The sequence below is a fragment of the Ursus arctos genome, unplaced genomic scaffold (genome assembly GCF_023065955.2).
Source record: "Ursus arctos isolate Adak ecotype North America unplaced genomic scaffold, UrsArc2.0 scaffold_1, whole genome shotgun sequence".
Lineage (NCBI taxonomy): Eukaryota > Metazoa > Chordata > Mammalia > Carnivora > Ursidae > Ursus > Ursus arctos.
Window position 1 is genome coordinate 51,775,300 of NW_026622763.1, and position 144,179 is coordinate 51,919,478.

General features: G+C 43.8%; 1 protein-coding gene across 5 annotated transcripts; it reads left to right on the forward strand.

Annotated features, from left to right (window-relative positions):
• The first annotated feature begins 32,506 nt into the window (after positions 1-32,506).
• On the forward strand, positions 32,507-109,346 carry ITGA6 (integrin subunit alpha 6). 5 transcript variants are annotated; one of them, XM_044381479.3, is made up of 26 exons: positions 32,507-32,889; positions 67,648-67,772; positions 69,228-69,307; positions 70,812-71,067; positions 72,744-72,875; positions 74,979-75,095; positions 76,192-76,402; positions 77,121-77,314; positions 77,462-77,550; positions 78,212-78,330; positions 83,628-83,726; positions 83,962-84,023; positions 88,161-88,321; positions 88,493-88,636; positions 90,276-90,391; positions 90,508-90,697; positions 90,784-90,867; positions 90,965-91,044; positions 91,194-91,271; positions 91,359-91,461; positions 92,801-92,974; positions 94,252-94,350; positions 94,433-94,543; positions 94,642-94,740; positions 99,095-99,220; positions 104,591-109,346. In XM_044381479.3, exons 1-26 carry the CDS (start codon positions 32,708-32,710, stop codon positions 104,750-104,752), a joined length of 3,393 nt encoding a protein of 1,130 aa, XP_044237414.2. In that variant the 5' UTR covers positions 32,507-32,707; the 3' UTR covers positions 104,753-109,346. The 5 variants fall into 5 exon arrangements, with proteins under 5 accessions (XP_044237414.2, XP_026348337.2, XP_026348339.2 ...); XM_026492552.4 differs by lacking the exon at positions 74,979-75,095 and having other exon boundaries at positions 32,508-32,889; XM_026492554.4 differs by lacking the exons at positions 74,979-75,095; positions 104,591-109,346 and adding an exon at positions 102,322-102,449 and having other exon boundaries at positions 32,508-32,889.
• The last annotated feature ends 34,833 nt before the right edge of the window (positions 109,347-144,179 follow it).

Sequence of the window (144,179 nt, forward strand, 5' to 3'; positions counted from 1 at the left end):
TAACTGTCTATTTTTAGTGCTTATAAACTTCTCCATATTCCTTTGGCCTGAAGCTACACATGCTTGGTGTCAGCCCAAAGGGAAGTTATTTTGGAAAGTCTGAGCAAAATCCTCTCCACGGCTGCTTGGGTTGGCTTAAAGGAGACAGAAGAAAATGGGCTTTTGGAAAATCAGGTCTGTAACTTTGGAGCTGGTGTGGAACTGGTCACTGGAATCCCACTTGGTCCATCTCCCACCAGCCCCCATTAGAGGCGGCGCTGCTGGCTGGAACATTTAGGGGCCCTTTCATAGGCTGCCTTCTGGTCACGGGAGAGTGACAGCACGGTTGCCCCGAAGCTGAGGGCTGATAGCAGGGCCATCAGTAGGCTGCCCTGTCGTGTGAAAGGAGAAAGAACTGGTGATCCAAACTCAGGAAACTCTTCCTAGCTGTGTTGGCTTGGACAGATCTAGTCCCTTCCTGCTGGTCAGTTACTCCTCTACAGAATGAAGCGGGTAGGCCAGCTCTCAGTTCTAATTCTGCTCTGGAACATGAGGATGGAAATAAAGCTCTCCTTGGGATGAAGGTGCTCAAAGGATGAAGAAATTGTCTTCATCCCCAAGGGCACAGCTGGAAAGAAGCCAGTGAGACCAAAGGTAGGCTTTTCCTACAGCTCATATGAGGGAGAATAAAAACTTGAGGTTTTCAGGCCCAACTGTATAGAGGACTTCTTGTGGAGGATGGAGATGCAGGGGAGATAAGAACAAAAATGAAGCGATGATTTTCCTGTGGCCATTCCATGTCGTTTCCCAGAATGGAAGCTATTTATCCATCAAAGCAGATGAAAGCCAAGCTCAGCTGTTCCAAAAATGTGAAAAAGTTCCCTGATTTATTTATTCATCTCTTTATTATTTCAACTCATGTTTATCGAATGCCCCCTGAGCCTCACCCTTTCCTCTGGGAGCAGGACAGAAAATGGGCAGGGAAAGAAAAAGGGAAGAGAAAAAACCTGGTTGACTGCCTGGACACAGAAGACGGGCTTGGGGCTCAGGGAGCACACCAGAGTGACACCTAGGTAATGTGTTTGGGCTTCCCACGTGCTTCCAGTTTTCCGAGGCCATTCCGGCTCCCTGCTTAGCAGAGGTGCTGGGGCTTGGTACTCGGGGGCAGCTGGCAGGATGCCACCACACCTACATCAACCTTCTCACTTCCTTGCTCTGTCATCCATTCCCATGGGAAGCTCTGAGTTCCCACACATCCTCAGCCAGGAAGGTCAGCGTGGACGCATCTGTGTGTACGGCGGGGTGTGGCTGATAAGCCCCAGCTGCTGGACCCGACTTGGCCCTGAGCTCCACATCCTCTTCCATATCAGCTCCTGCAACAAACTACAGACCCCATCCCGTAAGCCAGCAGAGCCAGCTTTGAAGGAGGGGAACGTGAAATAGCGCAAGGAACTTGATTGGGTTTCTTGCCAACCAGGCAAGACCTGGTGTGGGTACTGCTGCTGTCAGAAGCAGAAAGGGGGGAGTGGTGGCATCCTATTCCTGAGGCTTTGATGTGAAACCAAGAGGAAAGAATACCTATATTCTTACCAACCTGAGAAAAAGATGCAGAGCGTAGAAAGCTTCTCAATCTCATATGCATACAGATCACTTGGGGGTCTTGCAAGAAAGCAGGTCCTGTGTCAGCAGATCTGAGATGGGTCTGAGAATTTCTTTTTTTTTTTAAGATTTTATTTATTTATTGGACAGAGAGAGACATAGCAAGAGAGGGAACACAAACAGGGGGAGTGGGAGAGGAAGAAGCAGGCTCCCAGCAGAGCAGGGAGCCCGATGTGGGGCTCGATCCCAGGATCCTGGGATCGCGCCCTGAGCCCAAGGCAGACGCTTAACGACTAAGCCACCCAGGTGCCCCACGTCTGAGAATTTCTATTTCTAACAAGCACCTAGGTAACGCTTACACTGCTCGTCCGTGGCCCCCCCTTTGAATAGCAAGGCTTTATTTTTGTTTCCTAGCACCCCTCCTTCGGGGTAGGAACTTGAACATGAACCAACAATAATATGGCAACACAAGTCAAGGGGTCACACATGACCACTGTGTGGACAATCAGAGTTTTTGCTCTTTTTTATTGGGCGTTTGAGGGTTTCAAAATGGAGCTGAGAGAAGGGGGCTCAGGGAGCACACCAGAGTGACACCTAGGTAATGTGTTTGTGCTTCCCACGTGCTTCCAGTTTTCCGAGGCCAGTCCGGCTCCCTGCTTAGCAGGGAGCTTGTCCTCTTTAGTTGCTAAAGTGTGAGTCAGAGCTGCTAGCGGCAATGATTCGCATCTCACAGAGGAGTCAGTCTGAGAAGATGCAGCAGATACAAGGGGGAGTGAGCAGGGGAGCAGAGAGCGTCTTCACAGTGTTCCGTGTCCTGGCTCTGGTCGTCCTTCAGGGCAGCTCCACTGGGCCCTTCCTCTGGTTTTCCTCTGTGAGTCTGCAAATTACCCTCTCTTGCTTCAATTGATGGTTCTCCACCTGGCTGCCCATTAGAGTCTGATGCTCGAACCCCTTTCCTGGGGACTCTGATTCAGTCAGTCTGGGATAGGACTTGGGCACAGGTCATTTTGAAAGCTGCCCACTTGATTCTAGTGTGCTACCAAGATGAAGATCCACTGTTATGCTCATTCAAATTGGGTAGGTATCCAGCAGCGACTAGGAGAGTCCTAAAGTGGGTTCTTGGAAACCACTGAACCAGAAGAGTTAGACTGAGTGAGAAAACTGGGACAGACTCCTGAGGACACAACATCCACAGAGGGCCTGAAGAAAGGGAGGCTGAGGACACTCCAGCCCTCGGTGACCTCTCTGGTCCCTAAACTCTGTATGTGTCACAAGATATTAGATCTGAATTATATGTAGAGCTTCTAATTTGGTCTTTTTGCCAAAAGGGTTAGCTCTCATTCCAGACTGCATGCTCCTTCAGGGCAGGGATGGTATCTGATGCCTCATTCCTTCCAAACACCAGACACTATACGTGCACGTACCGCTATTCCCAAATATGGCGGGGTTGCTAATGGATAGCCAAACAGGTCGCTCTCATCTTTCAAAACCAAGTCTCCCCAACTTCCTCCGTGATTGTGAAGAATTCCTGAGATCGTTCATCATGTTCTCAGCATGTGTTTGGAGGAGGGAAAAGGAAGGTTCATCAAGTGCTTATTTTATAGTCCTGATCCACATCTTAGTCTTAAGAGTGGGTGGAACGTGCCAGAAGTGGGCGATTAAGGGGTTTGTGAACCCTCTTGTCACTTCAGATTCAACAACTTGTTCTCTTGAAATAGAAATAGCTGCTGGTTTTGTGGGATTTTACCCCCCCCTCCCCCCGCACCAAGGTCAGGCCCTTTTCTCAGAAATGCAGTTGCCTATCGAAAACTGACACTCCCTAATGAGTCCTTACCAGCTGTCAGCCTCACAGCAATCGTAATTATTCTACAGGCTTCTTGCTAAATTCCAACAACTCTCTCTGCCAGAGCCCAGGAACACAAGCGCACTGGAGGTGGCGGGAACTCACAGAGCTCTTTGGGTGGTAATTCTTCCCTTCCCTCAGGAGGACTCGCGCTGGGAGGCTTCCAGGCGGCCTCTCCACAGCAGATGTGAGGAGATTGGGGAATGTGAATAGACCTCTCAGGCTGAACTTTAGGGCTGTTCATCCTGATTCGAAGAACTTGAAGCACACTAAGGGACTGAGCGGGTAGCTAGGGAGAGACACCAGCCTTGCCAAGAAAAAAAAAAAAAGTACACGAAAGCTTGTTAATGTGTAAAAAATCTTTCACAAATGGAAACACTCTCATTCTTTCTTCTTCAGTATTATTATATGAGTGAGAGCCTTAACATACACCAGACGCCTTCTGACCAAAGCCCTCAAGTCTAGGAGTCCAGAGCTCAGCTATGGTCTTCTACACCTCATTCTACCTCTAACTTCCTGTGTGACAATTGAGTTCATTTGTCTGGGCCCCAGACTGCTCACGGCGGGGTACCTACCTGTGCTAGCAACACTTCCACGGTTCAGCAAATTCCTCCTCACCTACGGTGTCAGCAGTCAATAGCCTTCAAATACCATGTACGGGAAACGAACTACAATTATTGGCAAGGATGGTAGGGGGCTATTTCCAAGCGACTTGAATCCACATGGATGTCTGTTCTTTTATTTTGTGGAGATGTGGTCAAAATAAAAGGCTAACTGGGAAGAAATTATAGCCTCCTCGTAGCCTCAGTATATTAAATGGATCCTCTTTGGCTTAGCACGAGAGAATTCATTTTTCTAACTCATTTGAGAATTTCTGTTGTGCTCTCTTTCTCTCTCTTTTTCTTCCCCCAGACTCATTGACTTCCGGGGGGTGGGGGGGTTGACCGGGGCACCGAGGAAAGGCCTGGGCGTGTAGGGGGGCTGTCCTAATGCAGTCAGCTGCTCCTACAGCTCAGGCTGAAAGGGGTTTCAGCAAAGAGGGTGAGATGCCTGTCCCAGAGAGCTGCCCCTCCCAGGTCATTCCCTAGAGGTGGAATCCTGCCAGTTCTTCCCAGCTGGCTCAGAAATCCGATGCCTCAGTGATTGATTTCCCCATCTGACTCCAAAAGACTTGCACACTGGGTAAAACGGACGGCTCTCAAGAGTGTGATAATCCACACTTCCTGATAAGCTTTCCAAACGCCACTCTTCCTGGGCCTTTTTCTTACTTGATTGTGGATCTTTCTCTTAGTCTGAAAGCACCCCTCAGTTTGTGTTATGATGAAGTGGCTTTTGTACTTTTTCCCTTCACGTGCCTGCAGCCCCTCGTGCAGCATTTCGTCTGGGTCACAAATCATGCTGTATCGTCATTATTTGCGTACTTCACCTAACGATGACCCCCCGAAGGGTGGGAGTTGTGCCTTATTTATTCCTATACATTCAGCAGCTAACAGCATTAGGTCTTAGCACATAGTAGGTCTCAATCACACATTATTTGAATGACGGCTTTGCATGAACTACATCAGGGCATTTTGGTGACTTTCCAGGAAAAGTGAGAGCACCAAGAGTCAAAATATTTTTAAAACTGCATGGTTTCAAGGTATCAGTAGAGGAAATGCTATGAGTTCAGAGACCGAGTTAACTTTTGGTGGTAGTGTAATATTATTGGTTAAACTGGTTTTCTTTCTTACAAGTAAGACTCCAAAGTCTCCCAAGATAACATGAAGTAACCCTATAAGGCCTTAAGCCTGCCGAAGGAAAAAGCTTGTGTGCTTATTTATCCATCCAGAAGTATTTGCCGAAGGAAAAAATGAACGAAAAATGACTCTTTTAATAAACAGAAGATACATAAATTCCCTTTAACTTTCTTTGAACTCCATTATCAAAAGAAATACCCTACTTTTAAAGGCAATAATATATATAAACATAGTATGGTGTGTGGCACGTAAATGTTAGCTATTTTGATTATTTTAACGTAGATAATGAAGTGGCATGCTTCCTCATTCAGTACAAATCATGGTTGATGCCAAGAACTCCCCTACCCTTTTGGTAAATGAAAAGCAAATAAAAAGAATAATAAAAACAAAAAATAACTTGAAAAATTCTCTAGTTAAACACAGAGAATAATGTCTTTATCTGAAGCCCGTTTTGTTTTGTAGTCTTCATTCTTTAGGAACTCCTTCACATAGCAAGGCAAGAAATATTACCTTCAATTTATAGATGAAAAAATTGATGGTTTAGCAGAATTTGGCTCAATGTTAGGTCCCAGTCTCTTCAGAGACCTAATCCTTTGGTGGTAGGCCATTAGTTCTTCCTTTTACTTCTGCCTCATTCCCTTTGCTTTGCATGGAGCTCGATGAGGACAGTTCTACAACTGGTATACTCGGCCCCAGAGTCTCCTAGAAGATGGGGCTGGATTGAGGGACTGAGAGGAGAAACAGGGGAAATGGCATGCATTTCATTACTCACTGGGGTCTTCAAAACTCTTGAGGCAATGGCTAGTCGGGGAACTGGAGAGGGTCTGATGTTTCTGATGTTTTCAGTAACCCTGGTGAGGGAGGCTTTCTTACAGGCCAGACAGTCCCCTCACCCTTATCTCAAGTAGTGAAGATGGGGTTCCATGATCCATGCTAGTTTTTCTTTGCCTTCCAAGCCTAGATTGGATGTAGGGTGGGTCTCCCCACCTCCCCTCTCCTTCTAGGGAGGCACAGCTTTTAGGCAGTTTCTGGCCTCACATTATTTTGGTGTCCCCAGATATGGGCACATGAGCCACGCCCATTTTAAGGATTGTTTTGCTATTTAGGACAGGAAGATAGACCGGAGATGACAAACCTTACCAGGTCCACAGAGCCACCATCTCCAGAGCAAGGCTGGAACTGGAGTAAGGCAAGTGAGGACAAGTCACTTTAGCACAGGGGCTGATCCCAGCTTTATTTAAAATTTTAATATCTCGTTTATTTTGGATTTTTGGCTTTAAAATATTAATTATCCTGATTACTGACTTCTTTGGCGACCCCTTCCATTTTGACTGAGCTAACAGTATTTTAATGACCAGTACTGTCAGATTAGCTGTTGAATTTGTTTTTGTGACGGTCTCAGAACCTGTCAAAGCCCTGGCATGTCTGCGTCACAGCGCGCCATCTGTTCAGAGGTAACGTAGATCCAGCAACTGTGCCCGGCACGGAGCAGGGACCCAACAAACAAGTCGAGGTGCCCTTTCTTCCACCTGAGTGTGGAAACGTCTCAAAGCTCAAGGGATTCTTCTCAGCCATAATGAATGTTTAAAGTGAATACGGTAGGTGAGCGGGTGGTGATCTATTCTCCCCTGAAGTGGAAGGGTTGTTTCTCCTTCTGATGGAAGGAAGCTGTTTGCTTCCCCCTTGGGGCTCCCTCAGCACTTTGTCTCTCCTGGAGTCTAGCTCTTACTCTGCTCGCATTCATGGATCTGTCTTCCCAGACCACGAGTTTCTCTGTGCAAGGACGCTGTCTTATGTGTCTCCCTAGCACCGTGCGCAGTGCCTGGCCCTGGACCTGCTCCATAAGTGTTCGTGGAGTGAAGTGGAAATTAGGCAGTGTTTCTGATTTATGCAAAATGCTTTTTGTTGGCATGAACTTTTTGTATCAGACATTCTTTAATAAATCAGAACCAGTGCTTTCTGCGAACGCTACCTAGCTCTCGCTTCCAATGCTTCCATTTATGAGAGCTTAATATAGGTCAGCCCTAGTCATTCAGGGAAGTCTTTAGTAACCAGCCAGAATGCCTGTCACTTGAAACATTATGTTAATGACTGAAAGCCTTCCTGAATTAATCAGGACTTTTAGTTTGTAAGCAACAGACTCCAACTCAAATTAGCTCAAGTGAAAATGAGAATTAGCTTAAATAACAGAGAAACCCAGGGATGAATATCAGCTCTAGAGGCTGCCATGAAGTCATCAGGACCCCATGGTTTCTAGCAGCCTGAGGCTCACATCCAACCTGCTTCCAGCTCCCAGTGAGGAAGAGGGCCTTCATTAAAGTCCACCAGAGGGACGCCCGGGTGGCTCAGTCGCTTAAGTGTCTGCCTTCAGCTCAGGTCATGATCCCGGGGTCCTGAGATCGAGCCCCGTTTCTAGCTTCTTCCTCAGCAGGGAGCCTGCTTCTCTCTCTCCCTCTGCTCTCTCTCTCTCTCAAAGAAATAAAATAAAATCTTAAAAAAACCAAACAAACCAAAACTCTACCAGAAAAGTCCTGGTGAAGACTGGCTTTGATCACTTGTGAACTTGTGAACCCATCCTGAGGCCGGAGTGAATGGGCCACCTCAGACACGCCTGGGTCGCAATCTCACACCTGTCGTGGAGGAGGGGCTGGGAGGGTCAGCTTCACCAGAGCCTCACAGCCTAGTGCCCTCACAGGAAGGGGGGGCTCCAACAGACGAATGAGGGGAGTGGTTCTGGGCAGCCAGAAACAGCGGGTGCTCACTATACTTGTAACATCGGATTTATCCATTTTCCATTTCATTCTCATTTTTGCATGCAGTCTTACCTGCTTCTCTTAAGTCCCAAGTTAGGTTATTATTGGAGTTTAATGGTTTGATCTATACCTCTTTTTCTCCCCCTTTGGGCAATTTTTTTCAGCCTTTCTTGAGGTAGGCTGTTTTCTTGTGTCTACCCTCTATCTGTGGTCTGCTTTTCTTTATTCACCAAATTCTCCCTTTTTGTCTGTGGTCAGAGGTTGCTCTTCATCATCCAGGGTGTATTTTGGGCTTCTGGTTATGAACAGCACTGTTTGTACGTGTGTGTGTGTGTGTGTGTGTGTGTGTGTATACTGTTGTTTCCAGTCTTGACTATTGTCAAATATCACCTCTGATGGCTTCTAGACGGTAAGCAGGCTACCTCACTTCATAGGGCGTACTCTGATAAGCCCCCCTGGGTGCGTGTGGCCTGGGTGCTCACGGAAGGGGGGGTGTTTGGTGAAGTCACACCGATCCTCCCGGATATGCACCGTGCTCACCCCACCAAGCATTTGCAAGTGCTGTTAGCTCTGTCCGAAATGCCCTTGCTTGGTCAATTTCTACTTGTTCTTTAAGTGTCTGATCAGGCATTAGTTCCTCCAGGAAACTTTCTGGCTATCCAGCGGGGGCTAGGGACAGGGTTCTTTCATCAGCAGCTGGTATTGCTATTTATGGAGCCAACTGCTTACTTCCGGAGTCCGTGCCGGTTGCTCAGGTATCTATCTTGAGTACCTATGTTTAGAGCCCCTTCTCTGAGTTCCCTGGTATCTCCTGTATGTCCCTAGTGTGCCCTGTATCACGCCATTTGGTGTTCATCTGTTTATCTTGCTCTCTGCCAGTAGATAGTGAACTCCTTGGAAACAGGAACTGTGGTTTTGCTTTTTTGAAGATTTTATTTATTTTTGAGAGAGAGCGAGAGCATGAGCAGGGGCGGGCAGAGGGAGAGGGAGAAGCAGACTCCCCACTGAGCAGGGGGCCGACACAGGGCTTGATCCCAGGACCCTGAGATCATGACCTTAGCCGAAGGCAGAAGCTTAACCAACTGGGCCACCCAGGCGCCCCAGGAGCTGTGTTTTAACTCTATGCCTAGTTTCAGGAACACAGTAGGCCTTTGATAACCGTTTGGAGAATGACCCATGCCTTCCCCTCAGAGTCGCTTAAGCTCAGCGGCAGGTCGCTGCCGAGCCCAGCGCACACACTGCTCTTGGCTTGTGTGTCTTATTTCCCCTGCTGCATGGTACACTTCCTCGTGGTAACTGCCCATGTCTTTGTTAATTCCTGGTATCTGTCACCTTGTCCAATGGTATATGCAGTAGGCGCTAAGTAAGTGTAAAAAGCATTTTAAACGTAGATGTCTTTAATGAAAATGTTTTGAAGTGGCAGATTATTATACACCCTTCTGTTTGTATCTGTTGGAGTGCTTGCTCATTGAATATGAACTAAGCCATGTGACTTTGGTCAACAGTTGGTTTGGATGTTCCTTAAATGTCCCCAGGTACCAGACTATTAAGTAGCATGGCTAGACTACTCTTACTCTTGATACAAGAATGAGAACAAACTCTGAGAGATGATGAGTATGATCTGGGTGGTCTGTGTACCACGCAGCCATAATTATTTATGGCCTGAGGTATGCCTTGTAGAGGGGGCCCACGTCTTTGACTGAGCTGGGGTCTTAAGACCTCAGACTGGTGATGGAGGTGTATGGGGCCGGAGTTTGTGCCCAAAAACGAGTGTAGGGTTAAGGCTGGCATCAAGTCCATACTAGTAGGTATGGACTGGTAGAGCAAGAGCTGGATTCCACGTAGAGAATCTAAAAGGAGAGGAAGCTAGGGAGGTACTGGAGGAAGGTACCGGAAAGACTCCCAGAGGCAACAGGATGCAGCAAGGACCTCGTCACCATGAACCTGCAACTGAGTCTGTGGGTGGAAAGGGATTGTTTGGGGGTAATGAGTGAGCTCTGAAAGGGATAGGAAGGAGTTGGTCTGTTGGATATATACAGTGGAAAGCTGGAGGGCCACCACAAACACACCATGTGTGTCAGAGGACACCGTGTAGACAAGGGTACCCTGGGCTGGTCTCCCCCAGGCTTCCTTTGAGGCCTGAAGCAATGGCAGTCGCATGGGAAGACAGGCTACAGGATGGGTGGTTGTTCCTCTCTAACTCTCCTCTCTAAGCAGCCCAGATTTGGACAGCAAAAGCTCCTCCTCATCCCAGAATGAGGCAGAATCGGCTTAAATAAATATGATTAATAATGTGCCAGAAGCACTCCTGATGAAGGAGTTCAGACCCGACCCCGTGTTCCAGCCAGTGATTCACACTAGCCGAAAGGCAGTGGACGCACAGTGTGTGCTGGGTACGTGAGGGGAGTTGGGACGAAACTCCAGGGATGGCCGGGGGAAAGCTCGCTTCTACTTTTTTGTGTTTAATAGATTGGTATGTGAAATTGGTATATAACATTATGTTAGTTTCAAATGTACAACATAATAAGCTGACATTTGTATACACTACGGAGCCGTCATACCAATTGAGTTCAGCAGGATAAAGTATGGAGAAAACAGACTTGATCCACTTTCCTCTTGGAAGGAGACACTTTCTTTCCTAGCCAGCTTACGTCAGAGTAGAAGATGAGGCTTTGATAAAACAATGTCTTTATTTCCTATGTATATTTCTTTGTTCCAAAAAGAACTCTGATGTGTTTTCATGTTGGGTTCAAAGAAGAGATTGTCCTGGAAAATCACAGCGCCTTTGGAAGGGCAACCAGGGCATGAAACCCCTTCTGCTAAATCTTCACCCTGATAAGCTGAGCACTGCATTTCCTGGCTCAGGTGGTTTTTAATTAAAGCAATTTATATTCAAAGAAGGTATGCACATGCAGGCTCACACAAAATCAATGAAATCAAGAGAGGAAACAGAAAAACAAACAAACAAACATGAATGTAACCACGAAGCACGTACGTGGAAGAGCAAAAGAAATGTTTTTGTCTCTTTGTCTTTACTCTCTGTTGAAAATATCTGTATACATAGCCTCGTTTCAGCCAAGATTCTAAATGTGTTGCTCACTATTTCCTTTTCTCCCCCTCCCGGGCTGCCCTCCCCCTACACAATAAGGCTGAGTTTCATCCCAGATGAAGCATGACTCCTTATTTTTCTTACGTTTAAACAAGGACCCAGTTTGAGTGCTGAGCAGGACACATGGAATAATTTGCTGCCACTTTCCCTCAACAACTCAGCGAGAATGAGGGATTAATGAGAGTGTCCCCTTAAACAAGCCGCACGGCTTTGTCATTTCCACGAAGCTTGCCGGCATATAAATATAACCCCACATTCTTTTATGAAACACACAAATGCAATAAAATAGTTGCTTTGGTTCTTTTCTGGAGGCAGAAGGAGAAAAATGTCAAACTCTCATTGTTCAGTGTTTCTAACAGACCTCTTTTGTATAACTGCTATGACTTTCCAGCACAAAGTTCCAAACTGCAGATAATAGCTTAAAAGGCTATCTGAACCCATTCTCTGATGTAGATGAAAGGAAGTCTTTAAAATTAATCTATGGCATCTCTGAATAAAAAAGAAGGGCCCTCATCCAACTCATTTCCTTGGGCCAGAGCAGTGAGCAAGCAGAACAAAAATGCCAAAATTCTGCTGCTCAAAAGCCAGAGTTTAACATGGCACAGGCACCGCACGTTAGCAACCAGATTTTTGCTTCTGACCTGTCACTGTTTGGAAATACGAAACAGTGTGTTATTATTCAAAGTTATCACTAAATTCCGAGTTAATGTGAGGCATCCGACTCAAGTGTAGCATAAAGGTTAATAACCTGTTACACTGCTGTTTTGTAACAAAATATTTTGCAAGAGCTATATATTTAAAAGGAGATAAAACATCCTTATTCAAAAATGGAAAGACTGTCTATTAGAAGACTGTCTAAACCAAGGGAAGCAAAAGAAAAACAAATTATGTTGGTTGCATTGGCACAAAGCGCCTGGGAACTACGTTCGCCACATCATCCTCGAGAATCAATTGTATTAGTAATATTGTATCACCAAACTTATTTCTATCACAGCAAATACTGTAGTAAGGAATCAAATGCAAATATCAGCCAAATCCGAGATTGAAAGAAATGTTGAGTTAATAACATCAGTTAAAATGGCATCTGCCATTGGGGGCATTGAGGTAAAAAGACTTGAAAGTACTCAGTTATCAGAATGGATAAGCATTTAGGGGGATTAGTTACAAAACAATTGTGTCCATCAAGACTGCTCCTCTATGCAAGCAATAAATGGAAATATGATAAAAATACAGCTTTCATTCACAATAAGACATAGACAACACGTAAACTACGTAGGAATAGAAATATGTCAGACCTATCTGTAGACAAAAACCAGTTTCCTTTTTGAGATGTGTAAGAGAGGATTCGAATCCATGAAAAAACATGTTCTATTTTTCTACCAGTATAGACATAATACCTTTAATAAGTCAATCCCCTCCAATTAAGCTTTGGCTATTAACAAATTTGTAATGAGATTGCCAAAGGGATTTTAGGGAGAACTTCACAAAAATGTTCTAAAGTTCATCTAAAAAAAAAAAATCCATGTAAGAGTATCTAGGAAAATCCTGAAAAAGTAGAATATGATGTAGGACTTGCCCAGGCTTAAATATGTATCATAAAGTTATTTTGATCAAAGCAGTATGGTACTATCACAGAGGTAGATGATAAGGATGGGAATAAATGACATATTTGGTCATTTCAGCAACCGAGTAGACATGCTCAGGAGTGAACACATATGGTTGGGGTTTTCTTCCCCAAAGAGGCTTCTCACCTCCCAAGTAGATTTCTACTGGGTTTTGTTTTTTTTTTAAGGTTATCAACTATGCTGTGGACCCTGAGGGTATAAATAATATCATATTCCTCATTCTCATGCCTGCACAGTGCCTAGAGGTATTCAATGATTGATGAGTGCATAAATGACTATATGAATACATGTGCATTGGAAAGAAAACTTTGAATAATGTTAGGAAGCTTTAAATCCCTGCTTGAGAGTTACTGACAAAATTCCTTTTTAATAGCTGACATTAGAATGAGATTTTCTATTTAACAAGCCAAACTGCAGCTAATGCCTTAGGCGTTTTCCAAATTAATTTATAGACTGCTGTTTGTGGAAAAAATTCTTATTAGCCCAAGTGATGACTCATATTATTTTTTTAATGTAACATTACTTAAATATAAGCACACACGAAACTAGGTATATACTTCTTAGGTTTATGTTAGCATCATAACATAACCTAAGGTTAGCATAACCTTAGCTTAGGTAAGCATAATACTAAAATGCATTTATCAATTAAACATCTGTACTTCTAAAACCGGTAAAATCCTAGTGAGCAGTAGATGGTATTTTGTAGAAACTAAATTGCTGATATTGCGTTTAATAGTGGAAAGATGTGTTTAGTTGTTTTACATTTCACTAGTTGACTTGATTCTTTCGATCTTGACAATGAAAGACCATGATATGAGGCTTCCTTATTGTCACTGGTGTTATTTTTAGTTTTTACAGTGTTTGAAGTTTGATCCATCGATCCATTATATTAGTGTCCAATGAATTTAGTACATTGCCTTGTATACAATTCGTGGACAGTGTTGTATACAACACTGGAGTTTGGCACCAAGTCTCGTGGAAGCACAAATGAAGGAGCTGAGCTCAAGATAGTATTTGCTCGCTGGTGGTCATCCCAGGGGTTCAGAACTCTCTTGTACTACTATTCTTAGATCTTAATCTAAAAGAAAACACCGAATCAAAAAATTCTTTCAGGGGCGCCTGGGTGGCTCAGTCAGTTAAGTGTCTGACTCTTGATTTCACTCAGGTCATGGTCTCAGGGTTATGAGATTGAGCCCCCTGTAGGCTCCGCGCTCAGCCGGGAGTCTGCCGGAGATTCTTTCCCTTTCCCTCCGCCTCTCCTCCCGCTAGCACTCTCTCCCTCCCTCTCACTCTTTAAAATAAAGAAATAAATCTTAAAAAATAATTCTTTCAGAACTTATGAATCTTAGTTTGAGAAACATCACCCTAGCTTATTTAAGTAGTAATTGATTTAAAAAAGGAAAATTTCAGAAGAACAGAAGAAATGGGGCAGCATTTTGTGATTGTTGTGAATAGATTTTGTGAACATTGATCTATATTTTCAACACCCATGTCTGGCATGAACCAATCGATCCTCCTTTGGAGATAGGCACGGCTACCCCTCCTCTGCAGGACAAGAAATTGAGGCAGCGACAGCACTCAGGAGCACAGAGAAAATTGTGGTGAAATTTAGATTAGAGGTCAAAGTTGTTTGTAGCTCATTGAGAGGGAAAGTGAGTGGTAATCACACAAATTGCTTAGCCTTTGGCTTGCTCTGACAATCACCTCGACTTGACATTTTTTCTTCTCTGGCGAAACAGGACTCCTTGGTATCTCAGACCACAATGCACGGAGCCTGGTCGAGCACTTGTGCTAAATACACACTCCCTGTCCCTTACCCCCGTGTGTCCTATTCGCCTACAAAGGACTCAATGAACGCTTAATAGCTTGTCTGATGAGGACCGTGAGAGCCAGCAGTCAGCCTGAAAGGTGTTATCCACTTCTAATTATAGACCTGGACGGGGTGAAGGCTTACCATGGGGAGCGACTGTTGTTTCCCAAGTACAGGTGTCCCTTCTTGAGTAGCTGCCAGGTGCTCGGCAGCCCGGGAGCCCTTCGGATAAATAGTACCTCGGGTTACGTGGCGTCACCGGGGCATGTGCCGGCACAGCCATCAAGGAGTTTGGGCATGCACTTGCCTTAGTCATAGTGAGACTAGAGAGAATGTTCCTTCAAACCAGATCAAGTCATAACCGCTTCCGCAAATACCAGGGGAACATCGCCTTGCCATAGTGACTAGTGTAACCAAAAGAAATCACCAGAGAACACAGAATTCCAGAGAGACTGTGTCAAGTAGATTCCTAATGAATGTTTTAAAAGATACTCTTTAGTATTAAATAGAGCTTTCCTATGCTCGCAACCTTCCTGCAACTCAGCAGAATAGCACTGGGAGATAATTTCAGTTCCATAGTTCTTATTATTAACTCTAGTAAGCGCCAGAGTCCTGTGTTTAAATGAGCAGATTTGACTTATTTGCCTGTTGGGAGTAATCTGCCCAAGCTAGGCACAGTAAGCCAGGTTGCCCTCTTCCGTACTTATCAGGGTCCCCAAAGTAGGGCTTAATACATTATTAAGAGGGAGTTTGACCTATGATCTTTAGTAAGGAGCTCCTTAAATCATGCAAGGTTTGAAAGCCAAATATTTATAAACAAGTTCCTACACGCATAAAAGGGAGGATGTAAACCCCACTGTTAACAATGATTATCTCAGGGGAGCGGCATTGGACGGGGTGGAAAACGTCACTTTCTGTTTTATACACTTCTATTGTCTAAGTTGCTTTCATAGCGAGCCTGTGAGTCATATTTTAACTTTATAAAAACATTGTTTTTATTTAGAAGAATTTCATTCCCTTATGAAACCTTAACTGGATTCACACTCAGCCCTCAGCAGGTATGAATGAAGACACATTAGGATAAGTTGATTTGAACTGATTGACTTCAGGAGGAACTTGCGGAGAGACAGACACGACCGGGGTAGAGCCTATTCTACCAGGCGGAGGGAGGCTTTCTCTCAGTTTCTTCTCGTCCAAACCTGTGGATTAGAAGTCGAATGAAGCCAGGAAGATCGCAAGCCCTTGGGTGGAACCTGGGTGGCAGTGGACAAGATCCAGGCTCCGTGGAAAGCGATGCCGGGACACAGCCACGAAATCACCTCAGCCTCCGCCACGTGTTTCTCTGTAATTTTAGCATTTCTGGGCGAATATCACTTGCATGGTTACGTTCCACTGCAAAGCCCTATGAATTCTAGTGTGTCGGGTTGTCGTTGAGAAAAAGAACACGCCGCCTCTGCTGATTGGTCGGCTGGGGAAAATACTTGATGAGATTAGGGAGACTCGGGAGCTAATCCTGATTCTGCCCCTAACGCTTTATGGATCTCAGGTCCCTCAACTCTGTGCACGTGAGAAGATTGAATGTTACATGATCCCTAAAGTCTCTTTTAGTACAAAAGGTTTATGACCTCTAAAGTGGTCCATTAGGCAAGTATTTTGAGGAGTAACAGTTTCTTTCTCATTTGTAAAAGACCAACTTTCTTAAACAGCCCAACTTTAATTAAACACAGCAACTCAGATATGCGTACGTCATATGCAGCCTGATATATCATCAAGGAGAAGTCACCCTACCCTGTGTTATAAGAACGGAAATGGAGAACCGAGAACAGTGGTATGTTCCAGGTTTTTCATGAAATAAACATGGACTTGGAATTAGGATTTAGTCCTCCAAGCTCCAATGTGCAGACATAGCTGCCTTCACATCTCTCTTCCTCAGCAAGGAACCTTAGAAATGAGCACCATGTCACCCACTGTCCTTCAAGTGACACGTTCGCCTGGAGGCAGAGCTGTGCAGAGCACGCGCAGTGCAGGGCGGCACCATAGTTGATATTCCGGTCAAGGCATTCCCACTCCAGTGGGGGCTACTCTCACGTGGGTTCCTGAAGGCAGCTGTGAGTCAGTCGTAGTCCCCAGGGAGGTCTTGGGGAGAGCGAGGCAGGGGGACTACACATGAAGTGCCTGAACTCTTGGCCACCCTAGATGTCATTCTCAACCTGGGTCACTTTTAAACCAGGATGTGGTTCGATGATGAACTGCCCTGTTACATACTATATTGTACAAAATAAGAGAGCAAGGAGTGACCTTTGGACACCATCTGAAAGGTGAATGCTAACTTGACCACTTCCTCTGACGTATGTCCCTGTCTGCTTGTTTCATCTTCTTCCTCTCTTTTTCTTCTATATTCTTTCTATTTCTTCCTTCTTATCTGACTCATGGCTTCCCATTGCACTCCTGGATGGCCATTACACAATGGTTGGCAGCTCAGACCCAAAGATGCTACTGAGTTCTAGTCTTCAACCATGGAGGACTTCCATGTGTTTTCTCAATTTCTTCTTGAACATCTCTCCAGGATTAGGCAGTCCTTGACCCTCTGTGGCCTGTGTACAGACTCTTCCTCCTGTTTGACAGAGAGCTTTGACCAAAGTTCATTCCTACTTTTATGAATATAAGACATAATTGTGATTAAAAAGTTTCCATCTCTTCGAAGACAAAAGTCACTCCTTAACTTTCTTCTCTCTAGACCAAAGAGACCCAATTCCTTGTAGCTTTATATAAGTCATACTTTAATAATTTTAATTATTCTTGGAACCCTTGTCAGGAACTCTCTAACTCTATATCTTTTTTGTTCTTAAGCATGGCAATAATAACACTGTGTGCCAAGTAAGATTTGGTTAAAAGAGAGCAGAAAGTTTTTTTTAATCCTACCTCTTAAAAACTCATGATTTTATGTAATATGTCCCTGATATATAGGTCAGTATTGTATTTTTTTTAAACAATGGTTTCACATAGGTAAATTATTCTTAATTCTAAGTCATTTTTCTTTTTTTGTATATCAATATTTCCCCAAACTATTTTAGAGTAGAGAGATTTTGGCATTGGCACTGTGATTAATAAACATCTCTGGGACATCTAAAGTGAATTGAATAGTTTTTATGGAATTATTTTCCCCATTTTCTGAGAGTTAGTTTGAATTCCATTGTCTTCCAGGATATTAACAATTTCCCTAAAGTCATTAGCATATAAAAATTGAGGAAATACATTCGAACTTTTTGTCTACCTAATAAACACTGATATTGAATAGATAGATTCTTTTTTTTTTTTTTACAAAGATTTATTTATTCGAAAGAGAGAGAGCAAGCAAGCAGAGGAGAGCACTCGAAGGAGGGGCAGAGGGAGGGGCAGAGGGAAAGAGAATCTCAAGGAGACTTCCTGCTGACTACGACTCAGGATTCGATCTCACAACCCTGAGATCATGACCTGAGCCGAAATCAAGAGTTGGATGCTCAACCGACTGAGCCACCTATCTATCTGAGATAGATTTTAAGAATGAACCCCACCAGACTTTCTTTGAAACATCACAGGTGGACACTGTCCCATTGACCACTACTCCCTTGTGATTTCAATCTGAAAGCCATGACTCCAACTCATACCAAAATAAAGTCAAAAGATAACACTTTTTCTTGATTGGTAACTTTAAAAAGTCACATATTCTGGGACTTGGTTGGGGGTGGGAGTCATATATGCAGACTCTGGAGCTGGCCTGACTGGGATCAAAAGCTGGCTTCGACGCTTCTGATCTGTATAACCTGGGGGGTTCCTGTGATCTTGCTGCTCCTTAGTTTCCTCATGTGTAAAATGGGACCACTAAGAATATATCTGGTACCCATTGTTGTAAAGATTAAATGAATGAATCAATGTAAAATGTTTGCTGGGAACTACCTATTGCATGGCAAAAATCCCATACATGTTAGTTATTATTGTGATAATTAATTCCACAGCCTTTGTTGAGTATCAGTTGTATAGCTTAAGTTAGTTTGAGGTAGGATTCTGTAATTTCTAAACCACGGTGGTCTTATTCAAGAAAATGCAGGTGGATCTCTAGCCTGGTTTGTTACGCCAAGCTCTTTATAGAATCACATTGGCAATCTCCTGCCAACGTCATATATGTTATCTCGCAAGTTTCCTGTTATGAATATTTTCAACTGCCTGGGATCAAATTGAGAGCAGTTGCACGCTTTTTGTTGTCTTCCAGAATGTTAGATATTTAATTTCCTTTATTCCAGGTAAAGTTTCCATAATTGAATATAAAATAATTTTACAAAGCTAATTCTCTGAATCTTGTAGTGACATTGTTCTTTACATTTTTTTGCTCTCTACTACTTCTGGGTATGGTGACTTGAAGCTTCAAGTACGTTGGTGTGAGAGTCTATAGTGAATAGATGCACGAGGCACTCTTGTAACCAAGTTCATCAACTGTGAAAAGCCTGATAAAGAAGTATGGTATTGCTCATTGTCATCTGAACTAAGCTGCAAAAGTTCTGCTCCGAGGTTCTGTCACACTAACTACATTCATCTTGCTAAGTATACAGATCAGGTTCAATGCCTCTAAACAGGCAGCCTCTTCTAACCTAGTGGTAAACATTTTGATTAGTGAGAAGTGTTTTCACATCTGCTTATTTCAAGCTTAAGTGCTTTTCTCCTTCTCACAGAAAAATTGAGATAAGGCAAATATCATCATCTCCATTCATTTCCACGTGCAGTTTCAGCTGCTATGTAAATACGAGGCTCAGAGGACCAGAAAATGCCTTAAATTAGCACAGTATTATAACTGCATTGCCCAATGCCAGGGAGTGATGGGAAATTGGTATTCCTAATGGCGCTGTGGTGAATATTCATTTTTCCATCTGGAAATGAAGCATATGCTATTTAAGAGATTGAAAAGTGGTGTGACTTCAGCCCTGTAACTACTAAACTTTACAATCTTGAGGGTGTAATTCACATGAAAAAAACGAATGTGTGCTGTAAAAGTATACGATGAGAATAGAACTGAACTAGTTGCTGAAGCTAACTAAGTCTGTTTTTCAGAGGTAACCTGGGGCACAACTATGTTAAGAAAAATTCATGGGTGGGGACTCAGGACCTCACTTGGATCACTATTATGAGGGGCCATGGGAGCCTGGAGACGTTCTCTGCTCATTTCTCCACAGGATTCCAATTTCAACAAGAATTGCCAGGATCTCCTTAGAAATACGGAATATTGAGGAAATGGAAAGAAATTGAGTAACGTGAAGACATATCTTACGCCTTAAATAAAATCCTGTAGTTAGAGCTTGGATTGAAAGCCTCCTGGGGATTGACAGCTCGTTCCTCTGTTAGAATTGCTCTCTGGAAATTAACGGGCTTGGCTTTGTATCTCCAACTGTTCTGCACAAATGAACCAAACTGGGAATCAGTTGGAGTCAGTGAAGCTTAACACAACTCCAGCTATTGTTTACATGGCTCCCATGAAACCCCTGTGCCAAACTGATTAGATTTACAGTTCATTCGATAAGCTTGTCTGCTCATGGCACATAAGGCAGTGAACCTTTTCACAAAATGAAACTAGAGCTGGAGAGGGAGAAAAGGCCTTTAATGAAGAGGGAGGCTGAGAGACATTGGTGGGGGATCTTCTAAGTTTTTAGACATCTTCCCTGATGCAGGGGTTCTTATGCTCCGTGTTGGAATGACCCTTTGGGACTTGCCCTCCTGGTCACCAGACACTCTGCAGTGCCATTTGAAAGTATGTTGTGATAACGGATATATATAACACTACTGGGAACCAGGGCCGATAAAAGACTCTTGAAGGTAAAAGTGGGTCAGGGAGCACCATGTGGACAAGTGGAAGCTATGACCCACTGCACGATGCCAGACAGAACCGCTTTTTGTTCTTTCCCTACCCTCCATGCTAGAGGCTGGGAGAAACTGTACAAAGCCTACCCTATCTGTCCATGTCTTGGCCCTATTATTGAGTGATTGAGAATTAGTCATGGAGCCATGAAATCATCACCCTCAAAGCTCTATCTACTTACCTTTAAGTAAGTATAACTGATCTTGTTTCTCTAAGAGCATGACCTAATGGTGTTGCCACCGTGGCCTAGGCTGTGGGCTTGCTCCCACGGTGTGGAGGAGGGGCCGGCTCAGTAGAAGTTGATGACCGGCCTCGGAGGAGTCCCACATGGGAACCTCATACTACATCGGTTTTGGCTAGCTATTGCTTCATCACGAACTATCCTAAAACGTAGTGGCTTAAAACAATAAACACTTTATTAATATCTTACAGTTCTGTGGGTCTGGAATCCAGGTGGGGATGGACTGGGTGCTGATTTTGCTCCACACAGTCTCAACAGGGATTACTTGGGGGTATTCAGCTGGTGTCTGGGCAGGTTTGGAGGGTCCAAGATAGCTTCACTCCCATACCTGGCACTTTGCCATGGACAGCTGAAGGCTGGGTTCAGTTGGGTCTCTCTCTCTCCACGGGGTCTCACGGTTGCTCTGCTATAGAAGTTGAACTTCTCACCTGGCAGCCCAGAGTCCAAGAATGAGTGTTCCAAGAGTCCCAGGAATGAGCTAAAAGGTTCCTTATGCATCAGCCTGGAAAGTCCCGGAATGTCACATCTGCTTATTTTTATTAATCAAGAATATCTCTAAAGCCAGTTCAGATTCAAGGGTGAGGGAGTTAGACCCCCACCTCTCAATGAGAGGAAAGTCAAAACATCAGTGTCTATCTTGAGTCTTCCTTAAACACGTTCTTGTGACCTTAGAACTCTAAGAAAGAATTCGCTATTATAGTCATTTCTCAAATCTCTTACCCAATAATGGGAAAAAAACATGGAAGAAAACTCTCAAGAAACCCTTATGTGTACACTGAGCATGCACCGAATAATAATATTTAGTAATATTTAATAAACTAAATTTAATTTAGTTTAATATATTTGGTATTTAATATATTAATATATATTATTGCGTTTATATAACTAATATAAACTAAATAATTAGTAATATTCAGCTTATTTAGTAATTTAATAATACTTAGTATTTATTAATTTAATAATATTTACCAAACTCTGGTATGCGCTGAATGCTTAATATTTCATAACAATCGAGAGATCCATTAAATGGAATATATGATTGAGAGTAATTGCACAGGTTCCAAATAGATAACTCTTGGCTGACAGTTTTATGATCAGTCTTGAATAAATGCCAGAGAAAATGGATGTTTATATAAAAAAATTTAGTCTGTAAGTATTCGACTCTGGGACTCACACACTAGATGCCTTTTCCTGCTGTCTACCTCATGCTTTGTCCTTTGATTGCTATGACCTCACCCACTAACTGTGTCTCTAGAATTCTATGTTAACTGTAGTTGTGATTCTGAGCCATAACATATCATCCTTGCAGGTGCACACTGAAGCTTATGCTCTCCAGTCTTTCGATTTTCATTGCAATAAAAAGTCACATCGGTGGTATTGCTTCAAGCTCATAAGCCTCAGCCAGGCCTGCCACGTATACTCCATGCATGTTTTCTCCCAGAAATGTTTGCCTGAGAAGGTCTAGCTGGCCTTGAGATTCCTTCCAGTTAGGCATGTATAGCTGGAATGGGGAGAGGGCAGGGATACACTGTCGGGTGGATTGGGTGGTGGAGCTGGGGAGAGGTTAGGGAAGAATATCACCTGAACCCTTCCCACTTCATGTCACCATGTCATCTTTCTATTTGGTGGCTAAAGGATGAGGCATACTGATGCTGGCAGCATGGTGAGGACTTTGGGACAGCAGACCAAAGAGTGAAACAAATATATTTTCCAATTTAGAGGATCTAGCCCTCCAAGGACTCTGCTGCTTTCTTTGTTCAAAGAACTTCTGGATTTTCAGCTTGCATGCGCCCCTCTTTGATCTTCCCACCGTCTCTCCAACGTCCCTCTAGCCTCCTCCAAGCCCTAAGAATTTCCACTCCAGATTATGCAGTCCACTTTCACTTTTTCCTACCGGTCTTTGAACTGTTGGCAGGCTTAGAGCATCGGAGACCGTGAGTCCAGAATGGTGCCTTGTTAACTGGCTGACTTGATGCAGGAGTTTTTCTTTTCCATGAGAATTACCAAGTTTTAGAGGAATCTGGGTAGGGAGGATGTGTCCTTTGAATAAAGGATACAGTTGGGTAGGCTCCATTTTAAACATGTAGTACATTTTCTTTGAAAAGAACAAAACAAAACAAAACAAAACCCTCCAACTTCAAAGAAGCCTACTAGCATAAAAGTGAAAACCTGAGGTACCATAGTCAGTCATTTGTCAGTAGCTTCCATGTTCCAGGCGTAGGTGTTGGTACCAGGGGTACAAAAATGAGTAAAGCTCAGCCTCGACTTTGAAGGAACTAAGTTTAGTAGCAGACAGTTCTGTAAGCAGATGAATCACAGTGTATCACTCAAGATGAAGTGGGAGAAGGGTGTATGCAGAGTGTTGATGGAGTCTGAGAAGGGAGTGCCTGGGCAGATGGTCAGGGTGTCTACTCAATGCTACGCTCCTCTTTGAATATCTGTTGTTAAATGGTTAATGGCTGGAATATATATATGTCCTTTTAACACTTGCAAAGATTTCAACTTTGGAATATATTTTAAAAATACACATAACACTTAAACTGTTTTTTTCCTTTTTCCTGTATTTGAATTATTTAAAAAATACAGATTAAAGTTATTTATAACCACTATAGACATTGCTAGATGACTGTAGTCAGCACATAAAGAAAGTCTCAGAGGAATAAATGTATTTTGGTTATTTACAGAGTGTAAATTAGGAAATTCTAATAGCCCTTCAAAATCAAAGAGTGGACTGTCTCCCATACTCTCTTACCTTCTTTTCAACCACTGTGGCATTTACCCAAACTTTTCTGTAACCAATAGCAACTGGGGGTGGGTTGGCTACTCGGGGAAGGTAAACTTCTGGAGCACCGGGGTGGAGACTCTATTTGCAAGTAGGATCCAACGCTGAAAAAGTTCGCCCTGGTTCACTAGACTGGACAGGGCAGGAATCCCCCTGGTTGGCCTTCTGACGCTTCCACCCTTCTGTAAGCAGGAAGAGCACGCAGATGTGTTTCTGTCTGAACACCTCAGCCTAACTGATACGATGTTCCTGGAAGTGTTTTCCTGCCAGAAAACACCTTTGATCAAGCTCACTCTTGGTGAACTGCTCAAGTTCCCGGTTTGGGAGGCCGGAAATTTGGTCTTTGCGGGCCCAAGCTGAAGAAGGCTATGAAGGTGTGGTCTTAGTTACCCAATCAGAAGTTGGGATATCCTGAGTCTTAAATCGGTCAGGGACCCTGACATTCTCTCTTGCGCAAAGTCCCCACTTTGATGTCTCCGGATACAAAATTCGGACTATGGCTTTGCCTTTGGAAATGCACTGACTTTCCATGACTCGAAAATGAAATGTGATATAAATGTCAGTGAGCCCATTTGCCTCCTTTTTCACCAGGAATGCCCAGAAATATGTTGTATAATGCAGAACTGTACGACCCCTCACTTTTAATCATGTGATCCAGGACAGCAAAGCCATTGTTACAGGAACATTCTCAGCTATTAGGTGGTCCAAATTTCTGCATTCTTTTCCTGCTTTCTTTGTTATTTGTTCTATATAGTGGTATGTTCACAGGGCAGAATTTAGTACCTTGCCTTCAGCTCTCTTGTTAAATAGTGAGTGCTTAATTATTTGTACGCAAATGGCTTGCTTTCCACATTCAGACTTTTTGAAGAAATTCTAAAGTTTGGGGTCTGTTTTCCCTATGAAGTTGCATGTTCTCCTAAGCACGCTGCCAGTTTATATTCTGTGGTATAAGCTGCTTTATTATTTGTGGCAAGGTGTATTCGATAAGCTAAAGCTCCGAACGGTAACAATGATTTGTAAATCTGTCATGGTTTTGGATAATCCTTAGCACTAACTCTCCCGCTGGTTGAACAGAATGTGAGAAAAGGAAGATAAGAATGTGTTTGGGAATGTCCTTCAGCTTTTATCTTATTCTCCCAGCAGCCTCCTCGCTGGCTAGTCCTCTGTGCTGTTTTCCCTTTCCAGCTTATGGTGCCCAGTTTGGGGCCCATTGTTGCTTCTGCAAACACTGCAGGAGATGCGAGTGATCTGGAACCAGTGTGAAGCACGAACTTGCCTCCTCCCAAACGTCAGGCCCTGAGAAACTGGGATGACAGGGGCCACCTGCCAAGCTCTAATGGGAAGGAGTGGTTTATCCTGACCATTTACATGAAGTGAACGTGGGGTACAGGTGATCTCATTTACGCGTCTCTCTCCCTGTGTTTAGTGCCCATTACCTGAACCTACTCTTGTTTTATTTTCTAGTCTATTTTCTCCTCCTTCATTTTCATAGCTACCATTTTATTCTCTGCATATTGAAGAGTAGACACTGTGCTACATACCTCACGCGTACAATTCATTTAATCGGTAGAACAAGCTGGTGAGATCAGACTTCTGGCCATTTTATGAATTAGAAAACTGAGTCCTAGGGAAGTAGAGGAACTTGTTCCACCCCTCGTCTGGGAGATGGCTGAGGCGAAGCTGCCTCCTTGAGTGCTTGCCTTGACCTGACTTGATGCAGCCCAGACATCACTGGCCTAAGTCCCAACTCAGAATCAATTTTTTTTTTTCCACTGAAGTTCTTTCTATAGGAAGCAAGAAATTTTTTCTTTAAAGAAATCAATTTAAAATATATCTCCTCCAAGTTCGGCCTTTCCATATGCAGAAAATCAATATACAGAAATCCATTGCATTTCTACATACTAATAAGTCATAAAGAGACATTAAGAAAACAGTTCCATTTACAATTGCACCAAAAATAATAAAATACCTATGAACAAACTTAACCAAGGAGGTGAAAGACCTGTCCTCTGAAAACTATAAAACACTGATGAAAGAAATTGAAGATGACACGAACTCATGGAAAGATATTCCATGCTCATGGATTGGGAGAACAAATATTGTTAAAATGCCCATACTAACCAAAGAAATCTATAGAGGTAATACAATTCCTATCAAAAAACCAACAGCATTTTTCACAGAATCAGAACAAATAATCCTAACCTTTGTATGGAACCACAAAAGACCCCAAATAGCCAAAGCAATCCTGAAAAAGAGCAAAACTGGAGGTATCCCAAACCCAGATTTCAAAGTATACTACAAAGCTGTAGTAATCCAAACAGTATGGCACTGGCACAAAATTAGACACAGAGATCGATGGAACAGAATACAAAGCCCAGAAATAAACCCACTATGATATGGTCAATTAATTCTTTGATAAAGGAGGCAAGATTATGCAATGGTAGAAAGATCATCTCTTCAACAAATGGTGTTGGGAAAACTGCACAGCTACATGCAAAAGATTGAAACCGGACCACTTTCATATACTAGACACAAAAATAAAGTCAAAATGGACTGAAGATCTAAATGGAAGACCTGAAACCATACAATTCCTAGAAGAGAGCATAGGCAGTAATCTCTTTGACATCAGCTGTAGACATGTTTCTAGATATGTCTCCCCTGGCAAGGAAAACAAAAGCAAAATTAAATTATTGGGACTACATCAAAATAAAAAGATTTTACATAGTGAAGGAAACCATCAACAAAACAAAAAGACAACCTACAAAATGGAAGAATATGTTTGCAAATGATATATCCAATAAGGGCTTAATATTCAAAATACATAAAGAACTTACACAACTCAACACCAAAACAACCAAAACAAAACAACAAAACAACAAGTAATCCACTTAAAAAATGGGCAGAAGGCACGAATAGACATTTCTCCAAAGAAGACAGACAGATGGCCAACAGACACATGAAAAGATGCTCAACATCTCTCATCATCAGGGAAATACAAATCAAAACCACAGGAGATATCACCTCACACCTGTCAGAATGGCTAGTATGAAAACCACAAGAAACATGTGTTGGTGAGGATGTGGAGAAAAAAGGAACCCTCATGCAGTTGGTGGGAAGGCAAACTGGTGCAGCCACCGTGGGAAACGGTATGAAGATTCCTCGAAAAATTAAAAATGGAATTACCACATGTAATTCCACTACTGGGTATTTACCCAAAGAAAATGAAATTACTAAATCAAAAAGATATATGCATACCTATGTTTATTGTAGCATTATTTACAATCGCTACAATATGGAAGCAGCCCAAGTGTCCATCAATAGATGAATGGATAAAGAAGATGTGGGGTATACATACAGTAGAATATTACTTAGCAATAAAAAAGAATGAAATCTTGCCATTTGCAACAACATGGATGGATCTAAAGGCTATAATCCTAAGGGAAATAAGTCAGTCAGAGAAAGACAAATACCATATGATTTCACTCATTTATGCAATTTAAGAAACAAAACAAAGGAACAAAGAAAAAAAGAGACAAACCAAAAAACAGACACTTAAATATAGAGAACAAACTGATGGTTACTAGGGGGGAGGTTAATGGGGGATGGGTGAGATAGGTGAGGGGATGAACCATACACTTATTGTGATGAGCAAGGAGTGATGTATAGAATTGTTGAATCATTATAGTGTATACCTGAAACCAATATAACAGTGTATGTTAATTACAATTGAATTTTAAAAAAGACTACACTGTGTGTGGCATGAGATACACAGAACTTCATGTTGTTTCTGATGATGGTGGAATGGAAAACCAAATTTTCCAAGTGGCGGTTTCACCTCAGCCTTGGGAGCTCAGTTTTAAATTTAACATGATTCATTTAAAGTTTAGTTTATTTCTGGCTAGCTGGCAAAATGTGGCTTCTTAGAAAATTTCCCTCAAAACAAACTTTAAAAAAGGAATCCCACATAAAATGACAATGTGAAATACTCTACAACATTTTAATGAACTCATTATAAATGAAATAGAAATATTCAAATTAAATTTATTTATTTTTTAAAGATTTTATTTATTTATTCGACAGAGATAGAGACAGCCAGCGAGAGAGGAAACACAAGCAGGGGGAGTGGGAGAGGAAGAAGCAGGCTCATAGCAGAGGAGCCTGATGTGGGGCTCGATCCCAGAACGCCGGGATCACGCCCTGAGCCAAAGGCAGACGCTTAACCGCTGTGCCACCCAGGCGCCCCTCAAATTAAATTTATTTTTTATTTTTTATTTTTATTTTTTTTTAAAGATTTTATTTATTTATGTGACAGAGAGACAGCCAGCGAGAGAGGGAACACAGCAGGGGGAGTGGGAGAGGAAGAAGCAGGCTCACAGCGGAAGAGCCTGATGTGGGACTCGATCCCGGATCGCCAGGATCACGCCCTGAGCCGAAGGCAGACGCTTTAACGACTGCGCCACCCAGGCGCCCCAAAATTAAATTTATTTTTAAAAAGATTTTATTTATTTCTTTGACACAGAGAGAGAGTGAGAGAGAGAGAGAGAAAGACCACAAGCAGGGAGAGGGAGAAGTGGGCTCCCTGCTGAGTAGAGAGCCTGAAGTGGGGCTTGCTCCCAGGACCCTGGGATCATGACCTGAGCCAAAGGCAGATGCTTAACCAACTGAGCCACCCAGGTGCCCTGAAATTTACTCGAAAATGTATCTGGGTGAATAATCTTAATGTCCACTGATGGATTGATAATGAAAACATGGTGTGAGTGTGTATACACACACACACACACACATATACATACATATATATACAGTGGAATATTATTCAGCCATAAGAAGAAGGAAATCCTACCATTTATGACAACATGGATGAAACTCGAGGACATCATGCTAAGTGAAATAAGTCAGACTGAGAAAGACAAATACTGTATCATCTCGCTTATATGTGAAATCTAAAAAACCATCCAAACCCCAAACTCACAGAAATGGAACAGATTGGTGGTTACAACAAGTACGGGGTGGGGGGGGTTGTCAAAAGGTACAAACTCCCAGTTAATAACATAAATAAGTTCTGGGGATTTAATGCACAGCATGGTGACTATAGTTAATAATATTGTATTTTATATTTAAAAGTTGCTAAGAGAATAAATCTCAAAAGTTCTCATCACAAGAAAAAAATTGAAACTGTGAGGTGACAGTTGTTAACTAAACTTGCTGTGGTGATTGTTTATATATGTATATGTATTTATATATGTATATATATAATATATATATGTGTATATGTATTTATATATGTATATATATAATATATATATGTATATATATAATATAGATTATAATCATATTGTCAACTTGCTGTGGTGATTGTTTATATATGTATATATATATATAATATAGATTATAATCATATTGTATGCCTTAAACTTATACAATGCTATATGTCAATTATCTTTCAATAAAACCGGAAAAATAAATAAATACATCTGGGTTTTAAACTAGGGTATAGCTGGCAATCTGGATTCTCCTGATTCCAGCCAAAGGTAGGTTTGCCCTTATAAAATGTGCTGTGACTTACAGCAAATAAAATGTCAAACAAAAAGCAGTAAGGTTCAGAGTGGAAGGCAAACCCCTGATCACTTGTATAAAGAGACAAAAAAGTAAAATGGAAAACTCTTTTTCTTTTTCTGAAGCATAAAGTCTGACATTGACTAGTACAATCCCTATTGGAAAAGCTTACTACATATGTCTAGTTCACACACTATGTTTATCCTGGGTCAATACATAACTCGCGAAAGCCAAATTTTGAAAGGCTCTACACAAGTGGAAATTCTGATTTTAATACAACATTTGAAGAGCTTCGGATCCTGTTACTTTACTAATCGTTAAGGCAAGGCAATTCTTTGGGGGTAGATACTATCCTTATCCCTACTTCATAGCTGGGGAAACTGAGGCATAGAGAGATTAAATGATTTAAGGTCATCTGGTCAAGCTGGAACAGAGGCCGAATTTGAAGCAAGGGTATTGGGTTCCACAGACCATGTGCTCTAGGGCACATGCAAGTGTAAAACCATCAGTATAATGTAACCACAAAAGGAGAATAAAGAGAAGTTTTCCAAAGCTAGTTTCCACGTTGCCTAAAAAGCAGCGAATATGAAATTCTCTGCTGTTGGTGATGATGAAGTCAGTACAACAGCGAACTTGATAGCAAAATGATTACAGTAGGTCCCAGGAAATGGAAAATATTTCAGGCATGACATGAGTTTCTTCGACTTCTCCATAGGTGAGCGACAGTTTAAAATTATTTGAAAGCTCCCCTACCAAAGGCGGGATATAGAACAAATAATTTTCTTTTAAAAGTGTATTGCTAAAATATAATTCAAAAGCTCTCATCTGAGCAAATATCTATTCAAAGCTTCCACAGCCTTTTTATTTAAAATTTTCAGTTTGTAGAAGTATGTTGTGATTTTATAATCATATTCTTAGGTATTCCTGTTTGTTTTCTAATCAACCTTTTTTGGAACATGACATGATTTTGTCATAACTGGATTTGTAGAGCCCTTCTTGCAATGGGCAGGTGCACACACAAAACACACACACACACACACACACACACACACACACACACACACACACACACACACCATGCCCTATACGGTCAGCACACCTTTATCGTCAAGCTAACTTTCTCCCTTTGATTCCAGACAAGTGTATTCTTGTCTCAGATTTAGTTTTTTTCATTTAAACTATGTACCTCCCTCCCTGGGTCTTGACTTTATAATTTTTAGGTTTCTTGCTTCTTTCATTTCTTCGGCCCCAGACATGGACAATATCCTCAGCAGATCCGGAAGGACCTCTACACCTACCTTTCATAAGCTATTTCTCTCTTATGTTAGCACACCCCTATTTACCATGGAAATCACAACGGATTCACAACACTTGATTGTTACAGTTAATCAGGAAAAGCTAACAGTCTTCAAAGAGATTATTGTTAAGAGTCTGAGTTTGATTCAACTTCAAGTATGATTGGGGTCTCAGGCAGGACATAGGTGAAAGGTAGGAGTGTGGTTGAAAGTTTTCCATCTGCGATGGGCACTCGGGACACTCCAGGACAAGTCTCTTTTATCAACCAGTTCAGAAGTATTTCGGCAACTGTCACAGCCACGTGAGTGGCTCCCACTGGGTCCCAGCCTGCAGTAAGGTTCACTGGGCTCTAACTGTACTAGCTTGGACCTGTTTCTCTGGAATAGTATGTGTTCAACATGAAGAAAAAAAGGCTACCTTGCATGAAAAATCATAATACAGATGTTTCTTAGCTTACTCGATTAGTTTCCAACAGTCTCACAATCTTATCAAGGTTATTATGCATTTGTGAAAACAGTGTGATCTCCCACATTGTCTACTGAATTTGAACTCACTGCACCCTACTTTTAACTATACTTGACTGGAGTTATTGATTGGCAGACAAGTGGGACCTGCCCCTCCTATGCTGACCGACTTGCTCTGGAAGCTGTTATCACCCGAGGACCCTTGATGACGTCAGGCAGCATTTTTGTGCGGTGGGGGCTGCTCCCTTGGTACAAATACTCCTTTAGGCGAAGGGCACCCCCAACCCTATCCCCACGTGTACACACGGAACTCCAGGTCTTCTCTGGGACTGTACTCTGCTTCTGTTTCTAACACAGGGATATCAGATTCCAAGGCAGGCTCCCCAAGGCATTCCAGGAGACTTCAGGCTAGCACTTCTTAAACTTTTTTAATGGCATGGGACCCCCTTTTGTTAGGCTGCCAAAGATCATGAATCCCCTTTCAGAACAAGGTTTTTAAAAGCATAAAATACATGGGATTGCAAAGGAAACCAATTATTTTGAAATACAGTTAACAAAATGTTTAAAAAATGTGTTGTAGCAACATATATACTTTCTAATTGACCTATTGCATGACAAGATCTAGTGGAGGGTCTACCTAATAACTACTGCAATTGAAGATATTGTAACAACTATGATGTGATGTTGGAGACTAAGTCATAGATACTTATCCTACGGCCACTGTGGTGTTTTGCCTCTATTCATAATGGAAAGAAATGCTAAATGTCAGTTACGTTAGTGAAAATAAAAGTGTAAAAATTTTTTGTCACCCCAATATCACAGTAACCCTGAATTCTCTCTCCCCTGCTTAAGAACCCCTGCCAATAAAGTCGCCCTGGAGGTCAACACCACATTGGAGGCCCCACCCCATGCTCTGGAGGCAGGAGCCTTTAGGCCACCCACACAGAGCTCAGAGCTGCCTCTTGGCAAGGATCTAGTCCTGGGAATTTGGGGGCAGGAAAGGACGGCTTTTGAGCTCATGGGGACCACCTTACACACCCATCCTTTACAGTTGAGGAGCTGCTTCTCCGCTTCAGAGCACCTAGAAACCAAGTTTTAAATTGCTGACACCTGTGTGACTTCTCCCACAAGCTCTCCTTTTCACCGGGGCAGCTCCCTGGGTTCTCAGGGTCAAGGCTGAGCTTCAGTTTTCTAATCTGCGGATTGTTATGAGGGCTAAATGAGCTATAAAATGAGCTATATCAATTGTATAGCACTATCGAAGTTTGGGCTATTATCATTTTTGACGATTAGTTCTTTAAGGGCTGAAAACAATCCAAGCAGCTCCCTCCCCCAAGTATCTGGCAAGCGTGAAGCGCTCCAGAAGCATTGTGGACTGAATGAATGAAGTGAGCATTTGCACGTGGGCTTCGGTCGGTGAGAATCCGCGGCTTAAGGCGATCAGGGTCGGCGCATCACCAGCACTTCTTGCTAACAGGTAGTAAACGCCTTTCTGGCTCTGCGCCGAATGGCAACCACAATTCCAGAGCTTCTTTCCCGGAGGACCCCCAGGACGCGGCCGCTGGGCCGGGAGTTCGCCTCCCCCCAGCACCCCGGTCTGCCACGGCTGCTTCCGGGCCAGGTAGGCGGCGGCGGGAGAGGCGAGGGGCTGGCGGGGGAGGGCAGGTTCGGAACGCCGCGCCGCCAGGCCGGCCGGGAAGGTGCCGGCAGCGGGGCCGGGCGGCGGGCGCGCGAGGAGGGGCCAGAGGGGTGGGGAGGGGTGGGGAGGGGCGGGGCCGGCGTCCTCGTCACTTGATAAAACGCCTGCGAGTCTCCAGAGAACAACGGGCTCATTCAGCGGTCGAGAGCTGCCCGCGAGGGGGAGCGGACGGGCGGCCAGCGCGACTCGTCCCGGGGGTGGGGCCGGCGCGGTGGCCAGAGGAGACGAAGGTGGCCGCGGCGGCGGCAGCAGCAGCGCGGCAGCCTCGAACCCGGCCCCGAGCGCAGGGCGGCCACCGCGGCTCCGGCTCCCCCTCCCGGTGCGCCCGCCCATGGCGGCCGCGGGGCAGCTGTGGCTGCTCTACCTGTCGGCGGGGCTCCTGCCCTGGCTCGGCGCCGCCTTCAACTTGGACACCCGCGAGGACAATGTGATCCGGAGAACGGGGGAGCCCGGGAGCCTCTTCGGCTTCTCGCTGGCCATGCACCAGCAGCTGAAGCCCGAGGACAGGCGGCTGTAAGTTCCCCGACTTCCCACCCCCGCCAGGGCGCCGGCCCGCGCGCGAGCAGGGGCGAGGGCGCGCCGCGTTCCCGCCCGCCGGCCCTGCCCGTGCCGCTGCCCCGCCCGGGATTCCGCCAGCCCCCGGGGGAGTGCAGCCCGCCGCCCGGCCCGGCCCGGCGCGGCGCCTCCCCCCATGCAGCCCTGGAAACCGGAGGGTCCGGGGGCCGAGCCCCGCGGACCGCGGCCCCGGTGCCAGGCGGGGCTGTCCTCGGCCCCGGGAGAGTTTACTTTTTTTTTTTTTTTAAACAAAGTGTTTTCCGGCGGTCCTTGCCTTCGGGCATGTTTGCTGGGAACCCGGCAGGTGGCACGCTTTGCTGAGCTTCACGTGTGTGTGTGGGAGGGGGAGTCGGGGGGGGGTGACCTGGGGTGTAGGGTCGCCGTGTCGCTGCTGTGGACTTGCTGGGAGCGTTGTTCCGGAAGATCCAGGCCTTTCCCAGCCTCACGCAATACCCGGTTTCCCCGCAGACTCGGGAGCCCTGCAGAAGTTGGAAAGCCACTTTTCATCCTGTCCTGCGTGGCTTTCCACGCCCGGCGGGCGCTCCTGTGGGAGCTACTTTTACATACCCCTCCCCCCTTTTTAAAGATGGAATTGACCAAGCACCTGTTCGCATGACTAGATCAGCTGAGAAAACAAGACCCTATGAGTGGTGTGCCCCGTCCCTGCCCAGGCCCCAAAGCGTCCGGGGTAAACCCAAAGACCCTTTGGGCCCCTGCATTGGGCAGGCCCAAGCCGACGGGTTAAAGCAAAATATCCGATCTGGCTGGGGCTTTGGAAACACAGTTTGGAAGATCACTACCCCCCCCCCCCCCCCATAGTATATCGGTGTTCCTCCCGGGAGAAAGTGGAGACTGGCACTGCTTAGCTTCTCTTTTTCTTTCTTAGTGTTTGGTTCCCACATGAGCAAACTCTTTAGGCTAGAGAGGGAGCTTAGTCCGTCTTAATCGCTGTGAGCCTTCGTCTTGATCTATGCTACTGAAAAATAAACTCACGGACGTTCCCTCCTCCCCTAAGGCTTTTAGTTGAGCCGAGGTCCTTCCAGGACCAGCAGACCAGAGAAAGCAAAGTGTAGCCTCGTAAAGAGAGGACTTGTTTATGAGGGTCAAATGGGATGTTAGAGCTGGAGGAAAGCTCTTGATTTCTGCAATTAACGACTTTGAAATTGGTGAATCTTCATGTCAGGTTTTTCTGATAACCCCTGCTAGTGAAGCAAAGAAAGTCGTTGGGGGTGGGGAGCCGGAGGGCTGGTGGTCTGCAGGGCTGGCCAGGTGCTTATACTCTGACTTCTCTCAGTAGAAATCATTGTTAAGCTGTAAATCTGAAATGAAAGGTGGTTTCTGTTACCTCAGTGAATGGATGACGTTTAGCGTCTCTGAGTACTTCGGGGTGTGTGAATGTGCCTCCACCCACACGGAGAATTTGAACTGGTTAGTGCAGGCCTGGTTGTGGGCCAGCAGAGGGGATCATTCAGCGGGGTATTCTCTTGCACCTGACGCCTACTGAAGGCGATGGCTTCCTTGGAATAGATGTTCAAGCCAACACTGTGAAGGGCCAAGAAAATATCTTTGGGATGGAGACTTGCAAAATGTGACGCTAGCCAGGAATCCCTGTCACTAAGCAGCGTGCTTGCTAAAACTTGTTACTGCTGCTTCACGTGCTCCTGTGGGTGAGAAGAAGCCTGTCATGGGAGTCTGCCGCCTTCTAGGAGGCTGACGGAGGGGAGGGGCTGACCAGACCCGGAGCGTCTCTTCCCTAGAGCTTGGAGTCTGGCAGTAACCACACTGTAGGGGGCCGTGGTTTATGTGAGATTCCGTCCTTTCCCCTTCTTTTGGTAAAGTGTTCCGGCTTCAGAAGCAGCTTTGGCCCTCCCGGGAGAACCAGGGCACACAGACGGTAATCACATCAGTCGTCACCTTTGTCTGTAACGGTTGTGGGTGTAAATAACAGCCGGGGAGGTTGAGACCCCACAGCTTCGGTCCAGTGTCCTAAACTCTGCACTCTACAGAAAAGTTCAATGGAGAACCGGTGAGAGAGAGACCTGAGCTCAAATTCCTTCTGGGCCATGTGGCAGCTGTTAGTTTAAGCCTTAGTTTCTTTATCTGTAAAATGGAGCTATTTAATAAGGCAGTTGTGAGGAGTAAGAGGCCGCATGCACAATGCGTGGGGACTTGCTGACTAAATGGTGGCGGTTAGCGGTGATGCGTGGAGAAGCACTAATTGAATTCCTACTGTGTGCCCGCTCTGGACAGGTGTTAGCCGTTCTGATTCTGACTGCCAAAGAGCGGAGCCAAAGTTTATTATAGGTGGGGTAATTGATAATTTAAGCTTAGTCACATTTATGAAGCCCATGTTCAAAGCAATTGAACTTTAATTGGCCTTAATTAGACTGATAAAGTAAATTTGCTGAACAAGGGCCTTTATTGAGGCAGGAGAAGTGAAGAATTATGGGAATATCAGATGAATGCGCTGTTACAGAAATTGCCATAGGTTTTTGTGGGTTAAATTTTCTACAGTGCTATTTAAATATTTAATACCATCTTGAACTCTAGTTAAGATTTTATAACAGAATAATGTATCTGAGAGCCTTAGAACGTGTTGGGTGTTCGTAAAACTTTGGGGACTATAAAACGGAGCTGGAGACTGTAAAACTGCACTCAGGTTTTAGGCTGTGCATTAAGGAAGTTGGAGACTCCACATGATGATGAGATAGTTGTCTGAGTTACTGAGGTCAGGCTGTGCACTCCATGGGATCTTTTCATTTCTCTTAGGTAGTGAAGGTTGAGTTACCACCCCTTCCAGGCAGACCATGTGGGACGACCTCTGTGGGTATGTCCATTCCATGAATCATCACTCTTAGCTGTTCTGGGAAGAGATGGATCTATGTTTGACTATAAGGCAGAACCTAGAAGGGAGACATCTGTAAGATATTCTTATAGAGCAGTTCTGGGTTTTCCCCAGTCCGTTCTCTTCTTTGGGGAGCGTTCTGATCATCATCTTCCAGAGGCTCTCCAGGCCCATTGTCGTCCTTTCTTCTTTCTTCTTACGATTTTTATTCGAGAGAGAGACAGAGAGCGCGTGCGCACGCACACTTGGGGGGAGGAGCAGAGGGAGCAGGACAAGCAGACTCCACACTGAGCACAGAGCCTGACGTGGGGCTGGATCCACGACCCTGAGATCATGACCCGAGCGGAAATCAAGAGTCGGACACTCAAGCAATGAGCCACCCAGGTGCTCCCCCCGCAACCATTGTCCCTTCTGTTCTGACTCTGATGTTTGCTTTTGATTTTTCTCAGACTTGTGATACTCCTGCCTTTAAAATCATTAACTAGTCATCTAGTCCTAAAAATCATCTAGTCCAGCTACTCCCTTTATAGGTAAGAAACTAAAGCTGAAAGTTAGGAAATGTCTGAAGTCTCACAAGTGCTTCAACAGAGTCTTAATAGAATCTGAATTTGAACTTGGTATTTCTGACTTGTGCTCATGCCATCTCCTAAAGGAAAAGTCGGAAATGTCTTTCAGACCTGGAGAAATTGGCCAGCATCTGAATTTTGGAAAAGTACTATGTTATGTTGATTTATTAAACTGCTTCCCATGTGAATCAGGGCTATCTCTTTAAATACCTATGCCTGGACTCTCTTCCAGTTGACCCGTATTCCAGCTGGCCTTGGACCAGAATCTGGGTCCTTCTTTCTTTGCCTCTTACTCTCTCCCCTTCTGAAAAAGCCCACTGAGGGGTGAGTGGAACTAGCCAGGGATGAGAGCTGTGTCCAGGATGTGTCCCTAAGCACTGGCTCCCTTGCATCATTCACAGTGCCATGTGGCCCAGGGCCAGCATCCAGGGACTGTGCTCGGTCACCTTGAGTCCCGAGAGTGGAGAAAGTGCCAAAATGGGCAGGGAGACTTAGAGGAGGTCATAGGACTCTACAAGAAAGAGAAATAGACAAGTTTAATTTTAACACAAGCTGGTGTGAGACCATCCAAGTAATGACTTAGGGGTTTGAAAAAATGGATCGGAGTACTCATGGTATGAAGAATTTGTCAGGAAAGTCAGGTTAAATGCTTATGTAAGATTCTCCATGATTGTAAAGAAGCAGGTACCATGTTGTTCTTAGTTGTATAGTACTCTATTTTAGCATAACAATAGTAAGATTTAGTTTAAGCTTTGGTCATCAAGTAGAACTTGAGCTATGGCACATGGTTACCCTAGGACCTTGGCTCCACATAGTACTATGACAGAGTTGGCCAGTGAATTATTTGGCACTTGCAAGAGGGATAGTGGAGACATAATAGAAAATACTGTTGTATGCTTACATGACTGGGTCAGTTTTGTGTGGAACACTGATTGGGTTCTCGATCAGCCCATCTTAAGAAAGAACGTAGTCAATCTCAAGAGCCAGTTTAGATTGCTCCATGAAAGCCTGTGAGCCCACCCTACACTATAGCAATTTCTTCTTCCTTTGAATGTCAGTAGCACTTAGTATCACGTGTCTGACAGTTCTCATGGTTTCGTGTTTAACTGTTAGCCATGATTTTCCGAGGATGAACCAATCCTTCCCAACTGGATTATAGGTTACATGAGGGCAGAGGTTTTAGATTCATTTCTTTGCCTGATAGCAGCTAGCATATACCTTGCAAATACAATGGAGTCCTATCATCGTACACTCAATTTAACTTGTGAAATCAACTCTTTCAGCTCAGGGTAGAGAGAGAAAGAAATCCCTTGATTTCACCCGTTGCCATTCCCTCCTCAAAGTAGCCCTTGGACTCTGCTGCCCCCAGGGAAAAGGCAGCTATAGGCGTGATGCAAATAGATACCCAAGATGTTAATTCTTGGTTTTTGAGTTTTGAAGGACTCCCTTCCCAGCTAAGGGATTTTCACGAGTGATTTTAATTACATTTGATTTTTGCCTTAAAGGCAGACTTGAGAGCTTACCCCCAGAAATGCAGGCTGCCCTGCCCTGCAGTGGGTGCTTAGGATTTGTGGGTTGTTATAATGAGACTAGATAGGGTGGCTGTAGAGCAAGGTCCTGAACGCCCTTGACAAGGGTGTGTGGGGGTCAAATGAGAGCCCGTGAGGGTACTTGGGAATTGATGGCTAAAGCTTTAGTTATTCAAGGCTAGTAGGGGAATCTTGAATGTGTGGGACTCTAGGGGGCGTGGGGAGGCTGCTGACTTCCTCTGCTCAGAGCTGTGGAATGGTGATCCGGTTGGACCTTGTGTCAGAAGCAGAATTCTGCTGCCTTCTTAGGAGGTTGGTGAAGACTCAGCCCTGCAGTAATGGGCGCCAGGGCCAGCACTCACCATTTCTTACCTTTTGTGTTTGTTAAATAAATGGAAACCAGGGCTGTAAAAGATGAAGTGGCTGTGGCTCATCGTTGGGCACGTTGGTTCTCAGTCTACGTCTTCCGTGCCCCCCGGACCGTGCAGCATGGGGTTTCTCTCGTTGGGCTTGATTATGATCATGGTTAAGTGTCCATCCTTCCTTCCGTTCTACAGTGACCATGTTTGGAAAGTACATCTCAGAGGAACATGCCTCGTAGCCTTTTGGTTAGCTGAATACGAGTTGGGTTTCAGTATGTGGAGATCAGCGGGCAGACAGATGCCGGGATGGTGAGGGGCTGGGTGGGCAGTGACTTCGTGCACAGGGTACCCGTGGAGGGTGAATTGTGAAGTAATAGGGCAAGTTAATGAGGAATACCAACTTCCTGGTTTCCAGATCTTCTCAGACCTCTCTGACTTTGGAAGTATCCCCCTACCTTATCCCTGGGAGACTGGGAAGTTTGCACTCTACCCAGGGCAGGGTTGATGATGATTTATTTTCCTGGTCCTTTGTTTGGCATTAATGTACAGTAGGAATGCTGGGTCCGTTGGTGCAGAGCTGGGTCTGATTGTTCACAATGAAGCTGCCTAACGTTGAAGATGCGCGGACAAAGCGTGGAAGTCGTGTGGGCTAGCAGAATTTTGTTAAACTGGCACTTGGAATTGGAAACAGTGATCCCTTGGATCTAAATCAAGAGGCTAATTGTTAATTAGCCCTGAACTGGGGCAAGTGCATTGGCTCCTCAGCAGAGTGGGTCCCTGTTAGCCTAAATAACAGGGTGGAACGATCACCGTCTAATCTGCTGCTGTCTGGCTTTTCTGTTTAGGTGAATAAGGCAAGAGAGTTCCAAATCCGTTTACTCCAGAGTTGGTGTGCCTGTAGAACGACTGCTTTCTTAGGCCACAGTGTAGCCCCAGACTCTCCCCCACATCTCTTTTCTTCCCTCCCTCCCCCTCTCTGTCCCTCTGTCCCTCACTCCCTCTGTCCCTCTGACACATGTGCTGGATTCCAGTGTTGGATACTGCCGTCACTTCGCCCAATCCCAAATTGGCAGAAAGACTTTAAAAACTTTGAAGACTCTAAAACCAATGAGCTGGCAAAGAAGACTGTTCTGACTGAAGGGAAAGTGTCACTAAAGCAAGTGCAGAAAGCAAAAGCAAGCGGCGTGGAGCCGTGGACGTCTGCTCGCATGTTTATTTGCTAACCGGCTACATACGTCTTGAATGTCACACAACCCGAAGATTACTTTTTTTAAGAGCCACTTCAGATACAGTATAAGAAAACCTTTTAACGAAATATGCTTCCTAAGCCTAAACGTATAGAAATAAAAATAAACTTTGGAAATGTGAAAGGGGCACATTGATTAGTGATATGAAGAGTAAATGGAGCACAGAGTAGTGCCTGTTTCCCTGGGGCTGTGTTTGCTTTGTTTGGGGATATCAATGTCACTATAGTTTCTTCATTTGATAAAGGATATTGATTTGTACTGAGGTTAAGTGTGGGTGTGGGGGGAAGTGTACAAATGATAAACATTTCAGAGCCATAAGGGTAGGATGTCACTGAACTGTAGGTCTCCTGAGCCAAATAGCCTCTTGTCTTTGCAGATGCGGGCCTTTCTCTTCAGGATATACTGCCATTGGTCAAGTGGTCACAGTCTTCTGTGGTCCTGATAAAGCAACATAATCTAAAGTTAGCAAGAGGGTCCTCATCAAGGTGCATCACAGCTAGGGATGTGCGATGGTTGTTCCTGGGGTGAACGGACCACTTGACAGCAGAAGGAATTTGAAATCCTGTTTTTCTTTCTATTTGCTAAGGAGAGTAAGCAGTCCTTCCTGGGTCCTTTTCCCACTGATCCATCTGTCAGATGATGGCCTGACCCCTCCAACTGGCAGTGTAGGACTGTCTCTTGAGAACAAGGATATTTTGAAGTGAAATGGAAATGTTTAGAATTCTGCAAGGCTTTGGTGAGATTGGACATGAAAGTGCTGAAAACGAGTTGACTAGGGTTTAGGGAATCCTGCTTTGCTGCGACACATATAAACCTAAGAGTTTTCAAACAAGGGGGAAAGCTTAAAGAGGCTCGGATGTGATCGGGTGGATAGGCAGGAGACGACATTCTAGGAAAACATCGTTCTGTGCCTGCGGCCTCCTGGCTGCTAGTGAGACCTGGCCCAGGTGCCAACTTACGATGATACTCAGACCAAGTTGAGAGCTGGCTTTGAGATCTGGGTGATGAAGGGGTCTCACATGGACCCACAAGTGCAAGAGAAGGTGGGTTTGGACACTGTTGCGCCTTCTAGAGGCCCAAGGATAGAGGACCTGGAGAAGACGTCTACTGACTTAGATGGCCCAGAGCTCAGGGGAGGGCTTCGGGGACCGGCCGGAAAAGCGTTTTTGTGCTTAGGATGTGGTCAAGCCATATCGGATGCCAATCTGATCAGCCAGTTTAGAAGGAAAAGTCTAAATCTTCTATTTAGAAAGGGTTCAGGGCTGCTACGGAGATGAAGTGAGGGTGTGGGCATGTGGAGAGGCATCCCGGGGCCCCCCACTCAGGATGATCCCAGGAGGTGAGGACTGCAAGATGAGAATCCCCCAAGGTCAGCAGCACCAGCCAGAGGCCATCGGAGAAGCTTTTGCACTGGCCTAGGGTAAGAAACTGATCTTTCGTAAGCTCAGTTATTTCTATGTGTGCACATTTATACAAAAATGTGTATTTTATATTCAATTTAAAAGAAAGTAGGGATTTTGATCCTTGAACATGAGGAACAAGTAAAAATTTAAAGGGGAATGTGCTCTGGACCTCTAGAGAAACCATAATCAACTTTTTTTGGGGGGGTTTTCCTATAGAAGTTGTAAGTTCAAGAGACATTCACTGAGCATTTACTGTGTATTAGGCACTCCTCTGGTGCTAGAGATACGGTGGCAAACTAAATAGATAAAGTCTCTGTTTAGTTCTGTTGGGGGAGACACAAAATAAATAGGGATATTATGTTAGAAGGTAGTGGGTGATACAGAGGGAAAGAACATGGAGGAAGGGACTGCGGAGCGGTTGGCGGTAGGTCAGCCAGGGAAGACTTCATTGAAAAGGCAAAGCTGCAAGCCCTGTCAGTACTGAGGGGGCAGCAGGAACACCCAGTGCAAAGGCCCCACGGCAGAAGCATGCCTAGCAAATTTAGAACAGCAAGGAAGCTTATGGTCTCCTTGGAGGCAAATTGTGGAGCCTTATAGGTCTTTGAAAGACTTTGGTTTTTACTCCTGACTGTGATGGGAAGCCTTGGAATGTTCTGAGAAGAGTATGACATGTTCTGACTTAGATTTTAAATAGTTTTCTTTAGCTGCTAGGTTGAGCATAGACAAGGGTGAGGGCAAGGGTAGATGCAGTGGTATTAATTAGACGCCTGTAATGATAGATAAGAGATGATGGTAGTTTGGACCAGGGTGGTAGCAGTGAAGATAGAAGTGGTTGGATTCTGGATATATTTTGAAAGTAGAGTTGGCAGGATGAAGAGAGTGTAAAAAAGAACATCTTCAGGGTTTTTGGCCTGAGCACCTGGAAGGATGAAGTTGTCGACAACTATGATGGTTTAAGGCAGAGCGTGAGAGGAAGGGATTTTGGAGGAAGGGTGAAAGTTTGGTTCTTAGACACGTTAGGTTTGAGATGTCTGGACGTCCCAGCGGAGGCGCTGCGTAGACAGTTGAATGCCAGTCTGAAATTCAGTGGGGGAGGTGTGGGCAGGAGGTGCAAATAGTGGAGTCCTGGGCCTCTAGGTTGTATTTCCAGTGGGGGGACTGAATGCCGAATAAGGTCACGGAGGGAGCAGAGGTAGAGACTAAGGGCAAAGCTGTAGGGCATCCCCCTGCAGAGGTTAGGAAGATGAAGGGCACGGCCAGTAAGCGGGAGAACAGGTGTGCTGACCTGGAAGCCACATGATGGAGGCTGTGATCCGGTTGTGTCAGCGAGCTGAGAGCTGACCCCCGGAGTAGCCATGTGGAGGCCATCAGCAGCCTGTGCAGGGTGCTCGTGGAGGGCTGGGAGCAGGGCCTGGTTGGATGGATTGGTGAGAAGAGAAGAGGAATTGGAGACAAAAAATAGGAACTCTGAGTTTTGTTGAAGAGGGGAGCAGAGCAAGAGCTAGAGGAGAAAATGGGGTCAAGAGGGAATTATTTTTATGATGGAAGCAAGTTATAGTGAGCTGGGCTGCTGGTGGGGATGCTTCAGTAGAGAAGGAGAAGTGGGTGCAGGAGAGGACAGAGTTGCTGGTGTGATGTGTGTGGGTGGGTGGGAGGGGTGAACCCGTAGAGGGGTTAGCCTCCTCACTGGAGCCCAGGTAGCTCATCTCCCTACAGAGTAAGGGGGCGCAGATGCGGGTGGCTGGGTTCTTGGCCTGGTGGGAGGCTGGGGGAGGTTTTTCCTGATTGCCTCTCGTTTCTCATCAATAACCTTACTCATTAGCCCTCAGTTCCTCAATACCTGTGTAGAAGTTTGCCTTGTAGGGGTAAGAACTCCATTCTAGAGATAGAGGAATGCGGGGTTTGAATCCCCGCTTCCTCACATTCTGTGGATTTGACCTCGGGCAAGTTACTCCTCGGGAAGGTGGAGGTGCTAACAGTCCCTGCCCCATGGGGTTGTGGGGAAGTGTGGTGGGGATGAAGCACTTGGCATCGCGCCTGGCACATCCAGTAGTCATCAGCCTTCACTGCTGTGGGCCCCTTCAAGTAAAATAGGAGTAGACTTCTCTCCCCCACGGAGCTTTTGTAGCTATCTTGTCTTGAAAGTCTGGTGGACAGCGGGCACGCCTCTTTGGGGATTAGGTCACAGGTGAAGTTGTCCCATGGGCAGGGGAGCTACAGCTGGACTTAGGGCCAGTTCATAGGCAGATAGAAACTGTAGTATCACCTTGAAGGAGAAGAAGGGGAAACACGGGACTTGGAAGAAGGAAGAGAAAATGGCAATGCATCAAACCCCTTTCACCATCTCTAGCTCCTTAGGCCATATTTGAGCTGCAGAGAACCACAGCTTTTTATATTGTTAAATTCTTACAAGGCTCATGGTAGGTGTTGAGTGAGCATTGCCCACATGCGAGTGTGTGCAGCTCCAGGATCCGGTACCGTCTAGGATGGCACAGTGTCTGTGTGCCTGTCGTCCCCCCTCCCTCCGGTAAACGTCAGGACATTGACAGGTAGGTGTGTGCCGTGCGGGTGGAAGTGAGCCAGGAACACGGCAGGAGTGCCCTGGCCTGACTTCCCGCTCCTGGGGCCTGGTTGCTTGTCTTTGTAATCCTGGTCAGCGTTATCTAGTGTATCACGGGGTGTGTTGAGTAAAAATGATGCGTGGCCTTGTTGAATTGTCAGGAATGTAGAAAACCAGGCTAAATAGCCCTTTGGGTTCTAAAATACTGCTGGTTTTCAATCTCTTCTTTCAAGATAAGTGGTATAGGCTAACAAGCTTGAGATAAATCTGAATCTGGAAGGAAATAGAATATCTCTGAAATTATGCAAGAGGGTGACTCATCAGGACCTTAGCATCCATTGCCCTGGGGTGTGCCATGAATTAATTGCAGCCCATCTCCCTGGGGCGGCGTGGTGGGGAGTTATTTCTTAAAAAGTTATCTCTTTGTAGTGCAGAATGGAATATGTGTAAATTTTTTAATATAAAGCATGAGGCTTTAAAATCAATTCAAGCTTTTGGTGGGCATTTTGGGTTATGTCCCCTGTACATGTTTACCTTCCTCTGTCATTCAGTGCTTTCGTGGAAATGGTTGAGAAACACTGACCAGCCCAAACTCTTCTCCATAGAGGGACAGCTGAGACCAAAACAGTCAAGTGACACTTAGGTGGTGGGAGTATGGACCCTGAAACACCGCTGCCTGATGCCCTGTCCACCTGATGTTGTACCGTCTACTGCCTTTCGGTGAAGTGGCCCATTCTCAGAATTAATCCTGTGCCACATCATCCTGCCCTTGACAGAACAGTGTCCTACGTTTTTAAATGTCTCCCTGGAGTAGTGATAGCAAATATACAGACACTGTTGCCCTTTTCCCCTGGTACTTGGAGACTCTCCCAATGACCATACCACTTTTTTCAGCAAAGTCTCCAAATTCTCCAGGTCAGCATGGGTTAGCCTCTGCTGATGAACGGGTGTCTGCACATAAGACAACACCCGTTTGCCTGCTTGGTCTGGCCAAATTCCCTGCTACGGAAGGCACTCTATAAATGTCTGCCTGATGGGTATCATCCCTACTGGTCTGAGAGCTTCTCAAGAGCAAGGCTGACAGCTTGTCCATTTTTGGTTCATTAAAGAGAAGGGTACCCAGTGGTACTGGTTGAGCTGTTTGAGTTGATTTAATTTCCCAGGTACATTAAAGACTTCTGGAGAATAGGAAGTGCGGTTGATCCTTTACACCGTGGTACTACCTTTTTTTTTTTTTTTTAAGTTGTGGTAAAACACACAGAACATAAAATTTACCATTGTAACTGTTTTCAGGTGTATAGTTCTGGAGTGTTAAATATATTCACATGGTTGTGAACACTTTGGTTCTCCTTAAACTTGTTTTGGAGTGTCCAGGAATCAGAACGTCCATGTTACTGGGGCCATAAAATATTGATAAACTGAACTACAACTAAATTGAGAATTGTGCTATGTCCTGTCCTCTGGTAGGATATTCTGATGCGGTTCGGTGGCAACAAGTTAAAAGTTGAACACGTTTCCGGTAGACGTTAAAGTCCCCTGTCCGAGCTCAGCATGTGTTTTCCGCGTTGGGAAATGTGTGGAACTCCCGGGTTCCGCAACACCTGTCCTTCGGAAAGCCAAAATTCTTGTCTTCAGTTTCTGATGGAGTGTGAGAGCGAATCGCGCAGATAAAAAGCCTGGCTGTAGTCGTTGGTTTCTCACTTGGTCTTGCTGTTCTTCCCATCTGACGCGGCGGCTTTAGCACAAACCCTCCATCTCGGTGGCCACGGAGGTCAGGCTGGAGCTGAGCTTTGATGTGACAGCGGCACATTGCGGGTTGAAGTTTGAAAGGTAGTGCATATGCACTCAGGGAACATCAGATTAGACTGCAGCTGTCCCGAGCAGTAAGGTCTCTTCCGCTTATCTTGCACATTCTTGTTGGTTGGTACCTCCCACCCACACCCCGACCTCCTTTAGAGCCTCGCTCATCTGTTACCTGGGAGCAGCTTTCTTTTCTTTCTCTGTTCATCTCTTTGATTTTCTAATGATTAATTTCTCTGTTGCCTGAATTCTGTTTAGTGTAATGGACTCTTTTTATTCTTACTGATGTGTTTATCATGGAATTTCTTTCTTTTTTAAAAAGATTTTATTTATTTAAGAGTGAGTGGGAGAAGGGGCAAAGGGAGAGGTAGAAGGAGAAAGCATCTCAAGCAGACCCCGTGCTGAGCCCAGAACCCGACCCGGGGCTCAGTGTCACGACCCTGAGGTCACGACCTGAGCTGAAACCAAGAGTCAGACACTTAACCGACTGAGCCACCCAGGCACCCCTATTGTGGAATTTCTAATAAGCGATTTGGAAGCTATCAGAAGCTCGCTGACGGTTCTGAATTGTGGGCCCCCTGAAGGCAGGGAGTTGGGTCTGATTTATCTGTCCTTACCCGGGGCTTCCGTGTGGAGCCTGGCACACGTCATTCCTCGAAAATAAAAAAGTGCTGCTTTACAAGAAATCTAGGCCCGTGTGCAAGCTGTAGGTGTTTTCATCTGCACAGGAAGAGTGGGTGTATTCTAGTAATATCACCCAGTAATGCTTTTGTGGATTTCTTTACCGCTGGAACTGTTTATCGCCTACTGAAGTTGGGAAGGAGCCCAGTAAATGATCTAGAAAGATAGACTATGTCCCTCATTTTATGGATCAAGGAATGGAGGCCTAAGATTTATTGTAGGTCATGCAGCCAGCCACTGAGGGGGCTGCACCCACACCCTCCTCCCTGCCCACTTCCTATGCTTGAACCCTGACCTCGACCTCCACCCCAAACAAGGGTCTGTCTGATCAGTGCTTCTGTTTTTATAAAATGTCCGCAGAACCGCAGGCAGATCTGTTCAAGTCCCACCAAGCTTCTCTGAAAAAGAGAGCTCTATTTTCTCATCAAAAACAGCTGCCATCCTGAGTTCCTGAGATAAGCGTGTCTTGATGAGGAACTGGGCCTGGATTTGCCTTTGACCACAAATTCAGAAGCAGTGGCGTGTTCCCCAAATGGACCCGTACCCCCTCTGGCTCGTTCCTGGACAAGGCTTCCTAGTTCGCTTCACTCCTCTCATTCACGCTTTAGATTAGATGAAAGGTGAGGTGCCTGACTCAGGCTGTGACTCACTCCTGCTCCTCCCTGTACAGGCGGCTGTTGCACCGTGGGTTGGGCAGCGGCCACAGCCCCGAAGACTCAGGCGTTGAAACCCCGCGGCTATTTATCAGTAGCGCTCACCGCATTTCAGAGCTGTATGTTGGGATGCCCCTGAGATGCATGGATTCCTCCCCTTCTACAGGAGGATTTGAGGCGTGCGGATTTTGTGTTGATGGCCCTTCAGAGCTGAGATGTTCGTCTGAACGCCGGCAGTGCTGTGGGCTTCATGGGGGGCTGTGCGGTTCCTCTCTGGGGTCCCTGCAGATCGCTCTGCAGCTCGCCTGGCCCTGGTGGGGAGCTTGTCTACCCTCGCAGCTGTGGGGATGGCAGCCTCTGCCCTCCAGGTGACCTTTACTGCCGTGCCTGCTGTGCCCCAGGTAGGGCTTGTATGCTGCCTTATTGGCGTGTCCTCACGGCCCTGGAATGGGCTGTAAAAACCAGCGTTGACTTTTGCCTGCCCGTAGCCGCGTACATAAAGATAGCATGTGTGAGCTTGCCTCACGCCCTTACCAGGCTTGCTTTCTGCATGACTTCTGGGCTTGGATTTAACCTCTGACCATCTCTGTCATTCACTCTGCAAGACTTTCAGTGACCCAGTGTCCATCGGGGTTTTAAAAATTTTTTTAAAAATTATTTATTTTAAAAATTTCATGTTTTTTATTTTAAAAAACATTATTTTATTTAAAATATTACATGTAAGTAATTTTAAAATTTTAAAACATTATTTTAAAAATTACATGTAAGTTTATTTGGTACAAATATAAAAACTACGAAAAGATGTGGAGGGAAATCCCCCTCCTAGGGCATGTGATGTAATGAGCACTGGGTGTTATAGAAGACTGATGAATCACAGACTTGTGACTCTGAAACCAATAATACATTATATGTTAATTAACTGAATTAAAATAAAAAATGTTAAAAAAAAAAATCCCTGTCCTAGCCCTGGTCTCCAGTTACCCTGGACTTCCCGGCATCAACCGTCATTTCACCAGTTTGTTGTGAATCCTTGCACAGGTGCCTAAACATTTATAAGCAAATGCATACATTTTTTTACACACATGGTAGCGTGCTGTCTGTATTCTTCACCTTGCTTTTCTTTCTCTTGGCATGTTTTAGAGCTTGTGTGAGGTGGTAGGTAGCTTCCTTAGTATTTTTATTGTCTGCGTAGTATTCAGTTTTAATGGTGAACCATGATTAATTTAACCAGTCTGGATATTCAGGTAATTTCTAATTGTTCGCTGTTAAAAGCAGTGCTGCAGTGAAGAACTTGATACCCCCCCCCCCCCCCACACACGCACTTTGCTTTCGCCTAAGTCGCGGGTCCATTCCCAGGGCAGTGGTTTGCCCAGCACTGTCGGAATGAACCAGGCTGATTCTCGAGGAGCGACTGGCCGCTCTCCACGACTATCACAAGCAATGTCCTACTGTCCGATGCTGTCAGGGACCGCTACTCTGCCTTTGGGGTACTGGAATCTTTGCGACAACTAGAACTGACAGTCTTGCACGCACGCTGTTGGAGTCCTGATGGCTTCAGCATTTGTGCCTCACCTGCACCTCTACTTGCTAAAAAAGGTTTGAAAATGAGAGTGGCTCGTTGGAATGTGTGTGAACTGAGCACCAGCAAGAGCACGGATGGTGCTTCATCACCACATCAGGGTTTACAAGGTTGTTTGATGTTCTTTCGTTTGATCTTTGCAACACCCCATGAGAACATTTAGAACCAGTTCACAGACGACACCCAGCTAATAGGTGCTACAGCCAGGATCTGACCCCATCAGGTCTCCTAGTCACTCCCTTAGTATTTCTTTTTTTTTTTTTTTTTTTTAAAGATTTTATTTATTTATTCGACAGAGATAGAGACAGCCAGCGAGAGAGGGAACACAAGCAGGGGAGTGGGAGAGGAAGAAGCAGGCTCCCAGCGGAGGAGCCCGATGTGGGGCTTGATCCCATAACGCCGGGATCACGCCCTGAGCCGAAGGCAGACGCTTAACGACTGAGCCACTCAGGCGCCCCCTCCCTCAGTATTTCTAATTACGGTTTTGGCCTGCCGGTCTGGTCCGGGGCAGGTAAGAAGTCGTGAGCTATCTGGAGGTCGTGGCTGCTACAGGCACGTACCATGTTATCCCGGTAATGACAGATCCAAGCAGGACTGTCGTTCAGCGGTGTAGCCAGTGAAGTACCACTTGTTAAGCTATTGAAATACTTCTGTTGGGGAAATCGTTTTGCCCCAGTCCCCCTGAGTGTCCCTCCTGGCCACTCTTCCTATAGGACACCCACCCCTATGTCTCCCCACAGTCCAGCAACGAAAGGAGAAGCGTCCTAACACAATAGGGGCCTCTGGGCTGCAGCCCCGGCGCTGTGCTACCATCCGTGATTAATGCGTTTCCAAGCCATACATGTTTAAATATCTTTAAGTGCAGGAGTGGAGTAGTCAACAGTACGAATGTCTAGCAGTGTCGCTTCTGTAAATATTTTTATATGCATACACTTTTGAAATTGTGGTTTTTTGTTTATAGTATCCTATTTCTAGTTTTTAATTTTAATTTTTTTTTTTTTTTACCTGAAAAGCCGCTTTTGGCTTTGCATTTTGTGTTGTTTTTGTTGTTTATTGTTTTGCTGTTGGATATAAAAATCTGGGTAGCTGGATCGAGGCGTCGAGGAACCAGAACCCACTTTCCCGATTGCTCCCCCATGTGTAGCTTCAACCCCATAGTCCACGAGGGCAGCATGTGTGCCCTAGGCGGGGCGATCAAGGGGTCAAAGAAGAGTAGAGCCAAAGGCCCACGACGACCATCTTCTAAAGAAAATTCCTGGAAGCAGCAATGTGGTCTTTCATCGTGCGTCCCCTTTAGCAGGACCACATTGTAGGTCACGTCCTGCTGGAAAGGGAGGCTGGGCTGAGCCGTCCTTATTCAGGGTGACCTTGTGCCTAGGTGATCCCTTCACTGTGGAAAAAGGGGAGAACCAGTCCTGGGCCACAGCCAGCAGTGGCCGGCACGGCTACTAAGCCTGTTATTTCAGTTCTCTTATTTAGAAAATAAACTACGTGGGATTAATTTCCTTTTCTAAACATTGAAAAATTTGGATTTCCTAGGCTGTTGGAATAGTGAAAATGGATATGGTGACTTACCAGCTGTGTGTTTTTTAAATTTACCCTTTATCTTCCTGGTTTTTTATTAAAAATATGTTACTGAAGAATGATGGAAATTGAAGTCACTTTTTCCTTTGCAAATGAACTATTTGGTAACAGCTTTTAAGAAAGACTTTTTTTTTTTTTTTTTTTTTTTTGAGAGTTAACACTGATAACTATCGATGCTCGGCACACCTGGAGTATAAAAACCTGCTTGGTAATGGGGTGCCTGGGTGGCACAGCGGTTAAGCGTCTGCCTTCGGCTCAGGACGTGATCCCGGCGTTATGGGATCGAGCCCCACATCAGGCTCCTCCGCTATGAGCCTGCTTCTTCCTCTCCCACTCCCCCTGCTTGTGTTCCCTCTCTCGCTGGCTGTCTCTATCTCTGTCGAATAAATAAATAAAAAAATCTTTAAAAAAAAAAAACCTGCTTGGTAATAACATACTCAAATTGAAAATTATTAAATGTACTAAATTACAAAGTGAACTTCATTCATTTAACTGAGTGCCTACTATGTGCCAAGCAGTGTGTGAAGATCAAAGATGGGAGGCTGGGCTCACAGTCCAGCTCAAACAGGTTAGACTTGGTTCCTTGGACGGTGAAGTCCCTAGAAGGACAAATGTGATTCTGTTTGGCAGCTGGAAATCAGGTATCTCATAATTCAGAAACACAGGAAGTGATCAAATGGCACATTTGACAAGGTCAAGCAGCTGCTTTGTAAAACTGAAACAACAGTTTTGCTTGGAGACGTTTCATTTTTCCTTTTCTTACTGCAGTAGATAACAGCATTTTTATTCTAATTCCTTGAGGACTTACCGGTAATAAGTTGCTTGATCAGCTGAAAAGCCCTTCCAGTTAATGATTTTATTTTTAAAATGAGGTGGTTGTGTATTGATACCTACACTTTCTCAGTTTTTGTTGAAGCGGCATTCTTGGGCATTTTAAATACAGACTATTGCGATTTTACCTTGTTCATGCTAATTGAATTTTTCCTTGAGATTATTTAAGTCCTTATTGTTGGGAGATTTGAAGCCAGTGTCGAACCCAGGTCACTCCAAAAATTGATGCCAGGGATGGAACCAGAATTTTTCTCCACCCCTTCTCCCTTTTGCTGACCTGACAACTCTAGTTGGTATTCCGTTTAAATCGTTGAAATTGGTGCCTTCACTTCGCTTTTTCCCCACCCTGGTAGTGGTGGACGTTTCTGAGCTGGAAGACGAGATGAATATGGTGGATAGTAAACACACTGCCTGCTCTGAGTGTTTCTTTATTGCATGAGCTCCCTTGTTCTTGGTCAGAGACACACCTATTGTAGAATGTCCCCAGTCAGGTAAGAACTGGAACCTTCAGGCTCAAATGTCAGGAGTTTCACAGTCCCTGGAAACTGGATTTAGTTACAGCATGTTTCTTCAAGGGCACAGGGAAGAAGTCCCTTATAAAATGTTTGGATGGCCAGGACGAGATGACTGGTTTTGTGGTTCACACACAGGGGGCAGATACTCTTTGGGCCCCTGTGGCATGGAGCTCAATGTACTTTATAGGCCTTAATTATAACTGGCCATGCTCTTGGAAAATTTTTTTTTTTTTTAAGGTAGATAAATGAAAGTGCTTTGGTGATGTTATGGAATCAAGCAGAAAGGAGATTTGGGGTGTGGTGGTTTAGAGCAAGATCAGGGAGTATGGGGCACAACTCCTATTTCATCACTTAGCAGCTGTGTGACACTAGACAAGTTGCTTGTCCTCTCTGAACCTGCATTCACATTTATAAAGTAGGTGGTGGTGGTGGTTTCTGCTTCTTCATGAACTCAGAGTGCCTCATATATAATAAGAGATGAGAGCTGCCAGTGTATTCTTAATAATAGCTTGTTTGCCCTAATTTGCAGGTCAGATGTGTATTTATGTGATTTCTTGGAAGGTCATTAGAAATCTCGTCTTCTGAAAGTGAGATTGTCGTTCAAAAGGGAGTGTCGGCCTTTTGATCACCTTCTGTGGAAATGTGAAGACCCTAGGCGAGGAGGTGAACAGATTTGTTCCACCGTGAATTTTAACTTGTACTTGAACAAACTGGATCAGCCAGTCCGTACAGTTAAATAGGGTTTTGGTTTTCCTTGGCCACTCTTGAGATCACACACACACACACACACACACACACACACACTGGACCAAATTCCTGCCCTTGAGGAGTTTATAGCCTGATGAAAGCAGGGTGGGGAGAAATGCTTGTCCAGGGAAGCTTGCTGTTGTGGGGAGGGTGAAACATTAGGGTTGAGTCTTGAAGGCACATTCATGTGTAAAGCCTGGAGCTGGAGTTTGGAAATTCTTGGTGAGGAGAGCTCTGGAGCGGGCGGGATGGCAGGAAACTTGTAGGGAAGGCACAAGGCCTTTGTGTGCTTGGGAGGTCGGGGCAACTGGAGCGGAATGGCTAGGGGGTGGCCCCCGGGTGTGGCAGGCCGGGTGCGGCGTGGAGGAAGGGTGGTATCACGTAGTGTCTGACCCTCGCTGTCTTCATCTCTAAGATGCAGACACCTGCCTGCCGATTACTGAAACATTAGAATAAAAGTCTATGTGAATACCCTTGTAATTACATTGTCCTATCCGTGCAGGCAGGTTCCCCCTCCTCAGGGTTGCGCCCGCCCTGCGAAGAAGAGCAGGGGAATGCGTGAGAAGTATCCACCTGGGGGGTTGCTGTCCGTGCACGCATTGAGTGTCCCGGCTGCGTCCGGTACCGCCTCGGCTCTTGTAGTCAGGGAGCAAGGGAAGAGCCCCTGCAGCCCTGGACCGGTAGCATTCTGGAGAAAAGATAGGGATTGACACAAAAAACGAAATATGATAATTTCAAGTGCCGATTGGACTGTGGCGATGATGAACTAGGGAATGTAGGGAGTGACCGAGGGAGAGCTCTAGCTGGGATGATCAAGGGCGGGCCTCTCTGAGGTGGTGACGGGTGTTGAGCCCCGATGGATGCGAAATATCTGGGGCGAGAATGTTCTGAGCCCAAGGAAGCAACTGCAGAGACCCTGAGATGGAAACCAGATCGGTGTGTTCAAAGGACAGAAATCGGGCCAGTGTTGGGGGAGCGAGTTGGGGCGGATGAAGGGCACTTCCCATAGTATCTTGTGGAGCGCGGCAGGATTTGAAGTTTGTGCCAGTGGCGTGGGGACTGATGGGAGGGTGGTAAGCGGAGGACTGATGCGATGTGCCTTAAGATGTAGAGAGAACAGTGTTTGCTCTGTGGAGGATGGGCCGGGGTGGACAAGAGTGGAAAGAGGTAGACCAGTTGAAATGATACTGCACTTGTCCAGCTGTGACCAGATGGTGGCCCGTGTAGCAGAGACGTGGGGCAGAGTGTGATGTGGAGGCGGAGCCAAGAGAACTGTGGCCGCGCTGGGTATGGGATAGGAGGGGAAAGCGAGCGATCAAGGCTGACTCCTAGGTGCCTGGCCTGAGCACCTGGGTAGAGAGTGTATATTTACCGAGAGAGTGGAGGCTGGTGGGGGGCACGGCGGGGAGTGGGGTTGTGTTTTGAACATAATGTGAGATGCCAAGGAGGCAACTGGGAGTAGAGAGTGGAGCTTGGGGGGAGGTCTGAGCTGAAAAGAGCTGTTTTGGGAGTCCTCTGTTAATGGAAGGAATATCTAGCACTACTCCAAGAGCAGAGTGAGAGACTGGGGGGGGGGGGGGTCTGAGCTCTTACGGGGAAGGAGCAGCCGTGAATGGGCTGACCAGTAACCACTGGCTGGCACAGACTTTGCTGCCCTTTCTTCAGCCGGGCCAGTCTAGTTCCTACTTGGACAGGATTTGAGGGTCAAAATTGAACTAGACGTGGGAAGTTAGAGACTCTCATATCCCTCTCCTCCTACATAAGGGAAATGAGCCCACAGTTCAAAGCTCTTGTGGGGCACGACAGGAATGGTCATGGTGGACACAGTTCCCAACTGTGAAGAATATACAGGTAACAGACACTTTCTGTTAAACTGGGGGGAGAAGAGGTTAGAAGGGGCTCTGTGTGGTACCCTTCTAGAATTATCATTTAAAGCTCTAACAATGAAAAGGAGCCCCTGGTGCTTGATCCACTGCTAAGATTGTGAAGGAGTTTGACATTCTGGGGATTCCTCTGAAACAATTTAAAGAAATGTGGTTTAGGGGCGTCTGGGGGGCTCAGTTGGTTGGACGTCTGACTCTTGGTTTTGGCTCAGGTCGTGATCTCATGGTTGGTGAGATCAAGCCCTGCGTCTGGCTCTGCACTCAGTGGGGAGTCTGCTTGAGGGTTCTCGCCCTCTGCCCCCGCTCCATTTGTGCATGCTCTCTCTCAAATAAATAAATCTTTAAAAAATTGTCGTTTAGAATTTGATTCAGAAAGAGGTAGTCTGATTCCTTGGCCTGCTTTCCTAGACCCTAGTTCCTCTCTCCAGGTTGTTAATTATTTTGACTATTAAGGTCTTAAATGCAAACTGCATAATTGACATTGGGCCCTGGGCAGGTCCTCTCTCAACCTTCATCCTTGTTTCCCTAAAATTAGGGAATCAAATGAGATCAGGCTGGGCTCCTTGAGCTCCTCCAGGAAACTGGGACTAGTGAGCGTCGGCGGGCAGTGGCTCTGCCCCCGGGTACCAGGGCTCAGTTAGTGTGTGTGGCAGCCAGTACTGGCGGAAGCAGAAAGGGCTGGGCTTCTTCACACATGAGGTGACGCTCAAGGGGAGTGAAAACGTTGGGAAGAGCTGGGGACAGGGCAGACGTTCTGTGGAGAACGGACGGCATTGGCAGAGCTTCTGCAGAGTGTGGAAATGCTGGCGAAGAGCCTGGTGGAAAGAGTGCATTCAGAGGGCTGGTCTGTTTGGAGCCTAGGTGGGTGTGGCGGGGGAAGTGACGAGGCTGCAGTGTCACAGGACCAGCTCCAGTGGTGACCTCGTACACGGCGGTGCTGCCTTATCTGAGGGGGATACATTCCAAGACCCCGCAGTGGCTGCCTGAGACCATGATGGTCCCAAACCCTATGTATACTATGTGTTTTCCTATTCCTACCTATCTGTGAGAAAGTTTCATTTATAAATTAGGCACAGTAAGAGACTCATAACAATGATAAAATAGTTATAACGGGGCGCCTGGGTGGCTCAGTCAGTTAAGCGTCTGCCTTCGGCTCAGGTCATGATCCCAGGGTCCTGGGATCGAGTCCTGCATTGGGCTCCCTGCTTCTCCCTCTGCCTACTGCTCCCCCTGCTTGTGTTCTATCTGTCAGATAAATAAAATCTTTAAAAAAATAAAAATAAGGCAGTTATAACAATATACTGTAATAAATGTGGTGAATGTGGTTTCTCTCTTAAAATATCTTATTGTACTGTACTCATCCTTTGTGTGAGGTGAGGTAACATGCCTGAGTGATGAGGTGAACTGAGGTGAGTTAGGTGGGCACTGGGACACTACTGACACCGTATTAGGCTACTCTTGCCCTTCTGACTAGAGTCGGAAGGAGGATAACCTGCTTGCGGGCCATGGCTGACCATGGCTAACTGAAGCTACGGGAAGAGAAACCGTGGATAAGGGGAACTATTGTATGGGAATAGGTGATCTTCCTGTATTTTCTCATCTGTAAGCAGCCATGTGGAGAATCCAAAATGGGTTAAGTTAAAGACCTTCAAAAACATGAGGGCTGTGAATTCTGCGTGTTTCAAACCAGAAACCAAGTTCATGCTTCATTTGACAAGTAGAAGTTTTAAAGCTTTCTCTCAAAACCCATCAAATGGGCTCATTTTGGTGTTTGTCCTTTTAGCTGAGGGCATTAACGTTACGTAACGCTACCTTTTGATACCTTCTGGGCTTTCCAAGGGTGGTGTGGGCGTGTGAGGCAAACTGCTCTCTGTGTAAGCTGTGGCTAAGTGTTCCCTTTTGAAAGACTAGTTTCCTCTGCGAATGCATTCATCAGTAGGAATCGCTGGAATTAGGACCACTGACAACTCTAATAGGTCCAGTTGATGTGGGGAAGCGGGTCAGTGACAGCGTGGGACATGCACTGGTTTAGCGAGGTGCTCGGGGAATATTCGCTGAATGAATGAAGGAGTGAACAGATGATCGAGAGGTTGTGCTATCAGACCGGCAGCCAGCATTGCCATGTCCTTTTACTCAGATTTATAGACACACCTTTAAGACCCTGTCGTATGATTATGGTCTAACTTTTACATTTAAAAACCTCAGTACAGGGGCCCCTGGGTGGCTCAGTCAGTTAAGCGTCTGTCAGGCTCCCTGCTCAGCGGGGAGTCTGCTTCTCCCTCTCCCTCTGCCCCTCCCCACTGCTTGTGTGTGCGCTCTCTCTCTCTTATGCTATCTCTCAAATCTTTCAAAAAATAAAAACTCACAGTGCAAGCATTTAAAAAAAAATAATCCAGAGCCCTCAGAGGAGTGTGTGGGGGGGGGGTCAGCAGCAGCGGGCGGCGCTCCCCGTTGTCCTCTGCTTTTAGAAGGCTCCTTGTAGGAATGGTAGAAGGTTCAAGGTTGCTCAGATTTAAAATCCGCAGTGTTGAAATTGTGAAAAGTGAATTGCGTAAGCTACTGTATCAACACGGCTCATTTAGTAAAACTCCTGGCTGAGTGACCTTTAAGCGCTAAGCACGGAGCGTGAGGGGCTGCGGCAGTGAACAGAACAGATGTGGCCTCTGCCCCGTGCAGCCAGCCCTGCGATAAGGGACATGGACAGCATGCAAGTCCTCTAATGACTAACCGTGGTTACTGCTGTGAAGGAAAGGTAAAGGCGAACCGACACCTGACCCAGCCTGGAAGGTACAGGAAGGTTTTTAAACAGAGACTTCAAGTGGAGTAAGGGGATTCCAGGGAGAGAGGAACGTGTACAAAGGTCCTGAGCTAGGAGAGAGCATGTGGTCAAGGGTTCGAAAGAAGCCCAGTCTAGCTAAAGGGTCTGGAGTGAGGGAAAAGTTTAACTCTCAGACTGTGCTCTTCAGAAATACCTAGCCTCAGCAAAAATATTTTAGGTTATCATCAAAATGTAAGTTCCCGTGGCTGAGTACAATTTAATATGAATAAGGAAGAGGCTGTTTAGATTTCGTGCCATGGTAGAGAGCCTAATGCCTATGAAGAAGTCTGTGTCCTAACCCCCTAACCCTGTGAATTACTAGGTTAAGTGGCACAGGGGACTTAAAGTCTCAGGTTTAAGGTTGCAGATTAAGGTTGCTCATCAGATGACTTTAAGATTAGGGAGTTTATCCTGGATTACTCACATGGGCCAGTGTAATCGGAGGGATCCTAACGTGGAAGAGGGGGCAAAAGAGAGAGGGTGAGACCGATTCTCCCGTGGAACTTTCAAGAAAGAATTTGCTGCTGACACTTTGATGTTTACTTCTGAACTATGGAACTGTAAGATGCTAAGTTTGTGTTGTTTTAAGCCACAAGTCTGTGGTAACGTGTTATAGCAGCCAGAGAAAACCCGTCCACCTGCCAACGTCAAGGTCTCCTGGCAGAGACGGCTGTTGGTAGTAACCAGAGAAGGCACCTGGTAGTAACGGTCTCTGATAACCTGCTTGATGTTCGCAGAGCAGTGGGAGTGGCTCCTGCCCACCCTCTCTTGAGGCAGTTGGCCTTGGCGGTTCTTCAGCAGGTATCGATCACACACTGCCATGAGCCAGAGCCTGCCCTCGGAGCGTGGGAGGAGTCTGTCGGTTCAAAACAGAAAGATCTGTGCCCTCCTAGAGCTTCAGTCCATGTGCCTCACAGCCCTGACCTATTAAGAGGGCTGGTGAGGGTAGAGATTTCTAGCTCCTGACTGCTGGATATAAACTTTGTGAGTGCAGAGTTCTCAGATGTGTTTTTTAAATTTCCAAACGACCAGTCACCAAAATAAGGGAAACAGTGTAAGATTTCATAACTTAAGTAATATGTATACATACATTTTGGCTGGAAAGCCTAACAGGAGGTATTAGTCTGATGATTGATTTTTCTGGTTGCAAGAGAGAGAAGCAGGCCCCTTCTCCCCGAAGGAATCGGATGCAGGCACAGTTGCAGCAGGGTTTAGATAAAAGTGCAAGCAAGCTTTAATGCCTCCTTGCTTCTCCTTACCAGGTGGGGAAGAGAGGGGAGGAAGATCTTTAAAGAGAGGGAAGGACAAGCCTCCTCAGCAATCTGGGCGGGCTACCTGGAGTGCTGATGGTGACCAGGGGCGGTGCAGGGGATGGACATTCCCTGTTGACCACTGGTCCTTGGAGAGCAGAAGCACTGTCCTGCCCCTGGCTGGAGGGAGAAGTATCTATTGGTGACTCTCCAGTTAACCTCAATTGGGGGAGAGGGGCTCTCCTAAGGCCAGGGGAGCTTTGCTGACCAGACGAGGTATCCTCAGGTAGCCCGGGCATGGGGAGATTGACCGTAGGGCCTCCCAGGCCAAAAAACTCACCAGTGCTTGTGAAACCATCGCCAGATCCAACCACATAGTTGGAATTTCAAGCACACTGTTTTAAAATTCAAGCTGTTGCATCAGTCAAGTTCCATTGCTAGCTTTATATCTGAGGCTGGGGTGACTGTGTAATTTGTCTACAAAACTGGGATGTTTGTGTGAGGGAAGGGGAATCCGGGACAACAGGTGTGTACCAGGACTGTCCTTGGAAAACCTGGGTGCGTGGTCAGCCGAGCTAAGTGCTGGAAGCTTCACTCTGTGGATAGTCTGGTGACCAAAAATGACTCCATACAAAGTGGCCTTTGTGTTGAAGGGACTAGGCTTTCCAGGAGAGAAGGTATGACCCAGGGGCCTTTCCTACGATGCCTGTCCACAGCCCGGGGGGGTCTTGAAGAGTTGTTTTCTGAACGTCCTTGAATATAATGCAAGATCTATTTTTTTCACCCCCAAATCATTTCACCTTATAGATGAGCCCTTATAAATTTGTTCTGTGAGAGTTGCCCTCTTGATTACTTTATTTTGAATAACAAAGTTCTGTTTGTTATAAACACATTAGCCTAAAAGGACCTTCATCAGTTATAATTGTGGATACGGATAGAGGTTAAATTGGTTTTAAAATATTTTAAATAAAATAAATTGCTTTTAAAAAGGCAAAGAAATTTAGCTCCCATTTAGTAATAATTCCTCAGGATTTGACATCATAATTGCAAGTCTTGGATGTGGTTATAAACTTTAAAATGTCCTGAGAATGCTCCTGAAAACTGGGTTAGACATGGTTTTCAGAAAGTAATGTCAAAGAAACATACGGAGTTTGAATAAAATCGCTTCATGAAATACAAGTAAAACTACTTTTAAATGTTTAATATGTTATTTAAATGTTTGTGTGAATGATCAGATGTCAATTGGCCATTTCATCTATATTCATAAAAGCTTATAATACAAATTGGCCAAAATGCCTGTATTGTATTTTTTTTTTTTTCCAAACAAGTGTTATTCGTAGGCATCCATAGTAGATGAGGGGTGGTAGTAACGATGAAGAGGTGTCATGGAAACTGTTGGGAGAAGGACCTCTTGAAATTGCAAGGAAACAGGGCTGGGATAAAGATCGGATTCCTTCAATCAAACGATTGGGTTTTGACTTAAGGTTGCAGATGGTGGACTCAGTGTGCAGGTTTCCCTCCAGGATCCTCAGGGCTCCATACTGGGCAAGATTAGGTTACTACAAGACAGGAGGCTGACGGCTCTGGCTTATGACTGTAACAAGGGGAGGAGCCACGGTCTGGAACAGGTTATGCCAGAACTAGGGCCAAGGGGAGAGATGGTCTGCCCTGTGACCACCCTGGGAATCATCAGGTAAGGCAGGGACTGGGGACTGAAGATCTGCAAGGGAAGGTCTATGTGCAGGACCACAGATGCCCGATAACACCATCATTTCCCACGTCTGTACAGAGTATAGGCTGCTGGCATTAACACTCTGGCCAAAAACTAAACCAAACCCTATAGCACTTTTTGGGGGGGGGGGATGGGAATGTTGACCGGTTTTATAGAGCTTAAATTGATTATAGCTCAAAAATAAAGAATTGCTTCTTGTAGATAAGGCGGGAATGTGTTATTTAAAAAAAAACACAACCCTAAAAGCTAGGACTTCTAGTGTGAATGCTGGCACCCCAAGAATTTAAGGCTTCCTCCTCTAGCGTTTACCTGAAGAGTGGTTTGCAGTCTGACGGCAGCTCCCTACCCGCTCAGCCTAAAGCGAATCCTGCCATTGGCAGGCCCCACCCAGGGCTCCCTTCAGAATTCCTTCTCAGGGTGAGACCAAGCCAAAAATGGACCTTTTTAAGACAACACCAACACAGGAGAACCAAGGACTATGAGGCATGTGGTGAGAGCTAGCGGCATAAAAGGCAATGGCTGAAGTAAACCAAGAGAAACACCGGAAGAAACAGATAATCCAGGAACAGAACGAGAACCGGGGGGGGGGGGGGAGACCTTCCAGGTAAAATGCTCAGAGTGTTAAGAACACGTTGATCCACAAATTAAGAACAGAGTGTGCTATTATGTAAAAGGCACGACTGGAACCAAGAAAGAGCTTTTGGAGATGACAGAGCTGCTGAAATTTACAATTTTCAGTAGAAATATTAGGAAATCAAGTTGGAAAAACCTCAGAACCACAGAGAGGGAAGGAGGCCAGGAGGCCCACTACCTGACTAGCTACCAGGCTCCAGCAGGAGCACAGACAGTGGGATGCGTGAAGTGATCGATGTGCCGCGAGTCCAGTGGTCAGGAGGCCAGCAGTCAGCGCGCAGTTAGAGAGTAAAGGCGCGCGTGCGGGTACGCGGTTGTGCCGTTCAGAACGCCGAGGGTAAGTGAAGAGCCTGAAAGTTCGGACACACGAAAATTGGACTTCCATTAGAATTTTCATTGGCATCACTGGATACTAGAATAAGAACAGTAGTATCCAAGTTCGAAGAAAATGTTTTTCAACCTAGAGTCTTACACGCACACTATCGAGGGTAAGAGCAGAATAATGCCATTTTTGCATATGGAGGGACTAAGTTTAACTGTCATGTACTGTTCCGTAGGATGATTTTTAAGAAAATAATTAGAACAAGAGGGAAACCTGTTTTCCAAAGCAGATCAGCCCAGCAGGGCAGTCCTCGGATGTCCCGGAACAGCTGCCCTGGAACAGCCTGTGTAGTAACCGGAGGTCCGAGGCCTCTGAGGAGGAAACGCGACCAAAGCAGCAGTCCTGATTTAATGCAAGGTATGACCGAGAGCTTAGAAATGATTGAGGCTAGGAAGAAGAGCAGTGAAAGGAAAAGGGTAACGAGAAATGCCAAGAAAAGCAAAAGTCATGGTTCAAATGTGAAGTACACCAAGCAGTTGATAGACTGGAAGTAACGTTTGTTTGACCTTGATACTGGGAGCACTTTCCTTTGAGGCCAAGGGCTCTGATACTGGTCCCAGATGGAAAGAGCATACGTTCAATGTGGTTTGACTGAACACTTTGAACGCTGCATATTTACCTGGTTATGTCAAAAAACAGGCGTCTTGTGGTTATGCAAGAAAAATGTAAGTGGTAGTGTAGTCTGATACTAGCGTAAAAGTTCAGCTAATGGGTGGTAGGAGTTGGGGAGAAAGGGTCAGCGTGCGACGGCTGCATCTCCCCAGTCAGGGAAAGGAGAGATGGTGTCGGAAGTTGATGAAGGGAAAATAGAAGGTTAAACATACTGAGTAAAACTTTACGTGTAACGGATAGAAGACCTAAGGGAATACAGTTCCTAACATGGGAAGGAAAGTGAGGTCGCAAGTGGTTTAAGTTCTTTCTTCCCTTTTCCTGTTGTGGGGTCCACAGTTTATCGTCCAAAGCTGATAAATCAAGAAATGAAAGTAGAAGCAGAAGTCACGGAATTATGGAGAAGTAAATCCAGAGTTTTTCAAAAGAGGTTTTCCTAGAGAATGGGGCTCGGGATGAGTTTGGAATCTGCTGCTTTCCATCATAAGTTCTTTCTTACTTTTTGGTTTATTTGTTTGTATATATTTAACAAAAATTAAAAACTGATTTTGAACATGGGTTAAATGTAGAGGTGACACAAATGCCATGGTAATGCCATCTTTTAATTTTGTTAATACTTACTTTGGACAAACTAAGAAGGTTGTGTTTTATATTCAGCAATAATAATGTCCTTGTTCTAATGAAGCAATATTTCATGTTTCCTGGGACGAAGTTGCGTGGCTAGAGGCAGAATCTTTAATCCTTGAGGAAACGAATTATTGCCAAAAACAATGAAGCAAAGCTGCTATTGTCCTTAGAGTTTTAAAAGTGCTCCAGTGTTTAGATCTTTTGGTTGAAGTAGTTACACAAAAGTATACCAGCTCTGTTTGGGAGAGAACTTGAGGATTTGAAGTTTGAAATAACCTTGTGGTTAATAGCGTGATAGTGGGCCCCGAATATTTATGCCAGGAATTCTTTTTTTTTTTTTTTTTTACTGCCATGCAATGGACTTTTTATTTTTTTTATTTATTTTATTTTTTTTTAATTAATAATGATTTTTTATTATATTATGTTAGTCACCATACAGTACATCCCCGGTTTTCGATGTAAGGCTCGATGATTCATTAGTTGTGTATAACACCCAGTGCACCATGCAATATGTGCCCTCCTTACTACCCATCACCGGTCTATCCCATTCCCCCACCCCCCTCCCCTCTGTAGCCCTCAGTTTGTTTCTCATAGTCCATAGTCTCTCATGTTTCATTCCCCCTTCTGATTACCCCCCCTTTCTTTATCCCTTTCTTCCCCTACTGATCATTCTAGTTCTTATGTTCCATAGATGAGAGAAATCATATGATAGTTGTCTTTCTCTGCTTGACTTATTTCACTAAGCATTATCTCCTCCAGTGCCGTCCATGTTGTAGCAAATGTTGAGAACTCGTTCTTTCTGATTGCTGAGTAATATTCCATTGTATATATGGACCACAACTTCTTAATCCAGTCATCTGTTGCAGGGCATCTCGGCTCCTTCCACGATTTAGCTATTGTTATGCCAGGAATTCTGATCTAGACTCCAAAGACCTGAATTTATATCCTACCCTCAGTTTTATGCCACGCTTGGGTCATTGTTAGCTTTTTATATTGTATTTTGCTATTTCAGATTTTATTTTTCATCTTTAAAGATGATGTGGTTTTGTAGGTTTTTTTTTTTAAAGTTTTATTTAAGTAATCTCTACACCCTACCTGGGGCCTGAACTCATGACCCTGAGATCAAGAGTTGCACACTCTTCCTACTGAGCCAGCCAGGCGCCCAGAGTTTTGTATTTTGAATGCGGCTTTCTAATATGTTGGAATCCCAGTTCAGTTTTTATGCCATTTCAGCTTCAAAACCGTGGAGGTGATTGTTCCCTAGCCCTGGGGAAAGCTATCTGGGAAGTAATTTTTCCTGTTCCTTTTGGTGTCTGAAACAATCTTAGTTCAAACTTAGATCCTCACCCTTCCTAGACAGTTTTTCTCTTGACCTGATAGGGAAATAGGCTTCCTAGACCCCGTTCTGTTAATTTCTGCCGTTTCCCTTTGAAGGCCGTAACTTAAATCCCCTCGTCCCTGTCACTTTGTGAGTTGTCACTGTAGTTTTCAATTGCTCCGTTACCTTGGGTGGGTAATGACAGCAGCTGCTGTCACCTCTTCTTAAGAGGAGATGAACTGAGCAGCCCAGCAGCTGCTGCCCAAGTCCCAGGCGTTGCCGTGGGTATCGTGGCAGTGCCCAGAGAACGTGTGCTTACACTGAGCCAGCATCAAAGGGCACTGGGGGCAAAGTGAAGAAATCTGGGATTTGAACAGAAACTGGATTTTGGTGTGGCCTGAGCGTTCCTCCGCATGCAGTCTATCCGTCTTGGAGCTGTACGCAGTCAGCTGTGTAGAATGGCTTAGCCCAGTGCCCTCCTGTAGGACTTAGATGGGCTGTTGCAGCAGGGACGGTGCCATCGTTTGGACGCAGCTCTTTTTGATCGTTTGTTCCTGCCAGGCATAGCCTCTGAGAATGGGCTGTGACCTCCTGATTCAGGTTGGGTTCAAGCTGAATTAAGAGTTTGCTTATTTCCTGACCCAGAAAAGACCGCTTTTACCTTGAGAATTACGACACCTGCCAGTTGTCGAGTTTGGTTGGGTTAGTTACTGTGTTCTTCCATCAAGATGCTTCCTTAGGTTTTCTAGGATTCTGATTTTATCCAACTTACTTGCACCTGCCCCCCAGTCATTGTTTTCCTGAATTTCCTATGAAGTGTGGTCCCAGGGAACCAGGTGCAGTCAGAGCAAGGGTGGCCCCCTGGTGATGGCTGTCTCTCCTTCCTCTGGCTGACTGGGGCCTGAGGCCAGGGAGCAGAGCACCCCAGCCTCCCTCCATCTAAGGTAGGACAGATTCCGAAGTGGGCTCACTGTGCCAGCTGTCCAGGACCCTGGGAGGAAGGACTGTCACAGCTGGAAACACGTGCAGGCGGAACCCCCCCCTTGCAATGTGACTGTTAATGTTATTCTCCAGAGGGACCTTTCTCTTATTTGCTGAGTTCTCTTTTCTTCTGTGTTTCCTGCCCCTCCCCACCCTCTCAAACCTTGCTGTTTCCATTCTTCTGTATGGTTGGCTTTTATCTGCAGTAGCTGCTGCAAGTAAAGTATGTGGACTCCTATAAGATCTTGGCATTTTTATTTGAAATAGCACCCTAATAAATTTTGTTAAACATAAAAAAAAAAAGCTTGGCATTTTTAGCACATAAGAAATTGTGCTGCCACAGGCTCCATAACCAGCTGGTGAACTGGAGGGAAATGCCTCCTCTTTCTCGCTCGCCTGCTGAAGGCTTGCCGTAGCCACTCTGGGTAACGAGAACAAATGCAGAGCGGAGGTACCAAGGAGGGAGAAATGCTGCCACGCAGCCGCAGCCGGGAGAAAGGGGGCCGGGGAGGCGGCGGGCCTGCTCTGAAGAGCCTTCTGTCCACCCGAATAGAACAATCTCCGCAGCTTTCTCAACAACAGGAAATCATCAGAGTCCATCCCCTGCGGGGGACCGCAGTCCCGGCAGCCTGGGGCTCCGAGGGGCTCGGCAGGTGCGCGGCTCCGGCCCTTTACCCCAGGACCCCGGGCTCCACACACCAGCTGGCTCGTCCCCAAGCCTGTCTTGTGGCACCACCGATTCCCCGCGCTCCGTGTCCTCTTGCTCTTTCTCTGTCAGCCTCTACACGCGGCACGCCCCCCACTTGCCGCCCCAGCTCCAGGCGCGCGTCGCCGACCCCCTTGCTGGCAGGCGGGTTTGGCGCCCTCCTCTGGACGCGCCCAGGATTCCGGTCCCGCCCGCCCACCGCCCCTGCCGCTCTCGGGTTTCATACCTGCCTACGGCTTGGCTGGGCTCGGGCTCCCTCAGGGCCAGAGTTTGGCGGGGAGTGGGGGCAACACTTACTCCTTCTAGAAGGCTCTTGAAGGTTCATGGAATGAATAAGTGAAAGAGTGGGTACAGTGAACAGGAAATAGCAATCCCAGCACCTGCCTGAGGTAGCTTTCCTGGCTCCTGGGGTGTGGCTGAGGAGGAGAGGAAGTGGCCAGAGAAGACTCTAATAACCTTGGAACTCGGGGCTGCTCTTTATAGCCTTCCGGCTGGAGCGGGTTACCTTTACAGATAACCTCTTCCAGTCTTCACCCCGCCTGATTCCCGGAACGCTTTCACTCTGCCCACAGCCTTTCCGTGTTTTGCTTACATCTGTCCGTCAACAGCAGTTCTTGTTTCTGGGTTTCATTGTGTAGGTTTCGCCCTTTTAGCTAGGTTATAAATGCCTTAAAATCTGGGGTTTTATATCCTAGGAAGCATTTGACAGGAATGGGAAAAATAGTGCTCCAAAGGAATTTTTTGTCCCTACACGTATATATGTATATGTATACATGTATATATAGCTTTGAGATCTTAAGGGCAGAGTAATTACCCTTCTTGCAAAAGCCTCTGTTTTCTTATCTGCGCATTTAGAGGGCTAGATGCTCTCTGCTGTTTCCCGTGCTCCGTGCTGTGATTCAGTCCTATTGACCCCAGCACTTGGCTAATCCCGCCCTGTCCCTGGATCAGGGTTCCATCCCCAGAAGAGCCAGGTAATTGAGCTAGTTCACTTACGGTCGAGGCCAGTTCACCTCTCAGCTGTTTGTCGGAGCTCCTGGGATCTTGGACAACATTGGTGGAGTATGCGTGTGGCGGTCCGGGGAGACCCCTGTGGCCCTTGGCCTTGCCTCTACCCTCTGCCAGGAGCTTCCAGGTCCCAAGGATCCTGCCTTGGTCCTAAGTCTCCGTTCCAGTTCTGTATCTTGGTGCATGCTGTTCATCTCTTTGTATGGAGGACAGATTTCAGGATAGGAGCAGACCGTGCCTGCCATCCAGGGATGTGGGAGGAAGGACAATTCTAGGGCCATGTGTCCCCACATGAGCCAGCTCTCATTCTGGAACACCTTGCCTCGCTGGTCCTCCCTGGACATTCTGGCACCCTCCCTGTTTTTTGAGTGTATTTCCTTCTGTTGCACCTGCTGCATTGTACTGGTTTAAAATTTTTTTTGTTAAATCCTTTATTGGGATCATAGAGACAGGTGGTAGGGGCTGTTTTGTTTGTAGGTGGGTTTTTTGTTTGTATGGTTTTTTGTTTTTGCATCTGAGATTTGTGGGTTTCTTAAAGGCCGGGAGTGGCTTCCTTTCTGTTTGGGGGGGGGTTGTTTGTTCACATTTGTGTGTCCAACTTTTGCTCCCAGCTCTAGCCTCGTTTGTCTCTGTCCAGTCAGGTGTGTTCCTTCTCTTTGTTTCTGTTCCTAGCTGTTCTCTGAGTCAGCCAGACCCAAAGATGGTGAGAAAAGAGGATGATCAAAAGGAGCCCTGCAGAAAGACAGTCGGTCTCTGAAGGTCCCTCCTGGCTGGGAAACTGCGATTTTAAGGCTTGTGGGTTGGAGTTGGGGCCCCCTCTTACCAGAGCTAAGAGCACTGGGGTGGGAGAGAAGAAGGCATATTATGATACCCAGTAAGTAGGTGGCACCGCCCAGACCGATAGGATGGTCGCGGACGAAGCTGTCCGAGGCGAGAGTGCCCAAAGTAAGAGCTGCGGCAGAGAGAGAGAGAGCACGAGAGCGGGACAGAGGGAGGGAGATGCAGTTGTATCTTGGGCAAGGTTAGGTTCTAAGTCAGTATTATTAAAAGATACATTAACTGAGGCATAGTAAAAAAAAAAAAAAACTTTTACGAGTTGGAGCAAAAATCGATTGGAATCTGGCAGCGGCAAATTGGAAGTGGTTGGGAGTGCTCTGCCAACAGGAACCAGGGGAAACACTCCTACAGAGAAAGTAAAAAAGCACAGAAAAATGCTTTAATCAGCTGTAGTTTAAAGCCGGGTTGGCTGCTTGTGATTGGTTGTCCTTAGGGTCTGATTTTATAACCTTGAGGCATTTACAGGCTTAGATAGTTTTGCTTACATAACTGCCACGTCATTAGAGCCACATGGGCCTAATGGCCTCCTTGGTTAATTAATCAAACAGTATGTGAACTGAAGATTCCGGGTATAGTCAGAATTACCTTTGAAAAATGCCTCAGGAAGGCACAGTGGTAGAAGTAGACATATCATCGCTTGCTAAGTTTAATGGGGCCATTCCCCCCTCCAGCGTGTGTTTGTTGAGTTCCGGATGTCCTTGGCTTAGGTTTAGGGGTCAAGTTCTATAACGTGTGTCTTCTAAAACACCAGAATCCTACTCGGAGAGGTGCTGATACCATGAGAGGTAGCCTACTTTGCGCCTTGTTTCAACAACCCCTTTTCGGGCTTGACTTGCCTAGCTGTGCGTGCCTGCGTGTGTGCGTGTGTGTGGCACGAGCCAGCCACAGGACTCCACCTTTACCATCCCCAGTGCTTAAGCCAGCAGGGCATCAGGACGAATAATGCTGACATCTTGACATCATGGTTCTGATTGAAATGTTCATTGTGTCTGTTAAACTAAACTCTCCAAATTCTGTGTTTTGTCAACAGGTTGCTCGTGGGGGCCCCTCGGGCGGCGGCGCTTCCACTGCAGAGGGCCAACAGAACGGGCGGCTTGTACAGCTGTGACATCACCTCCCCGGGGCCTTGCACACGGATCGAATTTGATAACGATGGTGTGTTCTTCTGTCCTCGCTCTGTGCCCAGTTGGCCAGCTCGCCTGTACCCTACTTGCCTTTTCCATGAGGAGGGAAAGGGAGTCCAAGGCTTTGTTCTTGGAGAGAGGGCCTCTTTTAATTACATGTCTTGACTGTTTCTTGTTTGCCCTGAAAACATCTACTTTTTGCATGAGGCTGGGCTGCCTACCGGATTGCAGCCCTTCCTAAGCTTGCTTCCTGAACGGCTATGGTGTGTTGATGTCGCCACCTAGTGATGCGCTGAGGTTCTACAGGAGGCTGTTGAAAAACTGCGTTCAGAGCAGCCAAGAAAATTGTGCATAGCGTGTGCTTGGCTGCCAAAAGTTCTCGCTTGCTTTTAAAATATTTGGGAGAAAGACTATTTTAAATTGCACGTCTCTTTGAAGTGAGAGCTGACCATCATGGATAATTGTGCCCTGCTGGCTCAGATAGAGGCTTGTTTTGTGAGGGATCTATGCTGAGCCGAGCGGTTAGTGTACTGAGAAACCCTAAGCGAACCAGATTTGAGATAGTTGGTCTAAGTAGATTTGCAGATTCACGCTGATGTTTTTCTCTTTTTTATCTTTTAGAAATAACATTTTTTTTCTGATTAGAAAATGATATGTGTTAATTGTGGGAAAGTTGTAAAAGACACCAACCTTTATAAAGAAAAACCCGAAAACCCATGGGTAATCTAGACATAATCACTCTTTAACATTTTGGCATTTTGGCTTCTGTCTACTTAGTTGTTTAGTTTTCACATTTTTGTAATGATTCAAGATTTAAAAAAAATCATGCCTGCCTTCTCATTGAGGAAGGCAAAGATTTGCATATAGGGTCATACCGTAGGTTCCGATTGATACTGAAGTGAACACATACGTGATGGTATTTGTGGTCTCTCTCTCTCTTTTTTGGGGGGGAGGGGTAACAACTAAATATATTGCTTTCCTTCTTGGCACTGATAGAAAAATATAAAGTGAATCTGAGGTCTTCTCGTCTCCAAGAAAGAAAAGAATAGTTCATGATGTTATATAACGAGTTTAGGACTATGTAGAGAAGTTAGTTTGGATGGTAGCCGGAGTTTGGAGACTGGATTTTCACATCACTGCTTTAAGTCGCGTATGTCGGAAGGCTACCCCTGAGTCTTACAATTTTCAAATAGCTTTTTGTACTCAGGATCCTGGTTGTCAGAAAGTGTAGGGCCACCAGGTAAAGCTATTATATATTTTATGTAAAGAATTTTAAGAAGGTTCTTACCAATAACCACTTAACGTGTTTTCCCAAAAGCAGAAGTAACTTTTCTGGATTGAGTAACTGAATTTATGAAGGAGCAAGACTTGGGATCTAGGCAGTTTAGAAACCAGCTTGTATTTGTGTTCCTCTCTTGCTTCATTGCCTGCTTCCATCACTTTCAAGTCCTGACTGTGTGTATGTAACCTGTGCTGCTTTCCACAGCTGACCCTTCATCAGAAAGCAAGGAAGATCAGTGGATGGGGGTCACCGTGCAGAGCCAAGGTCCAGGGGGCAAAATTGTGGTAAGTGTGGAGAAGCCTGCCCATTCCGCAGTGTCTGAGTGCCTGTCATGCGCCAGCACCAGGCTGACAGCCGCGAACAGGACAGACAGAGCCCCTGCCTGCACAGTTGGACATTCCAGAAGACTCACTGCTTTACAGCAGGATTGATGTCAAGAAGAAATCAAGGCATTATTTTTTCTGTGATTTCTAAAGATTTTATTTATTTATTTACTTATTTTAGAGAGAGAGAGTGTACAAGCAGAGGGAGGGGTAGAGGGAGAAGGAGAGAGAGAGAATCTCAAGCAGACTCTGGAGCCTGATGCGGGGCTTGATCCTGTGATCCTGAGATCATGACCGGAGCCGAAACCAAGAGTCGGAGGAGTAACTGACTGAGTCACCCAGGTGCCCCTCTGTGATTTCTGATACGCTTTGAAATAGTCATATTTCTTTAGAACTTTCAGACTCAAAGAACTTCATAAACCCTCAGTGAATATCCCTAAAATGCCTAGAAGGCAGAACAAAACTAGACGTGGTTCATGTCCCTGGAACTATTTGGCTTTTTTAGATGAGTTCTAAAAAATATGGGAATGGCCTTGGAAAGGAAGAGCAGGTAAATTTAAGACTCTGGGTGTTTGTTCTGAACGTCTTCAAATACAAGTAGCCGTCCAGGCAGGGGTTGTTAGGTGCATTGCGGGAGGTGGTCTTGGAAATGTCTTCCAGGCTGGCTTACGGTGCTCTCTGTGTCTCTTTCAAAATCTGGTTGCTCTAGCAAATTGATAAAGGATTTTGAAAAAAAAAAAAGAAAAGAATTTCACTGAACCCTGAATGTTGATAATTAAGGGGTCATCATTACAGGAAATCAACTTGGATATCATACAGTCTATTCAGCCTGTGTTACATGGAGGGTAACCATGAGTACCTTGTAAAATTATAGAGGTTATTTCATCTTTTCTGGCGGTGTAATTCTCTCTGACTTCTAAAATAAACCTAATCTGAGCTTAGAGTACAAGTTAGGACTGATTATAAGGAAATAGTGTGGGGAGAAAAGGGAAGTATCTTTGTTTTAGCTGTTTTATCTTTATCTTTGCCTGATCCCATGAAAGTATGTCCATGACTTCTCTCCTCTGGAACATTATTACAAATTTTCACAAACATACTGACTTGAAAGTTTATATGGCCAATAAAAGCCAATTAATAAATTGAAAGAAGATATTTCCCACTGCTTATGTGACAGGTAAATTTACAAATAAATAGCCTGTGGATTACAGATTGGCATTCAGTATATGGACTGGAGCGTTATCCTCTGGCTGAGAACAAGACAGAAGTCCTGGTTCCTTTAGGCTAGGTCATGGTCTCCTTACTGCCACTTTGGGGAACAGTTGCTGGTTTGGGATGCAGTCCCAGGGTGAGGACATGTTTAACAATCCATTTAGAATTAATCTCTCTTTATTTCAATTGAAAATGGTTGATAATAAACGTAAGGTTTGTAGAACTGCACGGGCTACTTTATTCCATCTGTTTGCAGACATGTGCTCACCGATATGAAAAAAGGCAACATGTCAATACGAAGCAGGAATCCCGAGACATCTTTGGAAGGTGTTACGTCCTGAGTCAGAATCTGAGGATTGAGGATGACATGGATGGAGGAGACTGGAGTTTTTGCGATGGGCGATTGAGAGGCCATGAAAAATTTGGTTCTTGCCAGCAAGGAGTAGCAGCTACTTTTACTAAAGACTTTCATTACATTGTGTTCGGAGCCCCGGGCACTTATAACTGGAAAGGTAGGACATGTATTTGTAGCAATAGAGATTAGAATGACTGCATGATTTCTCTTACATGCACCATGATTGAGTACGTTTTAAGGTAAAATGTGTTATAAGGCACTTGTATATTAAGAAGTAAGGTAGGATATTATAATCTCTCAATTACAGGATTTCAAAAACAGTGGTGGAAATATATATTTGAAGATATTTTTCCCCTCTGTTAGCAATTTACACTGATACAAGGAGTTAACTTTTTTCTCTAAGAATATAATAATTAACATCTGTACTTCTTTCTGTTTTGTATTTTCCTGTTTTTTTGAGGCCGAACGTGTTTGCAATTTTAATGTTGGCCAACATTTCGTTTTAAGGTAGTGATCTGAAAACCAAATAGAGTGACATCATGTACAAGTAACAGTGTATTAATACAGACATGTTTTCATTATATCTTAAAAGGCTGTGTTTTGCTAACAAAGCAGAAAAGTTAGAAGGGTAGATGACAAATTAGGGAATTTTGAGATGATAATTTTAGATAATTTACGGGAAAGTTGTTTAATGGTATCGTTTAATCATGATTGTGATGTAGGTAAAAGGAGACACTGGGAGGGAGGAGGGAGAAGGGCCCTCAGGTTGACTGGGTGAACCTGGTCAGCTCCTGTAATCAAGTTTAACTTCTCTGAAGAAATTAGGCAGGCAGAGAAAACCACTATGTTATGGAGAACAATTAACGTAACTCTAATGTATAATGAAGAGAAATGCATAGGATTTAGACATCAGACATTTTTCTGAGAAATTGATTAAAATAAATGCTGTGTTACAACATTTTCTCTAGTTAAGAAAAACTTAGGAAAATTTTCCCTTTTGCATTCAAAAAATCTCCCAAGTTTGAATTCCTGTTAGAAATAGTCCTTGAGGAATACCTTCCTCTCCATGTCATCGATAGTAACCTTTGGGAGGGATTTCCTTTAGCCTCCCCACCCCCAACACAACAGTATTTGTTGGGTTATAGTGACCTAATCCAAGTAACACACTGACCTTAGACATAGTTTGATTATAGCAAGAATAGATGACATATATAGTTAAAACAACAAAAACACTCCACCAGTTATGTATGTATGGTATTTATGGGAAACATTTCTTACTTGCTTTATAAACCCTGATTTTAAATGTTACTGTTTTTAAAAAGTCACATAGTGGGCTTACTATATGAAATCTTCTCTTTCTAATTGTTAATTGTGAAAATTTTAGAAAGATGAACTCTTGGTTCAAATGATTTGGAGAAAGAATCAAAACTTTTCACTTTTGCACAATAAAGTAGGTAAATTGATACGGGATGACAGACAATGGAGAATACGTCCGGCTCATACAATGTCTAAAAAGTTACTTTCTGTAAGTTTAGTGAATGAAGTAAACATTTCATTTTCCATCTGGTTTTGTGGCATTAATAGAATTCCTAAGAATGCACGGGGCACTTTTTTTTTTATTACTAGAACAAATTTCTTTAAAAATATTCACATAAACATGATTTTTTAACGTTAATAACCTCAAAAGCCCTCTCTTCCCTTTGCCCTCCTTCCTCCAGACTCTTCTTCCTGTCCTTACGGTGATAACACGAGGCATGTTTATTAGGAACCATCTCTTTTATTTTGTTCCATCTTCATGGTTTTTTGTTGTTTTTTGCCATTTCATTTCTTTAGGCATCGTTCGTGTAGAGCAAAAGAATAACACTTTTTTTGACATGAACATCTTTGAAGATGGGCCTTATGAAGTTGGTGGAGAGACTGACCATGACGAAAGTCTAGTTCCTGTTCCCGCTAACAGTTACTTAGGTAGGAGTGAGTGCAGCTGGCATGCCCGCCTTTCCAGATGCCTCAGTGCGACCCTGTCCTCCCAGGACCCACCCTGGACCGCAAGGCTGAGACGAGGCCAGGCGGAGCCAGGGGCCTGTGGCTGCATTGAGGGGAATTGGATTTAAGCTTTGGTGATCCCGAGGTAACCTGACTGATGCTTGGGACCCTTCCCTTCTGACCTGGGCTCCATCAAGGCGGGAGGAAACCTACTGTCTCCCAAAATTGTCCCGCATGGAAGTCTGTCTCTGGAGCTAGCTAGCATCGGCCCCTGTAACCTGAAACATGCTGTTGGTGCGGCTGGAGGGGGGAAGAATGCAGGGATGTCAGCAGGAAGCTGAGCTGCCTCCTCTCACCCTCCAGTGCCTCTTTTTAGAGATGCTCTTAAGAGCTACGTTTATGAAGTTACTCGGAAGTGGCAGGTCAAGACCTCCAGGTCCTTCCTTTGTGACTGTTGTTCTCCAAGGGTTGGCTCTGCTTCTGGATTGGGGCCCCCCTGTCACCAGGCCCCTGGTGGGTGGCACGGTGGCTTTCTAGCGGAAGCTGAGCAGGACTGCTGGAGCAGCTTGGAGGACCCCCAGATGGTGTCTAAGTGCCAATCCCCTAACTCCTAAGGCTCGTTTGCATTACTAATGGGTGTCCTAAATTATTCATGTGCATTATGGTAATTACACAAAGGCTTTTAAAAGTAATTCTTGGTATGAGTTGACATAAAGAATAATTACTATGCATTTCTTGGAAAAAAATGTAAAAAATCTCAACCTAAATAGTAACCTATTTTTTTTCTAAAGTACCCAGTGCTAGAGATGTTATTGGAAAAACGGAAGGTAAAAGTAAAAACATAAGAATAATTCTAAACAACGTGTTAGTAAGCATATTAAAATGTTCTAATTATATAGATATGCATGAACAGTACTGTTAATTAAAAAAAAAACACAACTTTTCAGACATTCCCTCCTCCCTCCAAATTAAAAATCTGGTGTGAAGGCATAGAAGAGGGCAGAGAAAAGTTAAACTTAACCACTTGTTAAGTGCTGACCACATGCTGTATTTACTGCTAGGCAGGTCTTACTTGACCTTCCCAACAATATTATAAAATCAGTATGATTATCCCTCTTTCGCTGGTGGAAAAAAAGTGTGACCTAGGGAGAATGATTTCTTAGTCCAGGGTCACACAATTGCTCATCCCTCAGCCAAGGAAAGAAAGGCTGGTGAAAATGAGGCAGGGTGGGAAGCAGCTGGGTGTGTGAGCGCTGAGTCAGTGGCTTTGCAGGACGGGAATGGGACGCGGATGCCAGCCGTTTGCAGTCTCAATTATTCAGTATGGTTTTTCAGGGTAAATGCCATCAACACACCAGCATTTTATTTGAATATATTTTAACAGGCAGCCTCTCATCGAATGTGTTATTTGGGGATTATTTATGATGAGAAGTAATTTGAAATTAAAATTTAATTTAATGGTCAGGAAACCTGGGCAGGGTTTTCTGGTCAAGAAACCGACACTTCGATCTTTAAGATAGATGCCCATGGACTTTATAAACATAGTTGCTCTTGGACCATTTGAAAAGATTCAGCGTTTTTTATTAAACACACTTGCCACTTTTAAGAATGGATTGCCTAGGGGCGCCTGGGTAGCGCAGTCGTTAAAGCGTCTGCCTTCGGCTCAGGGCGTGATCCCGGCGTTCCGGGATCGAGTCCCACATCGGGCTCCTCTGCTGGGAGCCTGCTTCTTCCTCTCCCACTCCCCCTGCTGTGTTCCCTCTCTCGCTGGCTGTCTCTCTGTCACATAAATAAATAAAAAAAATCTTTAAAAAAAAAAAAAAAAGAATGGATTGCCTCAGAAGTGGGTGCCCGGAGGGGGAAACTGTCAAATTTGTATTGTTATGTTTTTGTCGTCCATGCTGTGTGTGCATCTGTCGTTTCAAAAAAATCAGTGGGTTTGAGGAAGAAAATGATCTGCTTGAGGTTTTGGAAGCCGGCGAGGAGGGTGGCCTCCTCATGCAGCGGGAGCGGCAGTGGCTGTCATGCCTCTACGAACCATAACTGCTTTCTCTTCAATCTCTTCCGTTGCACGCGTGTGTCCAGGCCTGCTGTTTCTGACCAGCGTGTCCTATACAGATCCTGATCAGTTTGTTTATAAAACACAGCCTCCCAGGGAGCAGCCCGACACGTCCCCCGATGTGATGATGAATAGCTACCTAGGTTTGTGACCTCTGAGATGACAAATGAATTGTCTTGGTCATGGTCATTAAAAAAAAATTTTTTTTTTTGATCCATACAGAGCATAAATCTTTTTATTTTCTATTTCATTTCGAGTGAAGCACACATGAAAAGCATGCATGGTTGAGGCTCTGCTGCCAGATGGTTTTCAGAGCTGGGTCCGATTAGATCACCCTGTTCTAAACTTGGAGCTCATCCTATTTTTCAACTCCCTTCACAGTTTGAGAACTGCAACAGTAGTGGTGAAGCTTTTTATAAATCACAATAAAAGGGGTGAGCTTACACTAGTCTGCATCTGCCTCACCCTTCTAAGCAAGATTTGCTTCATTGGAGTGGTTTTGACGTGGGCAGTTACATTCACTGGCTGCCAGGCCTCAGTCTGTTATCTGACACCCCACCTGATGCTTTGCAAGTAGGCGTCTAGTATTTTCTGCCCTCTGAACGAGATGTAATTGTCCTCAGTGACAACTTGCTCACCTCTATTGTTTATACTAGGTTCTCAAATACTCTGTCCCACCAGTCGCGTCTTGTTTGCATGTCTGTGTCTGAGAATTAAGTTGGTCCAAAATACTGATGCCGTCTGTGGTACATGAATGATAGCATTTGTATTACCAAGGAGACTGATGAATGTGGAAGTGACTGATCGTTACGTTATAGCAGAACCCTGTAACGTGCACTCAGGTATGCTGTGTCCGGTTGTACGTCTGTGAACAGTTCCCAGGGATAACCTGGCTTGATCACCTTTACCACACTCCAGCGTTACAATGGAGTGTAAACAGCCGCTTGAGGTGCGTGATGAGTGCTTCGTGGTTTAAGTTACACCCATGCTAAGTAGCACAGGTGTTTTCCTTTAAAAGCCTGCATATATTTCCATAGAAAGCCGTGAAAGAGCCAACTATTTTGTACTTGGGTCAGACCCCTCAGCTTTGTAACTCTTTTGTGTTATAAATAACGATAGCTGCTAGAGAGGCCTGGAAGGAGAGCGGTGGGAAGCCAGAGGAAAAGGGAGTGATGGAGGTACCATGTTGGATACCTCCTGAAATACAGGGTGATGTGAACTATTATTTTCTTTTTCTAGGCTTTTCTTTGGACTCAGGAAAAGGTATTGTTTCTAAAGATGAGATCACTTTCGTGTCTGGAGCTCCAAGAGCCAATCACAGTGGAGCTGTGGTTTTGCTAAAAAGAGACTTGAAGTCTGCACATCTTCTCCCTGAGTACATTTTTGATGGGGAAGGTCTGGCTTCTTCCTTTGGTTATGACGTGGCAGTGGCGGACCTTAACAAAGATGGGTAAGAGCGTCTGAGGTTACTTTACATCCGCCCAGGAATCGTTGGTTCTTGGGCATTTTTCAGTCTTGAGAAGAGCCATCCTTTCAGGTTAGTTGATTCAAAGGATGTTCCTGCTGCCAGATTTTTACCATCCCGCCACGTGTTTATCACTTGTTTTTTGGCAGCAGACATTCATTACCCTCCCCGGGTAATTTACATTCTCGGTTTTCAGTTTTTACTTGTATTTTGGGATCATGGGTCTGTGGGTTAAAATTTGGAAAAAAAAGTTAACTTGAAAAATGACACGTGTGGTTCTTCTGTAGCTTCCTAAGGGGCTGTTGGAGCATCCAGGATGTCCTTTTGAAAATAAGGATGGGTGACAAAGTGTAGTTGCCTGGTGGTGCCAGTTTGGGGGGCGGGTGGAGGGGAGTAGAGTCTGTGCACCCTCGTTCTAACTTGGGGACTGTCTTCAGGTTCTTACCGGTGATCTTTTCCTCTGGGCATTTATTGTAGGCTGCTGTGGAAAATGTGTTACCTAAACATAAACACTCACATGTCTAAACTTACATTACATAAACACACCTGCAAAAGTGTCTTAATGGATGAGAAATCAGTTCCAGATTTGAGGTCCTTTCTCCATCCTGTCTCTGTGTCCTTAGTACCTGGGCTGACGGCATCCTCTGTGAGCTTGCTGGTATTTTAGCTGATGGTTCAGTTTTATCCCTCGTTACGTTTTTAGGTGGCAAGATATAATTGTTGGAGCCCCGCAGTATTTTGATAGAGACGGAGAAGTTGGAGGTGCTGTGTATGTTTACATTAACGAGCAAGGCCGCTGGAATAATGTCAAGCCAATTCGTCTTAATGGAACCAAAGATTCTATGTTTGGCGTCGCAGTGAAAAATATTGGTGATATTAATCAGGATGGCTACCCAGGTGGGTAATAGATTGTGAAATAGTTATGCTCACAGGCGGATTATTTGATTGTCTAAAATAACGAATGCTTATGGCATCTTACTATGAAATGTCATATTGGAACATTTTTAAAATGTAGTGTTTGTTGAAATGTGATGTCGCCAACAGATATTGCAGTTGGAGCTCCCTATGATGATCTGGGAAAGGTTTTTATCTATCACGGATCCCCGAATGGAATAAATACCAAGCCAACACAGGTAACCAAACAGTCTGGGTTTCTGCAATAAGGGTCTCAGCTTTTTGCCTTGTAATAAGATATTTGGGTTTACGTGCATTTTCACACGACTCATGTTTTATTTACGAATCTATAATAGTATGAACTTTGTGTGTTTTTTAACATGTACTATTAGAAGAGAGCTTGGAAATAGATTTAAAATAAGCACATTGTTGCGTTTATTTGTAAAGTTTCTTAGATAAGTTAGGAATCAAAATAATCCAAAGGAAAAGACAGTTTTACCCAGATAGCATATGTAGATGGAAACGTGAGATCTTTCCTTTAGTAGCATACTAACTGGCGGTAAAATGGGGCAAATGAAATAGATGATTTTGATTACATGGAGAATTGAGATGCCAACAATTAAAAATCGCTTTTGAGAAAAACAGGACATTTGGAGGACAGGTAGAGAGGTTTGGTATATAGTAAAGAAGCTCATCAAAAATGGCCCTTTTATCCTTTGAGATAGAATGTAAATCAGAGGACTTCTATGAAATAAAATGTATGAAGTGTTGGAGCACATGTGTACTTATAATTTAGTATAATTTATAAGTAAACTCTTGAACTTCATTTTAGGAGGAAAGCTGTGGCTTTTTCAAAGCATCGAGCGCTCACTGTTCTTACTGATGCCCTGTTCATTTCAGATTCTTGAGGGTAAATCCCCTTATTTTGGCTATTCAATTGCTGGGAATATGGACCTTGATAGAAATTCCTACCCCGATGTTGCTGTTGGTTCCCTCTCAGACTCCGTAGCTGTGTTCAGGTGTGTGATCTTGGACTTCAGTTAAGTGTGTGCGATATTCCAGTTCCACTCAAATTTTGACCTTTCTCATTGAAAGTCATACTCCCTATATTTCAAAGTCAAAGGTTTATATGGATCTTGAAGATTTTTCTTTTAGGAGTGGTATAACTGTGATGGAAACCCATTTTTGTAATGTCTTGCTAATTTTGAATTGCGAAAAAAGAACTGGTGAAAATTTTTACTTCATAGGTACTTTTAAAACCTTAGATTTTGATAAAAGAGAAAACATAAAATTTGACCACAGAAAGAATATAAGGAAGGAAACAGGAATCCCCTTTCACTACCCATTAGTAAGCTCCAAAATTTTGGTTTATATCCTTTTAGTCTTTTGTGTTCTGTGAATGCACATGTATATTTAACAAAGCTGAGCTCACAATGTGCGTATTGTCTTGTAACCTGCTTTCGTCTGTCTGTAATGCCTACTGGACTGTCCCCTGTCCTCGAGTACTTTCCTGAGATGAAATTAATGGCTGCCATAAGGTGTCACATGGCTGGGTCTAGTTTATTTAACCAACGCCATACTGTCCTTGGATACTTATGTTCCTTTGTTTGCTTTTTTTTTCTTTTTATTTTTAATGATACACAAGCTGGCAAACATCCTTGCTTTTGTTCATGTCCTGAATTATTTCCTTATGATAAATTCTTTTTTTTTTTTTTAAGATTTTATTTATTTATTTGACAGAGACAGCCAGCGAGAGAGGGAACACAAGCAGGGGGAGTGGGAGAGGAAGAAGCAGGCTCATAGCGGAGGAGCCCGATGTGGGGCTCGATCCCACAACGCCGGGATCACGCCCTGAGCCGAAGGCAGATGCTCAACCGCTGTGCCACCCAGGCGTCCCTCCTTATGATAAATTCTTAAAAGTGAATTTGCTGAGTGGAAGGGCATATGTGTTTTCAGACTTTAGATTCAGATTCACCAAAATGACCTCCAGAAAGGCTGCCTCGGTTTGCCCATCAGCTTTGCGTGAGTCCCCCTTGTCCTAGCAAATTTCATCACTGCTGAGAATCACCATTTAACATCATTTATTTAACTTTTAATTTTAAATGTAGCATATTCTTATAAAAAAAAGTTGATACACAATTGTGGAGAATGCAAGTTCCCCAGTATTCCCGTCTTCCACAAAACAACTTCGGATAGTTTTGGGTCTCTTTCTGCCTCGAGGGCATCATCAAAGGGCCATTCTCAACGGCTGTTCTCTAACCTGGTTCTTAAAAATCTAATCTCTGTTACTTATCTCTCCTTGTCAGTATAGACACATCCATCTTATTCTTCTTAACGTTAAGCTAATATTATTCCATCATACGCATTTAATCTTCAGTTGGTGGACTTTTTGGTCTCGGACTTTAAGCTGATGTAAATCGGGTTCTACAGAGTATCATCCGTCTCTCGGTCGTTTTTTCTTAAGAAAAATTCCTAGAAATAGAATCCCTGGGATACAGGTTAGCACATTTTTGTATTAATACATACATCTACAGAGAGGTTGTGACAGTTTATGCTCATGGCAGCAAGCTGTGAGAAAGCCTATTTCCTCACACCCTTAACGGCATCAAACATGATGAATCTATTTGATTTTTGCCCATGTGCTTTGTGACCCCATCTTTTGGCTGAATTTGCATTTCTTGGATTGTTAGAACCATTTGGGTTTGTTTTTTCTTTCTTTCTTTCTTTCTTTCTTTCTTTCTTTCTTTCTTTCTTTCTTTCTTTCTTCTTTTTCTTTTTTTCTTTCTTTCTTTCTTTCTTTCTTTTCTTTCTTTTTTTTTTTTAACTATTTGACTTTACAGGTATTTTAATCTTAAAGACTGTCTTTAAAGATATTTTATTTTTTAAAAGATTTTATTTGGGAGAGCAAGAGTGAGAGAAAGCACAAGCAGGGGGGAGGGGCAAAGTGAGATGGAGAAGCAGACTCCCCGCTGAGCAGGGATCCTGATGTGGGGCTCAGTCCCAGAACCCTGAGATCATGACCTGAACTGAAGGCAGACGCTTAACAGACTGAGCCATCCAGGCACCCCTCTTTAAGGATATTTTAAATGGGTGTCAATGTACACTGAAACCCTAAAGGGAAAAAAAACCCAAACCATCATTGCCCTTGTAGACTTCCAGAAGAGTGTCAGGTAGAGATGTACCCTCAACATCTAAAATATAATCCTAAGCCAACCCCTGGGTCTTGTAAGAAACTGATGCCAGGAGGATACTAATGAAGAGAATAATATAAAAAAAAATAGAATATAGTATATGTATATAGAATGCAGCATAGAAGATCAAAGAAAAATAGTTTTCTGGTTAGATGGCAAGATCTGTGAAAGCCATTTCATGGGAAGACGAAGAGCCACCACAGAAGTTATAGACGGCAAGAGTAGGAGACGTGAAAACAAGTGGATAAGGATGTATCTGAGATATTAGGACAAAGGAAGTTAAAAAATAAATGAACTGTGTGTACATGATCGAGAAAAGAGAGACCTCGGGAAAACATGGATGGATCAGTAGTGGTTTGTGTTGGTGGTGACGTGTATCTGTCCTAGGAACCCAGTGACCTTCTGAGCTGTCATACTGGGGACACTGTGTGTGGTACTGTGTGCCCTCCGAGGTTAAAGCGTCCAGCCTGTGTTCTGTCCGGTGGTTCTCAAACACTGCCTCTATATGCCTGTTTCTCTTTGTTCATATAGGTATTAACCTTAAAATATTCAGCGTGTGTGTGTTTATTTAGATTTATTTATTTTAGAGAGAGTGCATGCAAACACAAGCAGGAGGGGCAGAGGGAGGAGGAGAGAATCTCAAGCAGGCTCTGTGCTGAATGTGGAGCTCGTCTCAGGGCTTGATTCCATGACCCTGAGATCACGACCTGAGCCGAAACCAAGAATTGGATGCTTAACCAAGAATCGGCTTAACCGATTGCACCACCCGGGCACCCCTTAAAATATTGAATGTTTTTAAAGGGTGGAAGAATATAGAACATTCAGCCAAGTTTGCATCAAAATGCAGTTTGTACTTCTAGTTGGGGAATAGCCTTTGGGTGTCAAGAAGACTTGACTTCCTGTACCAAAATTTGCTTACCAAGTTTTTTCAGCACATAACCTGTTTTTAGTGAGTTAAATATTTGCTTCTGAATATAGATGGTATACATTAAAATACTATTTTCCTGTCCTAATAAGTAGGTTGAGTATGAACCTTGTGAACTTGTTCTTTCTTTCCTCAGAGATAGCACAAAATTAATTTTAAATCCTTCCATAAAAAAGGGAGCACCCAATTCCCTTATTCTACAAATGAGGAAATGGAGGCCCAGGACTACTTAAGCTTTGAAGGCTGGATCCTGGGAGCACAGGATCCCAACGTCCGGGCACTTTCCCCACTAAATCACGTTAGTACTTCAAGGTAGTTCATAAATACATGCCAGTCAAACAAGCAGTAGCTGAACCAGTAAGATTTGCTTTATGTGTTACAGCACATTTTTCCTGATTCATAATGTACTGTGAGCTTAAAATTGTATTTGTTGTTGTGTTTAAAAAACCCAGAAATCAGGGGCACCTGGCTGGCTCGGTCAGAAGAGCATGCGACTCTTGATCTCAGGGGTCTTGAGTTTGAGTCCTGGGATGGGTGTAAAGATTACTAAAAAAAAAACAAACTTAAAAGGATTTTAAATGAAAAAACAAAAATGTTTTAGGCAGAAGTGTGTGTGAAAATATTTCCTTCTGATATCTAGGTCACATTAAGGCCTTAATACTATGATATTTAAAACACTCTTGCGTCTCTAGCAATTAGTTTTAAGGTATTTGTGGATTTTTGCCTCTTAAATATGCTCTCAGAACTTTAATCCGGAATGGATCTGGTTAGTAGCTTAGAAACTAGCAGCTGTCTGAAATAACAGAAAGGTAAACAGCTGTGAGAAGGAAGTGTAGAAACAGGAACATGGGCAGCGTTTGTCCTTCCACAGGCTCGCACCTTGCCCATGAACGTACTTGTGTCTCCTCTAACCTACCGACAGACTGATTCCAGAAGCTCCAGCTCGCTGTCTGGGATTTGGGATGCATTTTCCTATCTTCCCCAGGATGGCTGGGTTACCAGAAGCCCACTAAAGTCAGTCTAACTGGATCCGTGTAGTAATGAATACATGGAACCCATTCTGAGTTCTGGCTAGGGAGTGACAGGGATGATAGGGGCCCCCTCCCCATCCCACTTGCATCATATACTTGGATTTGTTGTATGTGTGGTGGAGGTCTGGACATAAGCTGGTGGGAGACCCCTTTGGCTGTGGGAGGTAGGGGGGAAGATGGAAGGGAGAGCAGAGGTGTATTTTATGTGGTGAGAAGGGCCAAAGGTGTGGGATTCCAGCTGCTCGAGTGGGGGTTTGCGAGGTTGGGGTTAGGCAGAGCAGAGATGGGAAAGGCTGAGGGCTTGACATTTTTGCTTACGGAGATTTCGTGGGGGTAGAAAAGTTGTAGTCCATTCTGTGGCAGCAGGACAGAGACTGAGGCTGGGGATGGGAGGTTCCAAGGAAGGGCAGTGTTCGTAGGATGGAGTCTGTCTGCTCAGGGTTGCATGTATTCCTCAAATTCACGTGTATGTAGAAAGCCTGATAATGAGCGTCCCGGGTAGTAGGTGTATGTGGGTTTTTAACCTTTCTGGAAGGTATTTTGGCAAGATTACTCATAATTAGACATGCACATATTCTTCAGCTCAGAAGTTCTGCTAGGAGTTTATCCTCCAGGGGAATTCAAACGTGTGCCTAGAAACCTGTCTGAGGAGGTTTGTCAGAGCTGAAAGCCTGAAGACAGCACAAACGCCTACCCGTTAGGGACCGGTTGAACCCGCGATGTGGCGTGGGCGCAGAGGCGCACCCCCGGCCTCAGAAAGCGGGAGCTAGATCGCTGGAGAGAGAGGAGAAGGGCGCTGAAACGTCAGTGAGAAAAAGCAGTGCGGAGAGGTGTCTGGAAGGACATACCTGGCCGCTCGGGGGTTCGGGTGGGGACAGAGCCGTAATATTTGCCTGAAAACTCTAGAACTTTTACATATTGCCCACGTTCCTTTCCATTTAAAAACTTCTGATAAAATGACAAAACACTTTATAGATAAATGTTATATTTAAAATTTTTTGATAAAATTTGTGTTTTAAATGATATCTGTTAACCGTTCTTTAGCAACGGGGGAACCTTTTTTTCCCTGTGTGGTTTTTAAGATCGAGCAGGCACGTGGGAGTACGTGAATTCACCTCACACCGAAGGTAGCGGAAGGCTGAGCCTGTGTTTCACTCCTTTGTGTTCAGGTCCCGGCCTGTGATTACTATTCAGAAAACGCTCACCGTGACACCGGGCACGATCGATCTCCGCCAGATGACGTTCTGCGGGGCGCCCAGCGGGATATGGTGAGAGCTCCCGCCGCAGGCCCGGCCCTCGCTCCCGCAGCTCCGCTTTGCGGTGCCGCTGTTGCTCTGAGGAGCCGCGGGCAGCGGGAAGACAGGCACGAGCAAGGGACAAGGGAACATGGGACACTTGACTCATCGCTGGGCGGGGGGATTTGAGGCCGGGCCGAGGGCTGGTGTGTGTTCTCTCTGCTGCAGCGACGCCCCTTCTAAGGAATGTGTGTTTGACTTTATACAGCCTCAAGGTGAAGGCCTGCTTTGAATACACTGCCAAACCCGCAGGTTACAATCCTTTGATAAGTAAGTACCTAGTACCTTTAAAAATCATATACGTTCTGTCTGCCGGCTTGAAAGTAATGCATAAGTAAAGAAAAATAAAACTGCGGTGGCCAACCTGGGCTCATAGACTCTTGTACAAGGAATTCAGCGGAGCCGTTGTCTTCTCTTTAATCAGGAGGGCGAAGCACATGACGGGTAACTCTCCATTTGGTCCTCATTTGAATTTTCCAGAGCAGATGGTTTAGGACAGCAGGCCTTGGGAAAGTACTCATTTGCTACCACAACCGTTTCCTCCTCTTCTGCCTTTGAAGAGCAACGTGGAAAATTGGGTTTGCGGTTGGGAGGTGGGGGTGGCGGTTGTGGGAGAGTGCGCACCGGAGCCGGCGTCTCGCGGAGTTGCCCGCTTAGTCTCTCTTCCCGGCGTGGCCCCCCCAGAGGCCTCCCCGGCCTAGAACACCCACGCCGTGTGTCTGCGAGCAGGCTCCTGGGGGACTGGAAGGCTGGTCTCGGGAATTCACAGCCCTGGGCTCTGCTCCGGGCTGTAGCTCCAGGGCTGGCGGACCCCGCAGCACAGCGCAGGTCTCAACATTTGAGTTTTCATTTTCCCGTCAGTAATGAAAATGCCTTTTTTTTTTTTTAAGATTTTATTTATTTATTTGACAGAGAGCCAGCGAGAGAGGAAACACGAGCAGGGGGAGCGGGAGAGGAAGAGGCAGGCTCCCAGCGGAGGAGCCCGATGCGGGGCTCGATCCCAGAGCTCTGGGATCACACCCTGAGCCGAAGGCAGACGCTTAACGACTGCGCCACCCAGGCGCCCCGTAAAAATGCCTCTAATGGGAGTTCCTGCATAGGACTGTGGTGGAGAGCAAAGGAGATACTGTGGCTAAGGCTGTTATTTGTACGGTATTTTGCGGCTTCCTTTATAATCCAAGCAGGCTTTTTTGCCGCACGTTTGCACGAGGCTAATGACACTCTAACGGTGGTGATCACCACCACAGCCTTCCGTGGGGGGTGTTAGTAATAGTCACACCTGTCACGCGTAAGCCACCTGCTCCAGCTGCAGGGTGAAGGTGGGCACACGGCAACTTAAAGCTTTTCCCCAAAGAGCAAGTACGAAGAGTGAGGGTGATCTCCATCCTGGGTCAGGCCGTCGTCCCGGCGGCCCCGTATGATGGCGTAGCTTGCCACCGAGGGGAGCCTTCCGGAGGGATAGGGTGGTTTGCAGTTTTTACTTTACCTTGAGGAATTGAGTTTTCTTAAGTTTCCTTCTTGTTATGTAAAGTATTACTCTGGTTTCTTTATTAAAAAGATACCCTTTTACTATCCCAGAATTTGGCAAATATGTCTGTCTTCCCCAAGTTCACCTTGTCATAGGCCCACTTTTCCTATTTTAAGCCTCCGTCTTTCCAGATTTTAAGCCGTTCTCAGGCGGTTCCTCTGCCTCCCTGATCTTCTGTGGCTCCTCTCCTGGGCTGTCTCGCACTGTAGCCTCTCTCCTAGGGATCTTCCGACCCTGTGGGGTGCGTGCTCGGTGTTGCTGTATCCTGGGTTGTGCACAGGGGAGTGGTGGCCTTTCACTTTGCTTTTTGATGTGGCTGGTATTTCACTGAGTATTGGAAACAATTCTTGGTGTGGCTTTCATTGAGAAGAAAACGTCTTCTAGGATTTCTCACACTCTGTCATCTTGTTAGTATTTGTGTTCTTTTTACCCAAATGCGATACCTTACCCTTGCCTGTTTGGAGAACAGGCATTTCACCATTGTGTTTGGAACAGACTAGAGAGACAAGGAGAAATTGTGAATCTTTGACTAGATGAGGAGAGGAAATGGGGAAGCAGTTTTATTCTGTTAGTCTGTCATTTTCCCACACCACTCTTACCGTAGATGTGAAATCTCATCAGAGCTGTCTTGTCTTCCCCGTCAATCGTTTCCATAAAATTACAAACTTTGTTCTAGCTTGAATGCAGCATGATGCCCTATGTATTAGTTTCATGTTCGGTAACTATGCCATTAACCAAGCGTTTATGAATGGCTCCGTTACCTGAGTGTTTACTGATGGCCTATCATGGGTAGAAGTTTTTTCTGTGAAGGTGTTTAGAGGGACCTGTTTTTCCTTGCCTATACTTCCACAACACTGAGAAATTCTACACCAAATAGAACGTCCACAAGGCTGCACAAGCGACTCCATCTAAAACCCGTCCCCAGTGTCTGAGGCTGTCCTAACTCGGTGGTCCTCATGTGGTGTTCCATACATACAGATATTTATAATTGAGCCTTAATGAGTATTCTACTTGGCTTGCCCCTCAAAAGGTCAGCAAAGGTGGCCTGCAAGGATTTTAAGATGATGTGAACTGTCTGGAGGGTCAGGGAAGGTTAGAGTGGGCTTGGTAGATAAACGGTTTTAATGCACCCACACCCTCCCCTACTTTTGCCGTGAGGGGCACTCAGCATGTGAGCCTTCGTCTGGTTCATTGTGAAGTTAACAGGTCATTGATAAATGGATGATGTCAAGGCTACAAGGCTAAAATGGAGGCACATTCCATTTGGCAGAAATTACTATTGAAACTGTCAGTGTCTCTAAATTTTGGGCTTATGTATCTCAGTAGCTATTGTTCGGCATAGGAGTAACGTCCTGTTGTTTGTGTGCGCGTCTCCGTGTGCGCTGGTGTGTATGTTGGTGTGGTGCCAGTCACTCCCGCTCCCGTTCAGCTGTTCTGAAGTCATACTTACATCAGGTGCTGTCCCGCTGCTGGGGACACAGTGGCGAGAGACTGATGTGGTCCCTGTCCACGCCTTTGCCTGGGGAAGAGGGTCAGCACAGTGGCTAAGTGTAGCGAGTGGGGAAACAGAATACCGTCCGATCCCCCAGGAGAGGTCAGGAACGTCCTCCCGGAGGAAGTGCTGTCCACACTGAGATCTGAAGGAGAAGGAGAGTTAGGCAGTCAGGGGGAGGCGGAGGGCCGGGGTCCAGCTGGCACAGGAAGAGAGTGACTCATGCAGAGGCCTGGAGGAAGTGGAAACCTGGACATCTTAAGAGGCTTTATACAGCAGTTGTCTTGTGTGTTTGTGACAGAGACTTCGAAGCTGGTGCCGCCTCCGCCCCTCACTGTTTGATCCTGGGCCAGTCACCTAGCTCTGTGGGCCCCCGCTGCTTATCTGCAAGAAGAGGGTATTAGAATAGATGCTCTTTGAGGCCTCTTCTGAACTCCAACATGAATATTAGAACATGGGTGGTTCATTTCCTGCGTTTTATGGAGGTTTTTTTCCTCGAGGCCGCCTTCTCTGGCCCTGTACACACTTTGGTTTGCTTCCCCTTCTGATGGTTAGTGAGTGATTACTGACTGTAAGTAATTTAAATACTATCCCATAAAGAAACATAGTAACTACATCCAGCAGGCAAGCAACAGAATGCATTCTGAAGTCGAGAAATGAGATTTTGATCCCCCAAATCCTGGCCTGCCTCCGAGCTGCATTAGTAGAGGTAATCAAGAACAGGATGTGCCTTCTAGGCCTTTGGAGGTTGGAAACTGTGTGTGGGAGATACAGTAGCTGGCATATGGGCCCTCGACTCTAAAAGGAATGTGTTTCACCTTTCATTTCTTTTAAGTGAAAAGTCTCCTGTTGTCAAAAGACTTCTCTACCTCTAATACACATAATTCCCATTTTGGACAAGGATCCTTCGTCAGTGCTTCTTAGAAGCACCTGACGGTCCTGTTAAAATGCAGACTCTGGCTAAGTAGGTCTGGCTGGGGCTTGAGAAGCTGCTGCTGCTATGCAGGGGGGGCCACGGAAGCAACAGGCTGCTGACTGGGGGTCCCGGCAGCCTTCAGGGAGTGCGGGTCTCCATTATCTTTAGTGCTTGGAGTCCTGAAGTTGAGCCAGAAATCCTTGATGCTGCTCAGAGGTTTTGACTTATTCTCGAGCTCCCCCAGGTGGCCCAATGGAAATTGAACTTTACAAACTCTTACCAGCAGCGCGAAGAGAAGGACGGCTTGATCAGTGACAGTGTACATTACCAGGAAATGTGAACAGCAACAAGGGCGGTGGGAAGAGTCTTCTACAAGGAATTAAAATGACATAAAAGGGAACTCGCTGTCCTTACAGCTGCACTGCACGGGGATATACTCTTAAGTTCATAGGATTTGTTCATTTTGTCTAGCCATTTTGGGCACACTCGAGGCTGAAAAGGAGAGAAGAAAATCTGGCCTGTCATCAAGAGTTCACTTTCGAAACCAAGGCTCTGAGGCCAAGTATACTCAGGAGCTAACTCTGAACAGGCAGAAGCAGAAGGCGTGCATAGAGGAGACCCTCTGGCTCCAGGTGAGGCCCGCCGCCTGTCAGGTCGGTCGTGAGGACAGCAGTTGGGTTTTACGGGGGCATCGGTAGGTCTCGGAAACGTACACCCACAACCTCTCGTTCAGGACAAAAGAGAGCATTGTTGGGAGTTCCCAGTAGCGTTGATAACCATGCCTCACTCTGCACACTTTTCAGGAAAATATCCGAGATAAACTGCGTCCCATTCCCATAACTGCTTCAGTAGAGATCCAAGAGCCAAACACGCGGAGGAGAGTGAATTCGCTTCCGGAAGTTCTTCCCATTTTGAATTCGAACGAACCCAAGACCGTTCACAGAGATGTAAGTCTTCCAGACTTTTGTGTTGCCAAAGCTTCTCGTATCTGGCTCAACTACATCACATGTCTTTGAAGGCAGTAGCACCAGTGATTTGCTTTTTAAAGTGCATTGCTTTGTATTAAATAAGCTTTTTAATATATGTGAAGTTTGAGATTTGTTCCCCAAATTAACAATGAATATAGAAACACGTGGAATACAACTTGGAGCCAGAGAGTATTGTTCTTAATAATTTTCGGCCACTGTGACTTACAGAGACTCTAACTGCCAGAACTTACTCTCACATCGAGTTTTTCTTATGGCCGTATGTAGAAAGAAAAATACATTGCATTTTACTATTGAGAACATTAAAATGTAGAAAATAAACTTGTTAGTCTGAATGTTAAAATCAAGGAATATAAAGTTCAGCAAGGTAGCAAATAGTCCTTTCGTGCTACTGTAGCCTGTGTACAATTTACATCGTGCGGCTTGCTGCAGCTCTCCTGTGGGGTGGGGCCTGTTTGCTGGGGTGTAGGGCTGAGGCGCGCGCATAGGCCGGGGAGCCCGGCACCGACTGGGCATTGTGCACCTGCTCTCAAGATCCCTCGGTGCTGGAGTGTCCACTCTGTGCTCTTGGTTCCGGCAAAGCCTTTCAGAAGTGAGTACTTGCTGCTTTACGCTCAGGAGGTGGTGCCGCAGTCTGCACGCTGTCTTTGCTGTCACAAAGTCTGGCTCCTTGTACTTTTGTGTACTTTTTCAGACTTTGGATGTTGCTGCTTATCACATGAATAGTTCTTGTGTATGTTCCCAGCTCTGTAGTCCTGTTGAACATAACAAGCAAGGAGACAGTTTTCCTATTTATCAGTGTGATTATTAAGCACTCATTAGCACTGTGCCATTTGTTTTCTTGACCTTCAGCTCGTTTCCTCACCTGTACAATGGAGCCCCTAATAGTATCCTCCTAAGTCTGTTGTGAGGATTAAGGAAGTTAAAATACGTAATCGTGTGTTAAGTAACCTCATCATTATTATTGGTACTTCTTACAGTATCCCTGTAAAGTCGGCCGGTGGCTTCCCATATTACCAGTGATGACACTTAGGCTCTGAAAGGTTAAGTGACTTGCCCAAAGCCCCATGGCTAAGAGTTAGGTTTGGAAGGTGGACCTGTGTGGCTGCGGGGCTCACGCTCTTCGCTACACCTCCGTGGCCTGGTCAGAGTGTTCCTAAAGCACAGCTCTGTTCAAGGACGAGCCAAAAGACAGTTCAGCTAAAGACACTGGATGCAGGGTAGAGTACGTTTGAAGCTTCTGCTATGGTAATTGTCGCACAGGGAAAGGGCTGTGTGGAAATAGCCAGTCACTGCTGCCTCCAGAATGGCATGAATTACAATGGTTTTGTTTTCACCAGAGAGAGAGGGAGACAAACCATAAGAGACTCTTAATCTCAGGAAACAAATTGAGGGTTGCTGGAGAGGAGGGGGGTGGGGGAACGGGGGGGGGGGGGGCTGGGTGACAGACATTGGGGAGGGTCTGTGTTGTGGTGGGCGCTGTGTATTGTGTAAGACTGATGCATCACAGACCTGTACCCCTGAAACAAATAATACATTATATGTTAATTTAAATTAATAAAAAATAATTTAAAAAAACAATGGTTTTGTTTTCCTACAGGTGCACTTCTTAAAAGAGGGATGTGGAGACGACAACGTATGTAACAGCAACCTTAAACTAGAATATAAATTTTGTACCCGAGAAGGAAATCAAGACAAATTTTCTTACTTACCAATGTAAGGATCGCTTTGTTGTCCTCGCAAAAATGACTGGCTTTGCACTGGGTTCCTGAAAACGTACTGAAGACTTTGTCTTGTGTGTGTGTGTGTGTGTGTGTGTGTGTGTTTTATAGTCAAAAAGGTGTACCAGAACTAGTTCTAAAAGACCAGAAGGACATTGCTTTAGAAATAACAGTGACAAACAGCCCTTCCGATCCGAGGGACCCCGCGAAGGACGGCGACGACGCGCACGAAGCTAAGCTCGTGGCCGCTTTCCCGGACACGCTGACTTACTCGGCCTACAGAGAACTGAGGGCTTTCCCCGTGAGTGCTGTTCCAGCAGCTGGGAGGAAACCCGCAGCCCTGGGCGGCAAGGGAGTGGCGGGTGATCCCGTGTTTTTCTGTTGCAGGAGAAGCAGCTGAGCTGTGTTGCCAATCAGAACGGCTCGCAAGCGGACTGTGAGCTTGGAAATCCTTTCAAAAGAAATTCCAGTGTAGGTGATGCCTTCACAATTCTGTCTTGTGCTGCGTTTCATGCCATGACAGGGTCGACTTGCTTGGTCTGTGTTAACGTCTATTTCTATTTTTCAGGTGACTTTTTATTTGATTTTAAGCACAACTGAGGTCACCTTTGACACCACAGATCTGGATATTAATCTGAAGTTGGAAACGTAAGAATTACTTCAACCTTTCCATCCAGAATTATTTCATGAAAACACAGCCAATGAATTGGCTCTGCTGTGACTCATAAAAGAAGTGTAATTGTAATGAGAAAACTGACTGTTAAAATGAAACCCTATTGTTTCCTTTTCATTTTCAGAACAAGCAATCAAGATAATTTGGCTTCAATTACAGCTACAGCAAAAGTGGTTATTGAACTCCTTTTATCGGTCTCTGGGTAAGTGTTTGTGTTTAGCATAACAAATCAGTGTTTAAAAGAACCGTTTACAATCCTCGCTAAAACTGGTGTTTTCTAATTTAACAGAGTTGCTAAACCTTCCCAGGTGTATTTCGGAGGTACAGTTGTTGGTGAGCAAGCTATGAAATCTGAAGATGAGGTGGGAAGTTTAATAGAGTATGAGTTCAGGGTAAGTTGCAGTGGTTGGTCTTTTTATTGTATATGCCAAAAGCGAACATATACTATATACGGTAATATATGTAATATAATTTTAATAAATGTGGATATGTAACTTTAATATGGAATATCAACATTAGTAAAAATAAGCATGATAAATCCTCAGTTAAAAGTGAGTTCAGCACTGTTTGAACCACATACTGGCTTACAGTCAAAGTTTTGTCCTTCAGAATGGAGAACACAACTATCACTCAACATAGGACTTCGTTCAAAATCCAGTTTTGTCTGGTCATTTTCTTATTAGAGTTTTGATGTGTAAGTGGTGTAGACACAAAGGAATCCCCCACCCCTCGCCCTCCCCAGAATCTGTCTGTAAAACACAAGTAATTGATACCTGGCTTTAAAATGTGTTAGGATTTATTTCTTCCCTCGGGAGGTCCTCTCTCACACGTGTGGATAGTGCTCCCGCATGCTTTACAAGCCCAGTGCCAGTGAGGAACGCTTGTGCTTGCTCTGAAGGGTCTCTAAGCAAGGATCACAGTGACTCGAAGGCCAGTTGGGGGAACATAAGTGCGTGGTACGAGGTGGCTTACCACCCGTCCGGGGGTTCGGGTCTCGTGGCTCAGCGCAGCCAAGACAGCACAGTGGCCGTGGTTGAGGCGGGGTCTGAGGTGGCAGGGATGCGCCACCCCGGACTCCAGCAGGGTGAGGGGCTGAGTTCTGCCCGGTGTGTCTCCGAGTGTTGCAGACACAGCTGTGACAGGTGGCGGTGGCGGCGAGGACGCCTGCGCAGGTGTGGCTGCAGGAGGCGACTGTGGGTCCCACAGCAGTCCTGCCACACACACAGCACTCGCTCCTCATTTGGCTTCTGCTGCAGGAAGCTGCTGTGTTCCCGGCTTGGACTCCTGATTCATGGCCATCAGAATGGTTTCCCAGGCTCTCAGGTGCTGCCTGAGCCCCCCTCCCCTTGGAGTAGGAGCAGAGGCAGGCTTCCCAGAAGCAGGTTGCCGGTGCCCTGCCGTCGTACAGAGCCCTCTGCGGGGCCAGGCGGCTACCGAGCGCTTCACAGACACCTGTAGCTTCCCGGAGCATGTTGCGAGCGTGGTGTATCTAACACAGATTCTCCTGCACACAGTGGTTCCTGGGTTGAACGGGCAATCATTTCTCTTTTACCTATTCTAGGCCTCCGTCTCTATTTTGGACACCCTGTCTATCTCTAGTCCATTTTGGAGCCTGTACTTTCATTGTAGGATTATGCCAGATACTTTCACTCTTTTTCCTTGGCCACTAGGAGCTGCTACTTAATTTTATAGTGAGAGAATGACACTGAGATATATATTATTTTCTAACAGGTAATTAACTTGGGTAAACCTCTTAAAAACCTTGGCACAGCCACCTTGAATATCCAGTGGCCAAAAGAAATCAGCAATGGCAAATGGTTGCTTTATTTGGTGAAGGTAGAATCCAAAGGATTGGAAAAGCTAGATTGTGAGCCACGAAGTGAAATAAACTTCCTGAACCTAAAGGTATGTTGACTTACCCAATGTTTCTATAAGGTAAATAAGGGAAGGGAACTTTTGTGGGGAAAAATCCTTCCTTTCCTTAGAAAAGTCACATAGTGGCGTGCTGAGTTCTTCTGATTCGCTATCGTGATGGCACATCAGCCCAGGGGGATTCAGTGCTTGTTGAAGGAAATGATGTTTTCTGGAGTTTTAGGACCCAGTATGACCTATAAACAGGACTGGGGTGGGCCAGTCTGTGTTCACTCCCAATAGAACCAAACTCATTACAAAAGATATTGGCACTTTGGCAAGAGACCTTCAAAGCTTTCATTCTTATTTAATTTTTTTAAAGATTTATTTATTTGGCAGAAAGAGAGAGCAAGCACACAGAGGGAGAGGGGGAAGCAGACGCCCCTCTGAGCAGGGAGCCTCATGCAGCCCCTGGGATCATGACCTGAGCTCAAGGCAGACACCTCACCGACTGAGCCACCCAGGTGGCTATTTTTTTTTTAAATAGTAAATATTTATGAGGTGTTGATTGTGTCTCAGGCACTGTGCTAAGCATTTTATTTGCTTTTTCTCATTTTATTCTCTTGGTAGTCCTTTGAGGTGTTTTTCTTATCCCTACTATTTCACAGATGAGAAAATTGAGATTCAGAGAGATTGACGTTTTAAGAATCACTCAGCAGTTCAAGAGGCATTCAGGCTCAGCTCTGCCTGTTTTCAAAGCCCGTACTCGTAACTGCTCTGTGCGGCTGTGCACTGACATTACTGGTTCCTCAACTTTGAAAAACAAGATGGCCCAGGAGTCTTAATCCTATCTTAAGGAAAATGCTATTTTAAATTGCTCACGTGCATTAGTTTTCAGTACTCTGAATAAGTCACATACTAGTTCTTTCGCTTCGTTCCATTCGTTGGTGTCATTTATTCAAAATGTGCTGACATTTTACCATGCACTGGTTACCGAGCTGGGTGCTAGGGACATAGGGATGAGGTGTGCGTGACCTCAGGAAACTCAGTTTGGTGAGGAGACAGAAGAACAAAGAAAGGCCGCTTTCTCTTCGCCTGAGTTTTAAGGTCAGCATGGGAATAAACTACCTGAATCAATAAACTTGCGATGAGATTGGAACATTTGTGGATTTTACACTTAAATTATTTCTGTGCCTTTGGCGACAGGAGATGGGGAAATACTAACTGCTGATCATGTGAATTTGGCATCACTTGGGAGGGAGTGCTCAAGGGGTCTAGGCAGTAGTGCCCATACATTAAGGAAAAATGTTTTGGATATAATTTCTTTTCAGGAGTTTCACAACTCAAGAAGGAAACGGGAAATTGCTGAAAAACAGACAGATGATAGCAGAAAATTTTCTTTATTTGCTGAAAGAAAATATCAGACCCTTGTAAGTATTTTTCAGCAGCTGTGAATAGCAGGAGGGTCTTCCCCACACTGTTGGATTTTAACCACCACGCTTGTCTCCGCAGAACTGCAGCACGAACGTGAACTGCGTGAACATAAGCTGTCCGCTGCGAGGCCTGGACAGCAAGGCCTCTGTCATTCTGCGCTCGAGGTTATGGAACAGCACGTTTCTAGAGGTTTGGCCCTGCCGCGAGGCTGTCCCTGGAAGTCATCTGCTATCTCTTAGGACGTTTCTCACTTCCTTAACGCATCTGCTAACTTTGTCTCCAAACAGGAATATTCCAAAATGAACTACTTGGACATTCTCATGCGGGCTTCCATCGACGTAGCTGCCGCCGCCGAGAACATCAAGCTGCCAAACGCAGGCACTCAGGTGAGCGGTCACTCTGCCTTCACGGAGTCCCCCCCCCCCCCCCCCCACAGCCTGAGGACGCGCGACCTTGGCAGTCCTTCCCCTCACAACGCCGTTACCCCCCATTAAGAAGTCCGATGATACCCTAAGGTGCTGCCCCTCCAAGCTGTATTTTAATAGAATCACTGGAAAAAGAAGTATGTCTCGGGTCCCCTCGTTCTGCAGTGTACAGGGTTGACCCAGGGATAGAACAGGGGCACCTCCCACCTCTGTAGAAACCCCAGGTCATAAACTGTCCCCGGTGCTGTAGCCACTGCTGGAGTGTCCCCAGTGATGGTAACCACCACTTTATGGAGTGGCTCATGCGTGTGTGGCCAGCTGTAGTTGTCAGAAAAGATCTCTGTACATATGAATCCAGAGTTGAGTCTTACAAACCAAGTCGCTGGTTATGCCCCTTGGAACAAGCCTGAAATAAGCTCACTCTCTTAGCCACGTAGCAGCCTTTGGAATAACTGAGGGGAACTGGCATGGCCCTTGGACAGGTCTCTCACTCTGTTCAGAGCACAGCCTCCAGCTCTTCAGTTAGCTGTGGGCCAGGCCCTCTCCTTCCTGGGCTGGCCCCAGTCAGGCAGCGTGACTCCGGGACGGGCAGAGCGCAGACGCGTGGTCTGCCTAGTTCAGCTCACGCCGCGGCCCTCACTGCTGTCCGTCAGCCTAAGACTTGGTTTTTCAGTGCACATGGAAGACTGTGTTTGTACTTCCAGCAGCTACCGTTGTGTGTTTCTGTTCTGCTGAAACTTCAAGTGTTGTCAGTAGGAGTGTTGTCAAGCTGTAGCTCCCATAGCCCATCCTTGAGCAACTTTAAAAATCTAAATGCGTGCCTTTAAATGTATCCTCACATTTTAGGTGGTTTGCTTGTGGTCCGTCATTTCAGTTCACAGAGTAGTTCAGAGTCTTGATCATTTGCCCTCTCTTAGCTTTCTATTCCTGCAAGCTTCATCTTTTTCCAAGCTGAGAAGCACAGCTTCTGTGTCCTCATCCAGGCAACTGAGAAAAGTACTGGACAGAACTGGGAGCAGTGGCTGTGGGGGCGCGCTGGGAAGGGTTCCTTGTGAGGGTCTCGGTGCTCTCGCGATATAATTGCCTGCATGTCTCGAGATATAATGCTGCATGTCATGGGCCAGAATGTTTTGCAAAAGAGACTGAATGGAGAAAAAGACTGTGACTTACCTTTCTCCAGCTGATCTATTGACGGGCCTACGGAAGTGTTTTGGCGTCGGTCCTTTGAGCCAGCTGAAAGTGCAGTGAGCCCCCCGAGCACTGGTTTCTGAGTACAGTGATCCCTGGCTGTTAAAATCTATCATCCAACCTAGAAGACATTTGTCTGGGGCAAATGCTAAACTGGGCAGGATGCTGGGACAAGGGTTAAAAATCAGGACTGTCCCAGACTCCCAGGACATCCGGTCACCCTGGCCTTAGATAATCCCTGCATGCTACTCCGGCCCACCTTTCTGCCCCCTACCAATAAGGCAGCACAAGGGACTGTCAGCTGAGCACAACCTCCCTGAAGGTCTCTGCCCCTTTGACTGGAGGCAGCTGCTATCACTTTCTGTAACTTGCAACTAGTAACCTGGAGAATCACTGAGTTTTTAGAGCTGGGAAAAGAACACACAATTTGGAGGGAAGGGGCAGACGATGATGCATTAGTAAAATGTCTGCGGCCTACTAGACATTTTATCTGTGTGTAGTCAGCCATGTAAGCCTCAGAATGACAAGGCAGATGTACTCTTTTCCAAAAAAGGAAGCAGGCACAGCAGGGGATGCCAGTTGGGGTCCTGAATTGAGACCTGTAAAACGGTCTGGTTTCAGGGCTCCTGTTCTTAACTCTGTAGCAGTCGCTCCCCATTAGGTCCCCAGATCTCAAATTCAGATGTGAAAACAATCCAAGGAAGGTTGTCTCTCCCTCAGGGTCACAGGACTGACTGGCAGGCTATGGGCGGGGGGGGGGAAGACCAGATGTTGGGCTCACAAGCCCTCATCAGGTGTTCTTGTTGCTGGAAGATGATGGAACTGGGGTGCTGGTACCCGGTCTAGTGCTGGGTCACAAATGAAAGTGAGGTTCTCTGGGGCATTTCATGTTAGGGCTTGGAGAATTCACACATGCTAATAGGAATTGGAATCTCTGCTGTGATCCTCCCTGGTTTAATAATTGGTAGATACATGAATGGATTAATGGCTTGTATCTAGAGTGCATTTATTTTGAAAACAGAGACGTTTTCTTATGTCTAGTTTTCTGGTACCTCTTCTCTTGACTCTGACTTCTGAGCGACAACAGCTCCCATGTCCTATCTACAGGTTTCTTTAGTTTAAAGTGTACTTTTTCTGGGCCTAAGAATTTAAGCTTTATTCAAGTGTTAAGATGCTTTCCTTTTTTATTCCCTCACTTACTGTGGGTTTCAGTTTTATCTTTATCTTGCTTCATCTGTCCTTTACAGCCTGAAGATCATTTTTCTTTGGAGATAGACACAGAGGAGATGGGGTAATTCAGTCTTGTCTTTTGGTCTTCACATTAAAACTTCTCCTTGCTCTTACTCTTATCCTGGCTTTAAAAAGGAAGAAAAAAAATTTTTTTAGTTTCCTTTATAACCCAAACAATTTTAAGAGTTTTGTGTTCACTTCTCAATACAACACTTTTAACACATTGTTAGAACAAAGTCCAAGAGAGCTGGTCACCTAACTGAACTAGATAAAATGGTCACATTTTAGTATCCATGAAATTTACAAGCAGTTTACAAGCACTTATTAAGGACACACTGTGTGCCTTCCCTGCACAAATGCTAGAGAAGCAAAAGTTTAATAAGATACACCGTGCTGTCACCTTGCCCCCAAGGACGTACCGTATGCTGCCCTATGCTAGATAGGGAAGCAAAGTTAAGTGCTACAGGACAGGCTAATTAGTTGTTCCGTTTCGGTTCAGAGTAGGCAAGCTTACTGGTCTCTCACCATTCTTCCCACTTCCTGGATGCCCCTGTGCTAGACCCAGTAATCTCAAGAAGGGGTTGTTCTAGCTTAAAGCTGGGGTGCCTGTTGGGGGAAGGGAGGCGAAGGGAAGTGAGCCATGGGGCACCCCCCCTTCCCCCGGGGGCTGGCTGGCAGTTTGAGCGAAACCTCACCGAGAGCATAACAGGAAACATAGCTGATAAAGGTGTTAGAGTCGGTATAGCAGACTGAAAACTGATTTCTCTGCTCTTCAATGTTCCAAGAAAAGCAGTTCTCTTGCTTTAAAGTATATTCTGTAAGTCAGATGAGTCTGAGAAGCTGTTTTCTAGTATATGTAGAAAGGGAAGTATTTTAGTGGAGAGATTTTTTTTTTTAATTGAAGCACAATGTAGATAGACATGGAAGCATTTTTAGGCAGCATCCGGAGTTCAATATTAATCGAGTACTTGACTGAAAACACTTCTCAGAGCTTGAATACTCGCACTTTTTGTTTGCCCTTCACTTTACATTCTCTTGCGTCAGAGATACCAGAAACTTCAACCTGGAAGCTGTCTAATCTGTTTATGAAATCATATTTGTAGCAAACACCAGGTCTTCTAGGAGCTTTGAAAAATAGTCTCCTGGCACCACGGAAATCCACTGGAATCCTAAACATAACCAAGTTGTTGGAAATTGCCAGAAGCAACTTTTCAGGTTTCCGAGTAAACACGACTTCTATTTAGTTGGTATCTGCCAGCTATTAAATGTCTAGAGCTTAGGCTTCTTGTCAGCTGCTGCTTACCGCTCTAAGCCACCTCTGAAAGGGTCTCCTTTGTTAAATACATCGTCGAAGAACACGCACCAGACCATTTCAGGAAATTCTGTGCATGAGGGTCCTTAGTTGGACATCCTCAGGAAAAGTTAAAATGATGTCAGTGATGCAGCTCTGTCCCTATTTTTATATTTCACAACATCTTTAATATCCAAGTGGGGAATATAGGCTAACTGAACATAAAATGGTCCTTTTATTTCCACTACTGAAAACGAAAAGGGAAGTGATCGTTCTCAACAAGATACCAGGTTATACAGATGAAACAAGAATGGATGTGTATTGATGATTGGTGAAACTTGGTGATGAAAAAAAAATGCTTTATTATATAATTTTCTCTATTTTGCTTCAATACAAAAGTTTTAAAAAGATGACTTAGCAAAAGAATAACTTTGTCAAAACACAGTTGAGCATTTTCCATGTTCTGGAAAAAGATCTCACATCAAAAGGGCATCTCATTCATCCATAGGCTGCATTGTTCAAAATGCATCTGGAAGCAGAATTAGAATGATGAAGTCCTGGTATTCTCAACCCCCTTACAATGGTGTTTTCTTTTACGCCCCATAGATTCGTGTGACCGTGTTTCCCTCAAAGACTGTGGCTCAGTATTCAGGAATACCCTGGTGGATCATCCTAGTGGCTATACTCGCTGGGATTTTGATGCTTGCTCTCTTAGTGTTTCTACTGTGGAAGGTAAGTCCTATTTGGCATTTGAGTTCTAATGACCTAAACTTTATTTCATGTTTTTTTTGAAAGAATGACTTAACACTGATAATCTGTACATTGCTTTGTAATGCTTCCCTTTTCCCAATATTTTATTATATCTGTTTAGTACCTTATATTTAAAAGTATATTATTTGTATATTATAAGGAGTTTCTTAAATAAATTTTAGTGTTTTCCACATAATGTAGCATGTTGGCAAATAACAATTTAAAAAACGTTACTACTTTAGCATTTTCTTCATCTAAAATTCTGAATCTAAGCCAAATTGTTGGATATCGCATTAATCTGAGCCTGTGTCCCTTTTAATTTCAACCTCTGTAAAGAACTGTCCGTGGTAGCCATTGGGGCTTGTGATAGTTGCAGCTAGATTTTGAGCAGAAAAGCATGAAATTAATAACTCCATTGCAAGGGCGCCCTTGTTGCCTCTATCAAACATGAGGAAGGCCTGGGTTTAATGGGATGTCCTTCATTAGAATTGGGTCCTGCAAATAAAATTAGTATCTTCTCCTTGATTTCTACCAGTAAATAGTCTACGTTGTAAAAATGTGTGTATGAGATGGATATATACTTTTGTTGCCAAAGATTATGACCCATAGAGTTTGGATTATTCTAAGTGACTAATGGAGGTTGATAGTTCCTTAGCAACAATTACAAACTGCAGAAAACTCTGAAAGCTAAAAGCTCATGGTGACTTGGTTGGCAGTAAAACTTGACATGTGAAGAGAAGCTATTTATATTCTTTTATTTAATGGTTCTGTTATGAAACTCATGTTTTGATTAGAGTGGCATTATGTATATAGCATATTACTTTTCTAAAATGCCAAAATTCTAGATTTCCATACCTTTCTGGTCCAGAGGATTTTGGATTAAATGATTATGAACCTCTACCAACAATCTCTAGGATCAAACCATCTTTATCTTTTCCCTTAGATTCAAGAGTATAATTGCCAAGGATTCAGGATATTGTCACTTTCAAATACTGGACATTTCTTTTTTGCATTATTTTTCCAAGTAACTTCCTTTTGCCAGTCTGAGATAATTTTCTCATGTCTTCCAAATGTGTGATTTGGAGCCTGGTGACTGCTAGCGCCAAGACGCCTCCCTGCACTGGATATTAGCCAGTCCTACCTCTGAGGTTCACTTCAGGCACTGGGTTTCTCCGGTCAGCACAGCCAGCCATAGGACATGCTCTGAAAATTAGTTTCGTATCAAGAACTGAATCTGAAGTTTGATATTTGAGGATGGCCTTCGGGTGCTTTCTGGAGGAGGTCACAAGGCCAGTCTTCTTCGGAGCAGGTCTTATTGGCACTCTTTAATGGCAGTGGGCTAAGCGTTAAGAAACCCAAGCTGCATAGTTTTAGGCAAATCATTTCCTCTCCCAGGGGCACTGGTTTGCTTGAGCTCTTTAGGAAGTGGATTGGGTACTGTATGGTGACTAACATAATATAATAAAAAATCATTAAAAAAATAAAATGGTAATCTGTAAAAAAAAAAAAGTGGATTGGACTATGTGATCTCATGGGTTGTTTGTAGCTCTAGAGTATCCAGACCTCACAAGCCAGCTCTAATCAGACAACCACTATAACCCTACATGAAGACCATGTTTATTACTTTATTGATACTCTTCTTTCTGAAAATGAACTATTTGTTTTCGTGTATTAAAATCATAGAACTTAGGGGCCAGAAAGAACTCGAGTTCAGGGGCCTTTAAACTGGGTTTTGCACATCCACACTGGGGCCAAGATTAAGGTAGGTGGTGCAGCTGGGGCCAATACCCCACGTCAGCCAGAGTCGTTCTGATGTTATTTGCTTTAAATACCAGGATATTGCCTAGGGTTGTGTTTGGAGGTAAAGAGAAAAGTCCTTCAGGCTGGTCCAGTCACCTTCATTCAGCCAACAAGGATGCTCACGCCTAGGGATATTAAGACTGTTGCCGAGCTGGAAGCAAGACGAGCTTGGTTCCTGGTTCATTCCTTCGCCCTACTCTACTTACGGGCCTGTGTTATTGAAAGCTGACTGGGTGTGTTACTGTGTAGTAAACGGAGAGAGGCACAAGCAGATACCAAGATAAAGGGTTTAGATCAGTGCTGCCCAGTAAAACTTTTTGTGATAATGGAGAGGTTCTGAAGGTGCACTCTCCAGTGAGACACACGTGGCTAATGAGCAGGTGGAATGTGGCTGTTGCAACTAAGGTATTTTTAATTGAAATCTTAATACCCACATGTAGTTAGCAGTTACCGTACTGTACAAAACAGATCTAGATTTTTACCTTAATGAGTTGCCAGACTAGGAAGCAGAGTTTTGCAGGAGGGCAGATGTATTTGGCCAAGCTATATTTCAAAGGGCAGTTCCATAGCCTTATGAACAAGTAAATAGAAAAAGTCCTCTCTCATTGAGTGAAGGAAATTATAGTAAAAAGTGGAACTAAACTTCTGTGTTGATTTACAGTGACCTAACCCGAGGAGCACAGGTTCCTATCACTTAAGGGTTACCTGGTGGTTCAGAATTTGGGAAAACGGCAGCAATCATTCTTTCGTGATGATGTATTCAAATTTATATTGTGATTTATCCACAATCCAAAGGCCTCAAGTTGATGCAGTTGGTCTATAAAACTTACTGTGAGAGGCAGAAAAATGCAGTATCTATTTTATTTGCATTTGTGCTAAATCTTGGCGAACTTCTTTGTCGCAGTAAACTGCAGAAGTCAGTCTTTTGCCTATTTTAGAGCTCATATTCTCCTGCATGAAGAAACCACCCAAAGGTATAATCAGATGGGTATATAATTTTCCTTTTAGGATGATTTTTTTGTCCTCAGGATTTCGGTTACAGATAGAAAAACCAATTAGCTAATTAATGTCATCCATATAAGTACTTGACCAGAGACACATGGTAATCAAGTTGGTTTGGCTGCTGTCACAGTGTAACATAGTGTGGTGGCTGTTCACTTCTGGTTGATCCATAAGTGGTCTCAAGCTAGAAATAGAAAACAGGTTACAATCTGAGATTTTTCTTTTGTTTAGCTCTTATACACAAAACTGTAAAACTGACTAAATACCTTGCTTCCTTATAGTGTGGTTTCTTCAAGAGAAATAAGAAAGATCATTATGATGCCACCTATCACAAGGCTGAGATCCATGCTCAGCCATCTGATAAAGAGAGGCTTACTTCTGATGCATAGTATTGATCTCCTTCTGTAATTGGTAATTGATCAATGTTTTTTAATTGCTAGCTGTGGGACCTGCTATGGTTGTGGTGGCTAACTTTAAGAGCGACAGCTTGCTGTGTGTGTCCCATTAACAGATGTTTCCAAATGTCCACACTGGCTTGCCTTGCTTGGATTTATTTTATTTCACTTGAAAGCTCAGGGTTTGTTTTTTTAGAAATGCACAAAGAATCTTTTGTTGCAGGTGAGTTACTTTTGTGTTGTTAAACATCATCCCCAGCAATGAAGATGATTGGAATTGATGTGCACACAAAAGGAGGCACCAGCCCTCCCTAGTAGCCCAGTTTGCCATGTGTTGTCGATCCAGTCTGTAGCATCCCATTTGGAATTTCAAAGATGAATAAGAAATCGTTGCAGATTTCTTCTCCACTTTGGGATTTCCCCCAGATAGAAGCTTGTGTTGACTGCCTAATTAACCTGTTGCATGTTGGAAACATTGTGTTTCTCTTGAAGAGAAGCCTTTCTCACTACTATCCTTTTTGATCTTGCTATAAAATGATGGGGGAAGGCTTGGAATGCTTTTATTGTTGCTCAGAAATTGTTTTATGCTAGCTAAGCATGCAGCTTCCTCTTCCTGCATATCTACTACAGGTCAAAGACCATTACAACAAACTATGACTGTTGACCTGGTGGACATGATGGCCAATTTTAGATGGTTCTTTACCAAAGTGACCTTCATTATACAAAATTTGAATGTAAAAATGCTCTGGACAGTTACTGTTTCAATATGTTGTAATGGAGTTTGACTTTGTTTCATGTTCCCAGAGATTTTATTCAACTTTGGGTCTTCGTTGATTTTAAGTTCGTGTTCTGCCTCTCTTGTTTGTAAATCCATGGAAACAGGAATTGGTGTTAATTCCTGTTTCCATTTCTGTGGGCATGAGAGGATGGAATTCCTTCTATAATCCCTTTCCATGGCACTGTCATGGCGAATCCTAGCCTTTCCATTTCAGTTCTACGTACCACCCTTGATTTCCTCCTTTTTAAAAACGAAGCAAGAGCCACATTTTGTAATAGGTATTTTGGCTTTTTGCACAAATTAATAAAGGAGTCCATGTGGAAATGGCCTTAGAACAAAACTTCTTGGTCCATTTTCCCTAATGATTGTGATGACTGAGTCTAAATTTACTTTGCCCCATGACATGTTTATAACCTCATTCAACATAAATGTTCTGTCCGTTACATGATACACCTTCACCATTCCAAGTATCTTCCTTATCCTCCTCCTAGCTGCAATTTCAAATCAAAAACACATCTTTTCCATGAAACATATATTTTATTCATTTAAAAAATTCAATTTGATTAAAGTTTCCTGATATGTTCTCCAATAAAAATCTACTTTGGATCAGATTATTTTTTTAAAAAATGAATAAAATATACATTAATAATTTAAGTGTACATGTCTTCTGCAAAAGAAAATATTGGGGTGCTTTGAAATTCAATGTGATACTTTCCTCAAGTTCTTTGCAGTACATGATTCATTTTATTATAGGATATAGTTACTAAATGATTAATGAAACAGCTTAATTTGGAAGCACAATGGGAAATCCAGGCAGTGAACCTGCCTTGTAGCTAATGAGAGATGTATACTTAGTCTCAGAGGAGTGAAGACTCTTAAATTGACTCATTTGAACACTGGCATATTCAAATAGTAATCTGTAAAATATTTGTGATTTGATTCAATTTTGTTAGTGAGAGAGGGGCATGAAATTATCTTTAGTTTGTGGCCTTTAAAAAGATGGTTTTTTAAAATGATGTTCTAATCTGAAAATGAGATCTTTTAAAAATAGTGTTATGATTATAAACCAATGGAAGCACTGTTCCATAACTCTGAAATGGTTAGTAAAGAGCTAGCTTACCACATTCTTACAAAATGTAAAGACAAGATGGAAAAATGGACTTGACTTCTAGTTTTACAACTGTCTTCTCTTCTGTTTATCCCCCCTGGCTGTAGTGTCTTTTCAACCTACTAGTTCCTTCTTAAAAGAAACCATGTCTTTTTTTCTTTGATCCAAAGGTAGGCGTAGCTGAACAGAAAGCTTAGACGTTCCCATTTTGTGCATTTGCTTTTCCTGCGATACTTAATTTGTTTCTGCTTCTCTCTCCCCTTGGTCAGTGTGGATTCTTTAAGCGCTCTAGGTACGACGATAGCGTTCCCCGATACCATGCTGTGAGGATCCGGAAGGAAGAGCGGGAGATCAAAGATGAAAAATACAACGATAACCTTGAGAAAAAACAGTGGATCACAAGGTGGAATGAAAATGAAAGCTACTCCTAAAAGGGGCTAAAAAAAGCTTCCCAGGACCCAAACTGCTTTCCCCCGCCAACTCCGACATCTAAGCGGACTTACAAGCCTGCTCAATACCTGAATATTAATTTCAGACAGACGGCACACGGTACGGCTTACAGTTTCCACCGTGGACGCTGTCGTGTAGCCTGAGGCTCTCCAGCCTGCACAGCCAAATTTAAGACTGTGGGAATGGAGTTTTCTTTAACTGCCTTAATTTAATTCCCCGGTTGCCTTTGTTTTCGGTGTGGCTGACTTGCGCGTGCCGGGGAAGGGCCTGCCCCGCGGCGTTCACGCCCCATCCTCCCGCTAGCCTAGCTGCAGCCGGCACCCAGTCACTGTGGGCCGTCCTCACCGCCTCTGCACCCATCCTTCGCCTAGGACTGGACAGCCTGCGAGTGAGCGGCCCCGCAGCACACCATGCCGTCGGGGTAGCTGGATTTCAATTCCAAGTGCTATCTTAAGTGAAATGTGCAATAGATGATATTGCCATCCTGCCGTCTTTCCCCGTTTCCTAGATGTGTGACTACTCCTCACACCAAATAACACACAGGTTTCACCCTTCCTGTTCACTAAAACACACAGGTGCAACAGACTTGAATGCTAGTTATACTTCACTTGTATATGGTATTTATTTTTTCCTTTTTTACAAACCATTTTGTCATTGACAGGCCAAAGAGTCTCTAGTTTACCCTTTAAATAATCAGAATTAGAACATGAGAGGTCACTGGTTTGAATTTAGTGCAAAAAAAAAAAATCCTTTATAAATTATTACATCTCCCTTCATGACAGCCCTCACCCCCTTCCTCCAGACCCAAATGGTTTAAGAAAAGGATTTAACCATAAGATGTTTAATTTTTATCAGACAGTGCATATTTTTGAGTTTAGAGCCTTGTGCAAGATCTGCATTTTGTGCTGTAACTTTCAGGAACTCTTGGAAATAATGGGTTCGTTTGTTGAAATTTGGTGCAGTGTAGGCCCTGCTACAAATACTGTATCATCAGGACTTGAAAGGGTTGATGCCTATGGTGGGTCCAAACGGATCCAGTGTGAGACTACTGAGTATCTGATACCAAAAGTCAGAACGTCGTGGCTTGTACGTTTTTAAATGTTATTGGAATCATTTAATCAGCGAGTCAGTGTTCTGGTTTTTGCTTTGTTTCTTCCCCTATCTATATTCCCCGAAATTACTTTGGGACTGTGCTAAGTACGGTTTTAAATGGTTTGTATTGTAAAAATGAAGTGGCAAAGGAGGAAAACATGCCTATACATTCAAGAGAGAGACACTGATAGGAAATCTGAGTTTTTAAAAATTTACTTCAAAATGTTGTTATATGGGGAATAATAGCAAACAGGTGCTAATTTGTCCAGATCTGGTATAAGCAGCATCTCAATCTTTTAGAACAAAATACAGCTCTGTGTGCCATCGGTGCTTCAGAACTTGGTTTTTCTTTTCAGAAACCGTACACCCTTAAGATACTGAGGACATTATTCTCATTGTACTTGTAAAACTTATCTTTGTGAATGAAAATTCCAAACACTTCTTTGTTTACAAAAATTTCTCTAAAACAGGTCATACCAGTGTTTGAGATCTCGATTTCTTGCTTCGGTAGGTAACTTGTAACCGAATGCACTGGCTTTATAAGGTTGCCAAGCAGCTGAAAGTGTCTATCGACCTTTGTTATAAAAAAAAAAAAATGTCCTAAAAGAGAGGGAGCAGGTGGAAGGCTAGTTCAACAACAAAGAATGTAGTGGTGTTTACTGTTAAAAATGTCATCTCAAGTCAAGTCACTGGTCTGTTTCCATTTGATACATTTTAATACTAACTAGCACTGTAAAATTATGATGAGAAAATACCTGTGGATATTTGTATAAAAGTGTGAAATAAAATTTTTTATGAAAGCGTTCATTGCTTAGTGACATAACGTTATATATGTGACAAACTCTAAAATTATAAATAACCTGAACCGCTTTTTTATTTCATGGAGCCAAACTTTTTGATTGATTGAAGGTTTTCTTTTTTCCTTTGGGCTCTACGGTTCAGTTGATGATGTCAAAAGAAAATGATCTTGGTTTTATTCAAGATACCTACAAATTGGGAGATGTCATTTAGCAGTGATGCCATGGCGTGAAGAGTAAGCGTTCTTACGGCACAGTTGCTCTCTTCTTAGGAGATGTTTTGGCTGTGACATTACCGATCACCAAGGACTGATGTAGAACTGGCTGGCCTGAAAATATTTTCTTCACCAAAGGATTTTGTTTAGATGTAAGCAATTTTATGAGCCTTCTCTAGCTGGATTATCACAATCTAATAAATGACAATAAGGCATGTATATAGTGCTCAGATAACAGAGCATGCCCTGGCCTGAATAAATTTCCAATGCAAAATGTATTATCTGCCTAGTAAATTAATAGTTTTCTATTGTACTTGGTATTATATAGTGAATCTTAGTCTTCTTAGTTCTTTAAAGATCAGACAGGTTTTACCACCCCAAGAAATGTGATGGGTACTTTTTAATGACAGACCAGTGTGAACCTTCATTCACAGTCCCATGGACCTACTCAGACTACAATGGGTAATCACCATAACCGTTCAAAGTGTCAGTAGCTGAGCTGTGGCTATGGCATAAATGACCTGGGCTGGACATCATGGCAATGCTTGATAGGATTCTACCCCTTTCTCTCCCTCTTAAAAAATCCTCCAGGAATGCCTAGGAATGACAGTAGTAAACAGGAATATCCTTGGGTCCATTTACAAACACTGACATTTTGTTACTGGTTACAGATCACTTGCCACAATCTCACAATGCGTCATGCCCCTGGGGCTGAGACTGTTCTGGAATATGGGGTAGATACTTGTCCAGACTAGGGAAGTAAGGATAAGATCAAGCCTTCTACCCTAAATGAAAACATCTTAATGAGAACTGATCTCTGGCACACTACCCCATGAAAGGACAATGTGGGAAGACAGACTGGGATGAATAGACTTTTTGTTTTAAAGGAAGGAAAGAGTGAAATGCTCTAGGTGGCTGGGTTTCACAGAAGTACAACCTGAGAAAACAGGAATGTATGAAAGTTGTGATCAGGAGAGGTAACAAAGTAAATGGTTAAAGGCAGTTCCTTAAGACCCAAGTGTAGGGTCTAATCATGGTTCAACCACTGAGGAAAAGGCCAGGCTCAAAGAGATGAAGACAGTGAACTTCAGAATGATTTCAAAACAGCAGCTACCACAAAAAAGCCAGTAGGCCTCTGTTCTTCCAGTAGTTCTTGCTTATGGTCACAAGGCAAGTAAGTGTTTTCTTATTCTCTGGTACCTTTAAAAAACAGGTTTTGCTGACTCTGAAATGCATCTGGCCCAGCTGTTAGAATGGGGGAGCACTGAGTACCAGTGGCTGAGGCCAGGTCTGCAGAGGTGTTAACAGACCCATCTAGAAGGAAAGTTGTAAAGGGATTTATGGTTAAATCCTTTAAGAGTAAGTGAATTAGAAGACAGAAATAAGGGAAAAAACTGGTCTAGCACAGTACAAGGGTGGACCAGGTGTCACAGTGTGTAACCAAGGAATGGCTAATGAGGACACTGGAATGAAGGAGTCAAGTGCAATTTTTGTTGTCAGCAGAGCTTAAGGGCCTCAGTCATCTCTCTGCCCTCTCCCCAAAGCCATCTCTCAGACTGTTCATGGAAATGGGCAGCAACAGACCCATGTTAGCAGGGGTCAGATAAAATTTTACTATTCATACTTCTAGAACAAAGTCTCAAACTACAGGGATAGCATGTACTGCTTTCATTATCCAGAGCTTAGCACATAAGTACTCAATTCACTAATAACCAGTAGATGATAGATGTGTTTGGTTAAGATCCTGTCATTGTGAAGTGTGCCTGGGTGGCTCAGTCGGTTGAGCGTCCGACTCTTGGTTTTGACTCTGATCATGATCTCATGGTCATGAGATCAGCCCTGCTGTCAGGCTCCACGCTCAGCAGGGAGTCTGCTTGAGAGTCTCTCTCCCTCTGCCCCTCCCCCCATGCTCTCTCTCAAATCTTAAAAAAAGATCCTGCCATTGTGAAAGAGACAGATGTAGTTTAATTGATAGATGAATGGATAAAGAAGATATATATGTTCTATGGAATATTATGCAGCCATAAAAAAGAGATGTTGCAATTTGTGACAACATGGATGGAACTAGAGGGCATAATGCTAAGTGAAATAAGAGAAAGACAAATACCATATGATTTCACTTAGATGTAGAATATAAAAAAGCAAACAAAGACACATAAACACAAAGAACAAACTGGTGGTTGCCGGGGGGGGGGGAGGGGTGTGGAGAGGAAACAAGAAAATACTGGAGGGAAGCGGGAGGTACAGGCTTTCATTCTTGGAATGTGTAAGTCACAGGGATGAACGATAGCATAGGGAAGATCATCCATGATGTAACAGCATTGTGTGACGACAAATGGCAGCTATACTTGTGTTGAACACGACAATGTATAGAGTTGTCTAATTACTATGTTGTACACCTGTAACTAATGTAACACCGTGTGTTAACTGCACCTCAATAAAAAACAAGGGGTGCCTGGCTGGCTCAGTCAGTTAAGTGTCCCGATTTCTTGGTTTCGGCTCCGGTCATGATCCAGGGTTGTGAGATCAAGCCCTGTGTCAGTCTCCGCACTGGGAGTGGAGCCTGCTTAAGATTCTCTCTCCCTCTCTGTCCCTCACCCTCTCTAAAAAAAAAAAAAACAAATCCCAAATTTCTATTACTACAGTCCTCCCCCCCCCCAACACCTCTTCTATGACCTGTAAGAATGAGAGGGGGTCTTTACAATAGTTCGGTTTTCTTTTGACATCATTTTTTCGTACAACGTGCAGTGGTTTGAGTTCCCTCATTATGTGAAGCTATCTGTAATTCATTCGTTGATTTCCATGTTTGTTAGCTGTAGAGCAGTCTTACTGTACCCTTACTGTACCTGTACTGTACTGTTACAGGCCACGGCCTGTGGAAGGGGACAGAGACGCAGAAGTAATACAGACGGGATTCCTGCTCTTGTGGAGCCTACGTGATAACTAATATTTAATAAAAAAGAAATGGCTGGACAGCACAATAGCTAATTTATTTGTAGTTTTAAATATAAAATCCACTGCCATTTATCTACATAGTGATATTACTTATCATATCTTACATAGAAGGGACCAAAAATCATAATTACAATTTGTGAAAAAGTTGTTCCCAAAGAGTGAAATAATGTAATAGTTGCTTTCAGTAGGAATTAATTTGTGTTCTTTTCCTTTATCACCGTGTAATAAAATACTGGAATGCTTAAAAGAATCTAAGAAAGTTCTATATAGAACACTACACCCCAGAACCAAAGAATACTCCTTCTGTTCTAATGTCCATGGAACATTCTCAAGAATAGACAATGTTCTGGGTCACAAAACAGGTCTCAACCGATACCAAAAGACTGAAATTATCCCCTGCATATTCTCAGACCACAACGCTCTGAAATTGGAACTCAACCACAGGGAAAAATTTGGAAGAAACTCAAACACTTGGAGACTAAGAACCATCCTGCTCAGGAATGATTCGATAAACCAGGAAATCAAAAATCAATTTTAACAATTTATGGAGACCAATGAGAATGAAAACACAACAGTCCAAAACCTATGGGACACTGCAAAGGCACTCCGAAGGGGGAAATTCATAGCCATCCAAGCCTCACTCAAAAGAATAGAAAAATCTCAAATGCAGTTTTTATATTCTCACCTCAAGAAGCTGGAATGGCAACAGAGGGACGGGCCTAATCCACGCACGAGGAAGCAGTTGACCAAGAGTAGAGCAGAAATCAATGAATTAGAAACCAGAAGTACAGTAGAGCAGATCAACAGAACTAGAAGCTGGTTCTTTGAGAGAATCAATAAAATTGACAGACCACTGGCAAGACTTATCCAAAAGAATAGAGAAAGGACTCAAATTAATAAAATTATGAATGAAAAAGGACAGGTCACAACCAACACCAATGAAATTGGAAGGATTATTAGAAACTTTTATCAACAGCTTTATGCCAATAAATTAAGCAATCTGGAAGAGATGGAGGACTTCCTGGAAACCTATAAACTACCAAGACTGAAACAGGAAGAAATTGATTTTTTAAAGAGGCCAATTAATTATGAAGAGATTGAGTCAGTGACAAACAACCTTCCAAATAACAAAACTCCAGGACCGGATGCTTTTCCTGGGGAATTCTACCAAACATTCAAAGAAGAATTAATACCTACTCTCCTAAAGCTATTTCAAGAACTAGAAACAGAAGGAAAGCTACCAAACTCATTCTATGAGGCCAATATTACCTTGATCCCCAAACCAGGCAAAGACCCCATCAAAAAGGAGAATTACAGACCGATTTCCCTAATGAATATGGACACCAAAATCCTCAAGATCCTGGCTAATAGAATCCAACAGTACATTAAAAGGATTATCCATCATGACCAAGTGGGATTCATCCCTGGGATGCAAGCATGGTTCGACATTCGCAAATTGATCAGCGTGATACATCATATCAACAAGAAAAGACTCAGGAATCATATGATCCTCTCAATTGGTGCAGAAAAAGCATTTGACAAAATACAGCATGCTTTCCTGATTAAAACCCTTCAGAGTGTAGGGATAGAGGGTACATTCCTCAATCTCATAAAAACCATCTATGAAAAGCCTACAGCAAATATCATTCTCAATGGGGAAAAGCTGGAAGCCTTTCCCTTAAGATCAGGAACACGACAAGGATGCCCACTCTCGCCACTATTATTCAACATAGTACTAGAAGTCCTTGCAACAGCAATCAGACAACAAAAAGGGATCAAAGGTATCCAAATCGGCAAAGAAGAAGTCAAACTGTCTCTCTTCGCAGATGACATGATACTCTATATGGAAAACCCAAAAGAATCCACCCCCAAACTACTAGAAGTTATAGAGCAATTCAGTAATGTGGCGGGATACAAAATCAATGCTCAGAAATCAGTTGCATTTCTATACACGAATAATGACACTGAAGAAAGAGAAATTAGGGAATGCACCCCATTTACAATAGCACCAAAAACCATACGTTACCTTGGAATTAACTTAACCAGAGACGTAAAGGGTCTATATTCTAGAAACTAGAAATCACTCTTGAAAGACATTGAAGAAGACACAAAAAGATGGAAAAATATTCCATGCTCATGGATCGGAAGAATTAACATAGTTAAAATGTCCATGCTACCCAGAGCAATCTACACTTTCAATGGTATCCCAATCAAAATACCAATGACATTTTTCAAGGAACTGGAACAAATAGTCCTTAAATTTGTATGGAACCAGAAAAGGCCCCGAATCGCCAAGGAACTGTTGAAAAGGAAAAACAAAGCTGGGGGCATCACAATGCCGGATTTCGAGCTGTACTACAAAGCTGTGATCACAAAGACAGCATGGTACTGGCACAAAAACAGACACATCGACCAATGGAACAGAATAGAGAACCCAGAAATGGACCCTCGGCTCTTTGGGCAACTAATCTTTGATAAAGCAGGAAAAAACATCCGGTGGAAAAAAGACAGTCTCTTCAATAAATGGTGCTGGGAAAACTGGACAGCTACATGCAAAAGAATGAAACTTGACCACTCTCTCACACCCTACACAAAGATAAACTCCAACTGGATGAAAGACCTCGATGTGAGACAGGAATCCATCAAAATCCTAGAGGAGAACATAGGCAGCAACCTCTACGACATCAGCCAACGCAATCTTTTTCATGACACATCTCCAAAGGCAAGAGAAACAGAAGATAAAATGAACTTGTGGGACTTTATCAAGATCAAAAGCTTCTGTACAGCCAAGGAAACAGTCAACAAAACTAAGAGGCAGCCCACGGAATGGGAGAATATATTTGCAAATGATGCTACAGATAAAAGACTGGTATCCAAGATCTACAAAGAACTTCTCAAGCTCAATATGCGAGGAACAAATAAACAAATCATAAAATGGGCAGAAGATATGAACAGACACTTTTCCGATGAGGACATACAAATGGCTAACAGACACATGAAAAAATGTTCAAAATCATTAGGCATCAGGGAAATGCAAATCAAAACTACACTGAGATACCACCTTACGCCAGTTAAAATGGCAAAAACTGACAAGGCAAGAAACAACAATTGCTGGAGAGGATGTGGAGAAAGGGGATCCCTCCTACATTGTTGGTGGGAATGCAAGTTGGTACAGCCACTCTGGAAAACAGTGCGGAGGTCCCTTAAAAAGTTAAAAATTGAGCTACCCTATGACCCAGCCATTGCACTACTGGGTATTTACCCCAAAGATACAGACGTAGTGAAGAGAAGGGCCATATGCACCCCAATGTTCATAGCAGCATTGTCCACAATAGCCAAATCGTGGAAGGAGCCGAGATGCCCTTCAACAGATGACTGGATTAAGAAGTTGTGGTCCATATATACAATGGAATATTACTCAGCTATCAGAAAGAACGAGTTCTCAACATTTGCTGCAACATGGACGGCACTGGAGGAGATAATGCTAAGTGAAATAAGTCAAGCAGAGAAAGACAATTATCATATGATTTCTCTCATCTATGGAACATAAGAACTAGGATGATCAGTAGGGGAAGAAAGGGATAAAGAAAGGGGGGGTAATCAGAAGGGGGAATGAAGCATGAGAGTCTATGGACTCTGAGAAACAAACTGAGGGCTTCAGAGGGGAGGGGGTGGGGGAATGGGATAGACTGGTGATGGGTAGTAAGGAGGGCACATATTGCATGGTGCACTGGGTGTTATACGCAACTAATGAATCATCGAACTTTACATCAGAAACAAGGGATGTACTGTATGGTGACTAACATAATATAATAAAAAAACATTAAAATAAAACAAACAAAATAGACTCTAAGAAAAAATTTTAAACAACAGATGGCACTGTCAAACACAGATGAATCCACTTTAAGCGGCAGAATTTAAAATCTCACGTTACGATACAAACGGCTAACACAGAAGGTCAGCACCTGATCCTGTGCGGGTGAACCTGCCTCCAGAACCACCCTCAATCCCAGAAAATTTGGAACAGTCCCTCTCAGCCTGGGCTGCATATTTGAATTTCTATGGAACATTTAAGAAAAACCCCGCACTGCCTAAACTACATGCCAGACTGACCCCGTCAGAATCTCAGGGTGGGACCCAGGCATCAGTGCTGCTGAGGGATCCCAGGGGACTCCAAGTGCAGCCGAGGCTGACAATTGCTTAAGAGGTCGTTGGAGGGCCTGAATATTTATGGAAAGGGCTCTGCTCTCCATGTGGAAATGCCTCATTTCTGCTTGTGGTGTTTCTAATACACCAGTAACAAGAGCTGAGAAGCCAGAGGCATCTGCCATAGAGAGAGGGCCAAGTGGGCAGGGTGTATAAGAGCACGGCCGGAGTCACACTTCTGAGTGTGAATTAGCTTCACCTCTTAGAATATCAGCTGGTGACTGACTGACATGTTTGTGCCTCAGTTTCCTCATCTGCAAAACAGGATTGATGATTAGAATCTCACAGGTTCTTGTGGAGTAAAGGGGACTCTCTGGAAGTGCTCCTTAAATATTTTTATAATTATGCTTGCTGTATCAGACCATAAGACATTAAGGTAGGAAGGAAGCACAGAACTTTAGTTCTACTGCCTCATTTCACAGATGGGGAGACAGTTTCTTTTAATTCTCACTGGCCTTTTGTCCCACTCTTCAATCTCTATCATACCCCACGAGTTACTCGTAGGTGTTCTAGCTCCAACCTATAAGCTTTAGTGCCTTTAACTGACTGTAAGATACTGTGAACCAAGCTCTTGAATTTGAACTCCTTATCAACGTAGGTCACTGCGTACAAGATTGACCCTACTTCCGTTAAGCTGTGTCTTAGCCCTTCACACAATGACTGTACTGCAGGTTGGGGCATGCGCACAAAATCACAGCGTGTAGGCATCCTGAAACTGCTTTGTATGGATTCTGGATTTTTTTTCTGACATGGAAGAATGTAAAAGGAGCAGATTCTTTTTTTAAATGCTTTCTCAGTTCTTTACACACACTATCAATTCTTTGGTTTCCTTTAGTGGGAAGGTGCCTGCAGTTTTGTTGCTATGCAGAAGAGGAAATGCTCACAGAGCCCAGTTTGTGCTTGAGTTACATCATGAACATGAAAAGCTAGAGCTTATGATTGGAAGAACAGCTTGGAAACTCCCATTTCTCCTCCCACATGTCACAATGCACTGACTGAAAGACCCATTCAAGGCAAAAAACCAAAAAGGGCACTTTCCCTGAGGAAGACAGATTCTGTTTGACTACGAGGTGTCATCAAATGACTCACAGAAGTTCTAAGGCACATGCCGAATGGAGAAAGCACCCCTGGTTAGGAAGTCTCCATCAGCAGAGTGGCTAAGAGCAGCCCTGCTCACACGGTGACAGGCAAAGACTCACCTGGGGGTCTCGTGAAGCTACAGCTTCTGATTCAGGCAGTCTGCAACCGAGCTAAGAGTCAACATTTCTAACAAGCTCCAAGGGGGGAGCAAGGGGCTTCGGGGTCCATCTCCATCCAAGTCACTTCTTTGCACTTCCTACTTGTCTGACCTTGGACAGATATGCTAACCCCTGACTTCCGGGGAAGGTGGCAGAAGAGGAGTATTCTAGCCTCACCTGGCCCCACAGATAGCACTAGCTAACACCCACATCAGCGTAAATAACCAAGAAAGCAACCCAAAGACTGGCAGAACAGACTCCACTGCTAAATGTAGAGAAGAGGCCACAATGAAGAGAGTAGGAAGGGCAGAGACACGGGGGGGGGGGGGGGGCTAACCAGAACCACATGATGGTTCGTTGGAGAGAGGGACCCATGGGCATGGGGAAGGAAGACAGACTACCACACCAGACAGACCGCACAGGGAAGACAATCCCTATAACATTTGGCTTTAAAAGTGAGAGGGACCGAATTTTGTGAGTTCTTACAACCAGCAGAACTTAAAGCCTGGCATTTTAAAAATCAGTGGTCTCTGGGAGACCTCAGAAGGTGACAGGAAGCTGAGTCCCGCTCTTAAAGAGATAGCATGACAAAAAGCCTGCAGAGAAGCAGAAAGAACAGTTTGAAAAATGCCTGGGATATAAGGGAGAGTTATTTACTAATCTCATAGCATGTCCCAGGAGGGCAGCTTCACTGAGGGACTTCTCCATTACAAAGGAGCTGGCAGGTATCTCCCGACACCCCAGCATAAAGTCACAGCCATCTGCGGGCAACAGTGTGGCACCAACATTCACTATTTAACTTGCTTACACCAAGCCCTATATTTGGTGGGTCCTCAGTCCTGGCGGCAGTGGTGGTAGGCTCTGCAGAAGCTCAAGGCACACCTTATTAAAGTTGTATGCCCTGCCCACGTGGGCTCTGTGGATCTTCCCAGGCCAGCTCTGGTCCTGGCTTCAGGAGGTCTCATTTCATAAGCAGACTGGTGCAAACTTTGTTAAAACTGGATGTCCCACCCCAGCTGGGACAACACATTGGCCACAACAAGCAAAAAGAGCCTCTGCAGACATCTGGGCTGAAGGAAAAAGCACCCAGAACACAAAAGCAGAGCACATGCGACACACACAGGAGACACCCCCCCCTTCTTGCTGGGTTTTGGTACACAGGGACACTGCACCGAGGCCACTACACACAGGACTTCTTCATCAGGCCATCACTTTCAAGAGGAGATGTAGCTGACTTTCCTAACACAGAAACGGTGAGACAAAATGAGAAGACAGAGGAATATGTCCTAAAGAAAGAACAGGACTAAAGCACAACAAAAGACCTAAGCAACACAGATGTAAGTAACATGCCTGATAGAGAATTTAAAGTAATGATTGTAAAGATACACTCTGGACTTGAGAAAAGAGTAGAGAACATCAGTGAGACCTTTAACACAGAGATAAAAAAGAACCAATCCGAGATGAGGAACACAATAAATAAAATTAAAAATACACTTGATGTAATAAATAGCAGGGTAGAGAAAGCAGAGGAATAAATTAATAATCTGGAAGACAGAGTAATGGAAAGTAATAAAGATGAGCAGGTGAGAGAAAAAAATTTGCAAAATGAGAACAGACTTAGGGAACTTACTAACTCCATCAAGTATAATAACATTCACATTATAGGAACCCCAGAAGGAGAAAGAGAAGAAGGGGCAGAAAATTTATTTGAAGAGTAATAGCCTTAAACTTCCCCAACCCGGGGAAGGAAACAGAGATCCAGATCCAGGAGGCATAAAGATGCCTCAACAAGATCAACCCAAAGAGGTCCACACCAAGACATGCAGTAGTTAAGATGGCAAATAGCAGTGATAAAGAGAGAATTTTAAAAACAGCAAGAGAAAAGAAGACAATCACACAAGGGAACATTCAAAAGGCTATCAGCGGATTTTTTAGCCAAAACTTTGCAGGCCAGAAGTGGCAAGATACTAAGTGCTGAAGGGAAAAAATCTGCAGCCAAGAATACTCTATCCAGCAAGGCTATCATTCAGAATAGGAGAGATTAAGAGCTTCTCAGACAAATAAAAGCTAAAGGAGTTCATGACCAATAAACCACCCCTATAAGAAATGTTAAAGGGGACTCTGAGTGAAAAGAAAAGATCTTAAGTAAGAGTAAGAAAAATAGGGGAAAAAAAAGAAGATGTGGTGTACACACACACACACACACACACACACACAGGAATATTAACCATAAAAAAGAATGAAATCTTGCCATTTACAATGACATGGATGGAGCTAGAGAGTATTATGCTAATAAGCCAGTCAGAGAAAGACAAATACCATATGATTTCACTCATTTAAGAATCAAAACAGATGAACATAGGAGGGAAAAAAGAGTCAAACCAGAAAACAGATTCTTAACTACAGATAGCAAACTGAGCATTACTGGAGAGGAGGTGGGCAGGGGGATGGGTTCAATGGGTAATGGGCATTAAGGAGGGCACTCACTGTGATGAGCACTGGGCGTTGTACGTAAGTGATGAACCACTAAATTCTACACCTGGAACTAATATTACACTGTACATTAACTCACTGGAATTTCAATAAAAACTTCAAAAGAAGAAAAAAAAGGAAACACAAAAGTAGTACAAATAAGCACATCTGTAAAATTAGGTCAACAGATTCACAGAATAAAAGGATGTAAAGTATGACACCATATACCTAAAACATGGGGGAGGGGAGTACAGAATGGGTTCAAACTTAAGTGACCATCAATTTAATATAAACTATATGCACGAGATGTTACATGCAAACCTAATGGTAACCACAAATCAAAAACCACTACTAAGCATGCAAAACACAAGAAGAAAGGAATCCAAATATATCACTAAAGAAAGCCAGCAAACTGTGAAAGACAGCAAGGATCAGAGAAGAAATACAAAAACAACTACAAAACAAGTAACAAAATGGTAGTAAATACATATCTATCAATACTTACTTTGACTGTAATGGAATAAACACTCCAATCAAAAGACAAGGGGTGACAAAATGGATAAAAAAACAATACTCATTTATATGCTGCCCACAAGAGACTCATTTCAGACCTAAAGACACACAGCAAATAGAGAATGGAGAAACATTTATCATGCAAATCGATGTCAAAAGAAAGTTGGGCTAGTCATACTTATATTGGACAAAATCGACTTTAAAAAACAAAGACTGTAACAAGAGACAAAGGAGACACTATATAATAATAAAGGGGACAATCCAACAAGAAGATATAACAATTTTAAGTATTTATGTACCCAAAATGGGAGTACCCAAATATAGAAAACAGTTAATAACAAACATAAAGGAACTAATCAACAGTAATACAATAATAGTAGAGAACTTTAAAACCCCACTTACATCAATGGACAGATCATCCAAACAGAAAATCAACAAGGAAACAAGTGGCTTTGAATGACACACTGAGCCAGATGGATTTAACAGACATATTCAGAACATTCTATCCTAAGACAGCAGAATACACATTCTTTTCAAGTACACACAGAACATTCTCCAGAACAGATCACGTATTAGGCCACAAAACAACTCTCAACAAATTCAAAAAGATCAAAGTCATACCACGTATTTTTTCTGACCACAATGCTATGAAACTACAAATCAGCCACAAGAAAAAATCTGAAAAGAGCTCAAATACACGGAGGTTAAGTAACATGCTACTACACAATGAATGAATCAACCAGAGATCAAAGAAGAAATAAAACATTACATGTAGAGAAATGACAATGACAACACAATGGTCCAAAATCCTTGGGATGCAGCAAAAGCGGTTCTAAGAAGGACATTTATAGCAACACAACCCTACCTCGAGAAGCAGGAAAAATCTCCGATAAACAACCTAACCTTATACATAAAGGAACTAAAACAAACAAACAAACAAACAAACAAACAAAACCCAAAGCCAGCAGAAGGAAGGAAACAATAAAAATCAAAGCAGAAATAAATGATATAGAAACTTAACAGAGCAGATCAATGGAACCAGGAGCTGGTTTTTTGAAAACATTAACAAAATTGATAAACCTCTAGTTAGACTCATCAGAGAGCGGACTCAAACAAAATCACAAATGAAAGAGTAGAAATAACAAATGACACCACAGAAATTTACAAAGGATTACAAGAGAACTATGAAAAACTATATGCCAACAAATCGGACAACCTAGAAGAAATGGATAAATTCCTAGAAACACATAGCCTGGCAAAACCGCAGCAGGTAGAAATAGAAAATTTGAACAGACTGATTACCAGCAATGAAACTGAATCAATAATCAAAAACCTCTCAACAACAAAAGTCCATGACTAGATGGCTTCACAGGCAAATTCTACCACACATTTAATTTTTTTTAAAGATTTTATTTATTTATTTAGCAGAAAGAGAGAGGGAGATAGAGAGTGCGTGCACAAGCAGGCAGAGCGGCAGGCAGAGGGAGAGGGAGAAGCAGGTTCCCCTCTGGGCAGGGAGCCCAACATAGGGCTTGATCCCAGGACCCTGGGGTCAGACCTGAGCCAAAGGCAGCCACTTAACCAACTGAGCCACCCAGGCATCCTTCTACCACATATTTAAAGAAGAGCTAATACCCACTCTTCTTGAATTATTCCAAAAACTAGAAGAGGAAAGGAAACGTCCAAATGCATTCTATTAAGCCAGCATTACCTAAAACCAAGACACCACAAAAAAGGAGAACTATGCGTCAATCTCGCTGATGAACAGTTGCAAAAGTCCTCAACAAAATATTAGCAAACTGAACCTAACAATACATTTAAAAAAATCATTCACCAGGATCAAGTGGGATTTATTCCCAGGATGCAAGGGTCGTTCAATATTTGCATATCAATCAATGTGATATATCACTTCAATAAGGGAAAGGATAAAAACCATATGATCATTTCAATAGGTGCAGAAAAATTATTTGACAAAGTACAACATCCATTCATGATAAAAACCCTCAACAAAGTAGGCTTAAAGGGAACATACCTCAACAGAATAAAGGTCTTATATGAAAAACCTACAGCAAACATCATACTCAATGCGGAAAATCTAAGAGCTTTTCCTCTAAGGTCAGGAACAAGACAAGGATGTCCACTCTCACCATTTTTATTCAACAAAACACTAGAAGTCCTAGCAGCAATCAGACAACAAAAAGAAATAAAAGGCATCCAAATTGGTAATGAATAAGTTAAACTTGCACTATTTGCAGATGACCTGAGACCACAGAAAACCCAAAAGACTCCACCCAAAAAACCACTAGAACTGATTAATAAATTCAGTAAAGTCACAGGATACAAAATCAATGTACATTGTCCACTGCATTTCTACACATTAATAACAAAGCAGCAGAAAGATAAATGAAGAAAACAATCCCATCTACAACTAAACCCAAAATAATAAAATACCTAGGAATAAACTTAACTAGAGAGGTGAAAACTATAGAACATTGATGAAAGAAATTGAAGATGACACAAAGAAATAGAAAGATGTTCCGTGTTCATGGACTGGAAGAACAAATATTGTTAGAGTGTGTACTACCCGAAGCAATCTACAGATTTAATGCAACCCCTATCATGGTGCACTGGGTGTTACACACAACTAATGAATCATCGAGCCTTACATCGGAAACCGGGGATGTACTGTATGGTGACTAACATAATATAATAAAAAATCATTATATAAAAAAAAAATGCAACCCCTATCAGAATACTAACAGCATTTTTCACAGAGCTAGAACAAACAATCCTAAATTTTGTATGGAATCACAGAGACTCAAAATAGCCAAGGCAAGTTTGAAAAAGGACAAAACTGGAGGTATCCCAACCCCAGATTTCAAGATATACTACAAAGTATAGTAATAAAAACAGTATGGTATTAGCACAAAAATAGACATATAGATCAAAGGAACAAAACAGAGAGCCCAGAAATAAACCCACAATTAATATTCAACAAAGGAGACAAGAATAGGCAATGGGAAAAAGAAAGTCTCTGCAACAAATGGTGTTGGGAAAACTGGACAGCTACATGCAAAAGAATGACACTGGACCACTTCCTTACACCGTACACAAAAATAAACTCAAAATGGATTAGGGACCTAAACATGAGATTTGAAACCATAAAAATCCTAGAAGAGAGCACAGGCAGTAATTTCTCGACATTGGCCATAGCAACGTCTTTCTAGATACGCCTGCTGAGGCAAGAGAAACATAAGCAAAAATACACTTTTGGGATTACATCAAAATAAAAAGCTTCTGCACAACAAAGGACAAAACTAAAAAGACAACCTACTGAATGGGAGAAGATATCTGCAAATGATATATCTGATAAAGTGTTAATATCCAAAATATATAAAGAACTTATACAACTCAGGGCACCTGGGTGACTCAGTTGTGTCCGACTCTTGATTTCAGCTTGGTTTATGATCTTGGGGTCATGGGATCAAGCCTTATGTTGGGCTCCACACTGAGTGTGGGGCCTGCTTAAGTTTCTCTTTCTCCCTTCCCCTCTCTGCTTCCCCCCACCCCCCCACGCACGTACTCTTAAAAAAAAAAAAAAACGTATACAACTCAACACCAAACAAATAATCCAATTAAAATGGAAAATGGGCAGAAGATATGAACAGACATTTCTCCAAAGAAGATACCAGATGGCCAACAGACACATGAAAAGATGCTCAACATCACTCATCAGCAGGGAAATGCATCAAAACCACAATGAGAGATCACCTTAAACCTGTCAAAATGGGTAAAATGAAAAACTCAAGAAACAAGTGTTGACGAGGATGTGGAGAAAAAGGAACCCTCAAGCACTGTTGGTGGGAATGCAAACTGGCGCAGTCACTGTGGAAAACAGTATGGATGTTCCTCAAAAAGTTAAAAATAGAGCTACCCTATGATCCAGTAATCACACTACTGGGTATTTACCCAAAGAATATGAAAACACTAACTCAAAGGGATATATAAAACCCTATGTTTATTGCAGCATTATTTACAATAGCCAAACTACAGAGGCAGCCCAAGTGTCCATCAACAGATGAATGGATAAAGAAGACTGGGATATATATATACACACACACATACATACATACAATGGAATATTATTCAGCCATAAAAAAGAATGAAATCTTGCCATCTGCAACAATATAGATGGATCTAGAGGATAATACTAAGTGAAATAAGCCAGTCACAAAAAGACAAATACTATATGATTTCACTCATATGTGTAATTTAAGAAACAAATGAACAAAGGGAAAACAAAAGAGACTGATCAAAAAACAGACTCTTGGGGCGCCTGGGTGGCACAGTTGTTAAGCATCTGCCTTCGGCTCAGGGCGTGATACCAGCATTCTGGGATCGAGCCCCACATCAGGCTCCCCCGCTGGGGGCCTGCTTCTTCCTCTCCCACTCCCCCTGCCTCTCTTGCTGGCTGTCTCTCTCTCTGTCGAATAAATAAATAAAATCTTTAAAAAAAAACAACCCCCCCCCCCAAAACAGACTCTTAACTACAGAGAACAAACCAATGGTTACCAGAGGCGGGGGTGGGGTAGGGGTAGGGGGAGACAGGTGAAACAGGAGAAGTGGATTAAGAGTACACTTATCTTGATGAACACTAAGTAATATATGGAATTGTTGGATTATATTGTATACCTGAAACTAATATAACACTGTGAATTAACTACACTGGAATTGAAATTTTAAAAAATATGCTAACCCCTAATCGCTTAATTTCTTCATCTGTAACATGGTATATGGAATGACCAGGGCCCTAGGAAAAGCACTCCACCCTGCTCATCTGTATAAAAATCCCAGCCCCCTATGGATAAAGAGCAACTGGGGCACATTTTAACCTTTGCTATATCTGAGTATGCAGTGGTCACTGTCTTGAAAGGATAGATGACACTGGTCTTAGGCCACTCTTGTGGTCCATGCCCTCGAGATACATGCCCTGCTACAAGCAAAATCTCATTATAGTGAACACCATTAGGACTGAATGAGGAACACTAGGCCAGTTCTTGCAGATGACCCACAGAAACAGGGATATGTTGGTCTGGTTATAGTGACTTCTCTAAATCTGTAACAAAACAGAAAGATTGAAACAAGGTTCAGGCTGACTCTAAGAGCTACGCTTTTGCAATCTCACATTTCCTTTTTCAAGCAGCAACTGTTTTCCAGTTTTCCTCTGCCTGTTCCCTGCACAAACAATCCAACCACTCCTACCAGAAAACAAGCAAAAATAAAGAAGATGCCTAAGCCTCTGTGATAAATAACTGTGGACTGGCTTGCTCAACCTCTATTCCACCCTTCTAGATGGAAGGGTTGGGAAGCTAAAAAGACACTTCCAAGACTCCTTCACATCTAGGGTTTTGCATGTGAGTTAGAGTCTATGAATACATACCTTCATTTGGGATCTGAAAGGTGAACTCACGGTACGCATTTCTACTAATGAGCACAGTGGTGGAGATTTAAATTTCAGTGTTGGAGTCTTCTCGCTTTCTGAGTGTCGGAGCAGGGTTAACTGGTAGTGGCCTCTTCATCACTCTTCCTCACCTTGGACTGCAGCTACAAGGCATAGGTCTTCACCTCAATTTCCAGTGATTGCCCCAGACCTTCCCAGGTGGGTCATTATTCTAGAAATTATCCTCCGAGGCCTAGCCTAGAGGTCACCTTAGTCTATTTTGTATACATGTAATCTCCTGAATTAAATGCCTTCATGCTAATAATAGCTAGAGTGCTTTCTATTTTATGCACTGAACTGACTGATATGGCCACTTACCCAAAGAAAATGCTAAAAGATCAAGGAAACTGAAAGAGAAAATAGGTAAAGAGGATGTGGCTGCCTTTTTCTAGCAAATTGCTAGATTCAGAATACTTTTACTACTTTTAAGATCAACTTGATTCTCTAAGATTTATGTCCAATCAACTCATATCAAGGTGAATCTTATTTCCTCTTTTTTCTAAATCTCCTCTAAGAGAGGGTGGAGATGTGTATGTGCGTTATCCGACTTAAAAAAGAAACATCAGGAAGAGGAATAAAAAGAGCAAAGAGAATCATTATTCTTTAAATTTCAGAATGTCATATTTCGTGGACTGAATATTCATTAAATCCCAGGAATGAATTCTAGCAAAATGAAAAAAATCTTCAGTAAGAAATTTGTAAGTGTAAATACAATATAAGAAAACATCTTTCTAGGGAGGAGTTAAGATGGCAGAGGAGTAGGGGACCCCTTATTCAGTCGGTCCCCTGAGTCGAGTTGGATAGGTACCAGACCGTCCTGAACATCCACGGAATCAGACTGAGACGCAGGAAGACGCATCTGGATCTCTACAAATGAACATCTCCAGCGCTGAGTGTTGAGGTACAAAGCGGGGAGCCGTGAAACCGCGCACAGATATCGGAAGATAAACGGAAGGGGGAGGGAGCTGCGGCATTTGGGCGCTGGGAAGTGGTAGCCACCTGCATGGGGGAGTGGGCGGGGCTCACGGACGGCACCCGCAAGAGAGCAGACTGAGACGTGAGCAGGGAACGCACGCCACCAGACTGAAACGGAGCTCGGAGCTCCTGTGCGCTCACTGGAACCAGACTGAGACCGGGAGCTTCCGGAGCGTGCGGGGGCGGCTGGCGGCTGTCGGTGTTAGAAACACAAAGAACAGAGACGCGCCGGCCCTGGAAGTGAGGGCTGGGACGCTGGGTGTGGGGTGCACATCCCGGGACGCTGCAGGGTTGAGCAGCACCAACAGAAACAGAGTTAAAGTGGCCAGAACATCAGTGGAGAACGGTCCGCGATCCCTCTGTTCTGAGACAGAGGCTGAGATTCGGCCTCTGCTGCTCTGACTCTCAGAAGAGGCACAGCAAACCGCCAGGGAAAGCCGCCAGAGAACAAAAGCCTGGAAAGATCGGCTCACAGTGTGCCCATCCCCATCCCCCCTCGCAGGGGACACGGAGACTCTACCCAAACAGGGTTGCCTGAGTATTGGCGCGGCAGGCCTCTCCCCCAGAAGGCAGGCTGAAAAATCAAGAAGCCCACATCTCTAAGATCCCTATAAAACAAGGGCGCGCGGCCTGGGTCCCGGTCAATAATTTGGGCTCTGGACAACCCTGCAACCTCTCCTCATCAGAATGATGAGAAGGAGAAATCCCCCCCAGCAAAGAAAAGACAATGAGTCTGCCACAGAACTAATGGATATGGATATAACCAAATTATCAGAAATGGAATTCAGAGTAACAATGGTCAAGATGATGTGCAGAATTGAAAAAAGTATTAACGAAAATGTTAATGAAAATATAGAATCTCTAAGGGCAGAAATGAAAGCGAATCTGGCAGAAATTAAAAATTCTATGAGCCAAATGCAGGCAAAACTAGAGGCTCTGACGGCCAGGGTTAATCAGGCAGAAGAACGTATCAGCAAATTGGAGGATGGGTTAGTAGAAGAGAAAGCTAAAATAGAATCTGGACTCAAAAAAATCCATGCTCAAGAATGTAGGTTACGGGAGATTAATGACTCAATGAAACGTTCCAATGTCAGAATCATCGGCATCCCCGAGGGGGTGGAGAAAAACAGAGGTCTAGAAAAGATATTTGAACAAACTATAGCTGAAAACTTCCCTAATCTAGCAAGGGAAACAAACATTCGTGTCCAAGAGGCAGAGAGGACCCCTCCCAAGCTCAACCACGACAAACCTACACCACGTCACGTCATCGTGAAATTTACAAACATTAGATCCAAGGATACAGTATTGAAAGCGGCCAGGGCAAAGAAATCTCTCACGTACCAAGGCAAAGGTATCAGAATTACGTCAGACCTGTCTACACAGCCCTGGAACGAGAGAAAGGGTTGGGGGGGCATTTATAAAGCTCTTCCAGAGAAAAACGTTCAGCCAAGGATCCTTTATCCAGCAAGGCTGTCATTCAGAATGGATGGAGAAATAAAGACCTTCCAGAATCGCCAGTCATTGACCCATTTCATAACCACGAAACCAGCCCTACAGGAGATAATAAGGGGGGTTCTATGAAAGTAAAAAGGCCCCAAGAGTGATACAGAACAGAAAGTCACAACCTATAGAGACAAAGACTTTACTGGCAACGTGGCATCATTAAAATCATATTTCTCAATAATCAGTCTCAATGTAAATGGCCTAAATGCTCCCATAAAATACCACAGGGTTGCAGATTGGATAAAAAGACATGACCCATCCATTTGCTGTCTATAAGAAACTCATTTTGAACCTAAAGATACATTCAGACTGAAAGTAAAGGGATGGAATACCATGTTTCACGCCAATGGACCTCAAAAGAAAGCTGGGGTAGCAATTCTCATATCAGACAGATTGGATTTTAACCTAAAGACTATAGTTAGAGACACAGAAGGGCACTATATTATTCTTAAAGGATGTATCCAACAAGTGGATATGACAATTATAAATATATATGCCCCCAACAGGGGAGCAGCAAGATACACAAGGCAACTCTTAACCAGAATAAAGAGACATATAGATAAAAATACGTTAATAGTAGGGGACCTCAACATTCCACTATCAGCAATAGACAGAGCACCGGAGCAGAAAACCAACACAGAAACAAGAGCTTTGAATGCCATACTCGACGAGTTGGACGTCATAGATATATATAGAACACTACACCCCAGAACCAAAGAATATTCATTCTATTCTAATGCCTATGGAACATTCTCAAGAATAGACAATGTTCTGGGTCACAAAACAGGTCTCGACCGACACCAAAAGACTGAAATTATTCCCTGCATATTCTCAGACCACAATGCTCTGAAATTGGAACTCAACCACAAGGAAAAATTTGGAAGAAACTCAAACACTTGGAGACTAAGAACCATCCTGCTCAGGAATGATTCGATAAACCAGGAAATCAAAAATCAATTTAAACAATTTATGGAGAACAATGAGAATGAAAACACAATGGTCCAAAACCTATGCAATACTGCAAAGGCAGTCCTAAGGGGGAAATTCATAGCCATCCAAGCCTCACTCAAAGGAATAGAAAAATCTCAAATGCAGTTTTTATATTCTCACCTCAAGAAGCTGGAACAGCAACAGAGGGACGGGCCTGATCCACGTACGAGAATGCAGTTGACCAAGATTAGAGAAGAAATCAATGAATTAGAAACCAGGAGTACAGTAGAGCAGATCAACAGAACTAGAAGCTGGTTCTTTGAGAGAATCAATAAAATTGACAGACCTCTGGCAAGACTTATCCAAAAGAACAGAGAAAGGACGCAAATTAATAAAATTATGAATGAAAAAGGACAGGTCACAACCAACACCAATGAAATTGGAAGGATTATTAGAAACTTTTATCAACAGCTTTATGCCAATAAACTAAGCAATCTGGAAGAGATGGAGGACTTCCTGAAATCTATACACTACCAAGACTGAAACAGGAAGAAATTGATTTTTTAAACAGGCCAATTAATTATGAAGAGATTGAAACAGTGATAAACCACCTTCCAAATAACAAAACTCCAGGCCCGGATGGTTTTCCTGGGGAATTCTACCAAACATTCAAAGAAGAAATAATACCTATTCTCCTAAAGCTATTTCATAAAATAGAAACAGAAGGAAAGCTACCAAACTCATTCTATGAGGCCAATATTACCTTGATCCCCAAACCAGGCAAAGACCCCATCAAAAAGGAGAATTACAGACCAATTTCCCTAATGAATATGGACGCCAAAATCCTCAACAAGATCCTGGCTAACAGAATCCAACAGTACATTTTAAAGATTTTTTTTTATTTTTTTTTATTTATTTATGTGACAGAGATAGAGACAGCCAGCGAGAGAGGGAACACAAGCAGGGGGAGTAGAAGAGGAAGAAGCAGGCTCATAGCAGAGGAGCCTGATGTGGGGCTCGAACCCATAACGCCGGGATCACGCCCTGAGCCGAAGGCAGACGCTTAACCGCTGTGCCACCCAGGCGCCCCGAATCCAACAGTACATTAAAAGGATTATCCATCATGACCAAGTGGGATTCATCCCTGGGATGCGAGCGTGGTTCAACATTCGCAAATCGATCAGCGTAATATATCATATCAACAAGAAAAGACTCAGGAACCATATGATCCTCTCAATTGTTGCAGAAAAAGCATTTGACAAAATACAGCATCCTTTCCTGATTAAAACCCTTCAGAGTATAGGGATAGAGGATACAATCCTCAATCTCATAAAAACCATCTATGAAAAGCCTACAGCAAATATCATTCTCAATGGGGAAAAGCTGGAAGCCTTTCCCTTAAGATCAGGAACACGACAAGGATGCCCACTCTCGCCAGTATTATTCAACATAGTACTAGAAGTCCTTGCAACAGCAATCAGACAACAAAAAGGGATCAAAGGTATCCAAATCGGCAAAGAAGAAGTCAAACTGTCTCTCTTCAGAGATGACATGATACTCTATATGGAAAACCCAAAAGAATCCACCCCCAAACTATTAGAAGTTATAGAGCAATTCAGTAATGTGGCGGGATACAAAATTAATGCTCAGAAATCAGTTGCATTTCTATACACGAATAATGAGACTGAAGAAAGAGAAATTAGGGAATGCACCCCATTTGCAATAGCACCAAAAACCATACGTTACCTTGGAATTAACTTAACCAGAGACATAAAGGGTCTATATTCTAGAAACTAGAAATCACTCTTGAAAGACATTGAAGAAGAAACAAAAAGATGGAAAAATATTCCATGCTCATGGATCGGAAGAATTAACATAGTTAAAATGTCCATGCTACCCAGAGCAATCTACACTTTCAATGCTATCCTGATCAAAATACCGATGACATTTTTCAAGGAACTGGAACAAATAGTCCTTAAATTTGTATGGAACCAGAAAAGGTCCCGAATCGCCAAGGGAACTGTTGAATCAGGAAAAACAAAGCTGGGGGCATCACAATGCTGGATTTCGAGCTGTACTACAAAGCTGTGATCACAAAGACAGCATGGTACTGGCACAAAAACAGACACATCGACCAATGGAACAGAATAGAGAACCCAGAAATGGACCCTCGGCTCTTTGGGCAACTAATCTTTGATAAAGCAGGAAAAAACATCCGGTGGAAAAAAGACAGTCTCTTCCATAAATGGTGCTGGGAAAATTGGACAGCTACATGCAAAAGAATGAAACTTGACCACTCTCTCACACCCTACACAAAGATAAACTCCAACTGGATGAAAGACCTCGATGTGAGACAGGAATCCATCAAAATCCTAGAGGAGAACATAGGCAGCAACCTCTACGACATCAGCCAAAGCAACCTTTTTCATGACACATCTCCAAAGGCAAGAGAAACAAAAGATAAAATGAACTTGTGGGACTTCACCAAGATAAAAAGCTTCTGCACAGCCAAGGAAACAGTCAACAAAACTAAGAGGCAGCCCACGGAATGGGAGAATATATTTGCAAATGATGCTACAGATAAAAGACTGGTATCCAAGATCTACAAAGAACTTCTCAAACTCAATACGCAAGAAACAAAGAAACAAATCATAAAATGGGCAGAAGGGGGCGCCTGGGTGGCACAGCGGTTAAGCGTCTGCCTTCAGCTCAGGGCGTGATCCCGGCGTTCCAGGATCGAGCCCCACATCAGGCTCCTCCACTATGAGCCTGCTTCTTCCTCTCCCACTCCCCCTGCTTGTGTTCCCTCTCTCGCTGGCTGTCTCTATCTCTGTCGAATAAATAAATAAAATCTTAAAAAAAAAAAATGGGCAGAAGATATGAACAGACACTTTTCCAATGAGGACATACAAATGGCTAACAGACACATGAAAAAATGGTCAAAATCATTAGCCATCAGGGAAATTCAAATCAAGACCACACCAACATACCACCTTATGCCAGTCAGAATGGCAAAAATTGACAAGGCCTGAAACAATTGCTGGAGAGGACGTGGAGAAAGGGGATCCCTGCCACATTGTTGGTGGGAATGCAAGTTGGTACAGCCACTCTGGAAAACAGTGCGGAGGTCCCTTAAAAAGTTAAAAATTGAGCTACCCTATGACCCAGCCATTGCACTACTGGGTATTTACCCCGAAGATATAGACGTTGTGAAGAGAAGGGCCATATGCACCCCAATGTTCATAGCAGCATTGTCCACAATAGCTAAATCATGGAAGGAGACAAGATGCCCTTCAACAGATGACTGGATTAAGAAATTGTGGTCCATACATACAATGGAATATTACTCAGCTATCAGAAAGAACGAGTTCTCAACATTTGCTGCAACATGGACGGCACTAGAGGAGATAATGCTAAGTGAAATAAGTCAAGCAGAGAAAGACAATTATCATATGGTTTCTCTCATCTATGGAACATAAGAACTAGGAAGATCGGTAGGGGAAGAAAGGGATAAAGAAAGGGGGGGGTAATCAGAAGGGGGAATGAAACATGAGAGACTATGGACTCTGAGAAACAAACTGAGGGCTTCAGAGGGGAGGGGGGTGGGGGAATGGGATAGACCGGTGATGGGTAGTAAGGAGGGCACGTATTGCATGGTGCACTGGGTGTTATACACAACTAATGAATCATCAAACTTTACATCAGAAACCAGGGATGTACTGTGTGGTGACTAATATAATAAAAAAAATATTTAAAAAAAAAGAAAACATATTTCTAGTCTGCAGAACATGGATACAGATGACCAATGTGTGTTTTCACCCGCCCAACATCCTTTTTTTGAGTGAAAGAATCTACCATGTCCTCTGGGAATCCTTCCCTCTCCTGAATTATCTCTCCTGAATTAGTTCAAGAGGTTGGTGTGTGTGTGTGTGTGTGTGTGTGTGTGTGTGTGTGTGTGTGTGTTATGGGTATGTGCACCATATCTCCAAACTTGTTCCTAATTTCCAGGGGTGGTAACATGGCCCATGCCTGTCCAGTCAGAGTCAATCCTGGTGCTTCTCTAGGGCAATTAAGGAGAGAGGTGCTCACAGGGAGATTTTGCACATCTAGGACTGCTGAAGGCTGCTGCTACTTTACCCACCTCTGTCTTTACGAGGATAGATTCAGCCTTGTGAAGCCAACATCAAGGAAAAAAAAAAAAAAAAAAGCAGAGCTGAGCAGCGCCTGGGTGCCTCAGTTGGTAAAACATCTGCCTTTAACTCACATCAGGATCCCAAGGTCCTGAGATCAAGCCTCAGAGCCTTAGGCTCCCTGCTCAGCGGGGAGTCTCCCTCTGCCCGTCCCCCTCTCCCTGCTTGTCCTCTTTCTCAAATGAATAAATAAAATCTTAAAAAAAAAAAAAGCTGAAATATGGGGAGAAGCAGAGAGAAAGAGGAGGAGGGTAGGACACACTCCAATGCTTTGGTTCCACCTGAGGAATTTTTTAGTGACTTGAGACAAAATAGTCTCTTTTTATTTAAGTAAGTTTGAACTGGCTTTTTTGTACCTAAATCTGTAAGAGTCCTGCCTAATACAAAGTAAAACCTGTCAACTCTATGACACCACTAAAAGGATTATCTAAGGTAGATAAATATTGGGTTATCCTGAATTTCCTCTCCTTACATGGTTTCCCCAATGGGCTTCCCCCACCTTTCCCCTTAGCTTCAGCTGTACTCTGTCTCCTGCTCACAAAAAAATGTCAATTATTGTATAAGGGTTTTCTCAATTTCTTGCTTAGATTTGGGACTTGGTCTAACTTACTTTAACAAACATATCCTTTCCACTAAGCTATACAGCCCTGGCATTCTCCTATTTTACAACAACAACAACAACAACAACAACAACAACAACAACAACAACCAACCCTATTTCACTGGTTAGTGCCTGTTCCATAGAGAGTGCTCAGTAGGAGAAACAGACATAATCATTAGAGAGTGAGCAGCTTAGCCAAGGTTAGTTAGCAAGTGGAGATGCCTTGATTCCAACACGTGTCTGCCCACATCTCTTCCACACATTTCTTAAACACACTGATAATGCATCAGAATCAGAGACATGTTCCTCCTCCCACTGAAGGCAACCCTTTAGTCCTTGAGGACCTTATTCAGGTCCTTACCCTCTTCCTCTTCTTTATACACAGCCTGCTTCATTGGTCCCTCACCTCCAGCATTTAGACATACTCAAAACTTTCCCTTTGTAAAATATACAAACCCATTCAACTCCATGGTCCTTCCCAATGACTGTGTTTATTTACAGTTATCTTTTGCTTCCCCACTACTGTTCTCATGAAACCACTCATTCCAAAGCCATCAACAACATTTTGGTTAAGTCTAAAGCATACTTCTCTGTTCTCATCTTACCTGACTGCTGGGGAATATCTAACAGTATCGAATGCCCCCCCCCCCATTTTTGAAAGCATTCTTCCTTTGGCTCCTACAATTGGTCATCCCTTAAATGCTATTGCTTTGGAGGACCATCTCTGGCTTCATACACTCCCAAGGTGATCTCAGGAAGCACAATTATCATTTTCATTAGAGAGAGTGAGTTGTCTCTGTAGGGGCCAACATTAGGCCTTCCCAAAATGGACCATTTTGACATGCAGATCATGCCTAGCTGATAACAATCAAAGCCCAAAAGACTCAGGAAGGAGCTCTGACCCTAGGACTCCCAACAACTGTGTGAACTTAGATGGAGGACCTGCTCCAAGAAGAGAGCAAGCACCAGAGATAACTACATTATATATGAACTAGGTATGGTAGATAGGGAAGAATCAGCAAGGCCTATCTGATCGAAGTCCTCTCTATGTCCCATTGTTTCTGAATGGCCCAGAAAACATTTGTTTATCCAACATTTACTCTTTTTCATGCTCCTGTGACTTCCATTTCTTCCGTTTGAAGTCCCAGACCCCTATTCTTCTCCTTAGTTCATGATGACACATGTACCTCATTTCGCCTGACTTTAGACTCTCATGTCTATGCGGATTCTCTGTACATACAAAATTACATTTCATTTTCAGTTAATCTGTTTCACACCAATTTAATTCTTAGTTCAGTAAGAAGAACCTTGAAGGGCATAATACCATTTCTTCCTCCTCAACAGTTGGCATAGTCAGCAGGATTCTTTAACTTTCTGGACAACTCCTTGCCCTAGTATTGCTACAGCTGAGATCCTTGGACATCTGAAATACAGCCAGCAGAAGGTATGTTTTCTTACCATGTCAGCCTCCCAGAATTTCTGACTATAGGGTCCAACTGAACAAGAGTGATGACAGTCCTTTTTCTCTTTCTAAATTTAGATTAGCAGGAGAACATATTTGTAGAACTAGTTCCTTGGACTTAGCAACTCTTACTAAATTTGGTAGAGTACTCTTGGTTTTATTAATTCATTTCCTCCCAGAGATGGTCTTTGTTTTCGTCTTTGTCTGATGTGTTGTCATTAAGAGGAAAAACCATAGGGTATGAATGCAGGCATAGGCCCTATTATAAGTCTGCTGTTCAAGCTAGACTCACAGATTGGTGAGTTCATGGTTCTTACCAGATCAGCATCCGTTTAGATAAGCTTTGCTGTGGTTTAATGTACACATGGGGTAAAGGATGTTGCTAAGGGACATCTTGGAAACAAAAGCTGCAAAATAGGTGGGTATGGGTCACACACTTAGAAGCTGTTAGTGATCACCACCTAACTCAAAGACTCCTGTGTTAGGCCATGTTGGTCACAGCATGGGTTAGATTGATACTAGGTCACCGGTCAACCTCGAGTAAATGTCCATGCAACAAGATACACTGCAGAACACCATACAAGCTCCAACTCCACAGCACATTCCTCCCAATACTGGTTTGGCTCCAAGAGAGCCAAGGCTTAGTTAAAGCTGTTAGTGTACACATGAGAAAAATGGGATGAGGTTTCCTTTCACCTTGTATGTCCTGAGAGCCTGGCATAAGCTCTGAACGATGCTTGTACCTGTGCACATCTGCTGGACAGCTGAACAGGCTGCAGATCCAAACTCAGGGAATTAAACAAAAATCGGGGTGAAGTTTTGGCTTGGAAAGTCATCCTATTCTGTTCAAAGCCGGGAAAGACATGTGATTGCCCGTGTTTTGACACAGCTGCTTTACAGAGTCACTCATAGCTCTTGTCTGACTGCGCCAGTTCTCAGGGAAGTTTGTCAGAAGAGGTCCCAGACCATAAGGAACCTTTGTTATCTCTACCTTCATTGCTTGTTAGTGCTGAAGAGTCCCATTCCAGGAGCACCTGCCTGTGGTACAAGCAAATCTGTGGCTGGAGGCGCCTCACATTTTTGTGGGAGACCAGGGACACTGTTTTCACTACACTGTCGTTACTGCCTGTGCAATGAAGACCTTTGCTTTCTTAGGAACTTTTGGATCATGGAGGCGGCCCTCTCTGGGGACGCCTCTTCTATCTTTAAGCCATTAAAAGTCTTACTGGTTTGAATCACTATTAATAGACCCTACTTACCAATGGATGAATGATGGATCCTTTAAATTGGCTACATTTGAAAGGGAAAAATTATTTATGGAGAGCTCTCGATTGTCTTATTAATATAATGGCTAGTTTTAGGTGACTCCTTTTTAAGATAAAAGAACAGAAATTACACCCAAGACAAAAATTAATGGCCACAATTAAGAAAATTAGTAAAGAGAAACTTTACTAAAATAGTCTTAGGAGGTTAGAAGGGGAGGCTGGAAGGGAGAGCAGTACTACTCAATGTCAATTACAGGAAGACTTGTCAATTACAGACTGTGACAGAAGGACCATCAATAGAAAAGAATCATCCATGGCAGATCCCGACAGGGAAAGACATACATTGCATTTCCTATGAGAAATCGACTACCTCAGCAATTCAGCCGATGAGAAACTGTCATCACCCTAAACTCTCGCTTTTCTCTGTTGGACTTTCATTCAAAACAACCCCTCCCAACTTCCTCTCTCTTCTCCATAAAAATAACATTCTGTTTCTTTGTTTGTTAGACTTACTTATAGTTTTGCCATAGCTTGTTGTTCTGAAATGCAATTCTCTGTTATTTCTAAACCCGTTTTGCTGGTAAAATAACTGACAGTCTTATTTTGAAGGCTAACATTACTCGGTGATCAGAATGGGATCCAGAGAAGACCCCCAACAACTTGAAGGTTTATGAGCAAACAGGTGCTGGTATGCGCAAAGCCAAGTGGGCTCACAGCTTTCTTGCTGGCCACGGAGTTTGGGGGTAATTTTCTTCTTGATTTCAAGCTTCATGCTCCGTGTTTGGGCTCCCAGACTTTATTTGGGATCTGTTTTCAGACTTTGCTCTTTCTGAGAGCACTCCTTTGGCCTTCAGTCCAACCCCTTCTCAGAACCAGAGCGTTCCAGTTGAAACTATGCCAGTTCTTCCTCTGGCTCCTCTTTTCGGACTGGACTGTTCTTGTTGGAACTGTGCCTGTCGGAACTACGATGGCCTTTAATCTGACACGTTTTTGGAATCAGACTGTTCCTGTTGGAAACGCGCCTGTTGGAACTGCACTAGCCTTTGATCCAATTCCTTTTTGGAACTGGGCCACTTCTTGTGAAAAATGTGCTGGCCTTTGGTGCAACTCCTGTTTGGAACCAAACTGTTCCTGTTGCAACTGCACTACCTTTGGTCCAGTTCCTTTTTGGAACCAGACTGTTCCTACTGGAACTGTGCTGGCCTTTGGTCTGACTCCTTTTTGGAACTGGACCAATCCTACTGGAACTGTGCTGGCCTTTGGTCCAGTTCTTTTGGAACTGGGCTGTTCTACTGGAACTGTACTGGCCTTTGGTCTGATTCCTTCTGGAATGAGGCTGTGACTGTTGAAACTGTGCTGTTTAGGAATTTTTCTTCTTACCTTAGAAAAAAACCTCTAAGAAATGGGATCCCAGCCACCAAAATGCTTTTAGGGTGCCCCACCTCGCTGGACCCCAATTTTATGTTGAAAGACTATGATCCCTCCTCATGTGCATTTCTAACTAAATGGATAGATTTAATCAAAAGTAGTTTAGAATTTCGAAGGCTACTATGGGGAACTTTCGATCTCCCCAAACTTGTTTTTCTCAATATTAAGTTAGAAGGCCACAGCTCCTAAAAACATACAAAACAAAATGTGATGTATATTTTAATTGGTACCTTAGGCTTCCAAGGCCTTTTTTCTTTCTTTCTTTTTTTTTTTAACCTCCCTCATCTTCTCTGCAGACATGTGGCAGCCACGTCGTGCTCAGGTCCTGCCTCCAGCACCATTTTCTTTCTGCTGAACTTCCCTTTTCCCCTGAACCACTCCCCATTCCCTCCTCTCCTGAACCTTTTAAAACCTGTTCCTTTAAAGTTCAGTCTTTTGAGGAACTAAATAAACTGCAAGCTTCTTACATTCCCTGGACTAAGCTGAATTGGGAGCCACAGTAAAAAAGTTTCCTAAAGTAACTGATGGCCCCCCAGAAGTTTGCTGAAGAATTTAACATCGTTAAATTCAAACTTACCAACCTGGTTTCTCAGACTTCTGTCAATTAGTCCACATGCGTAGTGACGGTAGGCCAAACACTAGATGAAACTAGCCCAATAGGAACCTCCTGAATGGAACTCCGAGTTACAAACCCCTAACTTTTGGCAAGATGCTAGAACACACTCACTGGAAACCCCCACCAAGCAATTACAGTGGCGTTTCCTAAGCCTGCTGATTGGAACAAAATTCAGGCTTGCAAGCAAAAGCCTGATGAACCTGTTCAGGACTACCACAATCAACTCCAAATTGTCTTTAAAGACAATTCTGGTCTTCCTTTAGATACTGAATCCACCTGGGTAGCATTTGAATCTACATTTACTAATAGGGGAACTGGGATCTTTCTTTTTTAGTGAAGAGGACAAGGTTGGAATGAGAAACTGCCCACTCCAGATTTAGTTAATATGGCAAACCAGCTCACTCACATCCTAGATAAGTCGTCTAAAAGAAAGATCACTAAAATTCTTCATTTTCAACTCCGGCAAATGAGGGCCCCTAAACCTAACCACCACCACCCCTAATTTCTGCCATTACTGCAGAGACCCAGGGCACTGGAAAAGGACTGTTACAAACTTAAGCATTCCAGGCACTTTCAGCCTTCTTGTCATTCTCTCCAATGTCCTCCTAATTCCCAATGATGGGGCTCGAAGGAGGCTCTTCCCAATTCTTCTTAGTAGGCTTGGAGAAACCACTCTCCAGGCTGCGAATGAATAGCTAGCTCTCTGTGCGTACTGACAGAGGGGTTACCCTCTCTGTGCACAACCCGTCTCAGAATAACAAAAACAGTTCAAATAGCAGGGTCTCTAATAAACTGCAACAGGTTCCTGCGTCTGAATCTATACTCTTCTAAGACCCTCTGAGACACATACGTGCTTTTCTCCTAGTTCTTCCATCCCTACTCACATGTTGACCCAAGATTTCTTAGGAAAGTATCATGCTGGAATTTCTTTCTGCCAAAAGGGGGAAATAATTCTAGAACTGGACAGTAGTAATCAAAATAGCTAATCAGGAATTAAATGACCCTTTGACATCTTCTCTTTGTTCTGTCCCTGATAGCACAACAGCTGGGACACTGATTATTCCTACTGGATCAGCTACCATCTCTCTTATGGGCAAAATCTTTAACTGATATTGATAGAATCCACAGTGTACCTCCCATCAAGGTTCAAATAGGTCCCTCAAACCACCTCCACAAAATTAATCAATACTGTATAAGGAGCCCTTCAAAGCATCAAGCCCATAACAGAAGACAAGGCTCAGCAACTCACTGTCTCCTGTACTAGTCCCTGTAATACCCTTATTTTACCTGTGAGAAAACCCAGTGGCCAAGGATGAAGGTTTGTTCAGGACCTCTGAGCAGTAAATAACACTGTTATCCCTTGGCATGCTGTTGTTCCTAGCCCCATAGGCTACAGACATCCATTTCCACTGAGAGCCTATTTTTCACTATAATTGACCTACGCAATGCATTTTTAGTATTCCAGTTGACGGAGATAGAAAATACCTTTTGCTTTCACTTGGGAAGAATGGAAATACACCTGTTCAGTTACGTCCCAGGATTTCACAGAGAGTCTTTACTTTTCACAAACGTTAAAAGCAGATTTGGATGAGGGGTGCCTGGCTGGCTTAGTCAGTAGAGCATGCGACTCTTGATCTTGAGGTTGTTCGAGCCCCAAGTTGGGGGTAGAATTTACTTAAAAATTTTTTTTTTTTAAAAAGCTGATTTGGACAACAGAAAGTTTTCTGCAGGCTCTACTTTGTTATAAGATATAAATGATTTGCTTCTCTGGTCCCCTTTTCAAACCTCTTCACAGGAAGACCATAGCAACCTGTTAAAATTTCTGACTCTAAAGGGATGTGAAGTCTCTGAAGAAAATTGCAGTTTGATACTTAGGGCACCTCATCTGGAAACAAGGACTACATTTGGATCTAGGCAGACTTCAAGGCATCCTGAACTTCCCCAAACCTAAACTAAGCACCAATTATGAGGTTTTCCTGGACTGAGCAGCTACTGTTGAAAATGGATTCCCAACTTCTCTTTTATGGCTCAATCTCTATATGCTTTACTAAAAAATGACAAACCTGATGCCATTATTTAGAAAGATCAGGGAGACCTAGCTTTTGAGAAAAGAGACTAATAAAGCCCCCTGCCCGTGGACATCCTAATTATCAACTTCCCTTTTTCCTCTCTGTATGTGTGAAGGAAGGAAATACCCTTGGAATACTGACCCCAAAACACAGACCATTATTGCCCACAGAGTAATTAGAGCCAAGAGCTTGACTCTGTGGTATGGGAACAACCCCCTTGCCTCAGAGCCATTCCTGCCACTGCCCTCTTAGTTAATGTCACTGAAGAAATTAATCATGGGATCCCACTTTAGCCTCGGGTAAAACTGTAAACATTCATACCGATAGTCAGTATGCCTTTGGGGTAGTAGCTCATGACTTTGGACTATTATGAAAATAATGAGGTATCCTTACCTCCAATGGGGATAAAATTAAAAATGGCTCCTATGTTCAAAATTTATTAAATGCCACACTTCTGCTGGCTGCTCTGGCTATTATTAAAGTCCCTGGGCATTCCAGACTCCACTTCCTGGAGGCCAAAGTAAATCACCTCACTGATATTTCCACTAAAAATACTGCTGTCAAGGAAATCAATAGCCAAACCTTTGTCATGGTCCAAAGGGATAGTCTCCCAAATGATAATTCGGAAAAACTGACAAGACATACCCAACAGTTGTTCCCAGAGAAGGAAAAACAGTATTGAAAATCTAGTAACAGCTGGTTCAATAAAAAGAAAAGTCTGGTTTGGACCAAATAACAATCTGACCCTACCAGAAATTCCAAAACTCTTACTACTTACTACTGTACATGCATTAAAGCCATTGGTCTACTGACAAAATGCTAGCACTTGTGAACCAATATTGGTGAAGAAATATTAGTAAGGCCACAAAAGTGGCCATCTTGCTTATCCCACCTTCCAAAGTATAATCCAGGGAAGCCAATTCACAAAGTGGATTTCATACAACTTCTCTGTCTCGGGGATATAAGTATGCTTTAGTCATGGTTTGTATTTTTCTCACTGAACCAAAGCTCTCTCTTATCGACAGGCCAATGTCTCTTCTGTGGCTAAAATTCTGTTAGAAAAGATTATCCCTACCTGAGGAACCCTCTCGAAGTTCACAGTGATCAGGAAACCCACTTTACCAGTCAGATACTTCAACAACTCTTTGCTGTTCGGTTGGTTTTACAACACTTTGATTGTGAACACCATTCTCAATCCCCAGGGTTAAACACACCAACAGCATTATTAAGACTCAGCTGGCAAAATCTATAGAGACCCTCCAAATACCCTGGCCCAAAGCATTGCCATTGGTCCTTCTAAATCTCAGATACACCCCCTTTAGAACTCATAGGCTTTGAGATAGTCACAAATGTCCAATGTACTTGACTTCCTTTGACCCACAACTGGTAAAAGACATATACTTCAATATTGTAAAGGCCTAATTGTTTCTATTAAAATAATCATGCTTTGGTAGACTCATCTTTTCACAGTGCTCTCCAGGGAGACAAAGACCTTAAGCATCACACCTTGCAACCTAGAGATTTTGTCTATTGGAAGACACCTCTAGAAAGACTCTTCAACCTCAAAAGAATGGCCCTTATTAGGTACTGTTAACCAAACTTTATGCTGCCAAGTTCCAAGGAACAGACTCTTAGATTCATGTGACGTATCTAAACAAAGCACCAAACCCTGACTGCACCTGCACACCATCTGGTGACCTGAAAGTAAAGACTTCCCAGAATTGAAACAGAGGATATCTGATGAGACAGCTTTCTCAAGATGTCTGGATCAGGCCTATGTATCTTTTCTCACTGACTGCTTTTACTATCTCTTTTGTGAAAACACAAAGGCCTTGTCTGCATTTCCCAAGCCCTTGCAAAAGGTGGAAACCTTTTCTTTTGATTGCAGCTTATTGACCTTTTGGAAACAGGCTGGTCATGATCTCAGGACAAACTAATCTTTTCACTTGCTTTTTCTGAAGGATTAGAAGGTTCAGGATTCACAAGTCTTTTTTTATCTAGATTATTAACTGACTCTGGATTCTTATCCAAATTCATGGTTTCTGGATTTACACCTCTGTGGACTGTATTACTGAGAACATATTTGGTTCCAAACAATTCTTTTGAGATAAGAAGGCTGTATTAATACATCCTTGATGTTTTGCTATTTTTACAAATAGTTCATCAGCTGTTGCTTCATGTATATACCTGCACTGTATTTCCCAAATGCACTCGGTGAATTCTTTCAGTGTGCTCCAGCAGTATTCACTATTCTGCTCTCCTGGCCACTTTAGGCAGAGACTTCCAGGAGGCATACATGACTCTGGATTTGCCCTGATAGAAAGAACCTTTCTCCCCTAAGTCTGATTAAGTGCCAATAAATGTTTCAATTGGCTACTTTCAGATCTAGGGTCCAGCTGTAGAGCTATCATACAATTTGGAGTTATGTTACTTTTTCTGGTCTGTATAATTATTTTGTAGTTTGTTGCCTGTGAAACTTGTAAAAATGATGTACCCAATAAGGAGATGATCTCCAATGCTTTTGAACTTGATAAATATGAACTGATGTAGGAAAGATGTAAGGGTTTGAAGCCAACGGCAAGAAAGAATTCTTGAGGCATCTTTGGTGAAAAAGGTGGATTTATTAAAACATGCAGACAGGACCCGTGGGCAGAAAGAGCTGCACTGAGGAGTGGCCCATTATATAATTTCAAGTTGAGAGGGGGTTAGGGATAGTGCAAGTCTCTAAGGAATTTTGGAAGCAAGGTATCCAGGACCCTGAGGGGGCTAGCTATAGTTGGGAAGAGGTCATTTATTACTGTTTGGTAGAAACTCGGTCATGAGACCCTTCAGATGTATATTGGTTGGTCATAAGCTTCAGGGATGATTGTCAACAAGTATCTTGGGGGATAGAGATAAAGGAAGTTTCCAAACGAATTTTTATATGTTTAAGTAGACTTACAGGGTCTTATGGGTCAGGCTAAGATTGGCTTTTGCCCTTAGCAAAGTATTAACATTGAGGCAGCTGAGTTCTTAGAGGAATGTCACTCTGCCTGTTTCAAGGATTTGTTAGGGGGCTCTAAGTAGTAAGGAAATTTAATAATTTTTCTTCTGCCTTTGTTTCCCACATCATGAACTACTGATGATAAATGCCTAGGGGTTCTCCCTCCTAACCCTCTCTGTTACTCAAATGTGGCCTTGTTTCCAACTGCTCTGCCCTTTCCCTCTGATACAGGGAAAGGTCTTTCCTGACACAGAGGGATAAAACCACTAAATATGAAAAACCTGACTTTTGATTAGTGATGCTTTCAGAGAAGATCTTGATCAAAAGGAGGAAATGCGAAAATCAATAAAGGGAAACCACTAAAATGGACTTGGGATCCTAGAAGGGGAGGCAAGAAGGGGGCGCAGTACCACTCAATGGCAATCTCAGGAAGATTTGTCAGTTATAGACCCCAGCGGAAGAATCATCAACAAGAAAGAATCATCCATGACAGATCCCAACAGAGAAAGACATACCTTGCATTTCCTACAAGAAACGGACTAGCCCAGCAACCCAGCCAATGAGAAACCGTCATCACTCTTGAACTCTTGCTTTTCTCCAACGGACTTTCATTCAAAATAACTCCTCCCAACTTTCTCTCTCTTTTCCATAAAATATCATTCATCTCCTTTGTTTGTGGGACTTGCTTATAGTTTTGCCATACTTGCTTGTCCTGAATTGCAATTTTCTGTTATTCTTGAATAAACTCATTTTGCCCATAAAATAACCACATTTTATTTTTAAAGTTAACACAGCAAACATAAATTCCCCTTCTTAGAATCTAGTCACATTTGACTGTTTTAACTTCCCTTTTCCCTACAGAATTCACAGACAGCTCTCTGGTCTAATCCCTACGTCCAAAGTATACAGGTTACTCATGTAAATGCTGAAAGCCAAGAAGTGAATTTAACAAACCACCCCCAAGACTGGCAGTACAGCTCACTTTGCCCCTGCTTTCCAGGGCTCTGTAATCAGGCTCTACCAGCTTCAGGCATTCAGATGCAATGTCCTTTACAAGTGTATCCCCAATACCCCCCCCCCCAAAGAATTCATGTTCCCCGGACAACACCAAATCTTTTCAATTACAAAGCCCTTTACCTCCACTTTCAAAAGATCCTACCAAATTTAGAGAGGAATTAAGAAAGATTAGTGGCCATTCACAACCTCTCCCCCCACCCCCCATGCCCACCTCACCCTGAGGAAACAGATGACTTGACTGTTCTACAAATGGTCCCAGAAGGCCAATATTCAGGGGCTAACAGAAGCCAAAGTTGAACTGTGTACTTAGAAAAAAAAGCTTTATAAATGCTTTATACAGACTTTACAAAGGCATAAATCTTTTCATTCCCATTTTAGTTAAAAATCTTCTTGAAGCAAGTTTAGTTAAAAAGGCGGGTCAAACCCTTGATATTCAGGCTACTGGCCAGTTCTTTGGGGGGGGGGGGTTAAAAACAGACATCTTTGTTGTGTGAATCTCTACAAAACCAGAAATATAACTGTAGAAACAAGTCGAAATCCATCTATCTTCACCAATCCCCCAAATCCCCAATTCCTCTCAAAATGCTTGTAGATATTATAAAAGATCAGGATATTGGAACAAAATTGTCCTGTACTTAAGAAAGGTAAATTTTAAATAGCAATTACCCTGGAACTCTAAGGAAAAAGAATTTTTTTGCATTCTTTTCCCCTTAAAATTATAAATTTTATCATGTCTTTGAAAACATAGCTCACATCACCTGAGGCTAATAACAAAAAAGTGTGGAGTGGCCTTTTACAATACAAACTATTGGGGCACCTGGCTGGCACAGTCAGTGGAGCATGTGACCATGTGACTTCTTTTTTAAAGACTGCGTGCGTGCACCCATGTGTTCGTGGGGGGAGGGAGGGAACTTTAAGCAGGCTCCACACCCACCACAGAGCCCAGTGGGGGGGGGCTCAATCTCAGGACCCTGAGATCATGACCTGAGCCGAAATCAAGAGTTCCACGCTTAACTGACTGAGCTACCCAAGCGCCCCAGAGCATGTGACTCTTGATCTTGAGGTTATGAGTTCAAGTCCCACACTGAGGGTAGTTTACTTAAAAAAAATAAATAAATAAAGCTGTTATAAGGGCTCTAGCATCTGTGATAATAGGCACAATGCCCCAAATCTCCACCTTGAAAAAAACTTTGATAATTTCTCTGTGCTTTTGTGAAATGAATTTTCTATACCCATCTTCTCTAGGACCTAAGAGCCATTTTTTGAAATGCAAATTTTAGGGAGAAATTTTTCATGAGGAATAAAGAAAAAAGAAAGAGACAGAGATAGACAGGTATTTCGAAACTGGGCCTAACGTCTTCTCCACAAATATTAGTAAAAA

Excerpts from the sequence above, each read along its gene's own strand:
- ITGA6 (XM_044381479.3), top strand. The coding sequence starts at position 32,708 with ATGGCGGCCGCGGGGCAGCTGTGGCTGCTCTACCTGTCGGCGGGGCTC. Across the intron at positions 91,462-92,800 it reads TAATAGAGTATGAGTTCAGG|GTAATTAACTTGGGTAAACC; the intron begins GTAAGTTGCAGT and ends ATTTTCTAACAG. Across the intron at positions 94,741-99,094 it reads TGCCAAACGCAGGCACTCAG|ATTCGTGTGACCGTGTTTCC; the intron begins GTGAGCGGTCAC and ends TACGCCCCATAG.